Source organism: Agelaius tricolor, unplaced genomic scaffold (assembly GCF_023055355.1).
Source record: "Agelaius tricolor isolate 1412-34295 unplaced genomic scaffold, bAgeTri1.0.p SCAF_2, whole genome shotgun sequence".
Lineage (NCBI taxonomy): Eukaryota > Metazoa > Chordata > Aves > Passeriformes > Icteridae > Agelaius > Agelaius tricolor.
The window spans coordinates 78,955,914-79,100,092 of record NW_027269262.1 but is presented as its reverse complement, the minus strand read 5'-3'; the positions used below and the strand labels follow the sequence as shown (position 1 = coordinate 79,100,092).

General features: G+C 42.1%; 3 protein-coding genes and 1 long non-coding RNA gene across 6 annotated transcripts; 3 read left to right on the top strand and 1 right to left on the bottom strand.

Moving 5' to 3' along the window:
• The first annotated feature begins 32,448 nt into the window (after window positions 1-32,448).
• COLEC10 (collectin subfamily member 10) lies at window positions 32,449-58,669 on the top strand. 2 transcript variants are annotated; one of them, XM_071421686.1, is made up of 6 exons: window positions 32,450-32,690; window positions 45,049-45,120; window positions 46,495-46,566; window positions 48,654-48,707; window positions 49,676-49,771; window positions 50,595-58,669. In XM_071421686.1, exons 1-6 carry the CDS (start codon window positions 32,543-32,545, stop codon window positions 50,984-50,986), a joined length of 834 nt encoding a protein of 277 aa, XP_071277787.1. In that variant the 5' UTR covers window positions 32,450-32,542; the 3' UTR covers window positions 50,987-58,669. The 2 variants fall into 2 exon arrangements, with proteins under 2 accessions (XP_071277789.1, XP_071277787.1); XM_071421688.1 differs by lacking the exon at window positions 49,676-49,771 and having other exon boundaries at window positions 32,449-32,690.
• Window positions 58,670-61,291: 2,622 nt separating this feature from the next.
• Window positions 61,292-67,892, bottom strand: LOC139587400 (uncharacterized). Its single transcript, XR_011678387.1, has 2 exons — window positions 67,599-67,892; window positions 61,292-66,927 (listed from the first exon to the last, which is right to left on the bottom strand). It is a non-coding gene; the product is annotated as an uncharacterized lncRNA (long non-coding RNA).
• Window positions 67,202-78,288, top strand: MAL2 (mal, T cell differentiation protein 2). The gene is made up of 4 exons (XM_071421685.1): window positions 67,202-67,629; window positions 69,747-69,917; window positions 73,893-74,051; window positions 76,428-78,288. The coding sequence occupies exons 1-4, from the start codon at window positions 67,495-67,497 to the stop codon at window positions 76,506-76,508; spliced, it is 546 nt and encodes a 181-aa protein (XP_071277786.1). The 5' UTR covers window positions 67,202-67,494; the 3' UTR covers window positions 76,509-78,288.
• A 53,703-nt stretch (window positions 78,289-131,991) lies between these two features.
• On the top strand, window positions 131,992-138,588 carry CCN3 (cellular communication network factor 3). 2 transcript variants are annotated; one of them, XM_071421684.1, is made up of 5 exons: window positions 131,994-132,122; window positions 132,219-132,444; window positions 132,710-132,961; window positions 134,816-135,021; window positions 137,390-138,588. In XM_071421684.1, exons 1-5 carry the CDS (start codon window positions 132,039-132,041, stop codon window positions 137,684-137,686), a joined length of 1,065 nt encoding a protein of 354 aa, XP_071277785.1. In that variant the 5' UTR covers window positions 131,994-132,038; the 3' UTR covers window positions 137,687-138,588. The 2 variants fall into 2 exon arrangements, with proteins under 2 accessions (XP_071277784.1, XP_071277785.1); XM_071421683.1 differs by having other exon boundaries at window positions 131,992-132,444.
• The last annotated feature ends 5,591 nt before the right edge of the window (window positions 138,589-144,179 follow it).

The following is a 144,179-nucleotide window of genomic DNA, read 5'->3' as shown; positions in this document are numbered from 1 at the left end:
CCCACATGTGGAAATCACAGAATACCAAAGGTTGGGAGGGAACACTGGAGATCATGTAGTCCAACCTGCCAAGGCAGGGTCACTTAGAGCAGGTGACACAGGAACTCTTCCGGGTGGGTTTTCAATGTCTCCAGAGTGGAAAACTCCATGACCTCCCTGGGGAACCTCTTCCAGTGCTCGGCCACCCTCAGTGTAAACAAGTTCTTCCTCATATTGAGGTGGAACTTTGGAACTTTTTTTTTTTTGTTTATGGCTGTAGGTCCTTGTCCATTTTGGATAAGTACCATTTTGATTGTAAGATCATTCCCTGCAAGTCCAAATTGTTCCACTCATTAATTACAAACAGCACAAAAAAAAAGAGTGTGGTTTATCTTGTCTGTTTACACAGAGCATCAGCTTATCTTTTGTGCCATACAGTTCACAGAACACCACTTGGCTACCTCAGCGTTGAGTCCAGCAGCTTTTGTTCAGTTTTTCCAAAGAGACATCTTTGTCTGTATTCAAAGACACAAAGAAGTGGGGAATACACCAATATTCTTGCTATTTTGTCCTCATGGTTAGCCATCACCAAAATAATTTCCCTGCTGCATATTTTTAATATTTTCTGATTTAAATTATATAGACTGTTCTTCCTGATGTCATTTTTGAACAACTGAAGCCTCAGTCCAACACCTATTTAAATCAAGGGAAACATTCCTATTGATTACAAAGAATATTGAGCCAAGCTCTGAATTATATATAACACTTCTCTGTGGTTTATGAGATGAAAGTCTCTCTTAATTTTCTAGCAGAAAGAGAATATGGATGATAGAGAGAATGCTGCCCTCTCATGGTTTTATGGATAAATATGATCTCATAATATATAAAAAATACAAAAATAATATTTTAGGTCACTACATGCTGGTCTGTTCTCTTTTATGTATTGCACTGAAAGGCATACTTGCAACACTCTTACCCCCCAAAAATGCTATAAAAGCTCTGAAAACACCGCCCATTAATTGCAGACATGGAAGTAATGAAGCCCAAGGAGAAAGGGTGATGTAAGATGCAAGGCTAGTATCACTTTCTTTCAATCAGTTTTTCAAGCTCATCCATTCCCCAGGTGATCTGTTCCACACACCGTGCTTTCCCTGCTGGAGAAGTCCTGGGTGCCACTGAGCAAGAGGAACAGAAAGTATTTTTCTATTTAAGAGCAAGTCAATTCCAAATTACTGGGATCTTTTTCCTCTACAAATGAGTAATTGCCTGAGCATGCATAAGGCAATAGAAATAGGTACAAAATGACTGAAAGCAAATCTGGCTTCCTACACATCCTTGGTAGGTATTGAACAAGTGGAACACATCCAGCACACCCGACATACGCAGTGCATGCGGTTCCCAGGGCAGCTGCTGAACAAACTGCAAGATCAGAGCTGGTGTTGGTCTTCTGTGCCTTCCATGCACATTCCCTGCCCAGCTGATAATGACCTTTATCATCTTCATGACCAGTTGGAAATTCACAATGAAAAACATGGCATTCAATGAGAAGACCCTGTGTGGTGATTTCCCTAGAAAAGGACTCCTGCAGGCTGTTCAAAGCAGCTTTATATTTTTTTGTGAGAACTGAATGTCATACTGTATAACCTCAGACCATGAGCTCAATCACATCTCACATTCTGTGGAATCCTTCATGTGCAAAACCATGCAAGAAACCACATCAAGATGTGCAGACCACTGAAATCTTCAAATAAACATCACCCACATTTCTCTATCACTTCCATACTAGGAATAACCAAATTCCATCTTGACTAACTGCTAAACTATGTTGAATTGGGAAAAAAAAAAAAAGCATAAAATAACTAGTTGTATTTAAACAAATCATAGGCCAGAATAGACCATTGGGTCATGTAGCCTTGTCTCCTGCATAACAATAATTTTCCCTAATTACTGCCAATATGTTATGTTTGACTGTAAAAAAATACTCCAGGAAAGCACTGGTGTGAAAATGTCAAAAAAGATAATTTTCTTCCTTTGTCAGTTTGTGAAGGTTAAGTCCCTGTCGTTCTTAGAATTTTGAGTATTTCTCCTTCAATTCTCACTGAAAGATATCTGTCTGTCTTTCAGTCATCATTTTATAGCCTCATTGACAAAGTATGTCTTAATTGAAGAGATGGATCTTCCAAACAGTTGTTATTCAAAGGGCTTTTTTAAAGGAGATTTTCTTAAAAAAAAAAAAAAAAGAGGCTTTGTCTCCACAGTGGTATTTTTAATAATTTTGGATGTAGTAATGAAAATATAATGTAAAATGACCTTCTTTTCCCACATGGGGTGGTAAACCCAGAATTCAGTTATTGCACTGAAAGGGGGAATTCACCCTGGGACTAATATGGCTTACCGACTTTTTCAAAATTGGACTGGGATGTTTTGGTTTGGCCATACTAAGGCTAAAAATTACTCAGATACCAAATGTGAACATTCAACACATTTTAAAGTACTTTGGTTTTATTCAGGTTATAATGCTGTAATAGGGTGAATGGCAGCAGAGCAATTCTGGTTTCCAGTTGGTCTCAGGGAGGAAAACCTGTCATATCTATCATAGTCAAACAGATATATCCCTTTGAGCACAGACTGGATTTTACTTCTCTTGAATGTTCTAGAGAACGTCAGAGTCCAGGCTTCCCCAGTTACTCATCTCTCTTTCTCCATGGTGCCAATGTTTCATGTCATGCTAAACAATTTTAAAATGTCAGAATAAAGGTAGGATAAAAATATACTGTAAATAGTTTTTACTCCTCCATTTCTCTGTAGCAGATTTCTGAGCTTCAAGAGTCACCTTACGCATAGAATCGTTTTAAAAATCACTTGAACACATCCCTCTGTCTCTTCCCAAAGAAATTGCATCAGAAAAAACACAGAGGAAAAAAAGCTTGTGACAATTAATATTGCCATATGCATCAAATAAAGGGGTAAATATCTGCTTGGTATGTGCTTACACCAGAGGGCAATTCTGATAGCTAAGCAAGAATAACTTTTCAGTTCCTCTGAAAAGACTCAAGTGGAATAAGTGTCTGGCAAAATTATCTGGTAAGGTCCACTTTGGGGACTATCACTAATCTCAAATTTCCATTCCACTAAGAGATCTGATGCTGGCCAACAGAAAGAGAGGTGCCTGTAGCAAATCCACAGATCCAAAGTTTAATACTCAGAGATTTGCATCCTCTCTGATTTGTATGATGGTGTAAGAGGCTTGTGTCTTACTCAAATACACATCTTGCTAACAAGGCTATCCTGTTACTCATGTATTCTGGGCTGAAATCATAAATGTTTCCCTAACAGAGGGCTACATTGAAATATGACCCCTTTGCATTTATCATACTCCATTGAAAATGCATATCAGCAATGATGAAATTAAATAAAGTTTGTCAGAAAACTACCCTGACATTTTGATTCACCCAGCCTGCTGGTCAATGTTCTTTCTTCCTCTCTGCAGCTATGCTAAATACAGCATGGCGTATTTTAAATATTCAGAATTGGAAAGCATTTAATTCATTACATCATACATCTTCAGAATCTTAACCAGAAAAATACCTTGCCAAATACATCTATTTAGCCAGTGGCTAAACCTAATGTTACAGAAAACAGCTTCAGAAGGCTGTGCAATCCAAGCAGATGATAAGCATGCTCTGTAGCCTGAAGCTTTAGAGAAGTGGCTTATGGACAGCACTACAGACTCTCCAGCTTTCAGGATTAGGTGTAGCTGGGCATGACAGCCATTACCATAGCTCAGGCTGATAAGGAGAATAAATGGTCTTGCTCCAGAAGGTATTTTCAGTCTCTATTGTCACAGACCAGTAAAGTTTTGGGTCTGTTGCTCCACAGGAAACAGGGCTCCGCCTGACGGGGCTGAAGGGTACATGCTACAGAGACATCTACCACTGCACATGAATGAACCATCTGAGATAAAAGGCATGAAGAATGGGAAATGGCATTTACTCATAGTTGTCTTTTGGGTCCACTGAGCCCAAATTTTCCCTCAGTGTTGAGCATGGTCAAGTGCCAGAGAGAATTACAGAATCACAGAATCATTTAGGTTGAAAATGACCTCCAAGATTATTGAGTTCACCCTTTGACTGATCACCACTTTGTTAACTAGACCATGGCACTGAATGCCACATCCAATCATTACTTGAACACCTCCAGGGATAGTGACTCCACCACCTCCCTGGGCAGTCCATTCCAATGATTAAGAACCCTTTCCACAAAGAAATTTTCCTGATTGAGATGCTCTCATTGTATTTCAGAATTGCTGCTTTTCTCTGTGGAAATCTGCTTATTGAAATTGCTGTACAGTGAAAACAGCTCCAGACCTACAAAACTTTCTGCTTTCTACATGTTTTGCATTAGCTGTGCCTTGGGGTTGTTTTTTTTACCCATACCTCTTCCTTGTTAGTATGGATAAAGGAGCTGATGACTACAGAGATTACAAGGTTTTTATTCAGAATCCCCCAAGGGCCATTTTGAGCATTTTTGTAGCTATTTATCTATCCAAAACAAAAAGCAAATGGACAAATGAAAGAGAAGAGAATTAAACATCATACAAAGAAAAACTGAAAGAACTGGCATGACAGTCTGAAGAAAGGGACCTTCTAAAAAAACAACAGCAAAATTACCCATTTTCTACCCATATCGAGCACAGAAGAGAAAGAAATTAAGCTAAAAGACAGCAAGAGAGCTGTAGTCTTCACCTTGGAAATACCTTCTGGTTGGAAGACTTGAATACTGGGAGAGATTGTGTGAAAAAGCCATGGCTTCAGTGTCACTAGGATTGTATAAGTAGAGGTTATAAAACCTTTGTCAGCTACAAATGATTTTATCTGGAGACCAGCAGAAGGTCTTCACTGGCTTCTCAGGCTCCTCTCTAGGGAACAGCCACAGTCCTGAATAAACTCTTCAACTTCTGCTCCCCTTTTACTGATTCTGAAATAATAAGAGCTGCAAGTTATGAAAGCCTCGGGAAAGAACCAGGCAACATTTCTGAAAGGTTTAGGGAGAGGCTTTCCAAGTACTCCTGAAGACTTTATCCCATTACACTCACTGTCACCGTGGAGAGAGCATTAGCACAGGTGAGGGATGAAGCCATGTCCTTAAAGGACATTTTCTGTTGGGTGTTTACATGGGTAGACAGGAAACCAAATTAACAAACTCTTGGCAGAGCTATGAGGCAAGAGCTTTGTACTTATCATTCATAAGAAGGTATTGCTATTTTCTACCACTAAGCCTGTGTGCCTTTTCCTCTGATTGCAGTTCCAGAAATCTCCTATAAATTGTTGGACCTCATGGCAAGTGTTGTGTATTTGGGGCATTTCAGGAGGCCACACAGTCTGCAAGAGAACTTGAGCTGGGGATGTTGGTTTCAAAAAAAGATCTGCCCAGGACCTAGCCAAACCTGTCCATTGTTTTTGCCAGGACCACTAACAAGAAGGCTTACAGACAGAAAATCACTTTCTCCTAATTCTGGCCCAAAGGTCTTTTTTCAGGAAACAGAGGGAAAAAAGCTATCTCCTAGTACAGCCACCTTCCTTGGCTCCCTGATGGACCTTAACTATCATGTCTAAGAAGAAGCAAGTAGGTGCAGAATGGGTCTGAAATGGTTGATTAGGTATAGGGGAAGTAGCAAAGCTCAAATTTTCAATGAGCTTTAAGTGCAGGGCTGAGTTTGGGATCTATTCTGTACAAGAAAGTGGGGGGAAGTATTCACACCAAACAGCTGAGGAAACACACGGAAATACACCCGTGGACTCTTATCACCATAAAATGAATGTGTTTAATTCATCTGAGCAGCTTTGCAATGGCAGGGGAGAATCTTCTAATAAAACCCTCTGACCAGGAGAGCCCTTAAGAGAAACCAAGATGGACATCTGGAACAACAATCTTCCCCCTGTCTACACCACTCCCTCCTGGGGAATCAGAAAGCAAGTTCAAAGATGGCTGAGGCATTTAAATACACCACAGTACTGTTATCTAAGTGTGGCATGTCCTCTGCCCATCCCACAGGCACTATCAGGTACCAAGTTTCCCAAAGTCATGGAGTGTCAGTCATTTTTGTACCCAATCAATTTTTCAAGTGAGCCTTTTCCAAGCACTCTAAAGCAAGACTCAGCCTTTTGTTGCAGTCTGTGTATTTTCCAACCATTTCTAGGATTTATCTGGTGTGCTTCAGACATGCTGTAGGCTCTGCTCCAAATCATGTTTCAAGGACCATTTGTTTTAGTAATTTCTGGGTTAGTCTGTACCTCCCAGCACAGCCTGGTCCAGGCACTTGCTCTCCCAACACAAAAGTGACTCAGTCTGCCAAGATACTGTCTTCTCCACCCCTTCTCTCTTGGGTGAACTCACTGTCCCCAAATAATGTAATCTTCCCATTTGGCTGTAGCTGCCTCTTCCAATAAAACTAAGGCCACTGGCAATCAAACCTTCATTCCTGAAAGAAACACCAAGAACAGTCCATCAGTCTGTTTCTTGATCTTTTGAGGCTGTTTCTTCCAGTCAGAGGCAGAAGATAGAAGAAAATGTGTGCTTCAGTCACAGGAAATTCAGGGGGCAGGCTTGAGTATAGGGGGAGTAGCTCTGGGAGAGAAAAAATAAAATATTAAAAAATAAAATAAAATAAAATAATAAAATAAATGTTCAGTGTCAGAATCTGAATGGCATTTACGGCTATACTGGAAAATATGAGCCTCTATGTGGTCTTAATGTTTTTTGAGAGCAATAAAGCTAATATGGATCTAGTCCAATCTCTAAAATTCTGTCACAGTGTGCTATTGCTAATTCTTGAAGATTAAAGCAGCCTCTGGCTCTCCCTCAGTGGCCCAATAAATATTGCAGGCTGCCAGAAAATAAACAAGCTGTATTAATTGCCCTTTGTGGTGGTGTTTCTTCCAAGAATGGTTGGCACTATCTCTGTAGTCATTGCAAGATCTTGCCAATGGCCACGACTAAGAAGTGGAGGGGTAATTATGAGCCTTTTTTTCTGGTTTCCTATATTCACCACAGATATATCACACCATAGTCAATTTGGTACTAAAGATATTGACACTGCATAATATCAAAAGTTTCTCTTCAGTCTTTTGTTATCTACAACAGAAGTATTGAAGAATCCCAAGGTTAAACTTTGCTAGTAACTGGTGTGGATTTAAATTCATTTAACAGCAGAATTCATACTTGAATCACAACAGCATTTTCCTTTCCTGGGCAAAGTTTTGACTGCTGACAGGGTTTTCCAGTAAAGAAACTCTAGGGACCTTCAGTCATTCCAGTTAAAGACTCTCTTAATTGTGAATCAACTACTTAAAGCTTCACTCCATGGAACTATGGAACTGGAGAGAAAAAATAAGCACAAACAATGCATTCCACTCTATTTTAAGAGGTTTGCCTTTCTCCCTTTTTTCTGTTTTTTAATCAGTGCGGATATTAGCTCAGATGCATGTTCTCAGCTTTCCCAGTGTTCTCCATAGCACACCCCTTCAGGCAAACCCTAATGAGGTCTTAGATTCAGACTCTGTTATGCTTGTGCTCTTTCCAGTACTCAGGGGAAACAACACATTGCCAAAGCTCCTTCAGTGTTTATATCTTAGAGGCAATACCTGGTGTGTGAGATCACTGCACACACCCAGGATTTTCGCTTGGAGACAATTCTTGTAAGTTATAATAAAGACAATGTTTTGCAAAATGCATTGTTTCCAGGACCAACAGTTATAACTGTTCACACTTTTGTTCATACTTTTTCCATGTTTTCTCTGATCTTTGGATAAAGTGTCAAGAGGATGTATCAGGTGGTGTGGAATATTGATGTAATTTTCTGGTGACAGAAGGGAGACTTGCAAATGAGATCTGACAGCTCTGAGAAATGATGTGGGTAAAAGGAAGAATACAAATCAGAGTTTTAAATTTCCACTGCAATTTATTTAAAATTTACGGAAAAGAAAAGAAACTGCTGAGACACGTAAGCTGCTAATCATTACTGACTAGAACACATGCAAACATATAAACCCACTGATTTGCATTTGGTTAAAAAAAAGATGCTGCCTTTTTCCAGTGTAATTGATAAAGCTGAGTAAATAGCTCAGTGTACAGTACACTCAAGAAGCTGGTGCTCAGTAGATTCTGTGAGAACAAGCAGCATTATGCTATTGTATTCCACTTATAAAATACCAGTATACTCTGGCTAAAAGTGAATCAGGCCCTGTCCTTGGGAATTTTCACCTGACAATATTTAATAGCTGCCTGAGGGGGTCAACAAGGAATAAGAGATCTGGTCAGCTCGTTTCCTGGGCCTTCGGTGCCAGTTTAGGCTGTGCTGGTTTCTTGTCATTAGCACTGGACCCAGGATTTGAACATAGGGAAATTTAGTGCTTATGAGTTATGTAAATGCTCTCCTTGCTTTTTTTGTAATTTTTTTGTATGTCTTTCCCTAATCCATGGGTTGAGACCAGTGCTCTGAGTAGAGACGAGAAAAAAAGGAGGATGTCATTCCAGTCTCAGCAGGAGCTGCAGCCTCATACAAACACAGCAAACTATACACAGTGTCTAGCAGGAAAGTTTTATGGTTTAAAAAGTGAAGCCTTTGAACTAAACAAAAATCCTTTGCAGAAAAAGTTAAAAGAATTTTTGTGTTCAGCACAGGAAATACTTTGTGCGTTTTTCCTTAGTGGAAGCAGCACAAAGAATAACTCATACTGAATTGAAGTTTTGTGGTGTCTCAACTTTGTTTAAAACAATTTTGAGAGTCCAACTCTACACAGTCTGGTAAAAAATCTATTTTTTCAATCATTTAGCTGACACAGTGTGGTCTCCTTTGAAGGATGCAGAGCAGCCAGAGCAGTCAAAGAGCAATTTCCTTTAAGACAAGAACAGGTTTGATATTTTTCTTGAAAGGCCTCATCCCATTTTCATTGAAATACAGAACATTCTTACTCATTCAGGTGAATTCTGGTCCTCAGAAGTCCTGTAAATAGTTCTGTGTTTGAATAGCTAAAGAAGGTGAATGGGTATTTCAGGATGGGCAGTGGAGGGGCAGGTACAGATCTCTTCACTGTCATGAGCAGTGACAGGACCTGAGGAAATGGCCTCAAGTCGAATCAGGGTGGGGGGGTGGTTTATGTTGATTATCAGGGAAAGGTTCCTCATCCAGAGGATGGTTGGGCACTGGAACAGGCTCCCCAGGGAAGTGGTCACAGCACCAGCCTGACAGAGCTCAAGAAGTGTTTGGACAACACTCTGAGGCACATGGTGTGAGTCTTGGGGTGTCCTGCGCAGAGCCAGGAGCTGGACTCAATGATCCTGATGGGTCCCTTCAAACCAAGCATATTCTGTGCTTCTATGATACAACAATTCACTCATTCATTGACAAACCTCCTTTTCAATGAAAAAAGACCCCTAAAATGCAATTTTGATGATTGTGACTTCAAATGATGCAGGAAAATTGCATCTAATCCAAATATGCACTTGTGACTGGATCAGCACATTCAGTTACTACTTGTGATCATGAGCCTGTTTGTCTGAGCTCAGCATTCAGAAGACATTCACCTTCCTAGGGCTGTTTGGGATTCATACAAAAGGAAAATGCAGCCATAGATTGCTTGATAAATTGAATGTGCTCACAACAAAGTAGGGTGCACTGAGGGCTGAGCCACAGTCACCTTCATTTAAAGATGGTGGGAAGGGGCGAGCTACAGAGCTCCAGCTCCAAGGTTATGGTACTTGCTCTAGTAGGAGAGCTTGCATTTGGACCTTCTAGGGTGACAGAGCCCAAATCCATGGCTTTTGTTTCACAGGACAGAGCCTAACCATCAGGTTGGGAATGAGGAGTACACTATTTTTTCTTGCTGAAATTGGGACACTCTGTAACTTGAATTTGAGGTCCATGAGTTCAGAGAGACAGCAACGAGCAGACTTGGAGCTGGTAGCTCAGCTGTGTGTGATCTCTGCTTCTGAGGCAGGGATTAGATTTCAGGTATTCAGTATCAACACACTCAAGCTTTTGTTGTCTTTTGACCTTTTACTTCATGAAAGAGAGGGAATCTTCAGTAGTGCTGCTTCCTTGTGGGAGAGACCAAAGAGCACACTGAGTGAAACTGTATTGAAGTGAAGAGCCATTGCAAAGCTTTAAATGAAACACAGTTAGGCCCATAAAACTACTCTTTACCCTCAAAAAGTTTCCTTTCCGTCTCATCCCCACAAAAAGACTTAAATTTTTTTTTACTTTTTGTTGGGGGTACTTACAAAACTCTTAATGATGGCTGCAGACCACCTATGTGATTTTCCCGCACTGGGTAATTTCAAAAAACCCACAGAACTAAGTCACCATGAAGTGTCTACAAATATAAACACATAAAATTCATGGAAGCATTGTTCCCTTACCATATAACATAGCCAAGCATTCCTTCCTGTTATTGCCATCTTATTATTGGGAAAATGCCCAGTCCTGCTCATTCTTACAACTCAGCAGGTTCCTTTACGCCAAAAGTGTGTTTCAAGGAGAGATGGGCTGGCAAATTCACTTTAAAGTTTTTATTAAATGATTTCATGTGACCTTTGCAACAAAATACCTTTTAAATAATTTCATATGACTATGATGATCAACGCAGAACCAAGATTTGCAGACAGTAAGTTGGTAGAAATTGCTGAACCTAAGGTTGAAACAAAGACACTCATTCTTCCACAGGGGAAAAAAAAATGGATACTCCCTTGCCATCCCTCTGTTTTTGCAATAAACTTTTCCGTTTGTGCTGTGCTGTTTGTGTCTTCTGTACTGGTGATGGGTTAAATACAACATTATCCTGAAATTTAAAGCAATATTTTATTTTGGTTTAAGCCTAATGAAGTAGGCAGTATTAAAGGCGAGTGGATGGAAAGGGGTGTAATATGCTGAAGAATCAACTCCTTTGAAAGCAGTGAAAAACCAGAAATTGCCATTAGAAACACCTTAGCAGCAGGCTGAAGGGAGCACTAGAGAGACACACGGAACAAATGGAGAGCTCGTTAGAGACTGACTGGAGCAAGCCAAGCAGATAGACTGGTTGGGTATTTCCACATCCAACTCCAGAGCTTCAGTCATTCCATTTACCAAAAGAGTGACTTTTTTGAAGCTGTTTTGCTTCTTGAATCTATTTTGCTAAAGTATCAGCAAGCCAAGCTAAATTAGCAGATCTTAGTCAAGTAAGCTCCCATTATATCAGTTCAGCTAACGAACCACTTGATACAAACTCCTTCACAAAAATGTGATACCTCTGCTCTACAGCTTTGACCAGATCATAACTACTTCCCTTGACTTTGCATCAATAGTTTCTCACTGTGCCTATATTCACAGTACCACATTGCTATTTCCAACAAGATAGCAGTGGCAGAATTCTTTCCAGTTCTTGGGAATGTTTCAAAGTGGGCAGTAGTGAGGAATTGTTCTGAACTGCCAAGATAGAATGTCACTTAGGATCTTGGCAATGAGAAATAGCATACATGTTTGGGTTGACCTACAAATAAAAATATGCATTTTGGCATCAAGTTTATTCACTTTACTGGTCATTCAGGAAAGAGTAAAGATTGAAATCACTAACTCCTTCCTCATTTAGTTCCTCTTAACAGAGTCTGTTGTTTCTCAGTTTACAGATAAAACAAGCTTCATGCTAGAACTGATATGGCTTATTTCAGTTTCACACTTACATTTCCCAGGGCTAAGCAAGAGACTCCAGGGAGTCCAGCAATAGCTCTCCTTCAGCAGGGAGAATAAGGGAATGTTCCTTGGCACTGGAACATCCATCAAAACAGAATTCAGTGATGACAAATATAAAGGGATCCATTATCTGCTTTCCTGTATATATTACAGAGCCTGGAGCTGCATGGTTTTCAAGATGAGAGAGACTAAAATGTGTGGCAGGATATGAGGCTGAAAGTACTATTCAAATTCTCCATGTAGCAATGAAGTAGGGCTGAGACAGTACTGAATTTTATGCTGGCTTCCTGGGCAGGTGTGCTTTTCACCCTGGCTGAGGGACATAACATTTTCTTAACTCCCAACAATTGTGGAATGCATTGCTAACCTCACCACAGGCTGCCACAAGTGCAAACAGCAACCTACGGCAGCATGACAAACCTACCTCCGTGTCGAGCTTCGAGCTGCCTTCTCCTTCCAGCCAATGCATCCTGGCAATCATTCAGCCCCTTACTGTCCCTCACCTGCTTTTTGTGAAAACAATGTAATTTCCATTACTGGCATCCAAACCCCAATGTTACAAATATAAAAATCAGACGGCTATTCCCTCTTTCTTTATGGGATTTTCCAAGATTGTCTTGGATATATTTAGTATTCATGTGTAATGAGTCAGAGTGTCCACCTGTGGTCTCCATAAACCAATTTTGTAAATAGCATTGACTGATGTGACTCAAAAAAAAAAAAAAAAAAAAAAAAAGGCCAGTTTCTGTTTTCCAGTTTTAGTCTGAATTCAAACACTGTTTGCAGTTCCAAGAACTCTGTGGGTTTCATGCTCTGGGTCAGTGGGTGGGGAATACTGGAAAAGGCACACTCCATCCTGTCCCCTTGTTCCGGTGGGCTGTAGGTCTGCAGAAAGATGACTTTATTTTATAGCACAGCAAACAACCTTTTCATTTAGCAACTGTTTAATATGGAACCGGTAGAAGAGGCCCTGGCATACATATCTGCCTTGTCCCTTCCTCACTTGGATGTCGCTTTTGAAAAACACTGAAATTTTATCCAGCACAAATGAATTCAGAAAATAAGCTGAAAAGCATGGAAGGATGTAAGTCTGACTGACATTCTGTAATGCTTTGAAGAATATGAGAGAAGAACTTTGGTGTTCTGTTATCTAAGCTCAATCATCCTCTTGCTGACAGAGGTGCCCACACTGTGAAGTGCACCTAAACGTCTTAGTTTGGGCTGAAGTCACTTGTGTGTATTGTGAGGTCCTTTGGGACTGCAACAGAACCACAGGATTGTTAAGGTTGGAAATGCCCTCTAAAATCATGGGGCCCAACTGTTAATCCAACCCCACTGTGTCCCTTGTTAAACCCTGTACCCACGTGCCACATCCACACCCCTTTTGAACACCTCCAGGGATGGTGATTTCACCACTTCCTGGGGCAGTCCATTCAAATGCCTGACCACCCTTTCCCCAATATCCAATCTAAACTTTCCTGAGTGCCACTCAAGGCCATTTTCTCTTGTCCTGTCTCTTATTGCTTTGGGGAAGGTATTGATGCCCACTTGGCTACAGCCTCCTTCTAGAGAGTTGTGGAGAGTGACAAGGTCTCCCCTGAGCCTCCTTCTCTCCAGGCCAAACACCCCCAGCTCCCTCAGCTGCTCCTCATCACACTTGTGCTCCAGACCCTTCACCAGTTCCATTGCCCTTCTCTGAACATGTTGGCCTTCTTTGGACAGCACTTGCTCTTGGTTTTTGAGCACCTGAACTGTGGGTCTGAAATACTCCTGTATAAATTGAGAGGCCTTTTTGGTGCAAGAGAGAAGTTTTGGACAGACAGTAAAAGACTAACGGCAAAGAAGAGGAGGCAGTTTGTAACCTGTTAATAACTGAAAAGTAATTAGTTGAAGTTTAGATTAACCTCTCTGGCAGATCAATATCTCAAGATAAAAGAACCATCATGCATAATGCAGAGATATATAGATTTGGGTTTAAAGTCACCTGTAAAAGGATAACTGAAATCAGCTCTGCAATGATATAAAACCCCATCTCCAGAAAAGATACACCTGAAATATACTTGTAACTCAGATTTCAATTTAAAATTTGGCTTTTCTTAAGATATTCTTAAGACTTTTCTTAAGTTCTTGTATTAAAATCTTTCATCTGCTTCCTTTGTAATTGCACAAAACAAGCAACTTGACAGGTGTTCTGTAGTTGCTAAAAGACACTGTAAAACCAGTTCAGATTAAGGTGTTAAAAGGACATGTAGAAGACCATAGGTACATGCACTATAAGACTGTATATATTCAAAAATAACCAAGGAAATAAAGCAAAAGGATATGCTGAGTGTTTAAGCAGTCAGTTGACTTTAGTGAAACTTTTGGCAAAAGCTAAAGGCAGGCTGGCCACTTCCTAAACGACTGATTGAAATAATTTATGATTATGGCAGCATCCACTGTGTTTCTTTTATTTTCTGCATTAAATTCGTTGTTTTTAGGGCTTAGACATATACCCCTAACTCTGAACATGTCTATTAAAAGGTCCATTAAGACTCATAGAGCTTTTGAACCTTAATAACCAACCTTAATAACACTGATTATTTTCCTTCATCACAATTTTATGGAATTTACAATTAGCATGTTTTCATTATGAAAGTCAAGAAATGGGGAACCCTGAAGGACTTTTACATTAAAGCTTCACAAACACTTGAATCTGGTTCTTAAAGAAAACTTCAAGGCTTTCAAAACCACTTAGGTGGGAATGTATGATACAATGAAAGGCAATAACTGCATGACTCTTTGCCAACTGAAACCACCAAGCACCACACAGATATATTAGGACATGATTTCGCCAGGTGCTGACGCGTCTTGTGAGTCATTGTGTACTCTCAGTCTTTGAAATCAACAGAACCAAGTCAAGAAACACCCAGGACGTACTGAGATCAGGTTTCCTACAGATCACTACAACAGTGTTTTCTGCTATATTCTTTGAATAGAAGACCAAATGCCAAAGCATCCATTTGCAGACATCAGAATTACTAACATTACCAGAGAACCAGCATTTCTCATGCCGTGATGAATGCAAAGCAAGCAGCTGAGGTGGCAGATAACATGAAACATGCTAATTTGGAATTACAGAGGCATTTGATAGCAGGGCAATGGCTTAAGTTCTATCAGCATTTCTATTATAAGCCACCATAAAAACCTACTGAACCCAGATATTTGGTGTGTGCTTTCTGAGCTTCAGACTCGTTCTAATGTTTGCATTTGATCAAGTAGTTTCCACTGAATGAAATCAAATCAGTTATAATAACTGGCATTCTAGATAACAATTCAACTAATGTTTAGGAGAATTAAATATATTTGCACTTCCGTTACCTGCAAACTTTGGTCTTTAACATTAATTGCAATGCTTATTATTCCATATCTGTAAGAAAGAGCTTTCTTATTTCAAAAATAACCACAAGAGTGGAGCAATTTCTCATTCTTTATGGCTTTGTGCTGTGTTCCTGATGTAGATACTTGTGACTGACAATTTCGTCTTAGTGTTAAGATATGCACTAGAAATAAAATATAAGAACTACTTAAGTCCATTATGTCTTCTGTGTGGGAATGGTGTCTTCTGCCTATTGTACTTTATGCTTTTTGGTGTCTGTGATGCTATGTCAAGATTGTTTAATGGCATAGTACAAATTTCCAGTCTTCCTCAGGCTAGCAGTATCCTTTCTTGCATAGGAACTCCAGTAGGCTGGGCACTTTCCAAATACAAAAGGCAGCTCAGCTTTTGTTTCAATGGTGTCAACAGCTAAAAAGGCATGACTGAAGCAGCAACTCAGCAATTAATAAAATCCAGCCAAGTCCCCTTGAGCATTAAGCAAAGCCAGACCCCCCATGAAACACAGCAACAGTTATGGGAATGCCAGCAATTTGGCACAGAACAAAGGAAAGGAAGTACAGAAGAAAAAAACAAAGGCAATTAAAGTAACCAGAATTTTAACGTAATTATCCAGCCTATAATACAGCCCAAAGCCAGGATAAAAGCTGCTATTCCTGTGACCAGTGTCATCCAATATTTTACAGCCTGAAGTGGTCAGGACTCAGAGCCTCAGGGCTGGGATTCACCTGCAGGAGAGGACCCCAGCAGGGCACGAGTGACTCAGGGTAAAGAATGTTCTGAATCATGATGCCACTTCCTCTGTCACTTTTTTTTATTTCCAGGATTCCCCTGGCAGTCTGATACTACTACAAGTAGGTGGTAAGATCTTAGGAAAACTGAGAATATCCAAAGTCTTGGAGTGAGTTTGTGCCCACTGCAATACAGTCGGTGTTGCTGGCTTTCCCTCCGGATTGAAGGTTTCTTTTGATTTCCTCTAGGCCTTATAAAGGTAAGAATGGTAGGTCTAATTTTAAAATATGCCCCTGTGGTTTTTTTTAAGTATTGCCCAGCCTTCTGGTTCCATAGGCATTTAAAAATTAGTCAGTGTTTCCATTACAAACTCCTCCTTTGGGGATTTATCATTGCAATAAAAACATGCTCATGGCACATATATACTCACACAAACTTTCTGGTGAAGAAAGCTGAATTCAAGTGTCAAAAGTTGCTGTATTAGAGCAGGTTACAAGGAAAATGACCAAGAACTTGATTCTGAAATGAATGCAAAATACTTGGGTTTAAGCATCTGAGGAATTCTGTTGAGTTCCAGAGCTTTGTTTACACTGTTAATAAGCAAGTACAGGAATCACAGTAATTAATAGTTAAAAAAATAATAAACAAAATAAATAAAGAGACACCATAAATATGCCTTACACTCATTCAAAATAAAAGCCACATTTCTCTAGAAGAAAGGGCATAGAAGAAAGCACATAGAGGAAAGGACTAAGATTACAATCTTAATTCTGAAAATAGTGACATCTCAAACACGTAATGAATTTCAAGTGTGTTTTTTACCTCTGCTCTTGTTCAATTTAACTGTAAGAAACTCAAGCTGTTAAAAGAGGTTTGTCTCCTACCTTCTGAAGGTTTGGTAATGCAGAAACCCTTATGCATCTTCCTTCTACCTGCTCATAATATCTATTTTGCATAGATACAGTAGGAAAAATTAGTATAAATTACAGTATTTGAAGGAAGATTACTATGTGATGGAGAGAAACCAAATCATGTTTCTATAGATAACTGATTCTTCTTCTGAGGCTAGATCTCTATTCCAGAATTCCTTCCTTATTCTTTCATCTTGTACCACAAATGCCTGCTGAAGAGACTGAAGACACAATTTGTAAAAGTTGCTTAAAAGGATAAGGGAAGAATGTGGGTAAAGTCATTTTCCCATACTCTGCACCAAGTCCCAGGAGTAGATGTATTCCCAAAACAACACAGTGGTGTACTTATTTTGCTGAAACAAGTAAAGCAGGTGAGGATAAACTGGTGAACAAAAACAAAAAAACCAAGCCAACATCCAGAAAACCAAACCAAACCAAACCAAACTTCTAACAACGTTCCCCATGGAGGTACTACACTGTTTCTTTAAAATTCAAAATGGTTCTTTGGCCTGAAAACTTTGTCAAGTGCCATGCTGCTTCAGACAAAAAAATGTTTTGCAGTAAAATCTTTTGAAACTCAAGTCGCTTTTAACCATTAGTTTATAGTTACAAACAACTGGAATTCACATGCCTTTGGGCACTTGCATCCAAAAACTTTTACTGAGAAACAGTAAACACACTCAGACCCAGCAAAGCACTGCTGATAGAGAAAACTTTGTCATATTTAGTCAGTATGTTACAATGAAGAAAAGCCATCGGGGAGGGGCTCTCTTAACAGCTCACATTTTGTGGAAGGATACTTGTCTTGAGATTTCAAGTGTATCTGTTCACCTCCACTGGCACCACAATATGCAAAACATCAGAAAAAGATTCTTTGTGAAAAAGGAAAATTAATTAGGGCTGATAATAATATATTGTTATTATTAAATTTGCCTTAGGGTTAGATATCTACATGAAGAAAAAGTCATAGGAAAGGGACACTTTGCCATAAATGCCTGCTTGGTAACTAAGCAAAACACTAAAGTCTGGGTCTGCTTTTGTCAGGCAGCAAGCCAGTGACAAATGACACCCTGGAAATGTTTAAGAGGTGTCTGAATCTGGCACTGGCTGATGTGATTTAGGGTTTAGGGCTTACAGTGACAGTGCTGGGTTCACAGTTGGACTGGATGATCTTTAAGGTCACTTCCAACATTGAATTTCTATGAAATTGAAAATCAAGGAGTAGGTTTACTAAGCCTCAGCTCAGAAGCCTGGTTCAAAACTAAAAATAAAGAAGTGTCTATAATACTTAGTCTTCAGGGCTGAAGCTGTTTTTTACATCTTCTTCATAATTTGATTTGGAGACTGGATGGGTTATCTTCCTATTGATTTTAAAGTATCTGCCAGTTTTCCTACAATTCTGCTCTACTCTTCAGTACAAAGACTCAATTTCTGCTTACAGCCCACCTATTATTTGCTTTTCTCCTTCCCATGCCTTGGAGTTTATACTTGCCTCTGGTTTAGGTTCTGGAAAAGTGACAGGTACATATGAAGGGATGACAGATCCTTTAAGTGCAGCAACGCTGTATTGGTAATCACAGTCCATGCACATCATTGATCCTTTCAGGTTATTGGATTCAATGGGAGCTTTTATACACTATGACACTTTGTGTTCAGTCTGGGCATGACTAAATGGGGAAAGGCAGGAGTGCAACATTGCAGAATGGAGGATTCTTGGGAAACCCCAGGTTGGGTACTTCCTTATTTCAAAGTGTTGATTTTGTAACCAGATCTGACTTCATGTGAATCAGGACCCAAGGGAGGAAGGAGTCCATGAAAAAGGCAACTGAAGATTGTAGCAGAGTACAAAACAAAGTGGCTTAATTTGGATTGGCCAGATAGACAAATATCTGGCAAGTCTCAAATTCAGAGGACTTGATTTTACACCTAAAAAGTGTGAGTTTCAAGTGTATATTGCTAATTTATTTTGTTTAAGAAAGTCCACTCTGTTCACATGGAACCACCTCTCATCATCAGTGGGACATTGATTCTGACTGCCTGTGATAGCTGCACATAGCCAGCTCTTGAGCAAGCATTTATACACTCAGGTGCCAGCCACACACACACACCTTATTTCCAGTGGAGAGAACTGATTGAAAATGGGGTGGAGAGGGCTCCTAAAGTGGGGCAAAGGGAGGAGCCTTTCCCAGCCCCCATTCCCCGGAGAGCAGCTCCAGCATCTCTGTAACCTCTTCTGCTGTGCTGGCTGCAGTGGAGCTACACCAGCATCGGCTTGAGATGCTGGCAAGCTGCCACAGCTTCCCTGAGCTTGACAGGGAGAGGCAGAAACATCTCTAGAAAAACAATTTGCAAGACAAAAGTTATGTATTTCTTTTTACAGTAAGAGCTTTTCCTTTTTGTCCTGCCACATACATGTGTGCACACTCCTCTACCACATGACAAAGCCCTGCTGAAGCACCAAAGATGTTAAAACTTCTCAGGATGAAGTAACAAGAACATTTTATGGTGTAATGGGCCAGGGCTCCCAGGTGTGCAGGCTGAACAACTGCCACCCTGATGATTAAAGCAATTCAAGGTACAGCCTACCACAGGGTGGAGAAAAATTTCCTCCTTTCCTCCATACCCACGTATGAATTGCAAGTTGCTGGTCCAGACTCTCCCAATAGAAGTGCTATCACTGTCAACAGGGTGAGAGGAGTCCTCAGCAGTTTTCTTGTCTTGTCTTCCTGAATGAATGTGAATTTTAAATGTGCAAAATAAATGCTAAGTATCTGCCACCACTATTACAGGAAGAAAAAAAGTATAATGTCACATAATAGCTCACGTCTCTCTCAAGATGCTTTGATGTCAGGAAAAAAAATATGCAAGCACAACTATTTTTCTAACTTATTTATCTTTGGGGGTTACCAGAGGAAGGTCTTTTTCGCCTCCCAGACCACCACAAAGTTGAGACATGGGGAACAACTGATTGTCCACATGACTCTGCTGTGAAAGTTCTGGATTTTCCAAAGGGCCGTTTACAGTTACATGTTTATTCATTTTTCCAGTCAGTGAGCATTATAAAAATAAAGGACAGAAAAACAGAGGTTATGCTAATAATTCCCAAGTGATTATCGAGAGCATGCAGTTTCAGTCTCTGATGCAGATGATAGCAGAGTTTCTCAGGAAGCTAAGGGAAGACACAGCCCAGCTTTTGAAATTGCTGAGAAGCTAGTAATTTGTAAAATTTGTATCCATAAGGTCATATCAACAATTGATTTTTGGGTGACTCTTTGAATTGTTGGTAGCATTTGTCACAGTCTCTGGCAGATACCAACTGTAATATTTGTAGTTAGGTAGTCAGGAATTTTCCATCAGAGCTGAAAAGCCCTGATGGTCAGCAAATACATCTATGACTTTAAAAAATAAACCGTTTAATTGAAGAAACAGTACCAAATTTCTGGTCTTCTGACATTCAGAAATATTCTTTACTTGAAATCTGACATTTAGACTGTTTTATTGTTTATTGGATTTTCTGTGTTACAAAAAACCAAGTCAAATTAGAAAAATTCTGTGAACTTGACTAAATACTGAGAATGTTGGCCCATTTTACTGCCCTCCAGCATGATTGACTGAATAATCCAATCTGTTGTTTTGCTCCAGTGGAGGTGAAATGAACTATACCTTGCTTCCTCATGGGGATGTTGACAATAGATAAGCTGTTCATCTGCATTAAATGTGACAACTCCTCTTTGTGATTTCTCCTTTTTGGAAACATCTGAAACTTCTGAAGAAAACAGTACAGACTGCTAAGCCATGCCAAAACAAAAGCTGTTATCAACAAAAAGTGGTAGTGTTGGGCAAAAGCACAAAATTGTCTTCAGTGGCACCTTTCTGCATCAGTCTCACTATCTTTATCATATTATTTGTCATGTGATTTCACCCTGCATTTTTTCTACTTTCCAGTCACTTTTAATGGAAGGACCTTTGATATGTCCATTCTTATGTTCTTCTACATATCCCTGCACATCCCTGATGTGAATTTACATCATTCTATTGAAATTAACCTGGTGAAGAGGTGAAGTGGGCTCTTCATATTTAAGTGCTCCTTTTTCCATTCTAAATTCATAAAGGATTTGGTACAATACTTGGGGAAATTGATGGAAGCTTTTCATTCATTTGCATTGAAAGATGTGCTGGAGAATATCTCTCCAGTTCTGTAGCCTCCCTTTTTTTTTTCCTCTTTACCCTATTTCTTCTTTCCACACACAGAAAAAATTGAATAGTTTTGGTTGCTCCCATATCTTTTCCATTTGTGTCATGCATCCTTCCCAACCCTTGTCATACACCTATCAGGTATAACAAGGTGTGTTTGAAAAAGCTACCTGGCTTTCTTATTCTCATTCATAGTGAAATTTCTTTCTCCCACACACAGGGCAAACACAAATGATTCGTGTAAATCGAATAGAATCAACTCCACTCTGGAGTTATGAGATACAGCCGAAGGAAAAATACAGTCACAACTTCAGGAGCTGAACTGTTCTTGGGAACAACTGCATAAGCAATATTGTGGCATTGTGCCAAAAGTTGTTAGCTTTGCTGGATGTACACTGACTCACAGGATCATCTTAGCTCTCTCTGTAGCCACTGCACTAGTGGATCTACAAACCAAATTGTCTTCCCCTGCATAATGGGGGATGACTCTTCCTTTTGTCAAGCAAATTGTCTGTGTCATCTAAAAGGTTATTTAGGCAGAATGTTGAGGTTTTAACCTCAGATAAAGGTATTTGCAAATATCTTAACTCTGTCCCGGTTTGAGACTCCCTTTTTTTTCAAGAGAGACAAAATGGAGCATCATGTAAGAACAACCAAGGTCACTGGGAAAGCAAGGCACCCCCAATTCCCTCACCATGGCCATGTGGAAAGCAGAAAAAGCCTTGACTCTGTGTAAGCCCTGCTCAGCAATAATGAAAACATCTCTGTATTATCAACTCTATGTTGATAAGAACAACATCTCAGCCACCTCTCTAAATGGAAGACAGAGGTAAGACAGCTGTGGAGTTGTCAAGACACTATATGCTGCAGAAATCTAAGGCAGTGGACCTTGGGACTATTATCAAACGGGAACAGACTGAGCACTGCTGTAGGCTGTAGGCTGGAAAACTTCACTGGTAAGTGTTACACTTCAGGAAGAAAGCTGCTCCCTAACTGTAATACATAATGAGATAAATCAGCTTTTAGGAAAAAGGATGTAGAACTAGTTGGCATTTGGGCCTAAAATTGATAGGAAGTTATACATTCTTCAAATAAAATTGTTTATTTAAACAGGTGAATATAATAAATACACTTTACTAAATATGCATTTCAGAAGATCCAGCAGGTTACAAAAAAATGGTAACTAAGCATTATAACAGGGTACTTGTATTTTCACTCACTCGAAGTAGTGATATAGGGATGACACCTCTTCCAATCACCACCAGCATCTCTAAGCAGGAATCATGATGTGAAATTCCTGGTCTTATGTTACGTACACATGCTGGTTTTGGCTGGGGTTGAGATAATTTTCTTAACAGTGGCTGCTGTGGGGCTGTGTTTTGGATTTGTGCTGAGCACAAAAGTTGATAATATAGAGATGCTTCTGTTATTGCTGAGCAGGGCTTGCACAGAGCCAGGACCTTTTCTGCTTTTCGTATGATCATGGTGGTGGCAAGGAAACTGGGGGTGTCTGGGAGGCTGGGAGGAGACACAGCCAGCATGGGTGACCCAAACTGGCCTAAGGGATATTCCAAACAATATGACATCATGCTCAGGAATGGAAGGAAGGAAGGAAGCAGGAAGAAGGGGGACCTCTGAGTGATGGTGTTCGTTGTCCCGAGTCACCATTGCACGTGATGGAGCCCTGCTCTCCTGGGGAAGGCTGAACACCTGCCTGCCCACAGGAAGCAGTGAACTGATCCTTGTTTTGCTTCACAATTGTACAAAGCTTTTGCTTTCCTTATTAAACTGTCTTTATCTCAACCCACGAGTGTTCTGGCTTTTGCTCTGCTGATTCTCTCCCCACTCCTGCAGGGGGGAGAGTGAGTAAGGAGCTGCCTGAGGCTTAGTTCCTGGCTGGGGTGAGCCACAATAACAGGTGTGCTGGTTTTGACTGAGATAGAGGTAATTTTCTTCCCAGTAGCCGATATGAGGTTGTGTTTTGGATTTGTGCTGGAAACAATGTTGATAAGACAGGGATGTTTTAGTTACTGCTAGGCAGTGCTTACACAGTATCAAGGCGTTCTCTGCCTCTCACATCACCCCCACCACAACAGTCGGAACCCAGCCTGTATCACCCAGCCTGTATCAGTGTAATGATCCCTTCTGGTTTAAAAGCTCTGAATGCTATACATAATCCCTGTAAATAATCTAGCTCCATAGGCTTCTGTTTACGTGTCAGTTATTTTGGCCGTGTGTATCAGAAGAAATAACTGGTTGCACCCAGTCAGGGTTTATTGAAAGCAGGGAATTACTATTTGGAGCAAAGTCTGTTTCTAAAAAGCCTGCTGTAGAGCCTATGCTCATTGGAAACACCGAAGTTGATCTTGGTGACACATCCTATTTGCTGAAAGTTTACGGTAGATTGACTCATGCAGTTTTATGTTGTGCTCAGTTCAAAACACTTTTTTTTTTGGTTGAGTGGTAGCTGTTTCAGTGGTTACCTTTTGGTTTGATGGTTTGTTTTTAGAGGGCAGAGAAAGTTTACCCAAATTACGAGCAGTTGCCAGTATTGCCTGAAGAAAAATGTCATCCTGACATTGATTTCTTTGGGGAATGAATCATGCAGCTATATAACTTTTAGCAGAGCTGTCTGTCTAGATTTGTGATCTTTTTCTTTCTTTTAGTGCAAAGTTTGTCACTTGAAACAATGTGTGATGTCTCGTCTTAAGCATATTTATAGTTTTCCCCCTGTTTACCAACAGTTCTGTTCTGTGTGTCATTCGTGTCTGGCATATGCATCATCGCTAGTTCCATTTCAGTATAGAAACCCATAATTTCACTTTATATTTTGTGCATATGCATCATTTTTGTGGCTATGTTTTATCCATGATGGGGAATTACAAGGAGGCCTTCTTAATGATAGAAACCATAACGTGTCCCAAATATAGCACAGTAAGGATAATTGCAGACAGGAGTTTAGGGGTATTTTTGGGTTTGACAATTAATGACTGCCTACATGGAAGTTTTATTGAATTGCATCACATACAAAACCACGAACAGAAAACCAATGACACGTTCCTTTGGAGAGCTCCCTTGAGCTCATCTAATCCAAAGAAAATCAAAATGGCCAAATCTTTAAATCAGCACAAACAGAAAGCCTAAGTAATGAATACAGCTTGATGGATTTCTTCAGGCCAGATCCTGTTCACTTGAAATCTTCCACTTACGAGGAAAGGACTGAGGAATCCCAGGAGCAGCAAAATCAAAGCAGCAGATGTTTCTAGTCTGGTTCTAATCTCATGTAATTAGAAAAACAGATAAATCATAACTTCTCACTGCCTCATCCCTGCTTTCTTTTCAAGATTGATAATTCCCTTCTTTCCTTGTTCTGTTATTGTGGGTCCCTGTTATTTACTATTTATTAGGTGTTGACTGATGCAAATCTTCAGAGGTAAAAAGCCATAATGTTTGCCCTGACGTTCAGGGGCTCTAGTCATCAAATCTCATCTCTTGCCCTTTGTTTCCTTGAAAAAGGGCAGCTCAGCATTCAGTTTCTGACTCCATTGCCTGCCCAGCCCCCATGGAGCAGCACTCACTGGACATGTGCCTGTCTGTAGGCAGAGCATGACAGCAGGCACACTCATCACATCTGAGGAAGTTGTCACTAAGCATTCAGTTACTGACTCATTCCCCACCACAAATTCTTCTTAAAGTAAAACATGTGAATATCTTCCTAGTGCTTATTCACAGTAATTCTCTTTCAGATTGATTAAGCCTAGAAATTATTTTTTTTTTTAAGTTACAGTTGAAAATTAGCCAGTTCCAGCTGGGGAACTGGCAGAGGCAGCATTGAGCAGAATGCAAGTCAAAATCCATTTCCAGTGCTCATCTGTCCCCTTGTGAAATTGGCTTCCCACCTCTGTGAGCAGGTGCTGTGCCATCCTGCTGCACGGGTACGAGGGTGGGCAGCCAAGCCATGGTGGGCACACACTGACTGTGGGCAGGAAGGGCACAAATCCAAGCCCAGGAATGTGCATGCAACAGCATGGCTGGAGTGTAAGCACACATTCGACAGTAAATGGGCCGTGTCAACAGCATGAAGCTGGAATCACCTCTGATATCAGCCAAAGAGCCTCCTTCTCTGAGTGAAGCCATTTTCATTGCCAGGGGATCAAGACATATACTGCACCAGTAAAGAAAAGAGGTGAAGAAGGAGAAGAGCAGTCAGATCTTTATGATGGGTTGTACATTCATGCTCTCCCTGCTCTTTGCACAGCCTTTTTGCTTTTGATTAAGTTGTTGGTCTTTGCAAAGAGAGCAACTGATGCAAAACTGTGGATGCTTTGCATGGCAAACCTCTTCTGTGCTGTAAAGCCAAGGACCAGCTAATGAGAGATAATCTCTTACCATTAACCCAACTGCTCATAAATTCAGGTTTATTCTTAACTAATTCTGGTAAGAAACTAGTTAAGGATGCTTTTAACCACTCAAGGAGTAAGACCTCTTTACCACAGAACAGCACAAGAACCTGCAGGATCTACTCTTTGCTCCCAACTCATGCTGCTCTGACCAAATTGCAAGCACCTAGTAGATTGTGGCAATTTCCTGTCCCTTAGACTGAAAGTGACCTTGAAACCCATAAGAATAAAGCTGGAATCTCCAAAACACTTGGAGAAATGACAGTGCTACATAATGTTTTACTGATACTGTTGGACACGGTCCGACACTGTCTTTGGAACTGATTTAATCTCACTTGTAAACTCATAAATTCTTTTGAATGCTGTCATAAAATTCCACAGATTAAACAAAACCATGCCCCAGTTTTTGGTGATGAGAATTACTGTGCTGATTTATGAATCTTTCTTCTATATCTGTACTTATATTGCTGAAGCCAGAGAGCAGGTAGATTAAAAAGCAAAGCATCCAGGTAGGCATCACTTCCCATGTGGGGATGAGGCAAACAAAAATGTGAAGTCTAGGAGAATCCTGCCTCAGGGAAAAATACAGAAGGCTCTGTGGTTCTCAACAGTTTCCATCAATGACAAAGTCATTACTACTCAGATATCTTTTTATAAGCCCTGTAGCTCATTTTTTTTCCTTGCCAGAGGTGGCTCGGCAGTTATTCCAAGTGAGGTGAATTACTCCAAGTTGGTAGAAGTCACAGCAGTCGTTTTATCCAGCCTGTGCTAGTAATGCACTTTATAAGTTAAAGCACTATTAAACTAAAACCCAGCCATAATGACATCACACTGTACACCTACGCAAGTATCCACAATTCAGAGGTGAGCATATGAACTGGGGAGTGGAACCCAGCCTTCCAGTTTGAACTGGGGAGTGGAACCCAGCCTTCCAGTTTGAACTGGGGAGTGAACCCAGCCTTCCAGTTTCCAAATCACATGTCAATATCTCCAGAGGTACCAGCAGTAGCTATCACCGAGTAGGAAAACCTTGTAATTTCAAAATCTTTCTTCATTACACAAAACTTGAACTTGTAAAAAGACTTAATTCATTAGCAGGTTAAAAAAACAAACAAACAAAAACCAGAAAAAACCCACAACAAAACAAATGTCTTTCTGAGTATGAACTGAGTGAAGAAGTTTTTTTCTTTAGTTTTGTTATGCTGTCAAGTGGAAAATAAGCCACAACCATCACCCTGCCTCCTTTACACTAGCAAACAGTCTGGCAGACAATAACTAGGAAGATGGGAGAATGAGGCTCAAAACTTTCTTTTTCTTGCCAGAAAGACACCCACACAGACATGAAACCAATGTTACAACACATTGCACAACACTGTGCGTCCCCAAACAGCAGGGAACAACTTAGGACATAGATAGAGTTCACTGGGCAGGACAGATGTTTTGAGACACATTTGGTAGCAGAGTTCAGGCAATGACCAAGGCCAGGAGCCTCTGGGCTTAGAGGGAGGTTTCAAGTTTTCTCTGTTTTCCTGCTCTCTCATGTTCCTCACATCTTTGCCCTCCCTTTTAGCTGGATTTTGCTGGGCAGGTAGCTGCCTCCTGGTTTGTTGGAGTTTATTTTGCAAACTGCCAAAGGAAGAGCTAAAAGCTATTTGGCCTTAGCACTCTTCAGAAGGTATGCAGCAGAGTTTGAACTGAAAAGGAACTAAAAAAGAGAAATTAAACAATTATAAATCTAGATGATCTGTATAATAAGAACCTATAAGGTTAACCTACAACATGGGCAATGCAAGACACATCAACTGAATTCTAGGACCAGGAGAGGAAGATCAAGTAGGACTGGTAGAGCCTGAGGTTTGAAGTTTTGCTGTTGCTCTGCAGGATAAACAGGTTTCATAAAAAATTCACAGATCAGCACATCACCTATGTACCACTTAGTCATTTCAGGGTTTTCTCCTGGACACAAGCCTGACATCTGCCGTCTCCTGTGACTATGTCTGCCCCATCACATTGCTTTTTCCAGAGCACTCCACACCGTTCATCACTTCATTGAAGGGTCTCAGAGCATGCTGGAAAGCAAAGCTCAGCTTTGCCCTAATCCAAGGCTTTGTACAAGGTTCTGTCAGTTTGTGTTGCCATGTCAGCCACTTTTCTGTTCTCTTAAGAGGTGTTAAAGAGAACAGAATCAGTTTTTCAGTTTGGCATGGTGTGGAGTATATCTATTCTCTTGGGGCAATTTGTGCACCACTTTGCCACTAATCCACACTATAAACTTAGAAAGCAAACACAAAAGACTGCACACCACTGCTATTTCAGTTCCCAGCAGTGTGTCCAGTCTGTTTCTAAATAGAAATACTTTCATTAGCCATGCAATCCTCTGTTTAATTGGTTACACGATTTTTTTTTAAGAAAGGAGCCTCAAACCAGGATGGGAAGGGTATAACTAGGCAGCAAAGAAATGTGATTCCAGGCAGAACATTATATTTGGTTCCTATTTCTGCAGCCCAAAATAACAAGTCTCCAAAGAGCACCAAATTCCAGAGCCAGAAATGAGCTCCATAGCTCAAGACATGATGTGATCTCTAGGAGGAGAGCAAAGAACTCTAAAAGACAGAAATGTCTGAGATAAGAATGCAAAAATCTGAGGCTGGGTACATGCCCATAATCTCTCATGTGTAAACAAACAGTTAAATTTATGTCAGGGAGCAGCATGTTTAGTTTTCTGAAGAAGACATGTTTCCCAGAAGGAATTATACAAATATTTATGATAATGAAGCAGGAAATATTTTCCCAGGGTAGGACACTGTTCAGCTCTGCATCAGGTCAGTAGAAGCTGAGGTTTATTTTGTCAGTCTTCCCCTGGAACTGAATCATTGCCCTCTTGTTTGCAAAAATCTGTTCTGACACAGGAAGAGGCTGCGCTTAGATAAACACAATTACAAGCCACATTGAGTATTTCATTTCTATCACATCTCTGACTACATATGTGAATGCCCTACATTTTTGGATAGCTTCTCTGAGTGATTGCATGGAAAACAATAGCAATAAGTATCTCTTAGGCCTCTCTGAAGGCCTGGTGCCATTATGTGCCAAAGGTGTCTTCAGTAGAACTGAAAGCCTGCAGGCTAACAGACAGAGAAACATTCTCAATCCAAGTGTTCACAAGAAAATATAAAACACTCAGTGTGACCCAGGACATTCTTGCTAAATGCAAAAGTTAGAAACAGAAAGTTGTAATGCAGTTATAATGCTCACCTGAGTGAGCAGAAGTTACACACAGTTGAGGTTTGTTTACCAGATGGGGTCCAGGGGTCAGTACTGCTCCTCATAAAACATCCAGCAGCTCCCTGAGTCTGCAGCCCCAGCTCCTTGTGAGAGTTCAGTGCTCTTCTGTTCTCCTGCCTCACAGCAGATACCTACACTGGAACCTGGGTCAGCTTTTCTGTTTAGAGCTAAAAGCTGAGGGGAATAGGAGTGGGAAAGGGGAGGTAGGAGCATCCCAAGAAGGGCTTGTAAGCTCTAGTGCAGACCTGAGGTTCTCCGAGAGTGCCATCCCTGTGTTAGACCAGAAAAAGCTCCCACCCATCCCTCAAGGTACCCAACTCAACAGAGAACCAAACTCATCAGCAGGAAACCAAAGAGATCAAGAGATAGTTGATAGTGGAGCATAAATTTCCACACAGCTGATGAAGCCTCTCAAACATCCAACAAGATGTTGGATGATGATCTATAATCATTCGAGTCCCACAAGCTGCCTTTACTAAATATATAAGTCATAAGATTTTGGACAATTTTGTCCTTAGGTTGGTTGGTTTTGTCAGTTGTATTTTCAGGCATATCAGAATCTGGTCATTGTTTATATCTTAATCAGAACAAAAACAAGTTGTGGGCACTGTGTTTACAGGCTCAAGCAGCCATTGCATGGTGTCAAATCCAAAACCAGAACTTTATAAAATAGCCCTAGGATTACTTTCTTCCCTACATATTGCAAACCACAATACTCTGCCCTTCCTTTTCCATTTTCTCTAAGCTTTGTCACCTTGATTGATGTATCCAGAATGACAGAATGAAACACCCCAAATCATCATGACCCCTGATACAAGAAGAGAAACCATAGAAATATACCACCTTTTTTTTTTCCTTCAGGTGCTCCCAAGTTTATTCAGTACAGTAAGGTACAGAAGGAGAATGTTCTCCTTGATGCTGAATTTGGGTCAGAAGGGATGCTGGTGGACTCTCAACATTTATGGCTGAATCAGCCCATGGTTACAAGCAGGATGTATCAACCTGCAGTCCAGCCCCAGGATCTGTGACTATACAAATGATGAAAATTGGCTGTAGGTCTGGCCAGCTTTTGATGAACAGTATTTCAGCATGTTGTCTGTGCTCCTTACAGTCTGTTTACATTAAACTACTAACATCTGAAGAGTAAGCAAATGAAAGGTGTGCAAACCTCCAAGGAAGTTACTTGGACTCCAAATAGACAATGCACAAGACAAAGGTTACCTGACTAGTGCTCATCTAAAAGAACAGAATCTTTCTGGATGGTTTTTTTGTGCCTTTTCAGGGTTTTCTTGCAAAACATTCATGCCTTTGGAAGCATTTGTTTTGTGACTTTTATGTCTGGATGATGTGGCCTAGTTAGTTTGTCTTCCTTGCCTACAGTCATTTCTTTAAGCCTGATTCAATGAGAATTAACATGCACAATAGGCACTCTGCTTCATTAAATCTCCATCAGCAATGAAGCTGCTTGAAAATTTTTCAGTGAAACTGGTTTGATAAATATTGATTTGCCAAAACCCAAGCTTTTTGTGGTAGTATATCAGTTTTGATGGACTGCCTGTTAAGGCAAGTTTTCTAGCTCCAGGATGGGATTCCTGGTCCAACACATGGGAAGACATAACTGATTAGCACACACCCTTGTAATAAAGCAATATAACCTTAAGGCTCTACTGCAAGCCTTCTCTGCAATTATTTCTCTGCCTGGTTTGAACTAGGCAGAGAATTAATTAAAATCTGGATCTCCTACATTTTGAGTAAGTGTTTTCATTTTCCAAGTTTTCGGATCCATTGAATCTAATTTCTCACAGTATTTTCAGGGGGCTTGTGACTGTCAGGGAAGGTGGAGTGGCAGTGGGAGGTGGGGGTTGGGGAAGAGTAGAGTCTTGATTTATTTTCTAAAGTGGACTGAAAACATTTGTAAATGATCACACCACTGTCAGAAAAAATTTCCCTGCTTAGTCCCAGATAGTAACTGAAGTAGTTAAACAAATGATTTCCTCTCTCACTTAGACTTTACCCCTCTTTATCCCTGATAAATAACAAACAAGTCACTGTAAGTCTCTCAGTACCATGGAACAGATAGCATCATTCATGTCAGTTTGGCAACATTTCCCAAAATGCCTCCTCCAGCCCTAAGTACACTAGCTTCCCACTCCTACGCGCTCTATTCTTGCTCTTACGTTGACCTTCTGCTCACAAAATGGAAAGTGAAGAGAAGAAAAAGTTAAATAAAACAGATTAACAGTGTACAAGGCAGAGGCACAGTGCCTGATGCAAATCACAGAGGAACAAGTTTATTTCTGGTATGACTCTCCTCAACTATAACCCTGGCTTTGTGTTTCCTCCCCCTCTAGCTGTGTGTACCCTTTATCAAGGCCACGTTTGAGGGGGGTACATTAGATGACATTCTTTAGCACAGAGACCTCTATTTATTTCTGAAGAGCACTGTACACAGTTTAACAAGGAAAAAAAAAGTGTTTTAGTGTTTTGGAAAGGGGGACAGTCTGTGAGCAGGCTAGAAAGAAAAAGGGAGAGGAGTATCTTGACCCTTCTTGGGACTTTGGCCAACATTTTATCACAGATGAAAGCCTGAAGTCAGAGCCTTCCTTCAGACTTTAAGTAAAGGTATTCACTTTTACATAAGTACTGCTACTTATTCTGTATGCCCAAAGGCTGAAACATAGAACTAGGGAACCAAATACTCTCTTAAATAATGAGGAAGCCTCTCAAAAACTATTAACATAGGAAGGATGGAAAGCAAACACCCTCTCACACACTATGTAGCTCAAAAGCCTAGTTCAGCTTTTTTAGTAACTGTCTCATTGTCTGAGAAACCAGAAGTTAACAAAATTCCTGGAAATATTAGAAATAGTCATCTCCCCTTTCTTTTCTGCCAGGCTACCTTGAACATCCTCCTACCCTGGTCACTGTGCTCTCCTTAAGAGAAAGCTAGAGGTTTTTCCTGAAGGGATTGCACACAGGTAGGTATCTGTCACAGCTCCTTCCAAAAGGAAGGATGCATGCAACCTGTTCCTCCACCCAAGAGGCCTCAGGATTCAAACCAGCTGAAGTTTCCTCTGGACAAGCCAAAGATAACATTCTGTTGGGATCTATGCTACACCACTGTCCCCATACATGGCCTCTCCCAGTGCATGGCAAGAGTGATATGGGAGAAGATGATGCAGTCATTCAAGCTCATCTTGTTCTGTGTCTTCTGTCCTGAAGTTTGTCCCTTCTGCTCTCTGTCTACCAACATGATCTGGGCTTGGGGCTAGCACTGTGAAGCTATCTGTAAGCATAAACCAATCATTTGTGTGTTTCAGGCTAAAACACCCATGGATAATGTCAACTTTTCATTTGTGGGTCCCTGACACCCAAAATGTGAGATAGAGCACTGGGGATTTCCACCCACAGCGGACTGGCAGCTCGTCTGCTGTCACTAACAGTCTTCTTGGTGGAAAGCTTTTATGGAAAAGTATCTCTACATGTTATATGCAGTCTGCATTACTCTTCCAGCACACAACCAGCCAAATGTATCCTATAACCAATTAGTACACACTTGGATACAATACCAAAGTCTTTTGTCCTTTGAGTAAGTGAAATGCTGGGCGTGAAGATTCAGTGCTGAGAGGCAGAAAAGTTACAAGAGAGATATTCCCATATGTTGGAGAAATTTTCCATGGCAAAAACAGCTAAATGTCTCGCTCAGATAAGAGATAAATTGGAATAAACAGCTGTCAGTGTTAAATAAATATCCTGGATAATGTGCAGGACAGAAATAACTACAGCATCGTCAAACCCCTTTCTTCACTTTATTTAGCTCTTCTTGCATGTAGCTCCCAAGCTTTCCACTGCTCCAGTTGGTGAAGCATTTATTTTTGAGTCAGCTGCATTTCTTAAGACTGCAACAACGAAAGGCATTTCCTGAGAAACTGCAAGGATGAGCAGCAAGAAAGAACAACAGCTAACGACATATGGGACCCTTGTAGTGTTTTTTATCTTGCAAGTTCAGATTTTTGGTTTTGATGTTGATAATCGACCTACAACAGATGTCTGCTCAACACACACAATTTTACCTGGACCAAAAGGTGAGGAATTATCAGGTTGCTAATGCTGAGACCAGTACTGATAAAGGCTGATTTTTTATCAGTGGAGACTTGGAGGGCTTGTGGCATGGGCTGGGCATGAAAGATGTGAAATATTGCAGACTGTACAAACATCTGGTAAACTGTAACTGTAATGGGGGAAAATGGAGAAGCAAGGAGATTTAAATTTTCATTTCTTTAGTTTCAGGAACAGTGTTACATATTTTCATATAAGTTAGAGGTGTCTTTTTGCATCTTTCTTCAGCTGCACAAATCTTCTGTTATTTCTTGTGCTCACCACACAATGAAAACAGCTAACAGACACAAACTGAGGGACTTATTTAAAAGTAGGCACCTCTTGTGAACTGTTAATGGTCTGCTTTACATCTACAGATAGGGAGAGATACACAATATTTAAAATGATCAAACTGCCATTATTTTCAAATGTTTATTTGTAAATACATCTCTGCTACATTCATCAGACCTGATCCAGTAGCTCTTGTTGAATTAAACAGGACCTTTGCTGGAGATTTCAACAATAACTAAATCAACTCTGGCATGTACAGGTCTTTTATCTTCAAAACACTTTGCAAATATCTGAAACCAAATTTTCTGCATTAACTTACTTTTTCTGTAAGACAACTAATGTCAGTGGAATTGCCTGAAGGGTATCTTATTAGGCCCATGACATAGAAATCTATCTTGCAGTGACAGGTCTAAAATATATATTCCACACCATGGCTATTGCAGCTTCAAACTATTGCTTTCTTTTTAGTAATTCATTGTATTTTTCTATAGGCTACAGACTGAGAGGAAAAAAATGCAGCTGATTTAAATTTAAAGCAGAAAAAATATTATCAAGTCAAGAGCACTGCTATAGACTCATTTGTTTTTATGATGGATTATTCAAATGCATGTTGCTTAAAGGACCATTTTTAATCAGGAAATTAATTTCTTTATGATTACAATCCAAGCTTAAATTTTTGCTGCCACAGCATATATGCAGAGAGATGTAATGATCCCCAAGGGAGCTAGTGGGTGTTGGTTTAGTATCTAGTTAGTATCTAAGTAATGGCAGGCTGGAGAACAAAGTTTGACAGAATTGTGTTTAACAAGTCACAAGGCTAATGAGGGGGGTCTTGTGACAATGCAGAGTAGCTGGGACTCCAGCAGGCTTCTGTGGTCTACCTTGTATAGGGAGCATTTGAAGGGTAGATATTATTATTCTTTGTAAATGCAATACTGAGAAAGTTGGGATTTAGTCATTATCAGTCCTATTTTTCCTGGCTGACATCAAAACACAAGATGAGACCAGCAGTTTATTGGCACAGCTCAATCTACTACTTTAGATCACCATCCCCAAGATCCATGACAAGAAGGAGTATTGAGTATAAATCACCTCCAAATTACTAGCTCATATGCACTGCAGGTCATCAAATACATTTTGGAGACTATGTGATATGATCCTTTAAGATTAATTTCAGTTCCTTCAAGAGCTGAGCTCATCCAGGACAGTTACAAGTAGCCCTTAATGGCACTGGTTGTTCAAGCTTCCAGTCATCAGGGCAATTAAAGACCAAGCAGGCTGAGTGTATGAACTGCCCTGTTACTTCTCAGGCATCCCTTGTAGCCAAGCATGAAAAATGCTTACCTAATATGCCAGGAGAAAGTCTGTCCTGCTGTCAGTTTTCCTTCATCCATCTAATGTCTATGACTCAGAGCACATGATCCCAAGCTTGTGACCACAGCCATAGGCAGAACTTTGCTGTTTAAACTCTAAGCTTGATAACAGACAAGTCTCTGATTTTTGCTGCTGTAGTTTCTTTTCCTTGTGCTACACATCTCTTGTGTCCCTTTGTCCATTGTTCTCTTTAAAATAGGTTTTGATTCATCCAGAACAAGTTTTACCTCCTCCCCTCCACGTGCTCAGCATCTCAGCCATGGTAAAACATGGTGGTGCTCCCAGGAGACAGAGGTGCTGATCTCACACACCACTTTGACCAGCTGTTTCAACCACCACAGGTTAGATTCCTGTTGTGGCAACTTCCTCCTTCCATGAGAACATGGAAGTGTCTAATAGGCCAAAGCAACCTGAAGTGCAAGGAATTAAAAGGTATTCAATAGCTGTAAGACTTCCTACTCTGTCCCACCTCCCTATCCCAGTGCAAGGTGTGAATTGTCCTATAGGCTAGATCCAATCTGTGTGCTCCAAGTGGGATGGACCCTGGTCCATCAGCAGAGAGAGATGCTGCTGTTTCCATCACACAGCACAGTGGAGAGGAGAGCACTGAGGGAGAAGTGGGGGGGATTTGGAGAGTTCAGAATTTATAACTCTTTATTGCCTGCACTATTGGAGGCTATATGACTCAATCCTCTAGGCATTCACAGCTGTTACAGGAGCAAACTCTCAACCTCTTCACATGCTCAGCCTGAAAATCACCTGTTCAAGAAGGGTTGTGAAGATAGGCCACTTACACAATCCACATGTAACTTGTCCAAGTTACTTTGTGCACACCATATTCTTCCCCTTCAAAAACATCTCTTTGTTATGCTCACACCTGAGAAGTCACAAGAGAAGTATGACATGAGCAGTGGGATGAAAAAAAAAAGGTGATTCCAGGCTGATTACCAGAAAAGTCTTCAAATCACTGCGACAGCCCCACCAACTCCCAGAAAACATAAGGCAAAAGCAGAGGCCATTGTGTACAACAGTAAGAGCTAGAAAAAAATACTCTGGAAGACTGCAGTCTGCCAGGAAGAGAAGGGATGCAGTGGATGTCCTGTCAGGTTTGCAGTTGTGCTGCAAGGACAGCAGCGTGCCCGAGCTCCGTGCGTGGTGCAGCGCACCCCGCGGGTTCCAGCCCCACCTCTGGGGGCTCACACGGTGCCCACCAGGTGCTGATGTCCCCCCCAGCTGCTGCTTCCCCTCACTGGGGCAAGAAAATGAAACCTGAAGCCTGTTTGCCAAAAAATATACAAAGAAATTTCCCAAATGGGCACTCCAGAAAAACAGAAAATTGTAAAAAAGAGAGAGGCAAAACTTGGCACTCTTCTCCATTTCCTTTTCTAGGCAACATTCAGGTCTCTTCTCAAAAAGAGAGGATCATTTTCAATGAAAAGAGCCCACTGCAATGGCTGTCTCGTAAAAAGATTTGAGGTACACAGCCAGCTGGCTTATATGGCAGTAAAGAACAGAAATGCATGAGGCATTTTCTAGGATTCTTATTGAAATACCCTAAGAACACCTCTGCCCTTCTTTTCCACTGCCCCCCCACCAAAAACAAAACAAAACAAAACAAAACAAAAGTTAAAAAAAAAAAAAGTAGATCTTTTCAGTGTTCATAACTAGTGATTTTTGATGTTTGACCCAAGATGTTAGGAACAACAGCTAGGCTGTTGTGGACAGAAACTCTGAAAACTTACATCTTAAATCAGCTAACACAGATTCACAGCAGGGTAACTGGGGCAGTAATGACCATGCTTTGTACTTCATTGAATTCTTGAGTCCAAAGAGAACCAGGAAATGAAGCATAAATGAAACAATGAATTTTCCAGGGGAGCCAGGTTATTGGTCTAGCAAAAGTAGTCATGGACCTATTCCTTACTTTCTACCCTTCCAAGCCTGCAAGCAAAGCAGGCTGGATGTTGCTGCTGCTGCTGAGAAAGGGTCTGGGACTGTGGGGAGGCAGCATCCAACACAGTGAGAGCAAAGGCACCAGCTGTGGTGGCCCTGGCAGCATCAGGAGGATCAGGCTCTGCCCCCCTGGACTCTGCCTTTGAGGGGTGTCCCAGTCTGTCCTTTCTTCCAGCCTGCTCTCCCCTGGAGACTGCAGGCTCTGATCTGCAAAGGAAGTTTTAAGTGGGCTGTTGACATTGATGAGACAGGAGTTGACCTGCTGTGAGTAAATCAATAAGCAACAACATGAGGGTAGAAACAAGCAGAGGACGACCCAAAACTCTGACTTCTGAACTCCCATTAAATATGTGAGCAGGGGCTGGCACTGCAGAAGCTGTTTTCACATGGATTCATGGGCTCTCAGCACTTCAGAAGACTGGCTCTAGACCTTGCTATCTGTCCCTGATCCCAGTTCACTTTCTTTGAAATCCAGACACAAGAACTTTGAAAGTTTTGAATCAGATCCAGGTTGAGAAACCGGAATAAGATGAAATTTGAAGAGCACCGGGAGTTTCCCATAGCAGTTTAGATTTAAAATGTTTCTTTATCATTATTTCTCACAAATGATGCTTATAAACTCTGTGACATTGGCTGGTACCTCAAAATAGCATTTACTGTGGTCACCAGTATAGCTGTCCATCTCTCAGCTTTAATTGTGCTTACGCAGTTCCACTCCTGGAAAATCTCAAAACCTTTCAGAAACCAGATATGCTGCTATCCACGTTGCCTTCCAAAAATACAAATGCCTTACCACATCCTATAGCTGTTCAAATCTATAACTAAATTTCTCTCTTAGTGCCTCATTTTTGATCTGAAGAGTCCTTTAATTTCAACACATAATTCTATTTTTCATGGCTTCTAGAATACCTTGTTTTAGCACAGAGTAAATTTCTGGAAATTATCAGGCTGAGCTACAGAGATCAGGGGACTTAAATACATGAATTCAAGAGACAGAGGGTCTGTATTTCTTACCAGTGGCAGTCTGATTCCTCACTGAAGCCACCATAATTCATGGGTCTCTGAGATCATGTCAGAATGGCAGCACAAGAGGCTGGGAAAATCAAATCATGCAGACCAAGTAAAAGGAGAATCAAGAATGATTGAAATTATTTCTGTGTTATTAAAGAAATAATGTATATTCCATTCATGCACAAAGATCCACACTTTCAAATAATACAAGTCAGCAGAGGTTCACTGAGCCTACTGAAGGCTTGGGTATGCCCCGTGCAAGGCAATATGAGAGGAGGGTATTTCTAATGAAGTTCAATTTATAAGTAGAAAGGCAATCAGAAAATTCTTTTTTTTTTTTTTTCTTTACGATTTTTATTTTACAAGGGAAGGGCTTGTATTGTCTAATTTGAACCTGGGTGAAGGAAGATAATCTGTGTAAGAATGGTGCATATGTAGGAGCCCTGCATGTTCCTGCAGGACACCTGGGAAGGTGACCATGGGTGCAGTGTAGTTCACACTACAGCTGAACACACTACTCAACTCTCAGGTTTTCTGACAAAAAAGGGAGGCCAAACATCTTTTTCTTCCACTCTGACCATGTGGTCTCTGCTCCACCTCGTGCTGGTTCAGCTATTTCACAGACTCACAGAATATTCTGTGAGTTGGAAGGGACCCACAGGGATCATTGAATCCAACTCTTACATGAATGGCTCATCTGGGAACTGAACCCACCATCCCAGCACTGCCAGCACAGGGCTCTGGCCAAACCAGGCTCTGCACTGAGCTGCTCAGCTCACTCACTAAAAATATGTATCTGCCTTATTGATATTCCTCTCTTTAGGGAGAAGAATTTCTTCCAAATAGGGTGAAAAGAGTGCTCAACATCAGGCAGAGGGAAGGGAGGCATGTAGGGCAGTGCTGGCAACTGAGGGGAGGAGGAAGGACAGGGAAGGGAACATCACGTCAGAGAGGCAGCTGATGTTAAGAAATCCTGTCCTCACTAGCCAAATGCAGCATGAAAGCAAGAGTGCACAGTTTGGGAAATTTGCTAAGGATCTAAATGACACTGAAAGTGAAATCAGAGGAAATTTTGAGTCTTTCCATTGACGTAACTGTGACGCGCTTATCCATTGGAAACACAAACAGGGCTGTGTTTGTTTATTTCTTAAAGTCTGTGACTCCCTCTAGTGACCAACCCTCTCGGCAGATATTGTGCATGCCCGAGTGCTGCAAAGGTTCTTCCTGCTCAGGGTCACTCAGTGTCCCAAGCTACACAGCTAATCCTGTGAGGCCCTTCCAGGAGGGCAGGCATTCACTTGCTCCTGTAGGGTTCTCAAGGCTTCAGAGTTTTATGCTCATCTCCTTATCCTTTCAGGTTGGCTAAGGAGAGGCAGAAATCACCTGTACTCTTCACATTCAGTCTCTGGAGGTGGGGAGGGTCCATCTGCCACCTCAGGTGGGACTAAGAGCATGAAACATGGAGCTCAGCAGAACTGTGTCACACGTGGAACAAATTCCATACAGAGCCTTTGTGGTAGGGCATTGGCTGTGCCTAGGAATGATGAATGCATCCAAGGCAAGCAGTGCAAAGCTGCTTGCCTTGTTTAAGAATACCACCATGTGGTATTCTCATCAAGATTAAAAGAAAGATTCTCATCCTTCCCCTGTCAGGTTAAATTAGTCATTAGGCCCAGGGCTTTTCAAAGACTCTTTGGCTGGTAGTGGAATTTTTTCAGTTTAGAGTATCCGGTGTAGGAGGACAGCTGTGCTGTAGCCCAGCATAAGTGATGTTTCTATCATTTGAAAGGGTGGACATGTCCTTGATTCTGGAGGGAGACACACCTGCAAAAGAGAGGATGAGAGAGCATGAACATTTCTGTAGTATTTAGCTGACCTGAGGCCGTGGCACACCAGCACACCTGACACAGTGGTCCCAGGGAATCTCTCAGCACAGCTCCAAATGTGCTGAGAGCTACTCATGCATAAGCCCAGTTCAGAGTCTCCTCTCAGCCTGCAGAAATGCTCTCATCCTGATGCAGATAAACAGGGGCTCTGAAACCCCCAGGAATTACACCCAGGTTCTCCAGGAGCCATGGTCAGCCCTTGATTACAAGACTTGGAGAGTCACTAAATAACCGTGAACAATATCTGTGAACTTGAAAACCTCCTAAGTTCATGAATACAAACCAGATAAATTGCCTACAAAAGATTCATCAGGGAAATCTAAGTCACTTAAAGGTCAGTAAATTCTTACTAATTAAATTCTTACCAAAGATAACCTCTCAACATTTAGTTATTTAGTGGTTTTTAGTCAAACTCTAAAAAAGACAGAGCCCCTTTCAACTGCCTAAAAATCCTGCTGGTAATTGGACCTTCAGCATTTTCCTGAGCTTGTTTACAGAAGGTCTGCAGTTCCCTCTCAATTACAATTAAAATTTTCTAATGGCTGCAAAATTTACTTACTTCTTATGGCTTCTGCTCTTCTGCCTTGCACAGTCCCAGGCTGGAAGAGTCTAGTAATTTACTGCTTCAGGTGTTTCTTTTAGCCAGAAATCTGGTGTTTCATATCTGTGACACACAAGAAACCAATCAGCTTGAGGAAATACTAACAAGGCTGAGAAATAGTCTTACTTCAGTTAATGACTCCAAGTGCTTCTTCACCCATGCTTCAAATGCCAGTGCTGCATAATATCTGTCATCTCTGCAACCACAGTTTTAAAGTGACAATCTGTTAATTAGGTTAAAATTTAACCTGACACTGCCCCAAGTGCAAAGCAGCAAAAAGGAGAGGTTAACCTCTAGGTATAGATAGCAAGCATATGAGGTCAGGGATCAGAAAATTTGTGTTGCACAAAGCACAGTACTACAGAACTCAAAAAACCAGTCCATAGTACTAGCAGGACAGATATTTTTTTTTCCCTGGAAGATTAAAAAAAAAAAAAAAAATAGGCTGATGCAGTGGGATGGCTTGTCCACATGAAGTCTCAGAGGACAGGGAGGGACACTTATGGTAAACTAGAAATAAAGCCAACTCTGCCCTTGCCCAAAACAGTCGGCCAACCTCTCAGTCTCTCCTACTTGGTTGCAAATCATAGCAAGACCACAAGAGGGAAGCACAACCCAGGAGTTCACCTTTAGTGCCAAAATTTGTGATAACAGCACACAACAGCTCAAGGAGGACACAGCACGTACCATGTCAGCAGGTACTGGGCTTAATCTAGTCTTAAATTAACAATAAAATGGTATCACTAACTAATACTGTTTGTTTCTACCCTTGTTTTGTAATGGCCTACCTATTGTCAGATGACAGATGGGGAGAAAAGCACAATTACCCTCTCTTACAGACAGACAAATTATTGTTCTTCCTGTTTTCCTGGATATGAAAAGTAAGACAGAGTGTGGCAGGCTTCTTTACACCAAGATGAAACAGGTGATGGAACTTATTTCCCTCTCCCTTAGGCTTTTAGAGTTCTTAAGCAAAAATTTGGATCACATAAGGTGTTAATAAAAGTTGAGGCACTGCCTGACCTCTGGAAATCCCCAGAACAAACTTTGCCACACCCTTCACTCCTCTCACCTGGCAGCTCTCAGGCTAATGTTCATACAGGACAAAGTAGCTTCAACTTCAGCAGCCCTAGGTGTGAAAATCTTGTTCCAAAGTCCATCAGGAAAAGTCACTGGATCTTTCAATGGCTCAAAATGCTGAAACTGAGACAGGAGTAAAACATCTTTAGAAAGTAATCGCAGCTTCTCCACTTGTATATTGACTTTCTTTCCTGGGTTCTATTTTCAGGATTAACTCTTTCACAAATGAGAAAGAGAGGGATGGAGGGAGGAAGGGAGGAAGGGAGCATCTTGCACAGAGATCTTCCTTCTGCAGCAACCACCAGTACTTCCATAGCTTTAACTCTGCAGAGCAGCCTGCAGAGAATGGAACTGGCTGGTCTGAGAAAGGTGAGGAGGACTGCCAGGATGACAAGCCCTGGTTTGGAAGGTCAGCAGGAATATGGTTTGTTTTCCACAGGCCAAGGAACCTCCTTCAGCAGCTTCTATACCAGACCCAGAATTACAGCTTTTTTTTTTTTACACAAAGAAATTCATTCCACAGGGAAAGGCTGGACATGAAAAGCCTCCCCCATCTCCGTTCCTTGTCAGAGAACACAGTCCATTTGTGAAATATTGCCATGTTGCATTTCTAGTCAAGATTCATCCAGCCTTTACAGCCTTTGGATCATGCACTACCTCCTTTCTATTGTCACACATATTTCCCCCTGTATGGGTTTGCAGATGATGATGAGATCAGTTCTTAACCTGCTCCCAAACTGTCCTTTCACAAGCCCTTTATCAGCCTCTGGGAACTTTTCTGAATTTCTGAACTACTGAAAAGTGACTTTTGCACTTTCACAGCGGTTTCACACATGGATTTGGAAAGAACAATTTCCTCTTGTTAGCATTGAAGTCAACAGCAAAATTAAACCATGTATTCTCTAGCTGTAGTTTGATGGTCAGTAGAATCATAAAATCATGGAATGGTTTGGGTTGGAAAGAACCTTAAAGATCATCTAGTTCCAATCCCCCTGCCATGAACAGAGACACCTTTCCACTGGACCTGCTTGCTCAGAGCCCCATTCTGCCTTGCCTTGAACACTTCCAGGGATGGGGCATCTGCAACTTCTCTGGGCTCACCACTCTCACACTGTGGAATTTCTTTCTCATATCTAACCTAAATCTACTCTCCTTCAGTTAAACTCATGCCCTCTTGTCCTGTCCCTACATGTCCTTGTAAAAAGTCTCTCCATCTTTCCTGTAGGCTCCCTTCAGGTACTGGAAGGCTGAAATTAGGTCACCCCAAGGCCTTTTTTTTCCCTAGGCTGAACAAAACCAAATCTCTCAGCTTTTCCTCATAGGAGAGGTATTCCATCCCTCTGATCAACTTGGTGTCCTCCTCTGGACTTGCTCCATGTCCTTCCTCTGTCGAGGACCCCAGAGGTGGATGCAGCACTGCAGGTGGGGCCTCACCAGAGCAGAGTGAAGGGGCAGAATGACCTCCTTGACCTGCTGCCCACTCTGCTTTTGATGGAGTCCAGAACAGGTCTGACTTTCTGGCCTGTGAGTGCACATTGCCAGCTCATGTCCAGCCTCCCATCCATCAGCACCCCCAAGTCCTGCTTGGCAGGACTGGAACCCAGTAAAAGCAGGCATCCTTCCATCAGCTCCCAGCTCAGACCCACAGCTTCAGCTGAATATTTAAGGAGCTTGGCTTTTAGAAATATACAGTAGCTTTTACAGTATTTTTAAGACCTAGTGAAAAGAGAGATGTCTAAAATTTATATTGCTGACTGCTTTTAGACTTTTCTTTTCCTACGTTACCTGTGGAAGCTGGTGTTAAAAAAAAGAGCCTGAGCGAACCAGCACACAGCACATTGTTTCCTCCTTGTCCATCCCTTCAGCAGCTGCTTCCTCCCTTCAGTGTGAACTGAAGTTTAGCCCTTTATCTTCCTCAGCTTGGCCCACCAACCTTCCTTCAAAGGGCATCCTGACCAACAAGACAGTCCCAGCATGGAAGGGTTTTCTCAGCATAAAGGGACAGGCTCAGCTCAGTCCATGTAACTGGGATGGAAAGGTGCCAAACAGCTAAAACTAAATTTTATCTGCTGTGCAGTTAATGTGCAGCACTTCTCATCTGCTATCACTCTACAGAACAGCCCATGCTACCTCTGACTACAGAAGTAGAAGGCCAGTCAGGAATGAATGGGCAGTACTTTTCAAAAAAAATGAGACCAATATAATGACCAGTCTTAAAGCATCCATGGGAAGGTACTTTCTCCCCAGCACACTAAAAAAAATCATTGGGCTATTTGCCACAGGATATTTATTATAAGGGCCAAAGGTATAAATGGGTTTAAAAGGCACAAGGTTAATTGGTGGAGGGAAGAATCACTAGTGGCTGTTCATTAGGGGAGGGGATGTGTCACATTCACATTTTCTGAAAAATCCCTTCACCCAGGATTTTTCTCCTGGCAAGCTGAGAAGCCTCAGAGAAAAAGGAAAACAAATTCTTATTTAATTTGCTTTTCCTGTGTTGTGCTCACATGTGGAATGTGTTTGGAGATTGTTTACCACAGGTGATTGTTTCATTGGATTTCTGGTGTGTTTTCACTCATTGTCCAGTCAGTGCCAAGCTGTGTCGGGACTCTGGAGAGAGTCACGAGTTTTCATGATGATCTTTTTAGCCTTCTGTAATTATCCTTTTTGTATTCTTTAGTATAGTTTAGTATAGCATTCTTTAATATAATATAGTATCATAAAACAATAAGTTAGCCTTCTGAGAACATGGAGTTGGATTCATCATTCCTCCCTGCCACGAGGGTCCCAGCAAATACAATAGGGATGCAGTGCTTGGCTCAGGTAAGCACTGAGACCATTGCTGTGGGAGGCTGGAAGTGGCTGTCTGGGCCATAGTCACCCTCAGTACACCTCAGTTCCCTGCACACTTTCTGCTGGGGCTGCAGGCACCACTCTTGGTGAGACAGGTTATTGGTCCTGTCACATCCTGCTGTTCTGTCCTCGCCTCTCTGGCTGACATCCAGGCACACTTCCCTCCCTTGGCTCTCCATATACTGAACAACCAACTGGCTGCCACTAGCACATGAGATCCTGGCTGAGCCAAGAGGCTGTGGCCCTGCTCCCCACTGCACAGCAAGGCTCATTGCCAACAAGGGCAGGGAACAATGGGAGAGGCTCTGGAAGGCTGCCCTGTTCACTGATGGCCCTTTGCTGCAGGCGAGTTGTGTGTCTCCTCCTCACCTCTGCTGGGGGGAGGAAAAAAAAATCTTCCTCTTATGATCTGGCTCCAAACTAAGATGACAAAATCATCTTTAGTCTTTCTTTCCTGCCTTCCTGCCTTCCATGCAAAGCAACCTTGTATGCTACTTGTGGAAGGAAATAACATTTCTTTCTGACTAACTGCTGCCTTGCACCTTTACCCTATATGCTGCACAATGAGAGACTGTCTTCCAACAGTGAAAGTGCTTATACAGAACTATACAGGAACCTGTGTAATAGGGTCTCAATCTCTTTTAGAGAAATCTCTGCACTACCATAATAAATGCAATGATTTTGCCTCTTACAGATACTCTCTGCATGACCTTTCAAAATAAAGCATTGGAGTAATTGCAAAACAAGTTTCTTGTATCAACATACAAATGCCATCTGTCAAAAAATGTAGGCAAGAATTGTGTCATATTAAGTGCCAAGGTCTATGTCAAGATCTATTTCAACATATTTACATTCCTCTCATTCTGAATGCATCTGCATACCCTGAACACAGAGTCACTAGGAATGGAATCACTAGGAACAATTAATAAACACCTGTTGCCTCCCTTGGCAGTTTGCCCCTGTGTGCTCAAGTTTCCCAATACCAAAAGATTGGTTTCTTTATCTGCTTTATAGCTAATAATGTTTAAAGTGTAGGAGTAGGAATTGCTGTTGTATAATTTTCATGTTGTAACAGCCTCTCTGAAAGGGAAAGCTTTTCGCTTTTCCTAATGATGGTCAGATTCCTCATCTCTTTTCTGAAAATTTATCCCATGGCTGCTGTGCCTTCAATGGGAAATAAAAAGAAATCAGTAGGGGAAAAAAACCCCATGAACTTTTCTTTCTGAATGTGTTTAGTTGTACTTACTGCACTGAGAGAAATGTACCATGATGTTTTATTTTCTGGTTTTTTGGAAGGGGATGAAGGTGAAAAGGGAGACAGAGGAGAAGTAGGCAAACAAGGAAAAGTTGGACCAAAAGGACTGAAAGGTATTTATGATGGTTTGTTGGCTATTGCTGGCATATGAATATCATTATACACAACTGTACTGATGCATATGATTGATGTTTAATGCTTTTCATTTCTGTTTCACCAGTGGATTTCACAATCCTGTCAAACATTAATTGGTAAACATAACAATACTTAGCTTGGTTCAATTCCTATCAATACTTAAGACAAATACATATGGCTGTCATGAGTGTGATTCAGAAAACCTGATTCAAAAAAATCATATACATAATCAGAAAGATTACTCTTACTGAAATTAGCCTTTAGTTGAAATTGAATTTTGAGCATTATTGCCTAGCAATATGTCAGGGTGCTCAATAAAATTTGGTTTCAGTTGTCTGTATTCTGCAGACAAAGCAAACAAAGCCATACACACACAAATAAAAAGTTCCTCTGATCAAACAGCATCCAAGATGAGAACAAGGACTTGCAGATGTTTCAGGACCTGGCTCAATTAAATATGTTCCATACCCACAGTGTGATCTGGGCACATCATTTAGAGGCACCAGATGTGACTGTGTCAGCCTTATTTGCATACTCTAATTTGAAAGCTTAATTTATCTTTAGAGTTTAATGACAATGCATATCCAAGATCTTCCTTCTTTGACTGTGGCTTAAGACTAATCAGGAAAGCTTTTACTTTTATAGAAACTTTAAAATCACTCTGTTATTATTGCTATAATAAAAAACTTCTTCCATTTTTAAATGCATTCTTATGATTTCACTTCTTACCTTAAAATGAGCATCAGATAAGATACAAGGAATTCAGGGAATCAACCATTTACAAAGCATCTTATTGATGTTAAAGTCCTTTTGCAAACTGAGATTCCCTAGATTGGCCTGCCATCATTAGACAGCTATTTCAGAACTTACACTATTTATTAATCAATTAAAAAGGACACCTGTTATTTTGGTGCTCTGAAGACTGGGAAAACACCTACAGCAAACTTAGTAGCTCCCTACTTGCAGGCCTGCTTTGAGAAGGACTCCCAGCAAAGCCACAAGGACTTAGGAAAGTGTTTTGCCTGTGGTGGAGAAAAATAAAAGGTGTCAGCCTGGTTAGGCTGTGAAGTAAATCACTAGCAGTTTCAGTTTCTATTTTTGCTAAGACAATATGATGTTTGAACAGGCAATTTTATTAAGGTTCTATGCCATGTCCTACTGTCGTACCCTACGGGAGCAGAGATCTGGCTGTTCTCTTCCAAATATCCTCAGGGCTGTGCTCACTTCACTTTGCCACACAGGCAGACTGGCCACACTCAGGAAAAACAGCAGCAGTAGAGACCTAAACAGTGCCTCAGAAAAGAAATTACAGCAACCATCCATACTCATTTCCTCTTCATTTCTTCTCTTAGGAAACAAAGGACCAGTGGGTGATGTTGGTGACCAGGGAATGCTTGGTAAAATTGGTCCAATTGGTGGAAAGGGTAAGTTCTGGTCTGGGAATTTCCTTGGGGTTTTTACCCTCAAGGTAAATATGTGCTTTATGAGAGCTCCAGATATGGAGCAATATTAGATAATGGTACGACCAATTCTCTCCAAATAAAGTTATGCATAAAGATTGGTGATGAGAGTGAACTGAAATACCCTAGTTTTATTTTCTTCATGCATTATATCCAACTAATTTGGTTAAAATAATTTCTTCTATGAGTTAAGATATCAATCCTCTTTGATAGGTCTAGTTGAAGGTGTTTCTGCTCATTGCATGGGGGTTGGACTAGATGACCTTTAAAGGTCACTTCCACCCCAAACTATTCTATGATTCTGTGGTAAAAGAGGATGGGAGAAATTCAGTACCTGTGAAGTAAATCCTCTGAACACTCTAAGAGACAAATGTGTGCCTTTGATCTGGATGCTGAAGGCCTAAGTCAATGTCCTACTGTTGCTGAGGGTGCCACCTTGTCACCTGCACTGCTGTGGGTCACATGAGCAAGAAATGCACAGGACATCCCTGTCCTGGTAAGGAACCAATTCAGGAATTTTAAGAAGGGGCTCAAATAAGCAAGGATGGCAACTACTTCCAAATCAAGGTAGACTCCAAATCTGCCTGGACAATCATTTCATGAAATTGTGCTCTATTTATCTTGAGAAGAAGTTCAGACATTCCTTTCTGATATTCCTAAAGAGCTACTTGAGAAGGACTATTTCTTCTACCACAAGGAGACCTGCCTTGAAAGCTGATCAGGGACACCACCATTGCCAGGAGAACTCTGGGGTCTCAAATCAGCACATCAGCTTGGATATACTGTTGAGTGGCTGGAACAATCTCTCTGGAGAGCTTCTCAAACCACTGTTTTTAATAAACCTTTCATGGCCTCCAGCCAGCCTCAGTATCAGGCAAGAAGAAAATATTTTGACCTGAGGGTTTAATTTTCAGAAGTGCCTAGAAAACTGAAAACTCAGAGTTATCTCCTAAAATGTCTTCAATCCCCAAAAGAGACAAAAAAAGAAGAATCTTACAAGTTGCTTTTCTTTATCTGAAAGTAAACCAATGTTCTGAGCCTTTAAATCAAGTTCTCTTTTAATCTCAATGCACAATTTATTGTCCCCTTGCAGTTTTTTCTCATTTTCTTTATTTGTGGAAGCAAAGGTCACTGTTTAAATCTGTGACTAAACATTGGAGTTCTTAATGAAGCAAGCCTGAAATTTCAGCTTGCAAGTGTGCAGTGGGTATGCTGCTAATTAAAATGACAGCCAACATCTAAATTCTTTAAAGAAACACAACCATATAAAGTAAAAAGTACACAAAAACATGGTCATCAATAAGGCAGAGCAAGTACTAGTATGTTTTGACCTCTGAAGGTTTTATTCATAAAAGAGCTGACATGAATTTTGGATAAAGTCCAGCTGTTCTGACCCAAATCACAACTGAGGTTTTTTAAAGAACAGGTCACCTCCAGTTATATAGTGGCAGAGCATTTGGAGAAGTATTTCTATCATTCTTATAATTTACAAAAGAGAGTTGGATGAGAGTTGGAGAGTTTGCAGTTGGATGCAAATAAATCCCATTTCCATAAACTGAACTGAAATGCTGCTCCTTAATGACCTCCCTCCATGCAGGTGCCAACTGCTGCCCGCACACGCAATCTCTTGCACACACGAACTCAGTGGCTTAGAGCACATCTGCTGCCTCCTCTCACCATGGAGCTGCTGAACCTGGGGAAGGGCTCTGTCCTGTGGCCCCTGAGAGAACCCAGATCTCACCTTTTTAAGATTTCTTAACTGCTTTCAGCCTCTCAGGATCATTTTGCAGTTTATATTTAAAGTAAGTGGTACCAGGAGCCGGCAGCACACAAGATGCTTGTGTTATCACTGAGTTAGCTATTAAAGGGCTCTCACTTCCATGCACCAGAATTAATCATGGTTTGTTTAACTTGGCATGTCTTCCAGTACAGTCCATCAGAGCTTCCTATAAAAAGCACACTGTTAATATATTATTAATTGGGTTTTTGAATATGCTTCCCTGACATATGCACTGTCTGAGATCTGAGAATATATTTTCCTCTTTATTCAGGTGACAAAGGAGCCAAAGGCTTACCAGGGGTTTCAGGAAAAAAAGGAAAAGCAGGTATGCTATGCATCCTTCTGTGCAGAATGGTCAAATCTGCTGGATCTTTGATTTCACGGTTGGTTTGTAAGAAATTCCATGAAATTATGAGGGCAAGGAAAATACATTGAAATGCCCAAGGAGAATAAATGAAATGTAATTGAAGCCCAAGGAGAATAAATGAAATGTAAGGAAGAGACTGAAAATGTTTTGTTGAAGAAAATAAAGGATAGTGTAGGGACATGACTGATTCCTATGAATATACCAGCATGCACAAAATATGAAGTCACCCAAATTCATGGGTAATATTTGGTATAATAAAAACTAACACACAGGCCAGCAGTATGCATTTAAACTGGATACTAGAAGAAAGTTTCTTAGTATCAAAGGAATTAAGCCCTTTAACAGTTTCCTAATAGGAGCATGAGATGAAAAAGTAAGTGATATTAGATAGAAACATAATCTGTTATCAAATTAATGCAATGCATTTGCTTACAGGAGGAGAATTTGACTCTGATGCACTAGTAACCTAGTAACCTTGAATGGTTACCCACCTTAAATGTATACTAGTGTTTATTTTTAAGAGATTGCATATAAAATGACCATTTGGTGCTTAATGGGAAATCATCAGCAACTTATTTTCTTTCTGAGAAAAACAAAAAGAACAAACAAAACCTCTAGCAAGCCAAATTCCAGTTAAAAAAAAAAAAAGAAAGATATTAACTGAGACTTCAGGGCTTGAAAGCTATTGATTTTTGGGTCAGTATTAACTTGCTTAAGCCAGTTAGCAAGGGAGTGTACAGAGTGTACAGAGCCAAAACACTGATCAACAGAAGTGCAGCCTGTGGGGTAAGGCGAAGACTGGCCCTCCATAAGTGGAGCCCAGATCTTCAGAAGCTTTGGAAGTGGGCTACAGTGACTCTCCATGCACACACACACCCCCAAATGCTTCTGAATAGGTAAGTCCTCTATCCTCTGTATTGCATCAGGCACGGTCTGTGACTGTGGGAGATACCGCAGATTTGTCGGACAGCTGAATATCAATGTTGCTCGTCTTAACACATCCATCAAGTTTCTGAAGAATGGTAAGGATCCTTAAATATTTGAGGGGATTTAATTGACTCCAATAACAGATGTCATTGCTATTCTTCAACCACTGTTGATCTGTGGAAGTGTGGGGTGACTCCTGAATTATTTGGGAGAGTGTTAATTTTCCGAGGCCTAACTCTGCTCAGGACCACTCCAGCACCACTCCAGCAATCCACTAGCAGAGACAATCAATTTCCAGCAATCCAGGCATGCTCCTTGGCACTGCTTAATTCACTAGGCTAAAAAACTCATTGGTTGAGAGTCTGCCTTTTAAAGCTGCTGAGCAACCAAAATTTTCTTCTGAGTCAATGCCACAGTGCTACAGCAGCTCTGAATATCAGGCCATATCTAAAATGTCTTATCTTAGCAGTCACATTCATTTACCTCTACATGGAAAGGGCCTGAAAAGCTATTTATACCACTGTGTTTCTACCCCTAGGCACTCTTTCATAATCTGTATTCAAGAACATGCAAAGCAATAGGGCGATCCAGAATTAGACATTGCCATTTGACAATTTAGCATGCCTTAAGCTGATTCCTAGACTAGGCATCCAGGAAAGAAAACTGAAGTGTCACAGGAGACATGACAATCAGGACTGAGTAGTTCTTGTCCTAATGTGTGCTAAGAGCTTGACAATCCCATTAGTCACATCAATCTCTGATCATGTCCTCATCGTTCATCATAAATACAGTGGTGGGAATACTTTTCCTCCTTCCCTTTTATTAATTCTAATGTAAAAATCATCTTATTGCCATATTGGAATAGAATAACCTTCAGCATCTGTTGACATGCCATTAAGCAATTTTTCTTCTTCAAAGTTATAGCAGGTATCAGAGAGACAGATGAGAAATTCTATTACATTGTGAAAGAAGAGAAGAATTACAGAGAAGCCTTGATCCACTGCAGGGACAGAGGAGGATCACTGGCCATGCCTAAAGATGAGGCAACCAATGCCTTGCTTGCTGACTACATCTCCAGCAGTGGCCTGTTCCGAGCCTTCATTGGGCTGAATGACATGGAAAGAGAAGGACAGTTTGTGTATGCAGACAACAGCCCACTGCAGAACTACAGTAACTGGAAGCAAGGGGAGCCTCATGACCCAGCTGGTCACGAGGACTGTGTGGAAATGTTCAGCACAGGAGAATGGAATGACTCTGAGTGCCAAGTCACCATCTACTTCGTCTGTGAATTCCTCAAGAAGAGGAAATAAGAGTGCCAGAGAATGTGCCTGGCACCTGCTGTACATACAATAACCCATCCTCATTCATTTACGGTAGGGAGAGCAAATCAGGGATAGGAAACCAGGGACAGGGCTCAATCCAGCCTTCACATCACTGGGCTAAGCAAGAGTAACTGCTGTTTAGTCATCAGTGACCGTAGAGTCAGCACAGGTCTGCAGGGGGCATCCAGCCAGCTGTGAATTTTCATTTCATTTCTACATGCATCTTAGGGCTGGAATGTCTGTGTGTAATTTAGGGGTAAATTTAGAGCATGAAGAAGTGAATATAATTTCACCAGTTCCAGAAATAGTAAGATCATTGGTATTTGAGTACTGATGTGGTTTGTGAAATCCACAGATGGAAAGAGCGTGACCTTCATTTATCTCTGACTTGCACAGGGAGTCCCAGTAATTTCCCTTATGACTTCAGAGCTCAAAGTAAAGGTTTTAAGTATCTCTTGAAAAAAATCCTTCTTTTGTTAGAATCATAATTTGAGGTGGAAGGTCATTTGGTTAAATCTTGTATGTAAAGTAGGACCAACTTCAAACTTAGAAGTTGTTATACTCTCCTTAATTTGGCCTGCAATTATAGTGCCTGATAGGCATTTATCTGGTCTTCTGTAAAGCATTTGACATGGTCCCCTACAATAACATTCTCTTTTAATTGGAGAAATGGATTCAATGGGTAGACTGTAAGGTGGATAAACAATTGGATGCAGATGGCTGCATCCAGAGGGTGTTGGTCAGTGGCTCAGAGTCCCAATGGACATCAGTGACAAGGAATGTCCCTCAGGGATCTGTAGTGGGACCAGCACTATTTAATATCTTCATTAATGACACAGACAAAGGCATGAAGTGCACCCTCAGCACATTTTCAGATGGCACCAAGCTGGGTGGTGCTTGCAGTTGACACACCTGAAGGATGGGATGCCATTCAGAGGGATCTGGATGCCATGAGGGAAGTGGTCCATGAGAACATTATGAGGTTTAACAAGACCAAGTGCAATGTGCTGCACTTGAGTTGGGGCAACCCCTGGAATCAGTCCAGATGAGGGATGAACAGATCAAGGGCAGCCCTGCCCAGCAGGACTTGGGGGTGCTGGTGGATGGGAGGCTAGACATGAGCTGGCAATGGGCACTCACAGGCCACAAAGCCAAACAGGTCCTGGGCTGCATCCAAAGCCCTGTGATTCTGCCCCTCTACTTTGCTCCAGCGAGGCCCCACCTGCACTGCTGCATCCACCTCTGGGGTCCCCAGCACAGAAAGGCTATGGACCTGTTGGAGCAAGGCTAGAGGAGGCCACCAAGATGATTAGTAGGATGGAGTACCTCTCCTGTGAGGAAATGCTGGGAGATTTGGTTTTGTTCAGCCTGGAGAAAAAAAAGGCTTTGGGGTGACCTAATTGCAGCCTTCCAGTACCTGAAGGGTGCCTACAAGAAAGATGGAGAGAAAGTTTTTGAGTTTTTACACGGACATGTAGGGACAGGACAAGGGGGGATGAGTAGATTTAAGTTAGATATGAGAAAGAAATTCCATTGTGTGAAGGTGTTGTGCCCAGAGAAATTGGGAATGCCCCTGGAAGTGTTCAAGGCCAGGCTGGATGGAACACTGAGCAACCTGGTCTAGTGGAAAGAGGCCCTGCTCACAGTATGGGGCTTTGAACTAGATGATCTTTAAGGTTCCTTCCAACCCAAACCATTCTATGATTCTATGCAGAAGAGATCTCACTCATCTCTGTTTTCAACTCTATCATCCATCAGGCTGGCCTGAAATGTGAGGAATTAATTGTACATAGGCATGCAGGCCTACGCAGCTTGTAGGCAACCTAAAAACAGATGGAGTAGTTGTAGTGTCTGAAGTCCCCAAAATCTGTGATAAGCATACAGAAGTCTAGCACAAAGAGAAGTGTAAAGGAAACAACACCATTCCTGTAGGCTGTAAACAGGCACATGTCATATAAGCTATACCATGTGCATTGCTGGTTTAACAAGTGATTCTAGGAACATATTAACTCCCTAACTCAGAAGCCAGTGATGTTTGATGTTTAAGTTAAAATCACCCAAGCCTTTGTAACTCAGGAAGAAGCTATAGAACAGGTTTTATCCCTCAAGAACCCAGATTCAGGTGTGGTTGAACAACTTAGTCATGCAGCTCAGAGGGACTCACTAAAAATGATGAGCACTGAACATGAAGGCTCTGCTGTCACTTCCTGGCTGCTTAGATCTCCATGTCACAATGCCCACAAGAATCACATTTTCATATATTTGAGAATACTGACTGAGCTTTTTTTCTTCAAGCTCATCAAGTGCTTAGTCATGGTTTGCCTTTCCTCACAGCAGGAGATGCCAAGGGAAACCTGAGGGTCATTACAATGCAAGTCTGTAGGTTTTCCCTCCCACCTAACACTAAAAATTAAGGAAAGCTATTGGGAAGCTAAGGAGAATGCTAGATGGTCAGCACCACACAGCAACATTCCCTGCAGGTCACTGAGCACCAGGTGCACACAGCCCTCCTCTGGGTATACAAAGAGCTGGCCATGCCATGCTAGTAATGCAGAGGGTCAGCTCTGAGTCTCCTTCTCTTGCTGGGTACAGCACTGCAAAGGCAACCAATCAATCATACATCCTCAACCTCATCCTGAACAGGAAAATTCTCCAAACATTTGCCTGGTTGTTTGACTCCAAGTTCACCTCTGAGCATTGACCAACACAGGAGCTTCCCAGGTGACTCTGTGACTCAGAACCACTCTTGTCTGGTTTCTCTGACACTTGTTCCTCCAGAAAACCTCCTGTTGCTACCAGCAGGAAATTATCTGTGTTGCTACACACCCTCCAGGAAACTATTCAAACCTGTGAATAAAGAGGTGGGACCACATTTCTTTTCATTGCTCCCCTTCTATGCTATGAGACTATTTGGGCAAACAAGTTCACTTTGCATGATGTAACTCAGCCTGAATTGTTCCCTCTCTGGGAATTGATTTTCCTCAAAACTAGGCAGAATTACATTTTTAGGATCTATTGTAATAAACTCATTAAGCTAAACACTTTGGTTTTAGAAGCATTAATGGGTAATGATTTATCATTTATAATTAATGATTAATTAATTATTTATAATTAATGATCAATTAAAGAAAAAGATTGTTGAGGAAAAATACCTTTTAGAAGTTCAAGTCCAAGGCTGCTGACCTCATTCACAGCAAGTCAGTTCCTACCAGTCATGCAGAAGTGGCATAGTAATACCCCTGTGGGTAGGCACAATCACTTCTCCACACTTCATCTTTACTTCTGACCCAAGAAACCACCAAAAGATGCTTACCAGACTGGAGGTCTGTATTCTGAAACCTTGTGGCCATACTGAGACCACTGGCTGACAAAATTTAGAGGTGTCCTTAATGCTACATCCATCACAGATAGACCATTTTCCTGTTCTTTAGGAGAAAACTCAGAGCTGGGAGAAAGTGGAGCAATGCTTTGCTGCAGGATCAAGCTCTGCGTTAGACTAGACCAGCTGTTCTCCAAGTCATTCAAAATCAGTAAATACAAATCTAAATTGAATCTTTAGGGTGTTTTTGGTGACTATGAGTTATGAGTAATCCTGGACCATGCTCCATGTACAGGAAGGAATGACAATCCCAGCCTCTGGCTTCATGGCTGAGTGATGAAGTGAGTGAGAAACTTGTGCTGGATTTCTACAATGGAAAGGCTGGGACTGCCCAGTTCTTCCATCCTCATCCTCTACCACCACACCATCATCATCCTTTCTTAAATAGAAAAAAAAATAAAAAAAACCCAACCCTTTTACCCACTTTGTATTATTGGAACATTGGGTAGAGCTACACCAGCTGAAACAAGCAGCCTTGGGATGGCAGTTCCTTTGCTAACTAGAGAAGAGGGACAGCAGATGTGCACAGCAGATGTCCAATGTTCAAGCCAGTCAGGCATAAGTGTGAGCAGGTGCTTGTGCAGCCCATCCTGCAGCACTAGTCCCAGTTAATAAATTCTGCCAAGAAGCTGAACTCACAGGCCAGGCCAAACAAGAAAGCCCATACCACAGAGGAAACCTGGCAGGCAGGTGCCTGCCCCATGCCTTGTGGACACAGGCTTGAGCCTGAGCTAACTGAAATATTAGAGCCATGTTTTGCAGAAAAAATATGCTTGCTATAATTAAGAATTTGGGCTACATCAAAGGTTTCCACTGCTAGCCAATGGAAATTCACTGTGGTGGGTAAAGTATCTTTTATACATGAGGTGGATGGAGCCAGGAACATAGGAAATGGTGCCTGACTATTCACAATTTATGGTCTGTAAATGTGTGACACCTAAACCATTTTACCCAACACCAGTATTACTTTTTCACATGTTTTTCTTTCCATTACTCCCAGGCCAAATGTTCTTGTTTCAATTTATGCTTGCTGTTTATTGTCCTCCCACCACTTAACTTACCACTGAGAAGAGCCTGGCTTTGTCTTCTTGAAGACACCCTCAGAGGTGCTGGCAGGCTGCTGTCAGGTACACCTGAAGCCACCTCCTCTCCAGGCTGCATTAATCCAGTTCCTTTATGTCCTCCACATGTGCCTCTGACTCCAGCCATTCTGGGGAGTCTCAGCTAAACCTGGCTCCAATTCCTCCCTGCCTTTCCTGGAGGGGGTCAAAAGGACACAGTGCCTAGATGTGGTCTGACAGGAGCTGAGCAGGAGCATAACCCCTTCCCATAAGCTCCTGGCTGTGCTCTCTCCAGGGCACCCTCTTTGCTGCCAGGCACACTCCTGATGCACAGGTGCTGTGTGCTGTCTGCCAGGACTCTCCAGAGCCCTTGCAGGAAAGCCAGCCACCTCCAGCATGTATTGGTGCACGGCCTCAGCATTCCCAGGTGGGAATACTGACAGGAACTTTGCATTTGTTCTTGCTCAATTTCATAAGGTTCCTCTTGGCCCATTCCTCCACCCTGTCGAGGTTCTTCTGTATGGTAGCACTGCCCACAGCATATTCACTGTTCCTTCCAATTTGGTATCATCTGCAAATCTGAGGAAAGTGGATTTTATGACCTCCTTGAAGCACCTGGTAAAGAAGCTAAACAGGACTGTTCCAGTCTCTAGATCCCTGTGGCACTCTACTAGGTAAACAGGAAAATGTTGTCTGGGTAGACAACAACACATTCAACCATTCTCCTCTGAGCCAATTCAATGAATTTTTAGCTATACAAACCATAACATCCAACTGGGGAACAAGAATGTTGTTGGGGACAATGTCAAAAGCCTTGCTAAATTTGAGTTAGATGACAGCCACTTCTCTCCCCTCATCCACAAGCCCAGTCATAGAATCATAAATACAATCAGGAAGTCAGACATGATTTACATTTGGTAAATCCATGCTGATTGTTTCCAATCACCTTCTCCTTCGCATGCCCAGAAATGGATCTCCAAGAAGATCTAATCCTTGAAGATGCACAGGGACCTGAGACAGAGTAGAAATTTTCCAGAATAGAAATCTATTTTGATTTAGGTGAATTGTACATCTTTGAGTCTGTGTAGCCTGACTGCAAGGCCTAGGCTCAAGGGAAACTGCTTCAATGAAGGACAGAGATAAGGGGGGGAGACAGAGAGACTGCTGTGAGAGCAGGTCAACCTGACCTAGGAATTCTTTCTGATAAAGAAGAACTAGTGGCAAATGTCAAGTGAAATTTGCAAAAATGAATATGTATGAACCTATTGTGAAATTGTATGCATATGTATCTGAGAGGGGGATAAAAAGGGACCTGAAGTTCCCAGAGGTACTCATGTCATTTTAGGGGAACGATTCCCACATGTGCCCAGCGCTGTAATGAACAGACCGGCTTTATAACTTGCACAAAAGTGGAGTTTTGATTATCTCTGCAAAACAGACCAAAGCAATGCTGGTTAGTTTAGAGCTCCCCAGATTGTCTTTGGCCTTCCTGAAGAAATGGTGCAACATTTACCTATTACCATGTATTAAGGAACCTTCCATGATCTCCATAACCCTTCTGATGTGATAGAGTGGCCCTGCAGAGACATCTAATCTTGGTTTTTTTGGCACTTGGATGTGGTCTGTCTGCTCCCATGGTGTTTTCTGGTCAAACTCTCTCAAGTAACCCCAAGCTAAACACTCATCCACTGCTGGTAGTTCTCTTTGGACCCTTTCCCTAAGCACAGATGCATGGGATAGTTTGGTGGTAGAGATAGCAAATAAACCTTAGAATGCCTCCATTTTATCAGTGTCTGCTGTCATACATCACCTCCTCCATTCAGCAATGGTTCTGGGTATTCCTTCCTCTGCCTTTTTGTACTTACAAAGCATTGGAAAGTCTTGTTGTGCTTCCCATGTAACCCTCAACTGCATTTAGGCTTTGTATCACCCAAGGCTACTCCTACAAACTCAGGTAACTCTTCTAAATTATTCCACTGTAGCCTGTCCCTGCTTCCATCTCCTCTACACTACCTTTTCACATTGGAGCTCCACCAAGCTCCCTGTTCAGCCACACCAACCTCCTGACAAAGCTACTTGTAGATGTGCAGTGAAAACAAGAGCACTGCCTAAGATAGCAAGAATATTTCAGTATGCTTCTTGGACAACCAGGAATTTATCATCTTCTGTGTTCTGAGGAATGTCACTCAGTACAAGTATTATCATCCTGTTCTCCCAAGACTCATAACATATATAAGGCACAGATATCTATGGTAAATATAATGTTTTAGAAACCAACTCTAATAAAAATGATCACAGAATCAATATATGCCATTGAAACACATTTTCCTCAAGCATTTCAAACAGTCTCACATGGGCATTCAGCTGATCCATTTCTTTCTTCCTACTTCTTTCACTGCTTTTAATAACTTTTGGGTATGTTTTTTTTAAAAAAAACCCACCTAGAATAATAGATTGCCACATTCTTGACCACAGCCACAAAAATATATATGCATCTCTACGTAGTTTTACATACAGTCTTAAAAAGTACATTGCAATTGTAGTTCAGCTGGCTGAAATGGTTATTGAGATGCAATTTGACACCATGTGTGATGACAAAACCAGTAAATGTGTCACAGAGAGAGGGATTAACATGGTTATTTGGAAAGCATTGCTCTAGATTGTCTTGATTTAATAGGTTTTCATGGGTACAGAAGCCATAAATTGCTATTTCTTTTTTTTCCCTCCTTCTTATTTGTTAAAGTCATACATAAACTCCTCAACATGGAGAAAAAAGAATTAGCAAGATCAAAGTAGTAGCTTAATCTGTGTTTCTTTTATGCTTTTGTGTCAAGGGAGAACAGCAAATTGTAAAAGAATCTCTGCCTACCTGCTGTGTGCAGTGTGCCCAGCTCTGGGCCCCACCCACTCCTGGCCTGGAGAGGTTGCTCCATGCAGATCTTTCAACATAGGGAGGAAACGTTTCCATTGATTTTTAGGTGGGTGGGACCAGGAATTCCCATCACTCCATTCTGCAGGCAGCAGCAGCCTGCTGAAGCACAGTGGCTGATACACAGAGCTGTCTGTGCCTGGCCAGTGTGGGAATGTGTGCATTTTGAGTTCTGAGTCCCCAGGGCCCTTAGTGCTGTACCCCAGCATCTCCAGTGCCACAGCTGGGCTTAAATCCCACTGAGGTCCTGTGCTTAATCAGACCTGCAGATGCTGGGGGAGTCAAGGAACTGAAGCTTCTCACTGGTATGAGGCAGTACATCATGGATGCATCTGCAGAGCCACGACCTCAAATGATGCAATTTCATTACATGTCCTCTTTTTTGTCACATTTTTCTTTACTTAAGTGTTTTGCAAAACAAATATAACTTTTAAAAAGTAGCCATATGTCTATCATTACTTTGGTTTTATTGATGGTGTCATAGTTCAAACCTAAAGAGTCCTAAAAGGTATAAGTAATATCTTTTGGAAAGCTGATTTCAGTGATGAATCCCCTGTTCATTTTTTTTTCTTTTACTAGATACTGCAAGTTTTGCTGTCTTGTTAACCTCTCAGCAGTAAATTGTCTAGCAAGAGATGCTAAGTTTCCCAACTTGATGCCATAGAAGTCTAGTTTCCCACAACATTCCCAGAGTGCATGGAACACTCTGCTATGTGGAGGGTGGAAGGAGTCACAGTGATGATCAGTCAGTCAGTAGAAGATTAAGTAAAACATTGCAGAAAAATGTGAATACAGAGTTGGCAGATGCTTACCATGTGAGCTGATGGATTTATTTCCCACTGTGAGCTAATTTTTAGGTCTTCAAAAAGCTTTCAAGTTTGTCAGAGAAAATCTAAAATGTTGTCAGTAGGTCCAACAAGAAATTTCAATTCAATAGCTCAGGAATACCAGAGCTTTCTGCAAGTCCATGTTTGCAGGAGAGAAAGAACTTTCTCTGGACCTGAAGGAGCAGAAATACATTTTCTGCAAAACCAAGGACAAAGCAGACACAAGTGATTCCTATGATCTATATCCAGATACCTACTAAAGTACAAAACAAATAGTCCATCAAATGATGCTATTGCTTTCCTGTTTGTAGTGGAGGGTCTGGCCAGGTAACTGGAGATACACACAGGCACTTGATCAGCTGAATCCCAGGCTGGTTTCTTTCTGTGCAACAGAAACCCCAAAAGACTTTGTGTGAGGTTAAGCACTCCTTTTTGAGTATAGCTAGATGTAGAGATGTATGAACACATTAGTCCTGTACAACAAATTATATTTTCAAGTACCCCATCCATAAACACTAACTACACAGCAATTATACTATCCTATTAGTAAAGTAATGCACAGACTACTGACCTATTTATTCTTTTGCTATTATGTAAAATTAATGAGCTGTATTTTTTGACCACTGATTTATCCTGCTTCCAAATACCTGTGGATTAAAATTTAAGCTACTTAAATAGCTCCACAAAACTATGGGTAGGCAGCAAAAGGCAGGGCTATTCAAGTATTTGAAATGCACTGCTACAGACTGTAAATACTCTGAAGGATATGTGAACATAAAGTCCCATTCCAAATCAAATTCCAGGGTAGAAAAATAATTTTGTTTAAATGTCTAAGGTAGTCTACTTAAATTTTGTTTGGTTTTATTCTTTAATTACTGCCTTGTAAATAAATTACAAAACTTACCTGGTAGCCAATTCACCATCCACTTCTCTCCCCTCATCCAGCACATCTGAGAATAATGTGCAAGTCCAGTGTCAGGAGTTACTCACTGTAGTGGATGAACACACTCTCTACATAGGAGAAGCATGTGCACAAGCATGTCCATCCTGAAATATGTCAGGAAACAAAGCACAAAGCCAGACACTAATGAACACAAGAAATCATCGTGACTGTGAATGAAACAAAATATTCACGTGTGAATGAAATAAAATATTAATGTGGTTGTCATGTTAAAAATCGTGGAGGGAAAGTGAGATAGTTTTTAACTTATTTTTCATATTCTAAACCACATCTTAGCAGAGTTTGACTCAACATGAGGATAGCACAAACCACCTCACCTTCCTTGATAGTGCAGAAGCTAAACCTGCCAGCAGAACCACAGATTGTTTTCTATCCAGAAATTGCATACATGCTGCGTGTAACACTTATTTCTTCATGGAGGACGTCAGGCCAACAGGAATGCAGTTTAACTGGTTTAAGATTTATGAAAGAAAGAAAAGAAAAAAAAAAACCTCAAACCTGTTTGCTTTCCTGTGAATTAAAACCTACTTGATCAAATACTTATACTTACAAAAACATTGTGAAAGAATCTGAGGTGAGGTTCAATAGGAACTAAATTGCTGGGATAGGCCTGCAGAAATATATTCACAGTAATTCCCTGAAATAAAGATATTGTTCTCACGTGTTATGTTAATTTCTGATGTAGCTTCAGGACTTGATGGCTCAGAAAGAGTTACTGTGTGGAACTTGCCATCACTATCAGGACTGGCTTTCAGAGGATCTGAGCACTTAAGCAGGCAGCATTTCTCAATCTGACATAAGAAAATCAAGCATTAGAAGGAAGGCTCATGTTCTGTAAGGGGCATCCAGCTCCTGAAAATACCTGACTGTCCCACGAGAGTTTATCATTGCAGAGGACAAGCAAACTCAAAATCTAAAGTTCAAGGTTAGGGAGCATGTATTTGTGCTTACTCAAAGTTAAAAAAAAACCCCAAAACCAAGAGAGACCAGTGCTGATATATCATGAATCATTCATGTCAGTTGAGACCCTTGGAGTCCTCCAGGATATCAAATGCTGTAAACTTCACTCAAGAAAATTACACTGCAGGTACCAATATCCCTAAAATCACCTATACATAAGAACAACAACACAACTCTTTATGAACAATTTCAATTTTACAACTAAATCAATATTATTTCAATACAAACAAACAACTGTGAACATTTAATTTTTCCCTTTAATTAATATGGAAACAGTAACACAGTGTCTAAAGATGCAGAAGCACAGCTCAGACCACCTGAAGGTTTCTAGAAGCTGTATCAGCATTTCTTATCTGAAAGAAAAATCCCAATTTCCATCTATCATTTAAAAGAGTAAAAATGTCCATGTACTGTGCATTCCATAAAGAAGCTAGAATGTGGCAGTGTATCTGACTCATAAGTTTTGTGTTTATTTTTGAACTGAAATTGATTAATTTTGTGAACACCAGAGGCACTTGGATGCTTGGAGACAGTTTTGAAATGATGCATAGTCAGTAAAAGGATTATAGGTCTGCCAGTGATTCAGTAGCTGAAGAGCTCCCTCTCAGCCTTGTAACTCCAGTAGTTACTGTAAGTAACAACAGATGTCTTTAGAATAAGACCCTGCTGTTTTAAGCAAACTGAAACTAACTGAAAATATAGAAGTAACTTATAATTCCCTTAAAGATGCCTATATGTACATTCAAAGAGCTCTTCACCATCCTACTAAGAGTCATCAGGTAAGTCCTAATTATGTGTATACATTGTAACACTGATAAATCCTTTTTATTTCAAATAAATATTCTCAGAGTGCTTTGAAATCTATAAACTCGGTCCTTTTGCAGCTGCATTTTTATGCCATTTCAAACCACTACAGTGATTTTTTATACAATCATATTTTAATGTCTCCATGCTTCTCCTTCCTGAATTTAGTCATCACAAAATAAAGCCACCATTGTCTTTTGCCTAATTATCCTTTGCCTTTTATTGGATTTTTAGCCAGGAATTTGCTCAATAAAACAAACAGTCCCCAAAAGGCAAACAAACTGCAACTGAAGAAAAAAGTGACTTCCTGAAGCACTGATAGTTCATGAAAGCAATGGATACCTACTGCTGCCCAGTGAGAGATAAGATCAGAGGCCAACACATTGTGAGCAAAGGTTACTGCATCAAGTCTTGAGTGCTGCCAGAGTGAGAAGAGGCCCATGGTACCAGCAGTACCAATGGCACAGGTCTGTGCTGCATCCTGCAATGGCAGCACTTGGCACATCCTCTCTCCTTCAGCCCCTCTGCAACCAGCTGAACTGGTCCTCTTTTATACCATGAAGCTGGAAAGGGACAGGAAAATAAATGCATTGCTGCTGTGCAGTCTATCCCCTGTTTTCCCTGGGCAATTCTGTCACAAACAACCAGTGCTATTTACTCATTCCTCATCTCCAACAATATCATGCTCCCAGTTTGTACCTCAGAGACTTTCACACTCTCTTCTGAGGACAATCCATGCAAATCATTTTTCCTGCTGGCTCACCTATGCCAAGAGCAGAACACTGACTTCTTGAGACATTTTCCCATTAGGTAACCCGGCCTTGCTCTACCATGTCCCTCTCTACCTACCTTGCCTCCTGCACCATCTCAGGTCAGGATCTTCCTCTATGCTATGATGAGATTCGGCATTTTTACCTTTGCTGAACCCTCACACATCTAAAAGGAATTTCTCAAAGTAAATAAAACAAAAATTGGCCCTTAGCACCCTATACTGTATTGCTAGAGAACAGCAGTGCCACCAAGTCAAAAATGAAGTGCTGGTAAGCCCAGGAACATGGAAACAATGTTATAAGAACAGGTGAGGGACCTCAGCCTGACCTCCCTAACACCAGTTTACTCCAGGAGGGTCCCTGGCTCCACACCAGCCTCCAGCTGTGTGGTGCCTGTGTGAATGGAGCCTCAAACACCCCTAACCAGCCAGCAAAGGATTGCCTGCTTCAAAGGGTACCCTGAGAGCCAAAGCAGACAGGTCAGTGCCTTCCATCCCACAGCTCTGGGCACAAAAGACACTGCTGCAGGGAGAGGCCATGTCCAAAGTACCACCACAGCCTTATGAGCCAGCCAGAAAACACAGCAGAGAGCAGCTCTGAGACTGCTTGAAGCTGCCCCAGGGACTGGTTTGCTAACCAGCCATCCCTGGCACCGGTGGACCAAACAAGTGGCACATTTATCTCCACTTCCTCTCCTCAGCACACATCCCAAGCTCAGTTTAACTGGATTAAGTGAAACATTTTCAGTGCAATGATGCAAGAAGGGGCAGCATGCATTCACAAGCCTGGCCCTGCTTGTTAAAAAATCTAAAACTGTTGCACTGCCTCCCAAGAAACCTCAACAATGTGGTGGTATTTGCACACTAATTCATAATATGCATAGGTACAACCATGACCCTGCAGTTCTGTTACCTCTGAGTAAATACACTACACAAATGATGCTAAAGGCTTTCCTTATCACTCATCTTATGCAAACCAGTTTTATGCCTATTTAATTTCACTTGCTAAAGGGGAATGACTCCAGAGTTTGTACCAGTATGAGATTAGAATCCTGCATGCAATTTCCAGGAGCATGTTAAATTATTTCATCCATAAACAAAAAGCTTGTTTTGCATGATCAGCTCCAGGCTTTCTATTTTTGACATGTAACTATAGCATTAGGAGAGTTCGTATTCCATCTTAAGAAAGAACAGCTTTGCAAATCTAAAAGAAACACAGATGACTTTTGGGAGCAACTTCCTCCAGAACAAGAAAGTAACTGGAAGAAAGAAGCAGATCCTGTCTGGAAAACCTTGCTTAGTTCCACTCTGCCTTGGAGAAATCTGCTTGTGCATAAACAGAGCCACAGGAGAATAGGGTTACTATCATTTATTTGGTTTGTATTTTCCATCCCTTTGACCACTTTGGCAGACCACCCTGTGCACACTATAAAACAGGACATGAGATTACATCTCTCCCTGAAGGGCTTCTGATAACAGACTCTGATAAGGTGTTAAGGACCATGAATTCTGAAATTGACATTACTTTCACCTATTATTCTATTATCCTTACCAATATTCAGCTCTTCCAGAAGTATCATGCCATACCTCACAAAAGGTAGTCTGAATCTTGCTGCATAGGACCACTGTGCAATTTTCATATGCAGTATGATGTATATGTTTTTTCAAAATACTGATTTATCTTTTATTATAGCTGACTACAGATTTTCATAACTTACTGCATTATTCTAATTGTTGGTCACCTGGAGGAGAATTACAGCATTCCAAAAAATGTATTTTCATTTCTATACATAATATGCAAATCACTATATGTGGAATTAAATCATCAATTATTTTTCATAATCTAATATTGATAGCAACTGCTTTAGGAGTTCTGTGACAATGCCTCCTTGTTGAAGATTTCAATGCAAGTTGTTTTCCATTACCACCTGTATGGCAGATTACCTTTGTCAAGTGGGCAGTTTGCTTTATCTCTCTTTGAGTGACCACATTCACACCTCCCCCGGGAGGGGACATCTGCTGATAACAGACTATTGAACGTCACTGCATGACTGATAAGAACTATAACATCCCATTGTGAGATGCTCTGCCCAGAGGGAGGAACCAAGCATTGCTACCCAGATATAATCCAGAGGTTTTTGAGACATCAGCATGGCTTTCTCCACGGGATTCCCCAGAGGAACAGCAGCTGCCTCTCCTTCCACTGGATCTTAGGAAGAAGAATACATCCTTCTCTACAGATCCCCCTTGCTCCAACAGAACCACACCTGATACTTCAAGAGGACTGCAGCCACATTTCCACCAGCACCCTGACCCACAGGGTCTCAGGTTCAGTTCTCACTCTGTCAGTGTTGTTCTAGTGTACTGCATTGTTTATTTTATCCTTTTTTTTTTCTTTTCCCTATTAAAGAACTGTTATTTCCTACTCCCATATTTTTGCCTGAGAGCCCCTTAATTTAAAATTTATAGCAATTTGGAGGAGTAGAGAAAGTTTACATTCTCCATTTCAAGAGAAGCTCCTGCCTTCCTTAGCAGACTCCTGTCTTTCCAAACCAAGACACTCCTTTACACTAGACTGCCATAAGCCTAAGAACATGAAGGGAAAAGATCTTTTTACAGGTATTTATGAGCAGTTTTTAGTCCTTGTGGTTGTATGGACAGACTTTCCTACACACAGTGAATCAATATACTTCTGTCTACTTGTTGACTTTGGTGGACTGGAAGCTGCATCATTAGTTTACCTTGTAACATGCCAAGATGCAATTAGTTACACAAAAATGTTATTAAAAAGCAGTTCAACACAAACATATGCTTTTGCATGGAAACTTAAAAATTCAATCCTGACATTAATCTCTTAAAAAATCTGGTTCTTTAAAGACTCAAACAGTACATGAATCAGTATAAAAGCAATCCCACATGGCACTGTAGCACATCTTGCCTGAACACAACAAAAATAATTTAAACAGCCACTTTAATTTAAATTAATAGAATTTAGGAAAAAGCACAGCCAAAAATCTACTCAGGGGATCTATACCTAGTTGTGAAAGTTACATTTGGACTTTTTTGTCAAAATTTCTAATAAATTTTGACTAAATTTCAATAAAATGAGTGTTATAAGGAATGTGCAGGTAAAAAGAAATGGTATTTACAAGCAAGAAACAGTGACTGCACATGGTATGTAATCATTAGTAAAATCCAGTACTGCTGGAGTTCACACAGATTAACTATGCAGCTGGATAGTAACACTGGAAATGTTTATGACCAAGCATTATTTGTACTTCCTTTTTGTAAGATAAGGACAATCGCATTTCTTGTTCTGATTCATAAACCAACCGTTTCCCACCCACTCAGACTTCTCCCTCTGCAGGGCAGTCTTAACAGATTTAGGGCCAGGCTGTGACATTATTTGACATCTGGTCTCCAGAATGCAACCCCAAAAAGAAGGCACAAGTATGAACCCCATTCCTTTCCAAAACACACCCAAACCAGGTCCTGTAGGCATGCACTTCCAGAGCCTTAAGTATTTTCCTGAAGATAAAAGGATGGGACCCAAGGTTCATTTTTAAAATAGGTCCAGAGGATAAAATATTATCTCATTGGATAAGCAATGGGGTAATGCACTCAGAAAAAAGGGGAGGCTGGGCTTAGTGCTTTCTTCAGCCTAATGGATGTTCAATCCCACATCTCCTACTTAAGAGTTCAAGAGACATCCAGCTACAAGAGGCATTGGGATGAAGACAGAGCACAAGAAAGAATGCAAACTTTTGCTTCTTCCTCCTTTAGAAGCCATGATTTCAAAGCCAAGCAGCTATTAATGCATATTGAAAGCATCACAAACCTATTTATGTACAGAATGGTATGGTAGAAACACAGATGAGTCCTGTTTTATGGAGCCAACTGCTCTCCACCTAGGGCTTGGATTGGGCTGGGGAAGACAGGCATCTCAGGATGTGGCATTTCTTGTCATCACAAAAACGTATCTGAGACACATCATGCATCCAAAAATAAAGGAATATAGTCTTCATGCCCAAGCTAGTTCAACTTCCAGAGCAGCTACACGCACTTGCATGGAACCTTCTTAAAATGTAATCTCTAAAGTCGCAGCTGTATGTGTGGAGGATAAACACTGGGTGAAACTCAGTCTTGGTCATTTCAGAGGCAGGACATCTCAGCCTAAGTCACGACGGGAGAAATAAGAGAAGCGCTGCTGGATGGCATATCCTTCATCTGGAGAAGATACTTATACAAAGAAGCAAAAGAAAAGAAATGGATTATAAGTTGTCTGGTGAATGTGTACCTTTCTCTACCCTAAACTTTTACAAACATTTTCTACTACTTTTAAGCAGTGGTGCACAGTTGAGCCAGACTGAACAAAAAGAAGATACAAATGAAATGTTTTCAATATTTTGAATGGATAACATAGTAGGATCCTTTAATAAACACAAAAAGTGCAACCACGCAACTTCCATGCCTAAATATTCGTAACCAGAAGGTACATAACAACCTTTTGCAAACCGGCATTAGGAAATCACGCCCCGAGTCCGGCCGGCCTGATTCAGGACTCGTGAATGCGGAGCGCCGCGCTCCTGGGGAAGCCGAGAGGCAGCGGCCGGAGCCGGCCCGGTCCCAGCCCCAGCCCCGGTGCCCGGCCCCGGGCGAGGCGCGGCGGCTGCGGGGCGGTGCCGGCGCCGGGCCGGGCAGGGGGAGGCACGGCCCGGCCCGGCCCGCCCGCACCTGCGCCCGCCCTCACCGCTCCCTGCTCGCCCACCTGGCCGCGCTCGGCACAGCCGCCGCCGCCGCAGCAACATGTTACCCAGGGGAGCCTCGTCCATGCCGCCGCCTCCCAACCCCGCTCCCTACTTCCCGCCTCCGCGGGTCACGCTGCCCTCCGGCCTGGAGATCCTGCGCACCTTCTCGGGAGCCGTCATCTTCCTGGAGATCGTGAGTGCGAGGGGCCGGGTGGGAGCGGCCGCGGGCCTGCCCGTGTGCTCACCTGCCATTTTGTGAGCGGGGCAGGTGCGGGGCCGCGGCCGCGCCGGGGCTGGGCCGGGGCTCTGCGGCTGCGGCCCCGCGCCTCCGGCTCGCTCCCCTCGGGCCGGGGCTCCGCGGCCCCGCACACAGGTGGGTTCGCGGGGCTGTTGGAGCTGCCGAGGGCTTTGAGCCGCGCTTTCCCCCGGCCTAAAAAGGCACCACGGAGAGTTACACCAGGCTGTGTCTGCGCGCGTTTCGCGTCCTCTACAGACTCCTACAAGTGTGTTCAATGTCATGTGTGTGTTAGACCTCGCTGGTGTACGCAGGGCTGAGGACCTTTGAGCTGAGGTTGGATATCACGCTCTGTAGTGCCACTGATTAGTGGGAGATAAAAACCAAAAAAGCTTGGTGTAACTCATCTGACTGTATTAATTTAACTTTTTTCTTATGATCAGAGCAGAATACTGCTTGGGTCCCAGCCTCTGAGCTGGATCCCACCTCACAAGCTGTAAGATTGTACCTGAGCAAGGAACAAGTCAAAACTCGAAACACAAGTCCGGTCACTAAATCAGGCCCGGAGGCAGCAGGGACAAAAGGTTAATTCGGTTGGCCAACCAATTGTGCATCTGACAGCCAAACTGTAGTGGACAGGTAGAGTGTCAGGGAAACAGCACAGCAGTGGCTGCTGAGATTAGCAGTCTCTCTAATACAGTTCTAAATTTATTTTTGAAGAACCCTGCAAGTTTGCACGTTCAAAATACTGAAAACATTTCATGTGTCTCTGTTTTTTGTTTAACAGACACTTTCTGCTATCCCTTTTGCTTCCTCACTGCCCATCACTCTCTGGTCACCAAGTAACAGACTTGCACCTGCAGTCTTGTGAAACTAGAGAAAGTTTGATTCTACACAGCTAAAAAAGGAACCCTAGAGAACAACTTGAACAGTAATAAATAAACCCATGGGAGCTTTGAACTGAGACTAGCAATGCATCTTTACATATGTGCTGCTGCAGTGTAACGCCAGAGAGGAACCAGCTAATTTTATAGCAGGCATCTTTTGAAAGGTATCTCTTATCCAACCATGATACAAAAGAAAGCTCTCTGAATCTGAAAATGTAACCTCTGACTTCCTGGTTTGTAAATCTGTAGAATTTAAACAGGAAAGAAGTAACTTGTGCTTGGAAATAGATTTTAGTTGACACTATTCAACAGGTTGGATTAAGAAGTTCAATCTTTCTGTAATAAGCAAACATACTTGGAGTGAAGCATAATTGTCATCTATTTATCCTTTTTTATGAAGAGGCAGGATTTTCAGGAAGAAATAATAGCGTTCCTTAGGCCAAGAGTTGATTAAGGGAAGCCTTAGAGTATGTAAATTCCCCATCAGGCCATCCCTAGCACAGCATCCCTACCAGTCATTTGCTGTGAGGAGTCTGCTGAAATGAAAATTGGCACTACTGAATTCTTCTTCAAGTTACGATGATTCTGGAAAGCTCTATATTTTTCTAGTCTTTACAGCACAGTTTATGACTCACTTTATTCTGTATTCTAGTTTTTTTCTTTTGCTTTAATACTTTGTGTCCTCTTTCAGTTTGGTATTACAAATAGATTGAAAACATGGGTGTCTCTTTATGTCCTTTCTGTATCTCATCTGATTAGGACTACAGAGCAAAACAATATGAGATTGAATCCAAAGTAGTAGAAGTACATCCTTTTTGTGCTAATTTGTGTATATATAGAGAGATGTGTGTGTGGTGTGTGTGAACTGTGTTTTCACGTCTTACATTTTGCTCAAAATTACAGTAAGAGTAAAATTTTCAGCAACAGCACATAAGTCACGTGGGTTTGTAAATCCCATTTTCAAGACTATTTTAAGAGTTTTAAGGAATTTCAGAGTGGCTTTGTCTTTTCACCACTTAGTGCCTATCATTTCTGAGAGGAGGACTTGGGCTCTCTGAGTAGTTTTGAAGTGTTTCCTCTTGGTTCCTAAGAGTCATCTGATGATATGTGAAGTGTGATATCAGTTCTTAGGCAGAAAGGGCTGAGTAAAAGTTATCCAGTTTATTCTCTGTATTCCTTTCCTTCCAGGTGTTTGGAACAATAGTCTGGATTTTGGTCGCCTCTACCCAGATTCCACTGCCACTGCTGCAGGGATGGGTAATGTTTGTGGCAGTGACAGCATGGTGCCTCTCCATTGTGTTCCTCTCTGTGTTCCTCTTTGGTTATGCAAATAGAATTGCTGTCAACTGGAACCAGGCGGTAAGATCTTTTCTTTATTTAAGGATTCCATTTGTTTTATAAACTGAAAATTATTTAATGAGAAGTGTTGATCCTAAGTCTTAACACTTGGCCTTCTGCTTCAGCAGAGTTTTTTGAACAGGAATTCAAAACCAGAAAAAGAAAGAATAGAGAGGTGGCAGAGGAAACCGTTGTATGATGGAGGCTGAAGGAGCTTTTGAAGCTGTTTGAAGGAGTACATGTGTCCTCACTGAGCACATAAAATGTATGAGCAGCAGGAAGAGGAACAACTTAACAAGGCATGACAAGAAATTGGTTTAAGTGGCCAGGAATTATTGTACACTGGAAATCAGAAAATACTTTCTGACTATTAGAGAAGTGGTAGTAACACTTTGTGAATAATGGGATGTAGAAAGATATATCAAATATTATAAAGGAAAGGATGCATTTGTGAATATACTGTGTGATGTGGTTGTCTGAGATAGCACAGACTGGACTTCAGCACCCAGAAGGTCCCCTCCAGTTCCTAAGAAGGTCTACTGGTGACATTTGGGTCAATTCCTCAAAGCTAAGGCAGCAATGGTGAGTGGCTGATAGACCTTAGGTGGTAAAAGACATCATAACCTGCACTATGGTATATCATAGCATCTTATTAGGAGACTTAATGTCTTCATCTTTCTTAGAGGGAGCTTGGTGAGACTACAGATATAAGTACTCTTTGCTGAGATTTTGAAGACTGAGAATTTTGAAAACAAGCCTGAATCTTGCTGTAATTGATTGTCATGGTTTGTGCCAGTAGTTCTCAAAGACTACAGCTTCCTCTTAAAAAGGGAAGTTTTTTGTATTAGTTTTTGCCAACCACATGGATGCCTCAGGTTATTGACTGGTAATTTACATGCTCCTTTGTAACTGTTAACTGTGTTTTACTTTGAGTTTTTAGTACTCAAGTAGTTAAGCATGAGATTATATCACACTCTCTTATATTACTGGAAGTGGATAGTAAGAAGTGGCATAACTGTGATCAGAATTTTTAATTTTCAAAAAAAATTCTTCCAAAAGGATTGCAACTTCTAAGCCACTGAAGTATGTCTGCCTGTAACTGCTGATCACCTTCACTTTGCTCCTGGGCAGCTTAGTTTTCCTATTGACATTTCCCTTGATCATAGCTGGAATTGCATGCTTCAGTATGCAATTCTAGTGTGGATATTTATCTGTTCAGGTAATTTATGGATAGGCCTTTAAAAGAAAAGTTCTTTAAAGCAAATAATAAAGCTTATGAGTTTGGAGCTCTGATAAATCTAAGCCCATCAGTGCTAACAGACTGGATTCTATTAGAAAACAAACTTTAGCACTTTGATAGTGAATAAGCATACATACAGCATCAGCTTTCCAGCATAATGCAGGCAGTAATTAGGCTAATAATCACTTACAATCACAGAGACCTTTACAGGGATTTATGCTGCAACATCCTCACAAATTATGATGCAACAAAGCCCTTGAGCATAACTAAAGTAAATTAATAGTGTCCTGGGTTTCATGGAAACTGTTTGCCAGTTTACAATCAGGCATCTATTTAAGAGTTGCTGGGTAAGGACAAAGCCTTAGATGGAAAATGCTATACAAATTTCATCTTATAACAATTGTGTGTGTGTGTTACGTATTGGCTACTTGATGCTGGCAGTTTGTTGTAAAGTTAATTTTGTATATAATAATTTGCTGGAAAATTTTCTATATCAGGAAATGGATACATGACTTATATAAAAGCTACGTCTGTGACTTTAAAAAAGGCTGACAGAACTCAGTCAACCTCTTAAATAAATGCAGAGGGAATCATTTTATCTCTAACTTGGTAGCTGAAACCCAGCCCCTTCCACCAGTCAACAAAAATAAGACACTTTACCACTATTTTCAGGTACCCAAATGTTTTGTAACTTGTTGACACTAAACTCTTTAGTTTGTGTCTGTGACAAGTTGGGTTTTTTTACCTTCTGTTGCAAATAAATAATTAATTACTGGAAACACTAAAACTATTTTTGTTACTATAAATTCAGTCCTGGATTTACTAATACCTTACTCTGTAGGTATATCTGCTCATACTAATAGAGATATTTAAAAAAATAAGATGGTACACACTGGAAAAGATGGACCTTATGGAGCTCCATTGCTCAGTACATCAGTGTATTAAACCAGATGGTATGACAAGTACTGCCCTTTACAGCCTGACTCACAACTCACACTCATTTACAAAATTAGATGTGAACTAAATTATCATGCTGCTCTGATAGTGTTTTGCATGCACTTTGTTTGAGGTTTCAATGGTTATACAAGTGTGGGAGTTAGGCACTATGATAACAATTTCTAAAACCCAAAAAAAGGTCCCTCCTACGGTCTTAGGGATTTTGGTCACAGAAATGACAACCATGTAAATGTGAAACCTTACTGATGCTACAGAGCTTCACTATAATTGCTGCCAGGAGAAGGAAATTAGAAGGTTAGGCAGGAGAATGAAGGAGATGAAAGAGTCTCTCCTGAAAAATATCTCTCCTGTATGCAGTCATTCCTGATCTAAGTGGAATGGGAAACTGTAGTAGCAGCTTATATCATTACTTATCAAAACTGACTAGGGTGTGCTTGAAGTAGCTTTGGCTGCAATCAAATACAGAACAAGTAATGAGTTTGAAAAGAAGATTCTTTCAATTAAAAGAAAATCTCCCATCTCTGAAGAAAATGCATTTCTCTGGACAGGGTAGTGCAGCACATTCTCCCTGCTCCTAGGCAGGCAGGCAGCAGGTAAGGATGTCTCACAGTAATTTCTAGTGCAGGTGAGTGCTGTGTGCTGGACACAAAGTGTCCTGGCTTCTCATGCCAGGCATACTGATAGTCCATTGCACTCAAGTGAAGCTAAAGTTCATCAAGAACTCATTAGTACTGGAGTTAGACTGCATATCACAGGTATCATAAAGCATACATACACTTGCATATATTTTAAAAATTGTCTCTGTGGCTTTTGCAGACCTTCACAGGTATAGGCACAAAGTATATGTTGTATGGATCAAATTTGAGTGCAGTGCAAATGTCAGCTTTTCAGACTGAATAACAGAAGGAGATGTTGGAAGAATACTTTAGACATTTTAAACTGTACTGGAACATGCCTTACATCTTGCTGCTGGAACACTGCACTCTGAACTAGGGCCTGCAAAGGCACCAGACCTTTTTTATGTGTTAGTAATGAAACCCTGAAAGGAAAGTTAGGTGTTTAAACCTTACATTCAGTTAGCATTCATCATAGAGGAGGGAATTTCCTGGAGAGGGCCAGGAGAGAAGCATATTTGAAGTAAATCCTAAAACCTGTCTGCACAAGTCTTGGACATTTTATTCCACAATATCATGAAGAACTGTCAGGTTGCTGACTATTGGGTTGAGCCAAGTCAGAGAGAGTTGTGGAAATACCTCAGTTCTTGAATATCATTGTATTGGGACATTGGACATTTTAGTGTGTTAAAGCTGAGTTGTTTCTGGGCATTTAGAGAAGCAAAATTTAAGCATGGAAGGAAGATCTTTGAAGCCTTTATTATAGCTGAGAAGGGACTTATGAGACTGCAAGACTGTATTGTACTGCTTGAATTGTGATCAAGTTGGCCTGTATATGTCTTCTTTTTTATCTGTCTGAAGGGAGATTTCTGTAAACTCCACAAACTTTAAGGTGGTCTAAAATGTCAGCATGTGTATATAAAGATGAGCAGGTGCCTCTTAATTTGAAAGAATATAAGATTTGGGGAGAGGGAGAGCTGTCCTTTATCACTAATAATGTTAGTGAGTTGCTTATAATGACAAGAAGCTGTGAAAACATGTCCAGGTTAAGCTGTCAGATGGATTTAACACTGCTTATCTCAAGTTAGTGTTATCAGTTCTTGTTTCAGTGTTTTCATTTGTATTGAGATGAGAAGAATTAGATATGTATTGGAGCCCAGACTGATTCTGTTATTTGCTTTTTAGGATTTTATTTTCCATGGGGCAACTTTTGTCTTTTATTTTGGAGCATTTCTACTGCAAGCAGCAACTACATCTCTGCATTATCTTCCCCGCAAATTCAACTCCACCACGCAAGAGACGATTCTGAGTGGTCGTGAATATAACATAAGCATAGCAGCCTCGGTATGTGTTCTGTGTATTTGTACCAGGGGAGCACAAGTCTGTAGCAGGCACTTGTAGCCAGCCATTCAGCTTGGGAATTTAACAGCAAACTGGAATTGAAAGAGGAGCTGTGAGAGAAAGAATTGCCTTTGACAGCAGCAATAGTGTCTAACCAGAAACATGCAAAAATATTGGTATAAGCTAATGGTTATGGGATAGCTACTTAATCTTCAGTATAGTCTAGGGTTCATACTCTTCACTGTAGTGTTTTAAATATATGATCACTACAGCTTATAATTTTTAGACAAAGTATTTTGTAAAAACAATTTTGGTTATTAGAAGAAAAAGAACAACTGAGCCTTTATCAGAGGATAAGTTAGGAAATTTACACCTGTGCTCAAAATTGCTTTTTTCATACCATTTAGATAGTCCTGAAAATGCCATGGAGATAAAAAAAAATTAGACTAGATTTTTGTGAAGCTCACATATGTACTTAGTACATCAGGGCCCTGGTGTCTCTTACTGCAGTTATTAGAGTACTTTTCTTGATAGCCTAAGCCCAGAATACATTTTTCTCACTGTAGCTGCATCATCACTGAATCATTGTATTTGCTCATGTGGGTGGCCATAGCTGAATGAGAAAATATATCAGGATTTAGTTTTCATCCTGGCTGGACTCTTCAGGGATGAGTAGAGGTGGGTCAGGCTTAACTTACAGAACTGAAACCACTGCTCTTAATTTTTTATCTAGAGACTTTCATACCAGGGAACTGTATATATTTATTAAGCTTCTAAACCCTCTGTGCTTATCTCTTGTCCTTAAAACTCTGTGCACCATAACTTTAGCACAGTAAGCACTTTCAGTTCATCTTAAGATAAAAACAGATGAACTGAAGGTGTAAGGTTCACACTCTCTGCAAGAGCAGAATAGAAAGGAGAAGCCTTTAGCTTTGGCAAGGCAGTCCCTGAGGAGGTGAAGTGGGTGTGTCAGTGTCCCAAGGCCAGAGTTCCTCAGGTCACCCCCCTGCCTGCAACACATCTGATCCCTGGGGGGCCGTGTGGCACAAGGACAGAGGTGGTGTTCCAGCTGTGCCTAAGCTAAGGGAGGATCTTTATACTAAGCAAGTATCTCAAATATCTTAAATCTTAAGTATCTTAATAAACACACCCTAAGTGTACCCCTTCAGTCCTAGTTTAGTGTGTTCAGATCCCACTGAATATATGGTCTCTGCAGTCATTTTGTCTGACAGCAGAATACTGGGCACTCCAAGAAACCATTCCGTGCTTCCATACTAATTTTTTAAAGGGAGAATTTAGTTGTTCAAGTCCTGCAAATCCCTGTCAAGACAGAGGAGGAGAAGATTCTTTTGTAACTTGCCTCAGTATCTTAATTAAGAATAGCTGGAAAACAGTGAATGCGATAAATGTAGTCTTTGCATTTTTTGCAGAAGTGTATATTTAGGAAGTCAAAACATACAGAAAAAGATTTTGAATCTTTAAAATATTTCATTAAAACAGTCTTGTCAGCCACATGACAAATAGAAAAAAGATTGCTAACAGTCTGTCTTTTAAGTTGACATTTATATACCGTGATTAGAAATATATATATATGTTCGTTTTAACAGGTGATGGTTCTATGGTGTAGCATTTATTCAAAACTTTAATTAGTCAAATTAACACTTGTATACAAAGGATGATTGAATTGGTATATTAAAAGAGACAGAATTCATTGTTATGACTGGACAATATGAGAAGTGTTTTCTCAGAAATTCGGTTTCTCATTATCTTCTGTTGAGTGTACATTACATATTCACTTTCATTGTGGCATGACCTTCAGTTCAAATCTGTCCAATTCAGTTCTGGAGCCAGGAGCAACTTCCCTGGCATTGCTGGGAAGTTGTTCTAATGGCTGGGTATCTGGTCAAGGAGGCCAGATGGGAATTGTTTCTGGTTTTCTGCTAGTAAAAGAGTTCTGCTCTTTAGAGGGATTTCTGCTTTGATGTTTGCTGGGGTAAAGGCATTCAGTTGGAAACATCTGAGATTGATGTTTGATCAGTCTCAATAAGAGAACTGAAATACACAGTGTACATACACATATTTACTTTCACCTTATCACCATAACTTATGCAGAAATTATATTTCATATTCTATTTCTAAATGTCTGCTCAAGCAAGTGAAAAGTAGTAACATGAGGTAGTAGTAAAATGGGGTTTTTACAAAGAAGTTCCTGAGAACACTTCAGAGGATCCCAAACCTATCCTACCTTATTAAGCATTTTGATTGGGGGAAGTATCTTTTGAATCACTTGTGTTCCTGTATTACTTTAGAATAGAAAAACATTGTAGAACAATGTGTGATTGACTTTTTTCTTTTTTTTTTTCTCTGCTCCTCCTCTAGATTTTTGCCTTTGCAACAGCTATTTGTTATGGTTGCAGCACAGCCCTGGCATTAAGGAGATGGAGGCTAAATAACAGCTGAAGAGTGGTTAATGCCCACCTGTTCCACTTCAGATCAAATTAAGTGCTACTTGTCTGTTTTACTGTAATTTAATTCTAGAAAGACTTTTTTTTCTTTTCCTGCTTAAAATCTGCTCTAAATGCAAGTAACCCCGAATCAGGATTTCTTCAACGGAAAAAAAAAGTTTCCATCTCTTCCCTTTCTGTTAATTACTTTTACTGTGTACTCATTGTAAGGTATTAGAGAGTTTAGGGACAAAGAGACATGTCATTAGCAGACAACAGAACTCCAGTGCTACACCAGAAGAGGAAGAAAATGGAAACCAAGCCAAGATGTTAACTGCACAGGCAGCTGAAAAGCTGCCCCCTTGTTAAGCCCTGGGATTAAGCGCTTCATTACCGTGCACTCCACACAGGCAGAGCCTTGGGGCTCCTGGTAGAGCCATGGGTGTTCTGTGTGCTGCCCTTTGCATGATCAGAGCCCAACTGACTCTGAAATTCCAACTCAGTACATATATGTTACTAACTTTGATGTACAGAGAAAATATTTTAAAAAACCATCCAGTGAAATCTTTTTATATTCTCTTATAGCTGTGTCTGGTTAGGGTCACCTGAGCCTTAAAGCTTACTGTGTTCCATACTAGATGAAAACTGGGACATTCAATCAGTTGTTTATTAGTTTTAGGAATTCAGCTTAATCAGATCTATTTATACTACAAAACAAAACAGTGCATTTGTGTTGTGTGTGTATATACTTGGTATATTTTTGTTTAACAGGAATTTTTGCACTGTTTAAGTTTGTTGGAGTACAGCTTTGTTCTTGCTACTTCAAGTGCTGCATTTGTTAGGTATTATGTGAGTCAGTATCATTTGAATGGAATGTTACCAAATAGTGAATAATGTCTGACCTCAATTCTTGCAGTGTGTTATTTGTTGCATTCTAAAGCTGCAGTGTTGTAAAGGTGTTCTCATTTGGACAGATGCCTCTACAACATCTTGCTGAAAGCAGTGGGTTGCAAAGCGGTCCGCCCACTATGGAGTTTGCTTTTCGCACAAATGATGTTTAATTGAGCCTCTCTTGAATATCCTGGTGTGTGATGACATGCAATATTAAATACAGAAAAGTGATTTAGCAAAACTAAACTATAGCATTGTGCTCTGCTCCCTGACACTCATGTTGTTTTGCACATGGTGAAGCTTTTTGTTATTTTGCTAGTAAATAATTTTTGCTTTTGTGAATAGTGCCAAAAAGATAAACTGGGACAATAAAGGCTCCCTGTCATTTGTAAAACATCTTGTTCACTACATCTTGCCAGTGCACCTGATTATTCTGCAGAGACCAGCAGTGGTTGCATATGGGAAAACAGGATTTCCTTCATTCCCAGGCCTACTCACTCTCCTTGAGCCAACAAGGGTGCCTGCCATGGAGGTTACTCTCTCAAACTTGTCAGGTACAAGGATCTCTGAGGGGCAGCCACCCTCAGCAGTGCCCTGTTGATCCAGGGCAGGTTCTTGTGGGTGGCACTGCAGTGAGTGGCACCCTTCTGACTGTGGAACCATTTGGTCATCCTGAATTACTACAATGGGATGTTGTCATTTATCTGTTTTCTGAGATTTTGTATTCTGCCTGATTTTTTCCCCTAATTCTGTCATTGCATTGAAAAATTTTGTGAACATTTTATCTAGAGTCATATACTTTTAAAAATATTTTGTGTTGTACAAAATACATTTACACTGGAGTATATGGATGAAAGTATATAACAAAGACTTAAGCTAAGCAGCATTAAAGATACTTAATATATTTATGGCAGTAGTCTGGTTATTAATTTTGTCTTTGGAAAGTATAAAAAAAACTACCTTGGTACTTTACTCACCTGATGCTGGACATACAAAATTGAGGCTAAGATTTCATGAGAAGGCACAGTTGCATTGGGGCTGCTTTCACATACACTTAATTAGCATCACAGCTACTTTGCCATGTGACACTGTGTGGATATTGGTGAGAAGAGAGAGTAAAGTCAATGTTTCAACATTACAATGTTTCAGACAGATGCTGATCTTCGGTTTGGTTTCTCCTGTGTCCTGCACCCTCTCTGTGCCCTGCACACCACAGACTGTGCATGCCACAGCTGCAGTCTCTGCAGCCAGCTGAGATCATGGAGGGCAGATCTTAAATGTTTTGCATATTTAAACCTACAGAGTATGAATCCTTCACATGGAGTCAATTAAAGAGCTGTCCAAGCTTGGTTGGCATTTGTATCTAAGCTCCAAGTTCAAACCTGAGGTGTAAAACCCTTGATAGGTGAGTGCTATTCAAGTCTCTTAATCTACTCGTGGAAGCCCAGATAGCAGAGTGTGGTTAGCGTAGCATGGGAAATGTTTGCATAGTGAGGAAAGACTGAACTTTCCCTCTTAAGTATCAAAGACAAACAAAGGACAGAGAAGAGATAAAGTTAAAAACTACAGCAATGAAGAACAACTTTCACAGCTAAAATGGACTGAAAGAATAGAATTTCTGTGTTAGAAAGGACAGAGTTTTGCTGTACTTTGAGAAAGATCTATGGACAGTCAAACTGAAATAAGCAGTTCTTTCAAAAAGAAAAAGAAAAAAGTCAGTAGTTAATCTTTTTATTGCTTTATATGGGAGCTAAAAAGTAGGTGTGACTTAGAAATGGTATGTGCATGCTGGATGTGTGTAAATACTGCAAATACTGATACAGGTGTAATATGTAATCCTTGTGATAGGTATTCCAGGGAAAATGTGCAAGCTGATTCTAAAAAATCTTTCTTCCTTGTAAGAAAATTCCTTCAAGGACACAAGCTTAGACTTCATCAAAGAATGGAAGGCATATGGAGGGGACAGAGGGAGATTATTTATCTCAATTCATTTAAGGTCAAAGGAACAAGACCACTGATGCCTAATAGTGTTTTCATCAAACACCTCTTTTTGATGTGAAGCTGCAGTGCAGGACTATCTAAGGTACCATGCAGGTCCCTATTCTTAGAAAATATTTCATGGTGTTTTGGATAGCACTCTGTGGTAGCTGCTGGTAAATAAGGAGAAGGAGCCTCAAAGGAGACTTTGCTTCAAAGGGTGCAGAGATAAGCAAGTTATTGCAGTTACTCTCTTTCTAAAGAGAAGTGAAAGTGCACATGTTAGGAAGCTAAAATTTTGTTAGAATTTTGGCAGAAAATATGCATAGCTTGTGCTTCACTGAAGTCCTGACTGCTTCTGCCTTGCTAAATGTCTGGAAATAATCCAAAATGACACAGGTCCTGCAGGATTATTGATCTGCATGGGATCAGTCTGTTCAGATTCTCATGATTTCTGTGGCTGCATATATTGGTTATAACTCCTGATGAGAGTAAAGTTGTGCTACTGTGAAGTGTTTCCTTCAAACACAGCTGTAAAGCACAGCTGGAGCAGTGGCCGGTGAAAAGTGAAACGCCCAGGCTAGATAAGTGTCCAGCCAACCTCCAGCCAGTAAGGCACTTCCCCAACCCGGAGTCAGGGCTTTGTGCCCAAGGCGATGTCAGGCCTTGCGGACGTGTGGCCGCAGTAAAGAGCTCCGAAGTCGCAGGATGAAATGAAGAGGCGACCCTCAGTTTCTTCGGGGGGGTGGTTTTATTGGTAGGGAAACGTGCAGGTTCGGTGGAAGAAGCTGAGAGCCCCGAGGCAGGGAAAAAGCCTCGGTTTTACAGAGGGTGGGAGGGGTGAAAGATAGCAAATCAGAGAGGGATACATTAAGGATTGGCATGATCGGAGAACCCATCAAACACAGTTGCGGGAGGGACCCTGGCCCCTAACCCAATCACTCGACACCCTGGCCCGAACTCTCTAGAAAAAGAGGCAGGGGTGTCGAGTGACAGGCAGGCTGCCAGGGGTGGGGAACAAGAAAGATACATTTGGTATCCAAGACAACTGGGGAGGGGTTTGGGGATTGACACAAACTGGTAACAGGACAGGACTTTCTGAGAGAACAATGGAGGGAAAACTGAACAAGCATAAAACACACCACAACATCTCCCCCTTTTTCGTTTAAAAATAAAAGAACTGTAAGGGCAAACACCGTTCAAGTAAACCTAAAAGGGTGGAAAGTATAGTCTTCAGGATGGACTCGGCCCAGCTTGACAGGCCCCATCTTTGAAAGAGGTCCCCCAGCCAGTCTGATGTCTGTTGTTTTATTTGGTGGACAAGGCCTTGCATTTTATCTACGGCCACCCTCGCGTCTTCAGCCCGAGATGACAAGTTGAGGCAGCAGAGGCCCTCAAACTCCTCGCAGTGGTGGTGATGCAGTAAAAGCAGGAAGTCAATTGCCGCGCGGTTTTGGAGGGTCGCTTTCCTTGTAATTTCTTCGTCTGTGAGGAGGTCTGATAGCGTCGCTGACGTTAAATTGGCTTGCTTAGCTACCCAACACTCCAGGTGGGCCAATTCACCTAGAGACTTGGCCACAGACACCCAGGGCAAAAACAGGGTGAGGGCTACAGCTTTTGGTTTCGACCAATGTTCAATTTGGGAGTCACAATCCGGGTTGAGATCTTTGAGATCTCTTTTGGAGCGGGCCGAATTTGGTTGTGCTCTTTTCATTTTCCAATCGCGAATTTGGGTAATGCTGGGTGTAAGCAGCGACAGCCGCCCAAAAGTGCAGATACCTCCGGTTAGACGAGCGGGGATGCCAGCCCAAGCTCGGTCTCCGCAAATGAAAAAGATACCTCGGGGCAGGGACAGCGGTTGGCTACCCAGGGTGGAAGCAAGTGGCATCTCGATGGTCATTTGACACCACTGGGCAGCTTTGTACTCGGGCCTTGATGGTTTGATCCACGAGTACCTGCTGTCCCAAGGGTTAGGGGCGAACTGAAACCAAATACAGAGGGAAGCATTGGCTGAGCCGAGCAAATCAAGCTCTGGAGGTTCAGAGCTCAAAGGGACCAGCCCCTTGACTCCTTCTCCCCAGGCATTTTGTGCATTGATTTTTAGAGGAGGGGTCTTGGATAAGAGGGAGGTGAGGGAAGTATTGAAAGGGGAGGGAAACTCATTAAGGGAGAGAGGGATCCCCACAAGGCATGACGACATCGGGTCTTCTGCTGAGCCCATATCTAAACATATGTGTTCTTGGCCAAGGGCACTCGCGAGGGTGCGCCAAACGTTGGCCTTGGGCTGGGGGACGATCCATGGGCCCACTGATGGCATCAGGGTCCAGATGAGGACGGCTGTCAAGCGGGCTAAGATGTAGACACGTTCCATTGGGGGAAAACTAAAAACAAACAAGAGACAGACATAAGGAATGACTCTGAATCAGGTCCTGCCCGGGGCAGGGAGAGGGTTAAACTGGGAGTGGCTCCATCCCTGGGAGCTTCCGCCGCCGCCGCCAACATGCCTCCGTGACCTGTTCTACGTTTTCTGCTCTCAGAGTCTTCCCAGGGCGGAAGGGCTTGACCCACTTAGCGGGGATCCATCTCGGACCTGAGGGGGTGGACACGCAAGCGTATCCCCTTCCCCAAGTCACTAGATCGAAAGGCCCCTCCGTTTTCCAGGTCTCCGGATCCTTAATCAGGACAGGAGGCCTGACCCTGGCCTGCAGCTGCTCATGTCTCCCGAAATGTCGCACGATAGGCGGCTTGAGATTTTCGAAAGAACAGTTTAGGAAGTTAATGGTAAAAAGCGCCTTCGCGAGACGGATATGGGGGGACTCCACCTTCACAGCCACTCGCTGTTGTTCTAAAACTCTCTTTAGGCTCTGGTGGGTCCTTTCTACCACGGCTTGGCCTGTCGGGGAATAGGGGATGCCGGTCTTATGCTCTATTCCCCATTGTTGCAGGAAGCTTCGCAGCTCCCTGGATTTATACGCCGGGCCATTGTCTGTTTTCAGGACCTTGGGGATGCCCAGGACAGCAAACGCTTGAACTAGGTGTTTTTCACAATCTGCTGCCTTTTCCCCTGTGTGGGCAGAGGCATAGACTGCGCCGGAGAAGGTATCCACTGAGACATGTACGAATTGCAGACGGCCAAAGGCAGGGATGTGGGTAACATCCATCTGCCACACCTCGCAACTAGATAGACCTCTGGGGTTAGCTCCCAAGGGTATTGTTGGGAGCTGGTGGGACTGGCATTGAGGACATGTAGCCACGATCGCCTTGGCCTGTTCGCGTGTAAGATGGAATTGTCGAACAAGGCCAGGGGCGTTCTGATGAAATTGCTGGTGGCTGATCTTGGCCTGACTGAACAGATCAGGGAGTGGGGCAGCTTGAACAGGAGCGGCAAGGGCGTCAGCACGCCTATTGCCTTCCGCAATAAATCCAGGCAAATCGGTATGTGACCTGACATACATCACATAAAAGGGTTGCTCTCGGTGGGAGACTAAGTTCACAAGTTTAGAGAGCAAGTTAAACAAAGGGATGTTTGATACCTCCTGTAAAATTGCATTTTCGGCTCTGGAAACTACACCCGCGACATAGGCTGAATCAGTGACCAAATTGAATGGTTCAGAGAACCTCTCAAAGGCTCTGACGACTGCGTCCAACTCAGCAACTTGAGGTGAACCTTCCACCTCTGTGACATCTGCCTCCCACCGCTGAGTCTGAGGATCCTTCCAAGTCATCACTGACTTGTGGGATGCTCCAGACGCGTCTGTAAAAACTGTCAAAGCCTTCAGAGGAGTTCTACTCTGAACTGATTTTAGAGACAATGTGAATTCCTGATTGAATAATTTGTGGGCCGGCCGATCTACTGCGATTTGGCCGGTGTAGCTGTCCAAAGCCAGTTGAAGCATCTCATTTGTTTCCAGAAGGTTATCAATCATCTTTCTTTTTAGATGGCCTGAATCGAATTTTAAAGGAATGTGGATGCAGTCAAAGTCACAACCTGCCAACTCTCTGATCCGCGATCTAGCCTTTCTGATCAATTCTGCCACCAGCTCGGCTGGCTGCGTCATCCTTTTGGACCTGTGATGGCTGAGGAACACCCACTCTATGATTAAGAGGGGATCCCCCGAGCCCCGGTCCTTGCCCTTGATGGAATCATCCCACTGGAAAATCACCCCATGGAGGTGTGGCAGCTTACCTAGAACAATGAATTTAAATGGCAGGCCCGGGTGATATCTGTGGGCCTGCCTGGCCGAGATGGAGTTTTGGATCTTCTCCAGCGCTGTCTGGGCCTCTGGGGTAAGGGACCTTGGAGAACTAAGCTCTTCTCCACCTTTCAATAAATTGAAAAGGGGGGCTAGGTCTTCTGTTGGAATGCCTAGCCAAGGCCTTACCCAATTCAAGGACCCACACAGCTGGTGGACATCTGCCAGGTTTTTGATGTTAGTTTTAATAGCCAATTTTTGCGGAACAATGGTCCGCTTTGTTATTTCCAGGCCCAGGTACTTCCAGGGTGGCATCTGTTGAATCTTATCTTGCTGGAGCTCGAACCCTGCAACAACCAATGCATCGATTGTTAGGTCAAGCGCGTGGGTAAGTAGGTCGTTGGTCGGAGCGCACACTAGGATGTCATCCATATAATGGTAAATGATGGTGTCTTTGGCGGCTGCACGTACTGGGGACAGCAAGGAGGCGACGTACCATTGGCAGATCATCGGGCTGGCCTTCAGGCCTTGCGGAAGAACTCGCCAATGATAGCGCTTGCTTGGGGCTTCACGGTTGATGGCAGGAACCGTGAAGGCGAAACGCGGAGCATCGTCCGGGTGTAAGGGAATTTGGAAAAAGCAATCTTTTATGTCAATTACGACCAAATTCCAATTTTGGGGGAGCATCGTTGGGGACGGCATCCCTGGTTGGAGAGGCCCCATATCTTCAATGATGTTGTTAATTTGGCGGAGGTCGTGAAGGAGCCGCCACTTATCTTTGTTGGGCTTTTTGATAACGAACACTGGGGAGTTCCACTCTGACATGGTCTCCACCAGGTTGCCCTTGAGTAGCTGCTCCTTAACAAGCTCATTGAGCGCCGCTAATTTTTGCTTGTTGAGCGGCCACTGCACTACCTGTACTGGTTTATCAGATTTCCAATTCAGTTTCCAGGTAGGGCGCTCATCAGTGACCGCTGCCCGAAAAACCTGGGGAGCTGCTGGGAGGTCAATTCGGGCTCCCCACTGGGCCAAGAGATCTCTCCCCCACAGGGGTTCCGTGTAATCTAATACGAATGGGCGCACTGAAGCCAATTGCCCATCCGGCCCCGTAATTTGTACAACGCTCTTTGATTGACGTGCCAATTGTAAACCCCCGACACCTCGGACGTGGCCAGGCGCGTTTTGCAATTCCCAATGTGACGGCCATTCCCGGGAAGGAATGATCGTTACATCTGCTCCTGTGTCCAACAAGCCTTTAAGAGGCTTGCCCTCTCCCCCTTTTGAGATATGACAGGTGACATGAGGCCTTTCCCGCCCCAGGACCTGGGCCCAAGCTACTGTTGGATTTTGGAGTTCAGCCGGAGGAAACCCCAGGGCCCAAGTTATTTCGGGAACAGGGATCGCTTGCGCGATCACCTGTCCCTTGGGCAGGAAAGTGGGGGGTTGGACACAGTGCAGCCCCACGGCGAACAGTCCTGGGTCAGATGGCAGAAGACCTGGGATTATGTTCACCTCTAAAGGTGTGTGCTTAGTGTCTCCGACAACGACGTACTTACACCTTATCCGCCCCCAGTTTCCTGGGCATTCCGGGCTGACTGACACGAGTTGAAAATCGGAGTTCTTAAGATGTAGTGGCTCCGTCAGCTGCAGCCGGAAGGGTCTGAAAGCAGAAAAGGTAGTTAGCACGGGTCTAGGTTGGAGACATGCAACATGTGACAAGTCCGGTGAGAATATGTCTTGTTTGGCAGGCGGCGGTCCCTGAGATCTCCCCTCCCTGCGTGGTGTTAGTTGTCCCGCCCTATTTTTATCATGGCGCAGGGGGGAACTGCGCTCAGATGTTAGTTTTTTGTCTGGGTTTTCCCCAGGAGTCTCTGCCCCCTTTTGAATTCATAAAATTCCCGCCGCAGCGGGCAGTCGGGCATCCAATGCCCGAGCTTTCCGCACAGATGGCAGGGTGATTTGGCGGCGGAAGGACCGGGAGCAGGCGAGCGGCAGGTGGCTTCAGAGAAGGTGTTTTCAGGCGCCTCTTCTGCGGCGCTGACTCGGGGTGGCAGCTGTTTTCTCTTCTCTCCCTCCCTAGATGGCATGATTAGGACTTTCCGGGTGCAGACTTCGAGCATATCGTGCAGCGAGGGGGGTGGGTGCATCGGGAGGCTGAGGATGGCGTCCCTACACGCAGAGTTTGCATTCGTGGACGCTACTTCCTTCAGGATATGTTCCCGGGCAACCTCGTCCGCCACTTGCTGCTCGACAGCTTTTCGAAGACGCTCGACAAAATCGAGGAAAGATTCCTCGGCGCCCTGAAAGATTCTGGAAAAAGAAAGGAGAGGAGCCGCCCCCGGCAGCGCCAGGAACGCTTTCTCGGCTGCCCGCGCTGACTCCCGGAGTGCTTCCTGGGGGATGGCACTCGCCTGCGAGTGCCCATCTGCCCAGTTGCCGGTCCCAAGGAGTTGATCGATGGCTAGGACATTGCCCGTTAGGTCCAGCCCCGTGTGGGGCCGTTCCCACAGGCTCGGGAGGGCCTCCGTCACTCTCCTCTTCCAGGCTGCCTCCCACATAGCCCGCTCGGTGGGATTGAGCAGACACGTGAAGAGGCGCCGGATGTCAGAGGGGGTGACATCGGCTTCGGTAAGTGTTGCCTGCAACACTCCCCGAAAGTATTCGCTGTCCCGGCCGTAATCTTTCTGTGCCTTGCACAGCTCCTTAATTTGTGAATGGTGTAAGGGGACCCACTGGCGACGCACCCCACCATCTCCCTCTGGATGGTAAACAACCGGGGCTGCGGATGGTATCGCAGCAGACCCCGGTTCCCGGTTCCCAACTGCTGCCCCCCCCCCGGAACCCAAAGCGCGGGAGCCGGCAGGGAGAGCGTGGGAACCGGGAGAGGAGGAGGTAGGGGCGTGGCTGGGAACTTGAGCAGGGCAATCCGATATCGAGGGACCCTCCCAGGAGGCGGAGACAAGGGGTGGAACCTTTTGACTGGCAGGGGGTGGAGAGATGGGAGGTGGTATGGGAGGGACCGAGGGAGGAGCCATGGGCGGGGAAGTGGGAGGAGAAAGGGGAAGGACTACTGAAGAGGAGGTTTCTGGAAAGGAGGAGGGACCAGGAGGGGGGAAGGACGAGGGGGTAGAACACTGGGAGTGGCCGACTGGCAGGAAAGGGTTGGAGCTTGGGAAAAAGGGATTCTGGGGAGAAGAAGAGGGCTTTCCCGCCATTTCAGCCATGTGGTTGCCTCCATCTTGGGCCCCATAGGAGCCATTTTGGGGAATTGGAGGCGACTGGGAGCAAACTGGGGACTTAGAAATTAGGGTTTTGGATTTTGGGGTTTTAGAAACTGAGGACCTGGGGGCAGGAATAGGAGAGGTAGGGGAAGACGAGGAGCCCCTAAGAGACTGGCCAGGACTCTTAGGGTGGGGGGGCCGAGGATTTTGAAGGGGGCTAGGGGACGAATGGTCACCCTGCGCGGGGCTGGAGCGCGCTGCACCTTTCAGAATCCCGGTTTTACATTTGTGGGGACGGGAAGAAGGGTTAGGGGTAGAGGGAGAGGCGGGAGAACTGGGGCACGAACTAAAACTGACCGAAGGTTTTTCTGAGTTTCCTCCTGCTTTCAAGATAGATCGAATTTGTGAAATCCAAAAAGCTAACGGAGAAAGCGAGGTGTCTCGTGATCTAATCAAGTTTGATAACTTGGCATTTGCCCTCTGCCAAAAGGCAGGATCTTTAATTAGATCGGGGGAGACTTCGGGAAACTCAGAAAAAAGCCATCGGATTAATTTTTTAACTTCCTTTTTATCAACGGAACAACCCCCCCCAACTAGGATACCCACAACTTGGTAAAACAGCCCCTTCTGAGCTGCCGAGAGCGAAAACTTTGCACCCATCGCTCGATGTTATAAGTGGCAGCTGCGGAAAAGCCCCCCCCGTTCCAGTAAACGCGAAAGAAAAAAAAATAAGGGTGCCCACCCCCGGCCCCTGTCTAGAGAAAAAGAAGGGTGGTGACGAAACACCAATAGAGGGGAAGGCGACAGGGAGAGTAGCAGAATACTCACGAAGTCCGGAGGCGACAAACGAAAAGCTGGAACGAGGGGTTTCCTGCGACAGGACGACTCCCAGGTGCAAGGAGCTGCCGTCCAGGGTCCCCGGGGAGCGCTACCTCGCGCACAAGGTCTGCTCGACCACAGGGTAGTTCCGCGACCGCTGGGATTCTCGAAATCCCGTCCGTGGGGTCCACGAATCCGAGAAAAGGGGGGGCCCCGCGCCGGGCGCCAAAACTGGAGCAGTGGCCGGTGAAAAGTGAAACGCCCAGGCTAGATAAGTGTCCAGCCAACCTCCAGCCAGTAAGGCACTTCCCCAACCCGGAGTCAGGGCTTTGTGCCCAAGGCGATGTCAGGCCTTGCGGACGTGTGGCCGCAGTAAAGAGCTCCGAAGTCGCAGGATGAAATGAAGAGGCGACCCTCAGTTTCTTCGGGGGGGTGGTTTTATTGGTAGGGAAACGTGCAGGTTCGGTGGAAGAAGCTGAGAGCCCCGAGGCAGGGAAAAAGCCTCGGTTTTACAGAGGGTGGGAGGGGTGAAAGATAGCAAATCAGAGAGGGATACATTAAGGATTGGCATGATCGGAGAACCCATCAAACACAGTTGCGGGAGGGACCCTGGCCCCTAACCCAATCACTCGACACCCTGGCCCGAACTCTCTAGAAAAAGAGGCAGGGGTGTCGAGTGACAGGCAGGCTGCCAGGGGTGGGGAACAAGAAAGATACATTTGGTATCCAAGACAACTGGGGAGGGGTTTGGGGATTGACACAAACTGGTAACAGGACAGGACTTTCTGAGAGAACAATGGAGGGAAAACTGAACAAGCATAAAACACACCACAACACACAGCTTTTAAAAGATAGTGGCAGAACCAGTGACTACGCAAACCTGTGCCCTTCATAAAAATCAAAGAAAAACCACTGGATAATCACTAGACCTGCGTTTTCTCTTTCACTTCCAAAACCAGATGACAATGCTGATTCCAACAACTTCCTCTAATTGTAGATTTGCATTTGCTTTATAACTTTAAAGAATTTTGACATTTATAATTTCACCATCTGAATTTCAAAAAATAAGAGCTTAAAACTCTAAAAACTTGTTTGTTCCATTTTTATCTAGACACTGTGAAATTGGTCTTTGAACAAAAGCATCCTGATGCATTTCATGCTTCTCTGCCAGGCTGCCCAAGTTGCACAGAAAGGCTTCCCAGGTTTTTGTCCAAAGATAACAGTGAACCATTAGTTCTCAGACTGAGATGCAACTAGAACATTGCTCTTTTCAGTCTTACAAAAGGAAAAACTTGAAAGTGAAAGCATGTTGTCTTTCTTTCTTAGCTGTATTTGTACAATTGGTCATGACACAGTAGTCTTTGTTGAGACATAAAGAAAACCAAAAAAAAAAAAACAAAAACAGAAGAAAAAGCAAATCTTATGTACTAAAATTTGTAAACAGAAATGGAAACTATTTAATTTTTTTTTACAAAGCTGAATTTAGCATGATTGTTCTCTTTTCTCCCACCTTCTTTTGCTCAATTTTGGTGTTTATCTAAACACCCTTATAACCTGACCAGCTCAGAATTTACCATATTTATCCTCAAGCTGCTCCTGTAAAGAAGAAAAGTGCTGTTCCCATTTCTCAGGTGGAAACCTGGATGCAGAGACACTGAAGAACAACCTGCTTGGCCTCTCTCAGGAGATCTGTGGAGCAGGAAGAGGAAACCTGGTTTCTCAAGTGAGAGTTTCTTGGTGCCTTGCCCAGCAGCCTCTGCTGGTGCCCACTGTGGGCTGGGAGGAAGCACTGTGGTGTGGGCTGTGTGTGACCTGACCTCACTCCTGTCTCTGCCATGGTGGTGTTACTCTGGCAGTTAGTTACATGGGGTTAAAAGGTACAATGACTGTTTGTGGGGGATTATGAGTCAAAGGGAGGTTTAAAATGCCAAATCAGCATTCCTAGATCAAACATCATAGTTTCCAGGTGTTGTAACAAATTTTGGTTATCCAGTTGTAAATAGACATGGAGTTCCTGTTTGAGGTGTTGATCTACTCTCTGCATCTTGAGAGAGGATAAAGGTCCTCAGGAATCTGTAGGTTTCTGATGCTTCCTGCTATATGATATGTTTAAGCCTTAAATTCTTGGTACTAGCAAAACACTACCTGCCTTGAGCCTGCCAGGACACAGCACCTTTGAGTTCAGAAACCTGAGCTAAGTTTTGGCAGCTAACCTGTCACGTTACCTTTCAGGGGAACACAATGATCAAACTGGGTTATGTCTAGGTGTGGTTTTAACATCTTTCTTGCCATGGGATAATTGCAAATGTCTGTAAAGATTCTGGAAATGGTGGACAGTAAATTCATACACTTAGGTCCAGAGTTACTGTGCTTGGCTACAGAGGGGCTCTTAAGCAAGGACTGAACCCAATGGATCTATACAGGATTTGATTATGGTTGCAACATTATTAGTAATCTTAAAAGAATTACTGCAGATTTTAGTCTCATCCAAACACCTTTTCCTGGTTGCCTCAGCAAGGTGTGATTTCTGTCATTGGACCAGTGCTGTGACACAAGAAACAGCAGATCAGAACAAACCTGATAAAAGCTCTACATAACCTGAAAAGAATCATAGAATAGTTTGGCTTTGGATGAGATCTTAAAAGTTCTGCACTCCTTCTGCCTCAGAGCTGGGACCTCCCACAGCTGTGTTGCCCTGTGCAGAGGTGCTGGGATTTCCCAGTGATCTGATTGCCTCCTTGAGCACTTCTGCTTGCAGTGCCCACCAATGATTGGCTTTTAACATCACATTACAAGGGGTTTGGGTTCAATAAGCTTTACCAAACAAACTAATGAGGCAAAAAGTGTTTTATTTCCATATAAAATAGAAGCGTGGAAGATTTGCTGGAAGATTTGCTAACTCGTGTTTTGTCCCACACAGGGATCACAGCCTTTTTTTTTTTTTTCATTATTATTTTGAAAGTGCAAAACATACTTTAGCATAACTTAATAATGTAATTAATGATATCACAGGTCTTATTCCCCACACTTCATGGCCTGGAAGTACTTCCAGAGTCCTGGGTCCAGACAAACACCCCAGCTACGCTGCATCCCTATGCCTCTGTAAGATCTAAAACAGCATCTTCCCTTTTCCCTGCCTCTTACCCATTTTTGGAAAGCAGAAAGAGAGCTGCAGCACAATCTAGATGGGCTGGACAACTCAGAAAACTAATGTGGTGTATTGGACTATGATTCACTCTTCAGTAGCACTCATGGGCTTAGAGCATAGACAGTCTTGAGGTGTTTCCACCAAGATAAAATACAAAGTTATGGCAAAAGGGGAAATGGGGAGGCCTACTGGATAGAAAAGGTGCCTAAGAGATCAGTACTTGGCTACAATTGCTTCCTGTATAAAGTCTGGCATCAAATCCAGCACTTAGCTCCTGAATATACCTGTTTTTCAAACTTAATACCTTGGCCTGGGATCTAAAGCCCTGGGGAACCTGTAGGGCCAGCTTAGAGCTTTGGGTTGTTGGAATAGGAGGCAAGGTGAATCATCACCAGATACTTTAACTCAAAATTCTGGAGCAGAGGAGAAAGAGAGTTGTTTGCAGGTCCCTTTTCCAACTTGTTACCAGCTCTAGGAGCTGAGAGAAGGGCAGGAATAGTTTTCTTCTGTCTTCATTCCTTGGCTGCAATCACCATGGACCTAGAATGAGCTGCAGGACTGAAAGGATGAGGATTTGTACAGAATGATCTGAGATACACCTGACCTACCCACAGCAGTGGCAGCTGTTCCTGGGCCAAGTCCAAGATCTATCCCCCGGCCTAAAATAAAAATCAATAAAATAAATTAATAAAAATTAAAATAAAAATAATGACTTTTTAAACAACAAGCCTGAGTCTCAGCTGGAGCAAATGTTCTTAGAAAAAGAGTTACCTCAGAGAGAAATTTAATAGTGAACAAGAAGCCAAATTGTTCTTTTAGTTATATAAATGCAACATCTTTTGAAGTCCAGTTGCCAGTGAGAAATTTCACTAAGGGAAGTAAGAGCAGAATTTCCCCTCAGCCCTAAGTAGAGCTGACCTTTGAAACAAATGGAATTACGAATTCCTTGGCCCTGTGTCATTTGCTATTTCTGCTAAGGATCCTGCTGCTCGGGTGAATTGCTGCTGGGATATGTTGCTGCTGCTCTTAAGGGACAAATAGCCATTGTGGCCATGGCAGGCTTAGAAAGTGTGAAGATTTCAAGATAAAAATCCAGCACTTGTAGAATCTCATTTTTTGGAGGACTTGATTTACAGCTTGTGAATGGTTTAGGGTCAGCAATGCCGGGCAGGGTATATGAGCTACAATGTCATATAAAGCTCCTAAGATGAAAAGCTCCTACCTTATGCTCAAGTTACAGGCTGGCTGAAAGGATAGCAGGAGAAGAGCTCCATGCTGCGTGTCCTGTGTCTCTCGTGCTGAGAGGAGCCCCCGAAGGGCAGGGAGCCGCAGCCCGGGGCGGTGCCGGCAGATGGAGCCGCAGCGCCGGGAGCCGCTGACGCTGCCAGCCCCGCGCCGAGCGAGCGCCGCTCCCAGCACTGCGGTGCCCCAACCACTGCAACTCAGGTGATCCGTCTGAAAGAACCCGGCTTCTATTTCATCTTTTTGTTGTAAGGAGACATAGCAACAACTTAGCATTGTACATGACTTCATACTCCTGTTGTTATGGTTGTATTACAAACTTCATATTTATCAAGAACAATCCCAGGACACAAATACAATGCAAATTCCCTTTTTGTGATGGTAAGAAGTAGCTGCAGACACTATTGGCTTTATTGCCTTCTATAAATAATTTGTGGTTGAAATCCATGTAGCTCCACTAGGTTAGAGAAACAGAAACTAGCCTTCAAGCCTTAAGGAGGTTTTGGAGGGTTTTGTTTTTCCTAGGGAGTTATAAAAGTTAAACAGGTCAACTAATATGAGATGACAACTGAACGAGCTCATACCATGGAGTCGCTGTCATTGCATTGTTTGGGGCTGATTCTTTTTAGACAGTCAAGTTCTGGGCAGGCCATAAAGACATCACCAAACTGGGTTGGCTCAAAGGTGGCAGATGAACTTTAATATAGATAAATCGGGGGCAATGCATCTAGGAAAAAATTATCCACATTAGACCTGGAACTGAGAGTTATTAGGAAAAAGACCTCTGAGCCATTACTGATGGTTCTCTGAAATCATAAGCTCAGTATGCAATGGCAAACGAACTCCAATAAAATGTTGGAACTCAAGAAAGTTGTTAGGAACAGGACAGAGGGTGTAATGTTACTGCTACTAAAAACCAACCAAACAAAATTCCAAAAAGCCCTGTGGTGCATTCTTATAAAGGGCAGTAAAAATAGCTGAGGTGCTGAAGCTGCTGCCTTATGAAGACTGAAAACACTGGGACTCCACTCAGGAGTGAAGGAGACAATGGAGTGAGGTAATGATGATTTACCAAATGATGAACATGTTGGTTAAACCAAACATGTAACTGTTGTTTACAAGGACCTTGTGTGGGATCTAGGGGACACTTGAGGCACCTACCAAAAGATTGGTTTAAAAGAAATAAAATAAAGTATTTGCTGACACAGTGAGTGGTGAACCTCTGGAGCTTGCCAACACAGGAGCTTGTGGAGGCAGACAGTGTCAGCATGTTCAGAAAGGGATTAGACAAATAAATGTACCTTTATGCTAAAAGGATAAGGCAGGAGCATACCCTCTACTATGCCTAATACAGTTATGAATGCTGCTTATTAGGGAAAAGGACATAACTAGCCTCACATGGTCTTCCTAAACAGCATTTCTTTTTGCCACCACTGGAAACAGAGCAGTGGGTGAGGAGCTCATTATGTGCTCAACAGGCTGTCTCTGAAATGCAGCCTGGGACTTCTTCCCCTTGGCAGGGTTCCCCTGTGAGATACAGCCTGCCCTGCACACTCAGTCCTGGCTCCATCACCAAAAGGCAGAGCTCATTGGCCAGCTGATCGTTGAAAATCAAGGCAGGTAAATTAGGATTTCTTGGAAAAGGTGGAACTTGTATATCCTAGCATAAACAGAGCTGCTTGATTTGGTAAAAATAAATAACAGTTCAGACAGTGCTGGCTCCTGGTCCTTCACAAGGCAATGGGAGAATAAGAGGTAAAATGCTCTTATACACAGTTTTGGGAGCAGTAAATAGGTACAATAAAGATGCCCAAGTCAGCTGAGGAGGTTCTGCCTTACCCTTCAGTACTGCTCCTCAGACTCTCTCCAAAAACATTTTTCAGCAGTGACAAGCTGAAAGCTAATTGTCAAAACTAATTATATGTATGAAGTAACTGAAAAAAGATTAATGAAATTTCCATGTTATCTCCTAGATACTTCCTGGCCTCTTTTTTCCTCCCCAGTTCATTACCTTTTCTTCTATGATTCTGTGAGGGCTGGGCTGTCTTTTCAGGCATGCTCATGCATGCAAACACACACACTCTCACTTCCTCATCCCACTTGGTTCAGCCATCCCCTCTCCTCCATCTCTTTTATTTTCTTTTAACACAGTCTCAGTCTCTGTGTAGTGTTTTGGGTCCCATATGCCTTGCTGATGTTCCATCCCCACCTCTTCTCACAGTCCTTGTGTCATGTTTTAATCTCCCCTGTTGGCAGGATTTCACTGACTCATCACTTGTGCTAAGACACAAGACAGGGATTTCATGCTCCAAATGACTTGAGCAGGGCTGTGGGACTTCAGGCAATCAGGGAGTTGCACTCTGCTGCTGGACATGCCACAGCTCTGGTGCTGAGTGAGGGGCCTCAGAGGTGCTCAGGTACCTGCCTTTCCCTTCTTAGCATGCAGCTGCTTGCCAATATGGTTACAGGGTTATTTCTTCACTACAGGCAAAGCAGTTTTTCCCAGTTACTCTTTTTTGAAAGGATTGAATGACTTTTGATGAAACCTTATCCAAACAGTTCAGCAGAAAATAATCAACCAGCATGGAGAATTGGTTTAAAATCTGGGAAATCATAAGCAATTGAAAAAGCCTTTCAAAGGAAAATGTTATGTTTCTTTAAGGATAGGCAATGCTTCCTACTCTGGCCTTAGCATCTTTAAAGCCTTCACACTTACAAGTTCCCTTGAACTGAGGAAACATTGTCTTTTTTTGACAGAATTCCAGCTGTATGATCATCACTGAGAGATGCTTGTATTGTTATGACCAAATTTTCTCAATTACAATCTAAATGCCATTTTTCTGAAATGAGTTTCTGAAGAAAACCCTGACAGGTTTGCTTTTCAGACAGAGGGAAAATGGGTACTCTAAAGTACCCCTTTTCCTGAGCATATGTGCCACTTTCCTGGAGGTCTGAAGCTGAGGAGCTCTTCTCCTGCTGCTGTGGAGCAGCTGTCTTGGCTTGTTCAGCTGTGCCAGCTCACATCAGCTGGGCATCCAACCTGGTCTTTTATAAGGTTCCTTTTGAACCTTTATGCTTTGTTTTTTCTTTACCTGGAAATCACCAGGATGGTGAGGAAAACTGACAATAAGACCAATGGCTCTCTGAGAGAGGTATGAGCATATAGGGGCAAGTGGAGAGGACAAACTTCAGTGTTTCAGAGGTTCACAATAACATGCTTCCCTCAGAAAGTATTCTTTATTCAAATATCCCTTAAAGAGTAGCAAGTAACCACAGGATGCCATATATCTCTGGGTTATGACTCTCAGCAGAGAGGCTGCACAACTTCCTGGATTGTCTTTAACAGGAGGCGAGGCAGACCTGGAAAGTTTTCCATTTTCCAGCCTGCTGGCTTTAGCAATAATGTCATGTAAGTCCAAAGGGAGACAAGTGACCTTCTAGCTCATGCTATTGTGCTGGTAACACACATAAACAAAGCCTGTAGCCAGAGGGGGAAGAATTTCACCAAAAACAAGGTCTAAGAAGAAGTCCTTTCCTTTGCACCTTTTCACATAACCCTCCTGTGATGAAAGCTTTCCTAAGTGACTGCTCTTTTTATTGTCCATTCACCTAAGGGGTTTAAACTCACCTCTCCCACTGTCAAAAGAGATCCTTAAACACCACCCTCTCATCAAACATACACAAACATGCTGGGTTTGTATCACAGTGAATAAAGGGGTGTTGTGTTCACATGGTGGCAGCCATCAGTAAACTTCAGATGATAATCATTTTCCCACCATATCCTTCCCCCCCATTACCAAGGGGCTATGGAATATCCCTGACAGGCTGCAGGTTAAAATCTTAATAGCTGGAGAAGATGGTCAAATCCTTGGACTCTTATGTCATTACTAGCACCCATAGCCACTCTCAGCCTGGATGGATTTTCCACTCTTCTGACAGCCCACAGTGGGCTGAAATCTGTCCCCAAGGTAGGCTCAGGTGAGCCTGCTTCCAATGGCAGCTCTGGGCATCCCCACCCTGGCTGCTGCTGCCAGCCCAAGGATGCTCCTGCATGTCCCATCCTGGGCTGCTGGCCCCATGCAGGGTCCCTGTCCTGAAGGGAGCTGGCAGCTTTCTCCAGACAAGGGCAGGATGTACTGAGCAGCACATCCAGCAGAAAGGGGAAAAAAAAGGATTTAAAGTATTTCCTACCTTTAACATTTGAAAAAATCTAGACTGTTCCAGTGTACCAGTGTGCCCCTTGTGGCTCACTCTACAGCTCAGTCCAGCACTCCCCTTTGATGTTCTGCCCACAGCATAATAAACTTCACCAAAGAATAGAAAAACAGCTCTCTCTGTGAAAGCCACAAGCAAATGAGCTGGAAATGTGAACTGAAGCTGCAGCATGTTTTTTTACAGGAACAGATTCTTTTATATTCAGTGACCTAAAACAATATGGTAGAATTCAGCCAGACAGAATGATGGTCAACATTGCTAGAATTTGCCTGGGTAAAAAATGTTGTATTTATAGCATTTTTGGTAAATTACTAAATTTTGCAACATGTGGAAACGGGAAAAGGACTTTCTTTAGAGATAAGTGTCTTAGTTTTTTCTCCTCTTCAGGATTCTGGTTTCATCTTGTTCAGTATCAAAGAAACCAAGCAAAAATATGAAAAATATGGCTTCAGGAAAACAATAAGTAATGGGAAGAGCAGAACTCAGGTCTGAGAATTTTAATTGGAAAATAATAATTTCTTTAGGATCAAATTCCTAGCACTCCATAAGTTTAAATGGGAAATATTCTGTCTAATTTATCCTGAACAGTGGGAGATTTTTTCCTCTCACTGTATTCATTTCTGTTTGTGTCATTCCTGGAAAAGGACCTCTTTTTGAGATATCTTCTAATTTTGTGGTAGGGATTGTGGATTTTGGTGAAAGGCCAAAGTTGAAAGTCTTTCAACACTGAAAGTTTCTAAGAAAGAAATTCTGTCAGATGGATTCTCTTACCTCATATGATGCTCAGCCTGAGATTTTCTGCTGCTTTTTTCTAGGGTGCTGGAAGGAAGCTGTGCTGCCACTAGGTGAGGAGACTGTAGTTCAGCTTTCAAGTAGTCCTTCACAACTTTTATCCACAGAGGAGGAGAAAAGAAAAGAAAATTTATTTGACGAGAAGATGTAGTGAATCAGTAGTGAATCAGCTGTAGCAACATGCCACATGAGTTCATTGTTAAAACCATGTATAGGATATGAAAAGCTAAAAATCCCATTGCCTTTTAAGTCATGAAGGGCCAGGTCCACAGAGGCCAAAATTATGAACACTCTTGTCATACATAAATATAGATGGTCAGTGCCTAAACTGGAATCTCTTAACTGGATTCAGAATGAGAAGACAGGTGAAGGGTCCCAGTGCATGGCCAGGAGACACTGTGGTGTCCACAGCTAATTGTCACTTCCTTTTAAAGGTACCATGTGCTAAAATACACTGGAAAGGGGTGGAAGAACCCATCAAATTTCTAAAAGGCAGTACCTGCTACCTGTGCTTGCCTTTCTGTTCCTAATTTGAACAGTCCTGTGCAGTATTTCACTTTAATCTCAAGGGCTGCTGCAATCCCCACAGTGCCTGACCCTCATCACCCCTGCCTGCAGGTAAGGACTCTGCACAGATTGCTCTGTACAGGGCACTGCTCCCCTCACCCACACCCAGCAGTAATGCTGAGGTGAAGCTTAGTAGGAAATACCTTATTTTGCTCTTCCTTTTGGCATCTGGTCTGGCTTTTGAATTTCCTGTGGTTTTGTGCTACACTGGAAGACCTGGAGCAGAGACCAGTGCTAAATAAGGTGAATTATTCTCTCAAGCTGTTGCAGAACTCACTGTCAGAGAATTACATCACCACGTGGGACCATCTGTGGGGTGTGTCTGCAGACAGCCATTAGTGGGAACAATTCTTCCAAGGCAAACAGGACCACAACTCAGAAGCTGACTGCAGTGAGTTGGAAGACTTGCTGTGAGAAGTTCTGCACTATGAAGCAAGGCACAAACTATTTATTCACCTTTCTGCATTAGTAAAGACTCGCTGTTCTATACACTGACCTCACACAGGCCTTGTGCTCTGCAGAAGGACTCTATTTGCTGTCTCACTAGGGGTCAGACCATGAAATCCTATAGGACTACCTTGGAGGATGTCTACATGTTCCCTTACAGCTGCAGGTCCTCATGGGGATGAGAAGAAGCTCTCTTCATAAAATGCTGTGCTCTATCCCCTGAAACCTCACTGGTCTTTTGCAGACCCTAGCAGCAATCCTTTTGTAATTTTTATTTGAGCAAAATTCTCATTGTACAGTCAGCCTTTGGACATTTCAGGGGGAAAATTTAATTATTAGGGACAGAAATGAGGCATAAAATCATTAATACATCCTGGCTTTTCCAAAGCATCTTCTCATCTAGCTTAATCAGAATCCATGAGAAGAAAAGAGGATTAAAAAAATATATTTCCACGGGGAGTTTCTTAACTTTTGTCCTGCTCTAAGGCTTAGCACTTATGTGCTGGTTTTGGCTGGGGTGGAGTTAGTTTTCCTCACAGTGGCTGCTGTGTTTAGGGTTTGTGCAGAACACTGGGTTGATAATGCAGAGATGGTTTTGTTGTTGCTGAGAGAGAGGCCCAGGGCCTTTTGTGCTCCTCCCTCCACCAGAGAGGAGCCTGGGGGTGCACCAGGAGCTGGGAGGGGACACAGCCAGGACAGCTGATCCCAGCTGAGCCAAGGGCTATTCCACAATTTATGGCATTATGCTTAGCACATAAAGCTGGGCAAGAAGAAGGAAGGGGGGATTTTCAGAGTGATGCCATTTGTCTTCTCCAGTCACTGTTCTGTGGGATGGAGCCCTGCTTCCCTGGGGATGGCTGAACACCTCCCTGCCCATGGGAAGGAGTGAATTAGTTCCTGTTTTGCTTTGCTTGTCCAAGGTTTTTGCTCTCCCTATTATGTTTTACTTATGTGAACCCACAAATGTTCTGGCTTTTACTCTTCCAATGCTCCACCAGTCCTGGTGGTGGAGGTGAGTGAGCAGCTGCCTGGGGCTTGGCTGCTGCCTGGGGTTAAACCACAACATTTGCTATGATGGAAACCCATTCAAAACCACATTGCTGTGGAATACCAAAAAGACACTTTTGATTATGAATTTGCCTCTGGGATGCTCCAAGGCACTGAGTGTCCCAGAATGAAAAGCAGAACTGGGATGGGAGTGGAAAAGGCTCCAGCAGTGGCGTCTCAGGAAGGCTCCAGGCACGCCTTTGTGAGTACTCTTCCCATGAAATGCCAAGTACAGGTTGGCTTGGCCAGCAGGTGTGAAATTTCACCACAGAAATGTATACAGGCATAAACTGCAAGCCTCTGGCAAGTAATTTTTGTACAATTTCCTTGCCAAGTGCTCATGCTGGGGCTTACACCAACAGCTCTGCACACAAGTCAGAACAAAAGCAACTCCCAGTTCCAGTGTTATTCCATCCCCATTTGGCTTTTGCTGAAATCACTTTGTATTTCATGGCTCCTTAGCCTGGCTGACAGGACTTAGGACTTACAGAGGCCATATGCTCCCACAGCAGAGCAGCTTCACACAAACTGAGCCCATTCTGCAGAGGAGCAGTGACTCTCCCAATGCATCATCACAGCACACGTGGGTGTCCCAGTCCTGGCTGAGTCTGACCTGGAACTGCAACAGGGCCAGGATTTGCTATTTAGTCAAGAGCAATGTTCTAGAGGGATGGTGAGAAAGGTGCCAGATGTGTTGTACATGGATAATGTGGCAGAGAAGCCACACCAAGTGGCTTCTGAGACAAGTGACAGCAGGACACAGTGTGCAATAGCCTCAGATGAAGTCCTTGGCATTTGCTAATGCCTTTATTGGATCCTATGAAGAAAATCATCCAGGAAAATAGGTTAATGACAAGAGGCTATAATTTGCAGTTTATTTTTCAGTAAGGTTTCATCCTCCATCCTATTCATGTTCCTAAGCAGTTTACACTTTTTTTTTTTTGAGATCTGAGTGCTTAGCCAATATTTGAACCCACCAAGGGTCATTTCCCTTAGAATGAGAAACAGTTAATAAGGTTTAAGTATGCACTCAGAAAAAAAAAAAATTGTATTTATTTGCAATAGGGTTTTTAAAAAACTTCCTTTCACTAAACTCACAACTGAAATAAAGAACAGCAGCAAACTATCCCCCATCAAAATTTGCCCTCCAGCAAGCTCTGGGCTCAAAAGCCCTCACCTCCTCCTCCTCTTCCCACTATTTTCAGTGTCCCAGTGACTGTCCCAGAGGCTGCCTGTCTCCAATACACCAATTATATTTCTACTGCCCTGAAAATGCATCACAGTGAGTTCCTCTCTGCAGGGTCCAGGGACTGTTGGATGCACCTTTGGGTGTAGATGGTAATGGAAATCACCCCCCCCTGGGTGGGTGCTGCTGTCTCCCATAGAGTGTTTGCAACTCACCTTATTTTCAACTTCTTTTCAACTTCAAATACTCCTTTGAGTATTTTTCAAGGGGTAGTTCTCAAAAGGTATTTCTCTTAGTTTTTCCAAATCTATACCATTGAGGAATTTCCCTCCCTTTTTCTGGTCAAGTTCAGATTGTGTCACTGATGATAATACTTCTTTCTCCTGAATTTTGGTCAGATGATTTTTTTTCAGATACAGGCATTTAATCTCTTGCAGTTACTGCAACACTCAGAAGGTTTGTGTTAGATGTCCAATGAAGAAGTGAAATTTACCAAAGAAAATCACTCAATGACATTCTCTATATTGCTGACATCCAGTGAGTTAGGGCAACAGAAATGTTTAATCCATTTCTTTAATCATATGGAGCCTGATCCAATTTCCCCCAAGGAACACCACAGTCTTTCCATAGGCCTGGAACTTTCCATGACTTTCATAGGCCTGGAGAACATACACAGTGAATGTAGTGTATCTCCACCACATCAATAACTCACAGAATGTTCTCCTAACCTTTAAAGAGGATATGGTACTTTCTATGTGTGTGTGTGTATATATACACATACATATATAAAAGGAGCATGATTTTATTGCCCTGGCTAGGCATAAAAGCAATCATTAGGCTGCCTTACCTTGTACCTTGTGCCTACTCTAATACCAAAGTCTAAAGCAAAATCCAAATCTGGAGGAAGGACAGGAAGCCATTATTAGTTTTTCTATGAAAATGGTATTTTTATTAAAAGCAGAAGGTGAGCTGAAGGCACCAATCCTCTTTAAAATAGCTTGGGGTTTAGCATCAATAATGGAAATATACATACTGTGGCTGGGATATGTCTAACACCTCTCCCATCTTTTCTGACTGTCCATAAATAAGTAGTTTAAGGCCAATGAATATAATAAAAGAATGATCTTAATATTTTGCTCTCATATTGTTTCCATTTCACAGGAAGTTCAAGTTTCCTTCAGGAAATGGTTTCTACTTTTCCAAGCACACTTGCATTCTAGTAAAATCTATTGTATATGCATTAAGGCTTACTTTATTTACTAGGGAAGAACAGGAACACCACAGAAAAATCAAGACTATGACATTTTTATGGTTACTTTTCTTTAAAATAGTTAGCTACTCCTTTTCCCCTGCCATTTTGAATAGGGTGTATGAATAGGGTGTACCTACACCTATGCATGTATAGGTATAAAACTGGTTTTGGTTTCTTTGGAGAGAATGCTAATTTCCTGAACAAAAGCCTGGCACAGGTTTAGATTATCTGAAATGCAAGTCTAAAATCAGAAGTGATGACAAACCTTTACAATCACAGAGTTTCCACTGCTTTCCAAGGAGTTCTGGAAGGGGCAGCAACTCCCTGTGCAAGGATCAGACCCTTGGACTGGAACCTCTCAGCTGCTCCAGGCAGGGGGACTTTACCAGCTGGTGTCCTTAACAGTGGAAGTTTGGCACATTTTCCTGCCCTTTGATAGTCAAAACCTGGAGTCTCAAGAACTGAAAAATATGGTGGGAAAAATAGGTCATGTCAACTGCTTCTAATGAATCTGGTTTCCTACATGTAAAGAAAACCATGTTTTTCATAAAACCACATAGCTATTTTCCTGACAACATTTTTTTTAATTGAACACCTCCTTGCAAGGAATACAAACCTCTGTTCATTGCACATACAGTATGTCCTGCTAGAATACTGAAGGAGATAAAAATCTAAGCATTCCTGCAGGAGTTAAATCTAAAAAAATAGAAACACTGGAATCTATCACATCCATTTTTTAAAAATGTCTCCAGCATCTGTAATGAGTCCTTTATTACTAATTTATGTCAAACACTTGCTGGCTTTGTGATACCAGCTCTAGGAAAATCTTCCACTTGCCCTTACCTTTTCTTTCCACTAGTCTAAATGAAGCTTTGCTAACAGTCCATCCTTGCCTACATTTATATTCATTCTCTACATATCACAAATATTTAACACTTTATCCTGGCTGCTGGTTAAGCACCAGGTACACAAGCTCCACACTGTAAGCCAGATGCTTGATGAGGCTGGAAGAGGAAATAAGTTGTGGTGGAGCCATTGCCAGCTGTCCCTGGGGTCCTGCCCTAGAGGAAGGATCTGCTGAATGGTCAGAGCTGGCTAAAAGCCACTGGGAGAGCTGCCTACAAAAAAGTGCTTAAATTCAACTATTGCACAGATTCCCTGACCAATAACTTGCAGAGGAGACAGGAAAATGGAAGCAGTTATGTGAAGGGCTTTAAAAATGCAGCAGGTGTACGACTCATTTTGTATCTATAGCTAAATCTATATAAATCCTCAACCCTGCAGAAGCCTAGTGCCAATGTCTTAAACAAGCAAATTTCCAGTAACAACCATCTGCTTTTAGCCAGGATGTTTGGGAGACTGGAGAGTCCAATCAGCCTTCCACATCATCTGAAAGCTCTCCAGTTCTGTTCCCAAGCAGGGAGATGATCTTACCTGCACAATGCACATCACTTCATGTTTTGTTCCTGGAAAACAGACCATGGATACAGGTAAAGCAAGCCAGGCTTGGTTTACACCCCCTAAACCTGGGGAGGATGAGATTTTGGGGCAAAAGGAGGAGTATTTTGGCATTCATTTACGTGAATTTTCTTTAAAATTCCTCCCATTTCTTGCGACCTGGTGTAGGCCAAGAATAAGAAAGAAATAAATGTGCTCCTTGGGAGCATTTCAGTAATACCTAGCAATAAGTTGTCTCTGGCAGAGATTATTTCAGCAGGATCCAGAGAGGATTTAAAATCCAAACAGAGACAGGAAAGCAGCCCAGCACTCCATTTGAATTGGTGGTAGAATTAAATCAAGTGACACAGCAGCACATGAGAACTCTCAACAAATATCTCTAAGATGGCATTTTAACAGGGGATTATATCATGACTGCTCCTTTTGTGAGTCTGCAGGGACATAAAGGAGCATAAATTACACAGACACCAGCCTGCACTGTGTCTCCAGATTCCAGCAGTACCCAATGAATGAGAGAGCAGGGGAGGCACCACCAGTCCTCTCAGTCCTCTCAGCTCCTGCTTTGATGATAAAAGGTCTGTGACAGCAGGTATGGTCTCAATCCTGTTTCCATGGGTTTGGGCCATGAAGGAAGGCCAGCACAACAGCTGAATAAGCTTGCTGTGTACCCATAGGAGCTTGAGGGAATGGCTCCTGGTTTGGTATCCTCAGGGAAAGTGAAGTTATGGGCCATCTCATAGCCTGCCTTAAGACAGTACCTGGATTTGCAGTTTTCTGTCTTCATCTTTGCAGACTCTGCCTCCCATTTTTGTGTCTGGCCTCTGAAGACAGCAGGTAATATGTTTTGCAACTCCATGCCATGTGCAGTGAAAAGCTGCACAGGCGTGGCTGTGCATGGGGGTTTCTGCAGGTGCAGCTGAAGTCATTGAAGTCATGCTCTCCCCTCTGATGTGACCTCAGCCCTGGGAGAACTCCTCCCCCCTGCAGCTCATCTAATTGGGGGCCTGAAAAACTGAGTCTGTAATTAAGAAAGCACTGAAAGCACAGGTCTCTAGATTGGATGCTTATCAGCTACACGTCAGACTCCCTCTACCAGCAGAGTCATGTTGTGAATCTATTTGTGGAACTTGATTTATGAAGAATAATAAGACAGACAAATTATGTCAACTTATGGCAAAATCCATGTATTTTTCTTTCAGTTCAGATTCCAAAATGCTGTTTTCTTTCTCATAGGGCTATTTTTAATGGCAGAGCCTATGTTTACCCTACCCAGGCCTGTAAGGAATGCCAGGACAGCTAAAAGCAATGCAATTATGTGGCCCACCAGAAGGTCAAGCAAAAAAATATATGGTGCTCACTGATATTTATCAGCAATTTCTAAACCTGTACAGAGCCAGGGGGTTACAATGGTTTCTCTTCCTTCTTAGCACTTGGGGTAGAAATTCAATCTGTGTCTTCATATCTGACTCAGTGTTAGCTGGAAGATCCTCGTGTCATCTGCTAGTAAACCAAATTCTGTTAAAACTCTACAAATATCAGACACCATCTTATCAGTCTACATTCTCACTATTTCTGCTGCCATTTCCTTAAATATGAAGCACTTAAGGTTGTGAGTAGCCACAGACCCATTGGTTACATCTATTCTGTTGTGCTGAAGAGGCCTTAAGGCCACATTAATTGCCCTCAGGAGTATTTCAGATTTCTTTCTAAGATAAGTCATTTGGTTTAGTAAAGTGGAACAGTCCTGGCTGTTTGCTCTGCTTTCAGCCTTTGGTGCACTCTTCCTCTATGCATCTCCCCCTGCAGTGACACCACATGGCTGACAGCAGACAGAAAAGTCACCCACAGAAGAGAATAAGTGGGGAAATCTTTCTTAGGAAAACTCCTTGGCACTCATTCTACCAGTGGATAACCAGGTGCAAGGTTCTTGTAGTTAGTCACAGCCCTGTCTGAGCCCCCCCTTTGCTCCTGTCTTTGCCCTGGGCATTTTTTATTCTGTGTTTGGCATAGAGTTGCAGTCCTTATGTTTTAAACTTCTCCAAGTAGCACAACCAGGCACTGGCTCTACTTTGTGGTTGCTGGTGCAATGCAGAAATCCTCTTTCTTCCTTCTGAGGATGGAGATCCCAAGAGTGACCCATTTGCAGAAGCAATGTCTAACTTTGTAGAGGAATGTGATAGCAGAAACAAATGAAATTAGCAAAATTACTACTTTGACTAGCAAAAGCAATGTACATATTCAGATAAAATAACAAATGCACAGGCACCATTTCCAGTCTTGTTTCTTTATTTCTGGGGAGTGTTCTGGGATTTTGAACTAACAGACATTACACAGCTTAGAGCTCCTCCCTTTCCCAATGTCTGCTGCAAATTGATTTTTTGGTAACATCTAGTTAGGTCCAAAAGGTCAGATGAAGGTTATTTTGGAACAGTTCCTCTCATACCTATGTTAACATTATACCTAAGCTATTCTGTCTTGAAACAAGCCTGTGCTTCCAGGAGCTATAAATGCTTACATATGTATATGTACACATATTTACATATGTACACATTTACATATGTACACATATTTACATTGATATCTATTTACACTGCTTTTGTTTAGTCTGGATAAATGAGACACTGAAAACCTGAATAGAGTTTAAAGATTGCTCAAGCCTCTATATTTCTCCATTTTATAATAGTTTTCCATATTCCTGCTTCCCCTTCTGCCAGAAGTATTGGCTAACTGTGTACACAGAAAAAATACAGTAGCTAGCTATAAACCTCCAGGTTTTTAACAGTTTTAACACTTAAACGTCTCTGTATCATTCAAATTTCAATATGAGTTTTATTCCAGTGTCTTTCTCACTTTGATTTTTGATATCTGATCCTACTGAAGTGACTTTGAAAGATATCACATTGACGTCTTTGACTCATTGGCATAATAGAAGAAAGAGGAATGAAAGCCCATTGTTTTGTGTAGGAAGAAGTAAAAATACTGATTTTTTTTTTTTATATTGCAGAAAATAGCTAGAGGGGGGGATAGACATAATTCATCAGCACTTGATTTAAATTGCTGTATCATCTTCATTTTCTATGTGAACCAGTACATGCTTATTCCTGTAGTATGCAGACTGTGTGCTTATCACCAAAAGTTTCAGAAATATGTGGGTGTAGTCAACATCTGTGATTGCTTTCCTGAATGTTCTGGGCTGTTGCAATCTTCTCATAATAGAGGCAAAGGGAAACACCTTTCACTGTGCATGTAAGGCAAGAAATACACATTTATAATAAATTCAATTTGTACCTGTCTTATAGTTTCCATTTCTAAAATCCTAAATAAATATTTTTATCCTACCAGGGCTTCCTTGAAGAAAGTAGATAGCTTTACCTCCACTGCAGAAATGGGAAGACTGAGGCAGAAATACAATACATATTACATATAATACAATAATATAATACAATTATATATAATATTATTACAAAATATACCTCTAATTCAGAAGTCAGAAATCTGTATCACCTAATCCTGAATACTCAGCTGAGTGGTCAAAGTGGACCAGTATACTTCAGGAATGCCACAGTGACTCTTCACAGGGATATAACTGCATTTTTCATACACAGAAAATAGAAAGGAACAAAAGTATATCAGGGTTTCTTACCAATATATATTCACATTTCTGAACATTAAATATATTATATGCTGCTTCTGAAGTCCATAGCAGCTCTGGCTTATACAGTCAGTACCCATTTCTGATCAAACCATCCTGCAGTCCATTTTTATTCATTACTTGGCATAGAAATATTTTTTCTCCATTTGTGAACTACTTGTGGATCACTATTTCAGGTAGTTTGGCCTCAATGACACATTTGCCACCAAAGAACAAAGCCTTAGAATGAGTTCTACCCAGCCTTGGGCTACTCCTTATATCTCACTTTTTAGAAATTTTTTGACATTGATACAGAAGCATGGAGTGGATTATTTTGCCCTCTATACCCCTGTTCAATACTGCTCAATATTATTTGAGATGTGGAGTTCTAAGAAAAAAGGAATTGGCTGTGTAGGACAGATGAGTCTCTCCTGCCCGTCACTCATGCCCAAGCTCTCCTGTGGTTTGTGCATCTCTGGCTGGTGCCTCTGGCCAGGGCACCACTCTGAACTGAGTGTGCTCAATATCTTATGGGCCAGGAGAGTGCTGCCTGTTCCAGCTGCTCCACAGCTAATTTTGAACACAAGACATGCACAGATGCTCCTCTACCAGCAGTAGAGATCTTTCTAGTACAGGGAAGGATTTGTGAACTCATAAATTCATAAAGGCCAGAAAGGAGGGTTACAACCTCTGTCTGACCCAGTCTCCTGTATGGTGCAAGGGAAGTTAACCCTTTTTTCCACTATCTTCATTTGGCCAACATCCACCATCCCCAGAGGGCTCCACAAACATCTCACAGTGAGAGGTGTCCCTGGGCCTCCATGAATCTTTCTGCTCTGCTCAGGAATGAGCCAGAGCTGGGCCTTTTCTTGGGTCTCAGGGCAAACTGGAGAGACTGTCCCTGCAGTCCCTGTAGCTGAGTCTGTTCTCAGCCTGATTCAGGAAACCACAATGGTTTCACACCCATGAACCACACGTGGCTAAAATGCTGCTGGCCAGCAAGCCCTGGCTAGCACAGGTTTGAGAGGGGTGGCTCAGGTCTAGCCTTAAATTCCCATCACCTCTCTTATTGTCTCCTGGCCCCCTTCACCTTCCTTTAACTCTTCTCCATTCCCTACTGGCTTCACTGCAGCAGCAAAAACTGGACTGACAAACAATTGATCATTTACTTCTTGCAACACAAGTACTTTTCCTTAGATATTGAACTAATATAGAGTATGGGAAGGGAAGCTGATCTCCTGCTAAAATTCCTGGGTAAAGTTTGATAAAAGTCAAATATGCTGTGACACATCAGATTTCACCCTGAAAAAGAGAAAGAATACCCCAAAGGCTTTGAAGTCTAGTGCTACAAATATGGTCAGATTTTGAAATTCTGTCACCTTCATTTCATGCAGTTACATCTACTGTGATTGCAATTTGATGGTAAACTTCATGGTGAACATCCTTAAATTAGTTTGGATATCAATTTAGACATACAGTTACACACACCTATTTTTAAGGACAAGGATATTGATCTTGGCAAGGCAATAAATTCCAGTTATATCTCTCTGTAGAATAAAGCCAAGACAATTCAAATACAATTGTTTTTTGTCTTCACATTTTGCCAAAACTATGATATTGTTGGACAAATAATTCTGATTTATATTCAACAAGAGTAGTAAAAAGATTTTATAGAGGAGACAGCCAGTGTGATATTTTCCTATAAATCACAATGATTTTTACTGCCACAAGATCCCACGGCTCAACTTCAAATACAACTGAGCTGTAAACTGCATGGCTGAAGCTGCATTCCTTGTGGATGAGAAGCATGTTTCCCTTTCTCAGTGAGTGACTCCACATTCCTATCAGTGTCTAGCAGATAATAACAATATCCAAACAAAAGCAGTTTTTAGAGCTGGTAGAGCAGTGATGGGAAAACATGTTCAAAGGGGTGTCACTCCATAGCGTATCATTCTTCTGGAAAAAAAAAAAAAGAGAGATAAGGAAGGTGCATACCAGACAGTAAGTAAGCTTTTTCTGTCATGTTTCTGTTTGTTCTCTTCTGGGATACATTTTCCTGCTGATAGAATATGGAAGAATATGACTAGAACCAGAGCAGTATTTAACTGACCTGGGACACAGCACTCCTGATCTTTTATATAACGCACAAGGCACCTGAATCAGGTAAAGGGAACTGGGAAATACCTGTATTCACTCCTTAACCTAACAAAGGGAATTCCATCAAGGACAGTTGAAATTCAGATAACACCAACTTCTTATATACAATTAGGCATGTATTCCCCAAGGAATGCTGACATTTCTTCCACAGTTCTTTCATTTTCTCACTTGAGAACCATACTCACCAAAGCCAGGTGTCTGAAGCAGGGCCAAGGGTGCAGTGTTGTGATCTGACTCTGGATTAGATTTAGGCAAAGATCCATCTCCTAGGCTCAGGATATGCTCTTGCTCTTCCAATGCCTCACTGAGAGCTGAGAGGAGCATGCACCCAAAACAGAACCTGAAAATTATTTTACTGCAGACCATCACATACCCTTTATTTCCTAACCCCAGACATCATCTCAGCTCAGGTGGCAAGGGTTCCTGCTCTCAGATTCTCAGGACCCCAACTCACATGTGAAGCCTTGTGTTCAACCTGGCCATGACTGCTCTGTGCCAGGACGAGGCTGGGTACACATCCTTAGCTCTGCCTCTCTTGTAGGATGTGGAAACCAAAATGCCCACACTCTCCCTCTGGACACCAGGAGTCCAGAGCAGCCTCACCCCAGAGCTGCAGGCAAACACAGTTTTGTCACTGATCTCCCCCTCTTGCTCCTTTTCTTCAAGCCACAGCTTTGGGGACAGCTGGGTTCATGGATCATTTGCTAAGTGGCATGGTCAAGTGAAAATGTGAATATAAAACCACAAATATAAGAAGGCACAGAATATTTTCTAGTGAGAGTACAAAAGCCACTTACATGGTTGATGGTGTGTGGATCATGATTATCCTGATGATATGATTATTAATTTAAACCCAGGGAATGGCAGTCCTGAATCTCCTCTTCACAGCACACTTTTCATCTCAGCCTCTCTCCAGAGCAGTGGCAGATAAAAATGGGATTTGTGTGGGAGTGCAAGCCCTGGATCCTCTGAAAACCTCTGTGTGAATGAAAGAGAGTTCAGATTTAAATCTCTTGTCACAGACAATTTTGGGGTGGGGAGGAAATGCACTTACACCAGTATGCTAATAAAAATATATCAGCTGTAAACTGCTGGCATATGCAGAAAGTTGTTCTTCCACAGCTCTTTAAAAGAAAGAACCATTTCCCTAGCTCAAGCCACAATTATCATCACTAAATATTAGCAGGGATAAAAGGCTTTTTATAATTTGCACCTCAGTATGAAATAATACTCTCTCTTTTAAAAGAGTTTATTTTCCACTTCTATGACTATAAATGCATCCCAACCAGGAAAACCTTGCAGATTAAGCTACTCTTTGTGGGGCCCAAGAAAAGAAACTTCTTTACCTTAGAGCTAAGGACAGTGGGCTTGCAGCCACTTCAGTCAGCTGTGGGGCATGCACTGAGCTTTCCATGCAGCCATGATATTGCTGTGTGCTTTGAAAAAAAGCAAGTTATAAATTATTAATTATGGTGGCCATAGAGGAATGTGAAAAGGTTCAGGTTCAGCTTGCCAAAGAGTGGTCAGCTCTCACCCCTCAGACCAGCACCACACAGTGCTCAGTCAGCTTTCCCTCCACGTGGCTATTTGGGACATAAGATCAGTAGAAAATAATGGCCCTGTGCAGCTTAAAAAGACCACAATGAAATCAGTGGACTACACTGTAATGCCCTTATCTCCACTAGCCAAAGCCAACCTTTCTTGAGGGTCTTTGTAATCCAGAGGGCCAAATTAAGATGGCCAGAAATGGCCTGGAGGAGTCAGTGCTGTGACAGAGCCTTGTGTGTACCCAGGGCCTTCCCCCACGGGTGAAACCTTGGCTTCCCTCAAGTCCCATTGATGTCAGAGATTTCCCTGGCAGCCATTCCCACAGTGCACATCACAATCTGCTTGCCCTTTCCTGATGCAAGGCTGGGATTTTGAAGGCAGGTCCTCCTTTCCCATGGGCTGTGGAATGCAAGTCTGGGCAGCACGTGCCCAGCAGCTTCAGCAGGTCAGGGTCAGGCTTGGCCTGGACAGCTACAGAAACTCAGTGTGCTCTTCATTGCATAGAGCAGCCAATGCAATCAGCAGCTTTGCACTTGTTTGGGGGATTTTTCCTGACTTTGAGACACCAAGAAGTAAAGAATGTGCTCTGAAGTCAGCACATTTTGGAGGCACTGCACCTAAGAAGTGAAAAAACTTGAATTGCTCTTATGTTGAAACTGTCATGATAGTGTTACAGCTACTGATTTTTTCTTAACATCCTCAAGTGGTTCTGATTAAATACATTTTGATCAAATTAATTTTCTTTCCTTTACCCTCCACCACCTACAAAGGCAGCAAAAGTCAGGCCAGCATTAGGATACTGCACGGTGAGTTGTGGCAGCAGGATAAATGTTCTGTTAGCCCTCAGATCATCTGGAGGCAAAGCAGTGTGGTTTGGCCATTGCTGTATTTGCCATTCTCTAGGTTAGTTGATGCAGAGCAAGACTTCTATTTGGATCAGCAAACAGAAGTGTGGGTTAAAGAAAAGAAAAATGAAAATTCACATTTGCACTTCTGGTAGACAGCCATCTGAACTGGTTTGTCATACAGGTCTGAGGAATGGGAAACAGTGCGAATATAAAACTGGAAAAGAAACATCAGTAGCAAACAAGAGAAAATCATTAGACCAAGAATCAAAACCTGTGGTATTCCACCTGGGACCTGATTTGTCTTTTGAGAATTTCAGATTGTCACCTCATGAGCTGCTCTTCTACAGTGGGGAAGATGGAGACAGAAATAATTTTATGAGTTTGAGATGTATTGTATATTTTGGCAGCCCCAACACAAGAGGTTGGCACTCTGGAGTGAGTGCAGCTGAATTTAGAGATGGTAAATGCAGGAGGGGCTGAGGGAGCTGGGGTGGCTCAGTCTGGAGAAGGGATAGGGAGCCAGATTCTGCACTGCTGTGCCCCGTGGGTGGATGAGAGACTCTGGGCAGAGGCTGAAGGAGGAGAGGTTCAGAATTTCCCTCTGGGATTTCCCCTGAGGGCAGTCAGGCACTGGAGCAGGTGACCCAGAGGCTGTGTGACTCCATCCTGGGGGTGGGGAGTCAACCCCAACCTGGCTTGCTCAAAGCCTGCAGCAATCTGGCCCAACCCTCCTGCTTTGAGCAGGAGATTGGCACAGAGACATCCTAAATTCCCTTCCAACAGGAGCTTTTCTGTGATCCAGTGATTTATTATATTTTTCCCAAACTGTACATATAAGAAAGCATATAATAATTTTGCCTAATCTTTTTTAACTCTATTTCATCTAATGTGCCCAGAAAATTCCTTCCTCTGACTGTGAACTTTGCTGATAAGCATGTCATTTACTATGGTGATTTTTTATGATTTGGCACCTCTTTCCCAAAAACCATTCAGAAGTCATTTTATATCAAAGCAGGCAATCATACACAGTCATTTCAAATGGAAACCACTGGTCATGATGAACTGGACAATTCTCTGATTTTTTGTGAATGAGAAATGGAGATTTAAATAGTCACCACCAAGAATTTTGTCTTCATATGCAATTAATCAGCACTCCTGTTTTTCACTTTTATTGAGTATATCTTACTTGTCTGTCTCAAAGAGTCTAACTTTTTAAAGACCAGTGGACAATTTATGACTAGAAATATGGGCAAGCACACTGATGCCAAGAAATGCTCTCAAAGTATTAAGCTGTTCTGAATAATATTTCAGAATAAGTGAAGCTGCTGTTTCCATGTCCCTGAGACAGCAAAACCAGAAATATTTGGAAGCTGTTTTGACATTCTTGAACATACCATTAAGCAACAATAAAAGAGGTTGTCATAGCTGCTGTGTCATAATGGAATGAGTTTGTCTCTCTTCAAACTGGTAGTGGCATTTTGCTAGTCAGAACATCAGGAAAAAATGTTAAAATCAGAGCTGGGAAAAAAAAATTCACAGGACAGTATAAATCACTATTGTTTTATATTAATTCAAGACTTAGTCCTTTTTTCTTTAAATCTTCTGATCCTTCTTTGAAATAAAAAGCAGGGATGTCAAGTCTAAACCAACCAAGAGTAGTCACATAGATAAAAGAAAATATTTGTAGTTATTATTTCTATGCCTTGTACAGCTTGTCAAGAGAAAGTTGGTAAAGCAAAGTTTGGTTTCAGTGCTTTGCAATTGAGTTTACATCCTGTGCATTACCTGCTGTTTCCAGGCCCCACCAGAAGCACCTCACATGCATTGGCCTTAAATTGCATGTACCGTGTCCCAGTCTCTTTACAGATTAAACATATCTAGATATTAAATACCATAACTAAAATATAAACATGTAGTAGGGAGTGATTTTATTAAATTATTGATATAATATTGTTTAGCACTGGGTTTTTCATTAGGACTGGCTAAAAATGACAAATTATAATAAATTAAAAGCTAATCCCAAGAACAAGATTATGTCTGATATTTACTAAGTTGTGATATGGAAGCAGCCACAAAGATGCATCCTTAGCATCTTTGATTCCACTTATCTACAACACTAAGATGTTTATTTCACTGCCAGGATTTCTTTGCCATCATCCTATAACCAAAGTGGAATGAAACTTTTGCAGAAGTTACTGTGCACTGAAGGCAGCACCTTTCCAGAAACAGGTTTTTCAGGAAAACAACATCTGCTACAAATAATATTCCTGCACACCTGTAAGTACAGCTCTTACTAGAGAGGTGTCTGACAGACAGAACAGAAATGGGTACAAGATTTATCTGTTAGTTATATTACAAGACAGGTTTTAATACATAATATATAAAACAAGTGAGAAAACTCTGTCTCAGAGATCAAGCTGAGGTATTAGGCTTTCCAAGTTCTTAGTAATGTATAATATACAATCTATGCACTCTCTGAGTTGTACAAACACAACAAAATAGTCCCTGTCCTGATCACTTCTGCTTGTGGATGGATCATAGGAAGCAGTGAGCAGAAACATCCTTTGGATTCAATGAGCCTGTTGATGTGGTGAGAATTCTCATAAGTATGCCCTCAGATGGGCATTGGCTCTGTCATCTGTCACAATACTGAGTGCAGACAAGCCTAGCATGAAATTCTTCAAAAGAATTTGGGGTTTGATCTTTGCTTTCATCCAACACTGAGTAAGATCTACAGCATTTACAGCAATGAAGAGGAAGTTATTCAACAGGCAACAACAAAGTTATTCAACTTTGGCCAAGACTAGGGAGAGAAGCAGAGGCTGCAGAAGCTGAGAGCAAGGGCTTGAGTCCTGAGGGAGAGGCAGCCATGGCAACTGCAGGTGTGACAGCTGGAGGCTCAGTACTGGGGGCAGTGTCATGTCCTCTTGAGAATAAGCAGAAAGTACAATATTTAATAATTTCATCTTATGTTTTAAAGTCTCTCTGCCACAGAGCATATTTGCAGCAAATATCAGTTGTTTACACCTCAGTCCTAAGAAAAATAAATATCTCTCAACTTCTATTTTCTTGGACTCTCACTGCAGTGATGTTACAGATCCTCTCTACTTTGACCTTTGGGCATTAAAAGTGTTAGAAAAATATGCAACAACCTAATTTTTATCCTCATTTGGTTTCTCTGTATTTCCCCACTTTCTCTTGTATTTCTGCATCTAACCAGCCACAACTGTTACAGAATTTATTGCAGAGAATTTCTTTCTGTGGTTACAACTTAAAAAAATGATCAAGCTGGAAGGCAGGGTCGGTCTGGGCACACGAATGAAAAGAGGAGAAAAATACCTGTTATGACTTGTTTCCAAACACCACCACAGACTGCAGTTTCACTGTTTACTCAGGCAATCTGCCCAAATACTTCACCAACATTCCTGCTAAAAAGTTTGTGTCAATGTTAAGCCAGAACCTTTCATGCTGATTTAGGCTGATCATTTCTTGCTCTATTTACTACAGATTCTACCTTACACTTTGGAACTACTTAAATATATATATGGAACTCTTACATACTCTTACATGGAAGGCTGTTATCCTGCCTCCATGCTCAGCCTTGTCTGTCTCCAGTTAATGAATCCCAAGAAGTTCTCCTATCCCCATACATCTTTGTTTGTAGTCCTCTGATAAATCCTTGCTCCTGTAAACTTCTTCCAGTTCCCCATACATTGCTGCAAAGGCCAGACCAGACACAAAGCCATCTCCAGACACTGTCTGCCCCTTGTGAACAGAGTACCTGGATAGTTGGATCTTGGAGGCCACACTCTTATTTGTACATCTTAGTTGAATTGACTTCTCCCAGTATTGTGGCACTTTTGGGTCATGTTCTTTTTGCATCTCTATTCTTTTTTTTTCTTTTTTTAACATCAGCCTCCAATCCAGTTTTTCCTATCCTAGATTCAGACAATCAGTTGTTCCTGATACTGTTTACAGTACAACTTTGAACAATCACTTGGATGATTTCTCCCATCTTTCACAATTTCTTTGAATCTTTACCTGAAGCCTTTTTTTTCCTGAAGTCTCTTCCAGCTGCTTATCTATGGCAAGCTTAATACTATGGTTCTCTGCTTTATCAGTGTAATTATTCTGGTATTAAAGATTTCACTCAACATATTGATACCTTCTCTTTGGCTTCCAGTGCTGTCCTATATGTGGGCATAACAGTTTCAGCAAGATTACATCTTCCTAGCTTGCTTGTCATTAATCCAATTCAAATTGTCTCAAAGTTAGCCTATGTTATCTTTTGCTTCACTCATCTAGAATGAGTTTTTCATTGTACAAGGAAATTTGATGAGCTTGATATGAACCTTCCTTGGAAAAACACATTGCTCATACTCGTGTTATCTTCCAATGCCTACAGATGGTTTCTTTAATTATTGCTTTGGTCTAGAACACTTTAGCTTAACTAGAATTTCCCAGCTCTTTACTTTCCAAGGTAAGTGCTGTATTTGCTGTTTTCATACACCCAGCATCAAACTTGAGCTCTACAAATTCTCAGAGAGTATTTAATATTTTCTGAGCTTTCTTCATCAAGTTCTTTAGGCACTTATGGATGACTTTTCTCAAGTTCAAATTATTTAAAACACCCAGCTCACCTAAGGGTGCTCTAATTTATTTTACTTTTGTTCTAGATTAAGACCTTACCTAGTATTGGATTGGTTGCCAACTAATTACTTTTAAATTATTGTGGATGCAGAAAACACTTGTATCTTCTGGGTAACATCTTTTGCTGGCTCTCCTCCCCAGGGAACGGCACTCTGGAAATGTCATTGTGCTCCCTGTTAGTGCATACATATCTAAGTTAATATCAATGAGTTAATAAAAGCAGTAATAATTAATAAAAGAATAATAGAACTTTAATAATATTAACTTAGAAGAAAGAGAATATCAGCTAATTACTCTGCTGTCCCTAGCCAAGTGCTAGTGCTATTGATTTACAATTAATTTTCAGCCAATCCAATTTCTATCTGATTTTCTATGTGCTTCCTTCTAGAGTTAAATGCCAGTGTAATGCTAAACATGTGACCAGAACTCCTTTAAACTTCTTACCCTTTCACCACTCTTGGACCGATTATGCTTGTTCCTTTGGAGTATTTTCTTTCAAGACTTCTTTTATGTCCTTAAGTCCCTTTACTTTGGATTACATATTTATGAAATCTTACCTACAAACCCTGAGTTTACTGCTTCCTGCTCTCAGGAAGCCTCTCCTTTTCCTTAGCACAGGGAAGGCACCAGCTCCTTGCCATGCTTGTTGCCTTTCTCCTTCACAGTCATAACCAGCTCCTCCCTTTTCGATTACAATCAAAACAAGAACGGCATCTCCTATTAAATTAATTCATTTATTTTATTTAATTCAGTATTTAAGCAAATACTTAAATACTTTCTATCATAAGAACCTATTTTTTGAAACAGTTGTTAACTCTGGATATCGTAAAGTTCCTTTTAACTCTTTTCTATAGGACTATTAGAGGGAATGTCTAGTCTGGTTATCTATACACTCCACATTGTGTACTAAAATGTCAGACCTTTGCTATGGTCCTATTTTAAAGACTTCCATTAAAATTGTATAATCTAGTTCTTCAGGCATGAGAAACAGTTTTATTTCCACAGTGTTTGACTTTCACAGGCCTTTAAAACATTTTGGCAATTGGAACAATCATTACAGATTGGAAGTCTGTTGAAAAGATACCTTGGAGACTTTTGGCTTTACTTTGCATTCTTACAGAAAGAAATCATTCAGAAGAAAAAAAAGGAAAAGAAAAAAGAAACTTTACTGCCCTGCTGAGAGTTACTTTACCTATTTTTCCCCGGACCAGGCCTCCTGTTGGAAGAGCATTGCAATGGATACCTGGACTTCAATGTCATCACAAGCAGAAAATAGATTTTGATATTTCTTGTCAGAGCCCTGGTTTTTTTTTCTTTTGCCACCTTCTGCTAATGCCACAATAGAAAGATCCCATGCTCAGAACCTTTGGACACAGAGAGGTCTGTGAAGGGCTTTCTCATTTAATTGAGGTCATTCTGCTAGGGAAAACATGGAATTGGCACCAGGTTAATATGGAAGTCCCAGCAGATTGAAATGATCCAGAACTCAAGTCCTTGAAGCTCCAGAGCTACCTTGGAGAGGCACAGGTCTGTGCAGCCCTGTAAGCTGTGATGTCACATACCTTTGTACCACCACCCCCCTCCACAGGGAAAAGAGTAACTGCTTGATTTCCTACCTGAGCTTACTGAGTAACTTCTCCACCAGCAACCATCATCTTCATGTTTTGCTTAATTTGCTATTTCATATAACCCTGGGACATCTGCCAGCTTTACCCCTCTCTCCCTTTCCTTCACTGACACCAGACACCTTTGGAAGGCCACCAACTTGGACCAAGAATTGTATAATGACTAATCTGAAAAGCAATGGGGAGCAGCAAATTTCCAGTTTCTTGCACCATATTATGGGACTGTCCTCAGGAGGAACAATATTGTCCACAAGTTTTATACCTTTTTATCTGTAAGATCCTAATTGCTTTATTTTGGTGAGTATCATCATTAGTATGAGAATTGTAGGACCTCAGAATGCCAAGTTTTTAAGTGATTTGCTTAAAAAGAAGTCTGGAAAAGTCAGGGTTTTCCCCTTGGTTCAATAGTTGTGCTTCATACACGTGCCTCCTACCTGCTGTTATTTAATACCCTAGAGAACAAGCCTGCCCCAAATCTGCTGATTTTGATGGAATTTTTCTCTATTAACATCACTGAGTACTGGATAAGACTCAGAGTGGGTGTGGAGACAGGACTGCTATGAAGCAGAAAAAGCAGAAAGTTAAAGAATTTGGGAATGCACTATTTTTGAATGAAATATGAAATATAGGAAATATTAGTTAAGAAAGAGAGCAGAAAAGGAAAAAGAAAAGAAACATGAAGAAATGTCCTGAAGTTAATAAAATAATTACAAAATTACTGAATTATGAGAAGTAAAAAAACTGATGAAGAGACGTATAGTCCTAATGTCCTAATTGCCTTAAATGATTTCATTAAGAAATATAGCTACAGACTATGAACTCTCCATGGTTGCTGGGAGGAGAGGCTGATTTTCCCCAGATGAATAGATGAACTGGGCTTGCCATCTGTCAGGTAAGAATGAGCATCAAAGCCCAGTCCAGTCATTATTTATAAATGTTTTGGGATGTTTTTGTATTAATTCTATGACCTTCCTACGGAAAATGGATTGAGTTTTGCAAAATATGTAGGTCTCTATTTTGCTGACTTTTATATGGAAAACTCAGACAGCTGCATCCCAATATTTGGCATCTCCATCTCTTTCCCTCATCTACACTTCAGTGGTTTGGCTCACATGGAAGCAAGTCAGCCAAGGATATGCTCGATGGAGCCCTGAGCTGGAGTTGGTTTTCATGCTGACTCTAAGAAAGGATTTCCCAAATGCACCCACAAGTAAAACAACTGATGAACTAGGTTAATTCCCCTCACTACCCTTCATTTTGTCCTCCCTTATTTTTAAGCTCCTTACTTTCCTCCTTTGCCTTCCTCTAGGCTCGAGTGTTTCATTCTTTTGTTTTCAAAAAGGCTTTTCTCTCCCTCAAGTGCAGAGATCTCCTTGTTAATGTGGGTGATCAGTTAAGTTCCACAGGCCGGGGTAATGCTGGATGTATTGGCTGAGGCGCTCACACTGAAGCTGGGAACAGGATCAGTACTGACTTCACTGGGGGAAGCATTAAATCCTAGGGACAGCTATAGAGGATTTCCATATCTAAAATTTTCCAGTTACTTTGAAACTTAAAATGAGGTTTGGATAACCAAAACATTCACAGTAAGATATAAAAATACTTTATCCATTCCATCCTCCCCCCCAGATTACTTGAGTGGAAGTACTCTGAGAAAAATGTCAGCTTGGGTAAAGTTAAAATCTTAAAAGGACAAAGAACAAAATAGGTTGTGAAAAATTTTGCTTGAAAACCTTGCAACCTGCAGCTTGAAACACTGGTCTTTAAAGCAGACTGTTCTGGGTTTTTGAAATCATATGGGAAAAAAATGGAAATTAATATTATTGAAAATAAAATATTTTTCCCAATCTCAGCATATTACTGAAACAATGTTAATCATGGTTTTGCTGTTGGAACTGTTAAAAATTAGCAGCTGTTATAAAATGGGATACTTTGAAGCTAATTCAATTTTAAGTCATAGAATAATATCGTAGAATCACATAATGGTTTGGGTTGGAAGGGATCTTAAAAATCATCTATTTCCAATCCTACTACAACAGCTTCATCAAGGTCATGCTACTTGAAATGCAGGTTCTTTAATTTCACAGAAAAAATTTCTCTTGTATGAATCAAGCATTGGCATTTTTAAAAGCCACCAAATATTCAAGCCATCACATGCTTTGTGTGAGAAAAAAGCATATTTTTGCTTGCAGAAAAAACCCCCAAACCACAATGGTTTTGGGCTCTGCTCAGTGCAGAATCAAAACTGAGCTGAGAGAATAAAACCAAGCCAATGATCAAAGTGCACAACATTATAATTTAAAAATCCCTTCAACAAAAGAACATTTATGGGAAATCATTTCTCTTGTTCCTGGGATTCCTAGGCAGCTGGGCAGCCAGGGCACCCTCCCCTCTGGGGCAATGGAAATGCTCAGGTGGATCTTGTTCTGGATCATTGTGTATGTGTAAACAATTCCACACAGCATTGGTGACTTAACCCATTCTTGTAGATTTGGGGAGATGCACACAGGTGACCAATGTTTCTGCCCTCAAACCTAGCCCAGATTTGCCACTCTGGGCCTCATATTCCATCATATTATAACAAAGACAAGCAAAATATGATGTGGGTTTTTTATTTGACATTTAAATGCAGAGAAATTATCTAAAGCACAAGAGATATGAGTACACTTTGAAGTAGAATTGTGACACTTATCTCAATGTAGGGAGGGCTTTGATTCAGTAAATCAACTGAACCTTACCCACAAACCTTATACTGTTACATTGAGTGTGTGTTCTAGGACTAGAAATGTATATTCTCCAGTGTCTTCTCTTTGTCTCCAAGGGCAAGTTTGTCTTGTTCAGTGATGAAACATGGCATGTTCACTAAACAAAAGGCATCTTTCCAGTAGAGTGAACTGTTGAAATCCAGACAGGTATTTCAGGTTTTGCCTGCACTGCTTTCTTCCCTGACAGTTTTGTCTCCTCTAATTGTTTCTTTGACATATTCAAAGCTTCCTTTCTAGGTACTGCAGACCAAGATGAACCAAGAAGGGCTATAATTGGCAAAATCTGACAGTAAGAAAAATCTCCCTAAATTGATCAACAGGTATTATAGCAGATTAACACTCCTGCTAGTGGGTTGCTCAATTAAACTGTGGATCTTTGAAGCCTGTGAACCTTGTCAACTTTTCACCCAGACCACAGTACAGAAATATCTGGATGAAATGGCATTGAGCTTACTCACTATGAAAATACACAGTTGAACACTCACATATCTTCTTAACCTCTCAGGGAAGCTGTTTTCCATTCCTTCTGCTAGACAGACTCCTTACTGATTGATAGCATGTTTCTCCATTCATATTTAACGTGTTCATAAGTGCTTTGACACCTTGTTTCCAAAGATTTTAATAAAAAGAGTATGCAGAGAACCCATGAGATGAGCTTCTCCACCTTCCTTAATTATAAGTAATAATTGGAATGATCCTGAAAAATCACTGGATCAAAGCAGCACAGAACTTGCCCTGCTGCTCAGCCTCAGCTGTCAGCTGCCTCCTGCTCCTCTGATCCATCTCTGCCACTGCTGCTCACAACACCATTTATTGTAACAGTGGCTGTGATATTGTGATCTCTTGTTCCATGGATGATGAAGATTTTTCTATTTCATAAAATAATGTATTTCCTTGTAATAATTATTATCAACTCAGATAGACCACCAAACAACCAAAATTTAGTCTTGATTCACATTTGCTAATCATACATTAAAAAGTTAATGTGTATATTTTTGTCTCAAGCATTAAGAGCATAAAAATAACTACACATTTTCCTTATAAATTGTTGCTCCATTAAGCCTTTTTACAAGTTATCCATTTAATTGCCAATACAATCCTTATTTACTAAGAAGACATTTTAGTTATTAATTTGCTTGTTACTTTTTAAATGTAAAATTTACATCATTGAGGCTACCAATTTTTAAACAACCTAGCATCTTTCCACTGATTTACTGGAATTAGTGCTATCTCTGCAGTAAATGTTTTAGAGTTTAGTTGACCATTTTTTACCAGTTTGGATGTTTTTAACAAAAATAATTGTCTTATAATGCTACCAGTTTCTTCTGTTCACAAGAAAGGTTTTGTAGGTTTAATTTGATTTTGCATTTTAAACTGTCACTCTTACATATATGTTAAATATCCTGAATTATGCTAACAGAAGATGTAATTAAATTACTCAAATGAAAACATTTTAATTCATAAAAATTGAATCAGAGTAGAAAAGCAGGAAAACATATTATGCAGGGAAGAGAGCATATTTTGTCAAAAAAAGGAAAAGAAAATAGATCATCTACTCAACAAAGAACTCAATTTGTTTATAAGAAGGTGATATTGCTGAGACAATGTTTGGATGAACAGTATTTGGATGATGAAGTAAACACATTTTTTAATCTTATGCTGTGAAACCCAGAGTGATGAACAGAACATTTAAAAATGCCTTGTCAAAGGTGTTTAGCATGATGAACTTCTGTTTCATCTTCCACTAAAATGATGAAATAAGCTTCTTAATTTTATTTAAGTCAAAGATATCAGGATCAGAGATTGTATCTTTTTCTGTATCTGTATTGTGCCTACCACATAGTATTCTAGGAAGCTACAATATTATCTATTACAAAACATATAATTATTAGTTAATAATTTTTATATATACCATATCATTGAATTACTTCTGTCAAGGACTAAGGTTTAAAATCAGCTTTATTGAACTTATTAAGATCCTTGCATTAACCTCCAGTTTCATCATTGCTGTTTCTGGAGATAAGGTTAGAATTCCATAGCAACTAATTAAAAAGTTGCATTATTAATATAGTACATGTCTCTTTTTCTTCTTGTATTTCTCTAGCTTTTCTTTTCCTTTTTATTTTTTCTGGTTTGTTCCTGACCTCCTTTCATTTATTTTTCCAGTTTATAAATTTTTCCTCTCTTCTTGGCAAGTGGAACAAACTTGTGGCCTGGAGACTTTAAATCATACTCTGTAGCCATGGATTTCACATACCTACCCTCTGTCTGCACCGCATTTCAACTGAAAAACTACACTGAAGGAAATATTTCTGGAAATTTTTATGAACTAAAAGAACTTTACAGCCATTTCTAATTGCCTGGCACTGGTACTGAAGGATGAATGGGTGTCAGCAGGCAGGACACACCAACAAACCTCTGCCAGCCCTGTTAACACCTGTATGAGCCACTGCAGAGGTTCAGGAGCAGAGCAATCAGGCAAAAAGAACCAGATCAGAGCACAGCTCTGCTTTGCTTTACTATCCACCCTTTTTTTATATGACTGTGGAACAGAGGGAAAGCAGCCTGAAAGAAAATGCTTTCCCTCTCATTAAACAAACCACTGAATGGCCATTCCTTCCTTCCTTCCTTCCTTCCTTCCTTCCTTCCTTCCTTCCTTCCTTCCTTCCTTCCTTCCTTCCTTCCTTCCTTCCTTCCTTCCTTCCTTCCTTCCTTCCTTCCTTCCTTCCTTCCTTCCTTCCTTCCTTCCTTCCTTCCTTTCCTTCCCAGCATGCTGGTGCTACCCCACAGTATCACCCAGCAGCAGGAGCTGCAGTTGCTTCACATCATCCATTAGTGGATCTGGAGTTCCACATTTCTGTAAAAGAAATCTACATCCAGGTGGACGGCTGCATCCCTATGGATTGAGTAATGAATTACTATTTCATTGTGACACTGCAGTGGTAAGAAAAGCAGTCCCTGACAATCTGATTTGATATATAGGGTATGATTTTCCATTTTTAGATTTTTTTGACCCCCATCTACACTTTAGAATTCCTAATTTTTTCCAACAAAACTGCCACAGGATGTCCAGTACAGTACTTGTCATGATCAAAGATCTTCAACCCAATCCTGCCTATTAGAGATGTATGAAGATGTCAAATTACTGTCCTGCTAATATTTATTTGGAGATTTCCTCCTTTCTTTGGCTTTCATATTAGATTTCATGACAATCTAGGCATTAAACAGCCAGTCACTGAAATTCACAGTGAGACCCTTGTTCTGCAGGTTTTGAAGCATTGTTCACACATCACCACAGAGGTTTTAGATTTTTGTATTTTGCAGGACTAGTCAAGACACCTCCACAATGTGGCAGAAGGATACAATTATATTGCAAATGCCCATGAGTACAGATGTATATGAATACTAATGCAGGGTGCTCCAGAAGCAGGAGGTAATATTAATGTCAGTAATGAAGTCATTTGCTACACAATCAGGAATACTTTCAATCTACTTCCTCAGCTGTATGGACTCAGAAGATAATGGCTGATCACACTTCCTGAACATTACAAAGTTTATATCCACTAATAATCTAGAAAACTTAACATTCATATTTGCTTACTATTTGCTTTAATTTACAGCTTTGTGCTAACTCATTAAACAAATGGGATGATGCCTAAATTCAGAAGAATCTTACTGCACGTTCCTCTGCAGAAATGTTGAGGTTGTGTTGTTCCAAGTGAGATTGTCAGTCTGTTGGGATATCAGTTTCTTTCAAGGCTAGAAGAAGTAGTTTAATTTCACAGACCCAGCATTATGTACCAGCTCAGGGGGCTATCACCTCTCCAGTCCTTTCACCTTGGTAAATTCCTCCAGTGCTCTCTCCAGCTTTGTCAGAAGCAGCAATTTGAGGTTAGAAACATTGCCCTGTTCTTATCACACCACCTCTACAACTGAACTAACAAAAGAAGCAGCTGGGTTGCATTTTTTCCCTGGTAGCCACACCACCCTCTTTGCTCCCCAGCTGAACAAGCTGCAGTGCTGTATGGTACACACTGTCAGCTTGAGCCCTGCCCAGAACAGCTTCCCTTCCCAATGGGGCAGGGCCACTTTTATTCCAGGACATCCTGCATCCCTCCTAAATCTCTTCTTTGAAAGAAGGCTAAAAACTCATCTCAAATTTTACCCACAGATTTCTCTACCTTCTTTTCGTTCCTGGTAACTTTCACAGAGCCAACAAGTGCCATGCTAACTTCAGTGAATAGCTGCACTGAGTTTATTTTCAACTTAGAAATACATGCATCATATGTTAACAAGGAAAAAGAATGAGAGGGGGAAAATATAGTAGAATTCATATTCATGTTTCATTTCCACTAAAGAGAAAACAGAGGGAGTCTGCCCTGGAAGCCTTTTAGGACCAAAACAGAAACATGGGAAGAGGGCATGAACTGTGTTAAAGCACTCTCCATGAACATGCCCCTGAATTTGATTTAGAAGAAACGGTATGCTGATCTAAATAGACTTTTTCTCCTATAGGGATATCAGTAAGAAAGCCTGGATAGAATTTAGAGAAACACAGAAAAGGGCCTAGAGATAATTGACAAGAAATATTGAAAGTATTAAATTATTTGAGCTTGGCTAAAGAATGACACAATAATATTTTCAGTTCACAAGCATTTTTAAACTTTATTTTTAAATGCTGTTTTCACGATGAGGTGAAGCTAATATGTGGACCACTCCTTTTAATACAGTATCTCCCTGGCAACCAGAGCAGCAAAAACAGAAAAGAGATTAAATGACCAATCATTCCTTCCATCTCTCATGTCTTCGATTTCTTTGCTGGATGGCTGATAAAGTGCTGGGACTCTGTGGCTCCTGTGGGTGAAACCCAGTGCAGTGTTTCCTTTGGCAGGACTCAGTGTGTGCAGTTAGATGTTATGCTGTGCTGCTATCACATGGCTGTCTGAGGGAGAAAAAACCTCTCTGGAGTGCCAGCAATAAAGGCTTGGCTATCACAGGGCCAACAGTGCAGTATTTCCCTACAAGTATTTTTAAGCCCTAAGTTGCAAAAACATCAAGGAGATTTTGGGAAGATCAGACAACTGGTCCAGGAACTATGGAAGGGAACAGTTCCCTGGAAGGGCATCTAGCTTGCCAGCCCAAAATGAGTTACAGCAATACAGGAACTCAGAACAGATGATGGAGAATGTGCAAATGTGTTACTGACTGAGAAAAATGATGGATCCTCAAAATCATATATCTGAACTGAAATGTATAGTCTTCAAAATTATTCCAGCTAAAAGAAGGAACACCTTCTGCCAGGCATGTCCCTGATGCAGATGATGGAGAATATGCAAATGTGTTACTGACTGAGAAAAATGATGGATCCTCAAAATCATATATCTGAACTGAAATGTATAGTCTTCAAAATTATTCCAGCTAAAAGAAGGAACACCTTCTGCCAGGCATGTCCCTGATGCAACCCTCTTTGTGTGTACTCAGCATCCCTGCCCTTCTCAGTCTGAGACAGGGGGGCTGTCAGACACTCTCCAGATCCCTCACAGTCTGCAGGGATCCCTCTGCCTCTGCAGGGAATGTATTGATCTTGCACTTCTCTGTCTTTTCTGGCTACTCACTTGCTCTATGAGCAGAAGCTAGTTTTAACCTTAAAAACTGAAATTATAGGAATTGCTTCTGAGACTGCCTTTATACCCACAGTGCAAAGGAACAACAGAGACTATAAAAACTGCTCAGTCTAAGAGGGTCTGGTTTATTTGTATTTCATTTATTTCCCTCACCTCACATTCTGAGAAGTTTAGAGTTTCTAATTCAGAGCTCTCCTAGTTCAAAAGCCTCTGGAGCTGCTCATTCCCAGGACAAGTTCTTTCTTATTCAGTTATGACCAAAGAAAACATGACTAAAGCATACTGGGAAATAAAATGAAAACTATAAAATATGTTCTCAGTACTTATGGTCAGATTATTTAGCATTTGGCAGAGACCAATGAGGATATGGGAAACAGGCACAAAGAACAGCCCTAAATTTGGTAACAATAATTACTTGAAAATGTTTGGAACTCTCAATTAGCTGAATTAGGATCTCATCAGCCATATCCCTTTATGTCACACATGCTCTGAAAAATGGCTATTCTTTAGTGAAGGAAATCCCACTCAGCTGAACTAATTTTCTGATTGCAGAACACCCATTTTAGTACCATTAGGTTCTTCAGTCTGTCAGCATTTTTTCCTGCCTGTGCTCACACAGATAAGTCTTATTCTCAAAAGCAGTCCTTGAGGGAACTCTTTAACAGCTGTTTCATCCAGGAAACCCCACATATTCCACATGTATCTTTTACTGAAGCTCATGAAGGAGAAATTAGGTGACACATTCCTCAAGGACCTTGTTGGCCCTCTGAAATTGGTTTCACTCAGTGAATAAAGAAAGGAAAACTTCCCTGATTCTATTTATCCATTATGATCTCACCTGGTAAAATGGGCCCATCTTAGATCCTCAGTAATGTTAATCTGGTAATTTCAGATCAAAACATAATTATATATTTTGGGTTAAGAAATTTTAAAATCTATATAAATAAACAAATATAGACTATTTCATTTCTTTTGTAAATAACTATTAATGACCTTTTCCTGGCACAAATGTCATCCCTTTGGTTTCCCACAGAGTAGAAATTGTCACTACAGAAAGGGGGTACCTGTTCCTGAATATAAACACCTACTGCCATGCTGAACAGGAGCAGGCCTTCATACCAAAACAGCACCTAGCCTCAGGTTCCTTGTATAAAAACACCATTTTGGAGGGCTGCACCATAGCCCTTAAGTGACTTCAAGCACTTTGTTCAGTCATCCCACTATTACCCAAATAATAATGCTTTATGGCCATAAGGGGACAGAGAATTCCAGGGGCATAAAAATCAAAAGCTAGTTAGTGTGTGCAGGGTATCTGCTCTAAAGAAGGACAGCTCTAACCACTGGGGACATGAGCCATTCCTACCTACTGTTCACACTATTTGTGCTATCTCTAACAGGACAGATACCATGTTTTGGCTTCTTGTCTTTCTTCAAAAAATCACAGCCTGCACAAAATCACAGCACCTGCCATCTTCTGACTAAAAAGGAAAAAATTTCTTGCCATGCACTAAAGCATTTTGACATTAGGAGCAATTATAAATGAGCAAATAATCATAGCTTTTTAAAAACATCTATGTTTCCTCCTATATTCCCCAAAGTAACAAAGCCACATGTAAGAACTTCACCTGCTGATTGTGCTGGAAGTACTCCCAGCAGGCTTTATAACTGAAATAGCCTCAGAGGAAAGAAACTTTTTTGGTGGAACATGCATTTAAGAAGAAACTGGAACTTTTCTACTGAATTTCTTTTGAGCACGTAGAACTGACTGACTCAGTGATGCAACTCCCCATCCCCACATAAGTACTCTGGTATTTTCAAAATAATGTTTTGATTTTTAATGCAACGTTATTTCATTCCAAAATTTTCTTCAATTGTATGTAAGATATTTAAAAATAATGCTCTAGACTATTTTACTTTCAACATTTTCCCTCAGATTTCTTATTTGCTAAAGCTGTTCTTTCTTTTATGGATGACACAGAAGGCATATCTCAAAAATGTAAAATCCAAGTCACTGTCATTTGCACTATTCTTACTATTGCAAAACTCACAGTATCATAGCATAACTTCAGCAGAATTGTAGACCATGGCACAAAATACTGGGAAAAAAAAAACCAAAAAAAAAAAAACAAAAAAACAAAAAACCCCAAAAAAACCTAGTAGAATTCTTCCATTGGCAAAAGGATAATACATATTTAATCTCATCTCAAAAGCACAACCATGACTAAGTCTGTTGGAATAATTCTGATAATGACATTAAAAATAATTAGAACTTAATCCTACTTTAAATAATGTCAGGGTTAGCAGAAGTAATCACCGAATAAACCAGCTGCTTTCCTGGAATAGCTGTCTCAGGTGAAGCAGGATGTCTTTTGAAGAGGGAAGACGCTGGGTGCAGTGCATGCCCTATGGGGAAAATTCACCGGCCTGGTTTATTCAGTGAGGACATCCCCGCCCGTAGGGGTCCCAGTGCCAGCAGGACTTTTAGTGTCCCTGTCACAGCTCCCAGGACTGGATCACCAGGGCTCGGCTCTGCTGTCCCGAGCCGTGCCCGGGCCCATCGCTGCTGTCCCGAGCCGTGCCCGGGCCCATCGCTGCTGTCCCGAGCCGTGCCCGGGCCCATCGCTGCTGTCCCGAGCCGTGCCCGGGCCCATCGCTGCTGTCCCGAGCCGTGCCCGGGCCCATCGCTGCTGTCCCGAGCCGTGCCCGGGCCCATCGCTGCTGTCCCGAGCCGTGCCCGGGCCCATCGCTGCTGTCCCGAGCCGTGCCCGGGCCCATCGCTGCTGTCCCGAGCCGTGCCCGGGCCCATCGCTGCTGTCCCGAGCCGTGCCCGGGCCCATCGCTGCTGTCCCCAGCCGTGCCCGGGCCCATCGCTGCTGTCCCGAGCCGTGCCCGGGCCCATCGCTGCTGTCCCGAGCCGTGCCCGGGCCCATCGCTGCTGTCCTTCAGCACCAGCAGCGGCAGCGCAGCCCGGGGCCAACGGGGAGCGGGGTGGAGAGGGCTGAGCCCGACACCTTCCCAGGGAGGGCCGGGCAGGAGGAGAACCTTCCTGCTTATCCCTGCCTTCTCCTGCCAAATCCACAGCCCCGGCCAGGAGGAGAACCTCCTGTGCTTATCCCTGCCTTCTCCTGCCAAATCCACACCCACACCAGGATGGGTGCTGTGGAATACGCAACTTAGTCACAACCACACTGTGATAAAACTTGTTACTTGCTCAGTGACAAGGACATTTCCACATGTAGCTCATGTGCAATATTAATAATGCCAACAGATGTTAGGAATTTGCAGCTGTCAGCTGCGGCTGGAAAGGGATTGCTAAAAATCAAAACCTGCAATATTTTCTAGAAAAATACTGCCATTTATGAGGTAGACTACCAGAGAGAGCATTATTTATGAAACAATGCAAGACAAGTGCTGAATTATCCACCTTATGTTTGTATCAGTAAAACATGGAAGGACAGAGGAGAAAGAAAATAATATGATGTTTATGACAATTTTACTCTAAAAATAGCATTGCCTACCATACACAAAGAATGGAAGATAATTTTGTGGAGCTACATGTTGTGAAGCAGTGACTTTCACAGGCAGCTGACTTTAAAAAGAGGGATGGCACTATGAATGCTTGAAATTTTGTAATGCTTGATATATATCCTGACACCTATGGACAGTTATAGGATCAACCACCAGAAACCCTCTAATATTTGAACCAGTTTTATTTGTAACTCTGTTTCCAGTCTTTTAGATGCAGCTTTTTCCAGCATTTTGCCAGTGCAGAAAAACCTTTAAGTATATTCTTAATCCTGGGATTCTGCTGCTGGGCTCTGTTCCTGAATTTACACCTCTCAACAGTGTTCTCCAGCTGTGTTTCCCCACAGAGCAAAGAACAGAGTTTAATTTCTTTACATCTTAAGAGGGATTACTCTTTGCAACAGCTACAGCCAAGGTGGCAACCCAAATATTAACTTACTTAAGTGCAATTCTTTTAAAAAAGCAAATACAGAGAAACTAAAATATTTATTTGAACTTACTAATTTTGTATCATGAATAAATGCTATTCATTGCCAGCTGAGCCAGCATGAAAGCCCTCCACTGATCATTATTTTGCTCTATGAGAAGTAACAAAGGCTACTTTCATATGATAAGGACTGTATGGCACACTTTAAAAGTTATAAGACAAGTACAAACAAAAAGATTCACAGTTAGGAAAATAAACCAGCATCTGAGAACTGGTAGTTCAATGGACTCCAAATTATGCATGGAGGAAGTTAAATATCCAGGAAAATATATTTGGTCCTATTGTACTAAAATGTAGCATAATCTTGTTTTCATAACTGGTATTTCATAAACAAATAGAGTGTTCATAAACAAATACAGCTTTAATAAATCTATTAAACACATGTAAAAGAGGAGGGTTTTTTCCAAATTAAGTATGCTGGCACATATTTTTTTCATTTCTTTGACTTTTTCTGCAGTGGTGAAACCTTATGTGGTGAAACATTTTTTTAGGCACCAGAAGATATTCAAGAGTGGTATGAAGTGATTTCATTGAAAGCTAAGGACACTTTCAGTGACTGTAATGATTACAGGCACTGAAAACCTCTGCAGGTTCACAAACAGTGAAATGGGCAAAACCAAGTCTTGTATGTGCCCTCTGGCTTACAGGCTTGCTTCTGCGAAAGCTACAGAAACAGCCCTGCTTCTTTCCAGCAAATCTTCATGCCTGGCCAAGAGCACTGGCTATTCTGTTCACAAGCAAGGTGCTGTAAAAAGTGACTGCCTAAGTCAGAGATGAAGAAAAGAATCAAGGGGGGAAAAAATGACACAAGGAAGGCAAAATGGCCCGTTAGGCAGTGGATGACTTAAATAACTTCAAACTCATACCCAAGCTGCTAATAATGTTTGAACAATCCAATTTTCCCCTTGGCTGGTCATGCTGTTTGTCCCTGAGAAAATGAAGGGCCAGTACACGTCCAGAGATCACGTGTTCCTGCACCAGAGAAGTCTGCTTTCCCCAGAATGCCAGGCTTTCCCAGAAACCCTGCTGTTGCCACTCAGCATCAAGAAAGCAATGGTCACTTTCATCCAAACCAAAACTTGTGTCTTGCCATTTCTGGTGTTGTGCTTTGCTACGGTATAGAGCTACGGTAGCCTTGTAAATTCATGAGTAGCACTTGTGTCATGTCTTAAACTTAAAAGACATCTTGTTTTCACTAGTGTGTCGACAAGTTTTGTTTACTTTTCAAATATTTTCTCTTTAACAAGCCATAACAGAATCCAGTGTATATTATCTGTCTCCGACAACTAAGGATAAAGAATTTCTGTATCCTAGCAAGGCCCAAGAGGGCCTGCCTTAGGCAGAAGGCAATTCCTGATGAGTAAAACCCATTAACAGATTTAGTCTCCCTTACACTTGGCCTTAAATCTGTCCTGCACATGCTAAAATAACAGCGCAGAGCACTGGAGCTACTTCTACAAAGCATTCCTGAGGCCAGGCCTGTTGGCTCTGTATCCCCTGCGGTTGCATACACCGTGTAGGCACTGAATAGTCTGTGACCACTCACACACACCGAGCTGCACAGAGCAGGGAGGACTCCCTATGCAGCGTCTGTTTCCCATCAGCTGATACACCTGCGCCTCTCCAATAAAGAGCAGTGCCCGCGACTTGAAACTGGAGAGTTCAATGCCCACCAAGCTCAAAACACTTCAAGGCCGGGGCCAGGAGCAGAATAGCCCCGAGAGGCGTTTGGCTTTGGGGTGGCTGGTCCCCAGCGCCAAGCACTGCCCGGCCAGGCTGGCGGTGCCAGAGACCGCGGAGCAGCCGCGGAGCTGCGAGGCAGCACCGAGCCCGCGGCGTGCGGCCCGGGGATGGACACTGCGGGCACACGGGACGGGAAGGGGCCCGTAGGGACCGGCTGAGGGCGGCAGCCCCCCCGGGGGTAGCACTGGGCCAGCCCTACCCCCGGGCAGGGGCCGGCTCCGCTCCCCGCTCCGTGCACCGCCCCCGGCACAGGGGTCGCGCCCGGCGCCGGGCAGGGCAGGGCAGCGGCTCGGCGCCGCCGGGGCAGGTGGCGGAGGGAGCGGGGGGAGCGGAGGGCCCGGCCGGGCTCCAGCTCCCCGCCTCCGGCCCGCGGTGCCCGCCGTGCGGGGGTGGTGGCGGAGGGGGGTCCCCGACCGCCTCTATAAAAGCGGCTGCGATGGCTCTGCCGGCAGAGCCGAGCGGGCGGCGGGCAGGCGGCGGTCTAGACCATGGCGACGGGCGGCGGGCAGCACCTGCCCGTCCTGGTGCTGCCGCTGCTGCTGCTGCTGCTGCTGCTGCTCCGGCCGTGCGAGGCAAGTGCGGGGCGCCCGGCGGGGCCCGCGGCCGGGGGGAACGGGCGGCCGGTCCGGCCCCGTGACCCGGCCCCCGGGGCCGCTGTGTCCCCGCAGGTGAGCGGCCGGGAGCCGGCGTGTCCCCGTCCGTGCGGGCGCTGCCCGGCCGAGCCGCCGCGCTGCGCCCCGGGCGTGCCCGCCGTGCTGGACGGCTGCTCCTGCTGCCTGGTGTGCGCCCGGCAGCGCGGCGAGCCATGCTCCGCGCTGCTGCCCTGCGACGAGAGCAGCGGCCTCTACTGCGACCGCGGCCCCGAGGACGGCGCGGCCGCCGGCATCTGCATGGGTAGGTGGCGGCGGGGCCGGGACGTCCCCGTCTGTGGCCGGGACACCCTCCCCGGGACACCTCCCCGGGCCCGGCCCGCCGCGGGTGTCGCTGCCCCGCGGTTCTGTCCTCCCGGCCGCCCTCCGGCGAAGCGGCCGATCCTCAGCACCGCCGGCGCTGCCCCGATGCTGCGGGAGGCGCCCGTGCGGCCGCCCGGGGGCTGGGAGGGCCGGGGACTGCCCCAGCGCCCTCTGCCTCTGCGAAATGCCTCCCCTTTTCCCACTAGTGCTGGAGGGGGACAACTGCGTGTTCGATGGGATGATTTATCGCAATGGGGAGACGTTCCAGCCCAGCTGCAAGTACCAGTGCACCTGCCGCGACGGCCAGATCGGCTGCCTGCCCCGCTGCAACCTGGACCTGCTGCTCCCCGGCCCCGACTGCCCCTTCCCCAGGAAAGTCGAAGTCCCTGGAGAGTGCTGTGAGAAGTGGGTCTGCGACCCTGATGATGAAGTGATTTTGGGAGGTTTTGCTATGGCTGGTGAGGAAACTAAAATTAGTTATTATAGTCATTGTGAGCAGGAGGTGATATCATTGTGAAAATATCCACAGGATTGCCAGATCTAAGGCACATTGCTTGTATGGTCGGGGTTTTTTCTAACATAAAATGACCAGCATAGCAGTGGCTATGAATAAAGGCAGAGCTCATCAGGTAGTAGAAAGATTCAGAGGATGAATATGCATGGCAGTTTTAAAAGTTAATTAATGTAGTTGCCAATTTTTAAATTCCTGTTTATCTGGTACACATTAGTTCTGTGACCAGAAGAAAACAAGGACAAGGTCCTAATCCTCCAAACATTCCCATACCAAGGGAAAAAAAAACCCAACAAAATAAAGCTGCAGTCTTGCTAGTTGCTCTGCAAGAATATGTTACAACTTATATTGTTACAATTTATCACATGTACCCTATGACAGTTTTGTCTACAAGAGACTTTCTTCCCACTGAATTCTGCAGCTCTTACAAGTGGTCAGCATGGTAGCTACAATGCCAGTGAATTCCAGCCTGTCTGTGATAGAGTGCTCACAGCATTAAAAACATTACAGAGTACTTGTAGAGGCAGTGGTTATAAATATGGTGAATGGATTTGTAAGAAAACCCAACCCATTCCAAAGTGCAGAACTCAGGCTTTAAAAAAACTAGGTAAAATTTTCCCCTTTTTCAGCTTTTCCCTATTTTCATTTTTTTTGTACTGAATTATGTCTCCATCCCCTTTTAATTATACTCTAAATTCAGCATGGATTTTCATAACTTTCTTCTGAGAGTGGAGAGCACTGCATTCTCTTCCAGTCACTGCTCTTTGTGATCTTGGGCAGTTAGTTATGCCAAAACTCAGCTAATCCATTTTAAAAACAAGTGAGAAAGGATTGAGGAAGAAAAGCCGGAGTAGCTTTTCAGTGTGCTATGAAGTGTTAATTGTAAAGCACATAAGGTGTAAACAAAAAGTTTGACACTTTTCTATTACCTTTCCTTTTCTTTGATTTGTCTGATGGTGACAGGCTAATCTGTAAGATGCCTACAGATGAATTGTCTGCATTCTTTCAGCAATGGCCATCCCTCTTGGGAGGCCACCTTTTTTGGATCTTTGCCATTCCAAAGGCAGGAAGGCTGTTGTAGAGGAGCTTTACAGCAAGAGCTGTGACTGACAGCTCGGTTGTATTGTCTCCTCCTGTTTGCTCCTGTGCTAATCAGCCAACCAAACTATTCAGCAACACTTGCATAGTGCCAGGAGGGCAGGATGGTGGTCAGACCTGACCATGGCTTTAAGTGCCTGTGATAACTCCTGGAAATGGCTTCCCTCCTGCCTCCTCACCATCACCCTGGCTGCAGGCTGTCAATTATTGACAAGATGGGGTGACTTTATGACTCTCAGGAGTAAAAGGACTTTCATTCCATGCTGTTTATTAGTTTAGATAAAAAATTCAGCCTCTCTCAAGTCATACCTAATATAAATATTTTTTTGACATAGTTTAGAACAGATTTGTGACATATTTCCATTAGAAAGAATGAAGAATAAAAATCTGTTAGGGTTCTAACTGGTTTAAAAGTTGGCAGTAATTCTTCCAGCTGTGGATTTGAGTAAACAGAATCTAAATTCTTTGCTGATTACACTGATATGCATCTTTCTGGTTTGAGGCTTTTTTTAAGATGTAGGAAGTTGCTACTCAGGATTCCTAAAAAGACAGCTTTTAAAATTTCGAAATCCTATCAAAAGCATGGATTTTGAACCTTGTTTTTTCTCACATGTTCCTTCCCAGATATGACAGAGCTCAATTAGATAGTGAGGTTTCATGTGAGTTTCTCTTGTAATAAAGCTCTGTGGGGTTTTGTCTCCAGCCTACAGGCAAGAGGCCACACTCGGGATTGTGTCAGATTCAAGTGCCAATTGTATTGAGCAGACAACAGAATGGAGTGCTTGTTCCACGAGCTGTGGAATGGGCTTTTCCACCCGTGTTACCAACAGGAATCAACAGTGTGAGATGGTGAAGCAGACACGGCTTTGCATGATAAGACCTTGTGAAAATGAAGAGTCATCTGATAAGGTAATCTGCAGAGAGTGAGGCAAGGCAGCTCTTCAGCTCTAATTCCAAGGTTGCAATATTAGGGTCTACAATGGTCCAGATGCAGCTGTACATAAATACAGCTTTTAGCATGAGTGCAGCAAGCTGAGTGGGTTTGGTAAAGCATTAGACTTGCTGTGTTTGCTCAGTAGCTTTGTGCTGCACCTCCAGTGGGCCAAGGGAGGTGATCGTGCCCCTCTGCTCCACTCTGGTGACACCCCCCCAGAGCACTGTGTCCAGCTCTGGGGCCCTCAGGAAAGACATGGACTTACTGGAGTTAATCCAGAGGAGGGCCACCAAGGACTGGAGCACCTCCCCTGTGAGGTAAAGCTGAGAGAGTTGGAATTGTTTAATTTGGAGGAGAGGAGGCTTTGGGGAGACCCTACAGCCCCTTGCAGTGCTTAAAGGGGGTCTATGAGAAGGGTGGGAACAGACTTCTAGTAGGGCCTGTTGTGGTAGGACAAGGACTAAAACAGGTAGATTCAGACTAGATATAAGGAAGAAATTTTGTACCATGAGGGTGGTGAGACACTGTAACAGGTTGCCCAAGGAGGTGGTCAGTGCTGCATTCCCAAATATGTTCAAGGTCAGACTGGACAGTGCTCTCAACAACCTGATCTAGTGGAAGATGCCCCTGCTCCTTGCAGGGGGGTTGGATGGGAAAACCTTTAAAGGTCCTTTCAACACAAACTGGTCTATGATTCTATGATAATTTAAGTCACCCCAAATGGGTCACATGTATTGCATGTGCAGCTTGACAGTTGACAGTCTAACTTCTCCCACAAATGCAACTGTACTACCTGTACCATGTACATCAGAGTTGCTTCAGTGATACAGAATGGATATATCAGATTTCTAGTCTGTTGAGCATCTGGAACTGCACAGAAGTGTGTGAAATGTCTGCTTGATAAATTAAACGTTATCTCAATCTTTATGATGTTTTTTTTTTCCCCAAAGCTGACATTTTTTTTCCCAATACTGACATTTCTGATGTGAAAAATTTTGTAAATAAGAGAAAATAGTTTTATACTTCTACACACTGTGCAAGTGTTTCTATCAGGGAGAATAACATGTACCTAGGTAAGAGGTCCATCAATTTATGTAATGTTCTGAGTGTTGGAAAGCATTTCTAAGGCCTTTGCTGTTTCTAAGGCCTTTGCTGAAGAGTCTGCAGTTTTAAATACCATGTTTTGTAAAGGAGATGAAACATGTGGGAGGAGTTGAGGAGATTAACAAGAATGATCAGAAGTCTGGAAAACATGCTCATTTAGGGAAAATCAGATAGAACTGGACTTCTTCTGAATGCAAGGGAAGAGAGAGATTTTTTCTCATAATCATATTCAGATATTGCGGCCTGTTTTGAGTGCATGGAGGATATAACAAGAAATGGAGAGTTTAGACTGCATAAAATTAAGACATGAGTGAAAATGTATTAGGCAGTAAGAATAATGAACTCTTGGGGTTGTCTGGGCAGATGTGGAATCTCTGTCATTGAAGACTTCTGAAGACAAGTTAGTCAATCATTTGTTAAAATATAATGTCTAGAGCTGTTTGTGCCTTGAGTCACAGAAATGGGTGATGACTTTTGCAGTTTATTTTGCCCCCTTTTTTCCCCCTGAACCTAGTCCTGTAACTTGCTCATTTGACTTGCTGATTCTCTGATGGAACTACACTAGGCTGAGAAGTTTTTCAGTAAAGTTTTTTAATGAATGTAGACTGGGCTTTTCTCGGATGACAAGAGTGGATTTTAATTATTTGGTCCAGTATCATGCTGATGTCGAAGAACAGATCTTGCAGGTGTCACCTGTAGGTAACTACTGTATGGAGGGGCTTGACAGCTGGCCTGCAAGCAAAGCTGAGTTAATAGAAGAAATAAAAATTGATGATTTTCGAGTGTATCTATAGCAAGGAAGAAGACAAGGTCATCAGCATAAAAACAGATTAGAAAAGATACATGAAAATTTTTGTAAGCTAGACTAGGTGCATAAGTAGATGTGTATATGTGTCTTTTTAAATTTCTGTTAAACATTTGCCACTAATTGCTTTGCATCAATGAATATAATAAGTTATTGTGATGTAGTTAATGACCTAAAATCACACTTTGTTAAAAATATATAAGCTAGAAAACACGCAGGAAAAAAACTGTTTTCTTCTTAAACCCTAATCATGTGTGTACATCACGTCTGACCTAACAATGACACTACTGAAGCAGTTTCAGAGTCATCTTGCTGTGGAATGGATAAAGACAGCAAGTTTAAATTGTCAGAGTCGGCCTGTATCTCTCACATGAGTTGTTAAATGCTGTCTGTCCTATGCAATGACATATCTGCTGTCTCCATCTTTCTCCCAGAAAGGGAAGAGGTGTGTCCGGACGAGGAAGGCCGCGAGAGCCCTTCGCTACGAGTACCGGAACTGCTCGAGCGTGCAGACGTACCGGCCGCGCTTCTGCGGGCTCTGCGGCGACGGGCGCTGCTGCACCCCGCACAGCACCAAAACCATCCACGTCCACTTCCGCTGCCCCCAGGGCACCCTCCTCAAAAAGCCAGTGATGCTCATCAACACCTGTGTCTGTCACAGCAACTGTCCTCAGGGTAACATGGTCTTCTTCCAGCCGTCGGACCCCACGTCTGGTGAAGCAAAATTATGAAAAGCATGAATTAGATAGCACAGAAAGTATAAGCAGCTTATACAAGACGTGACCCACAATCAGGTGAATGTAACAATTGCATATATGAAACTTCTAAAATATTTTTCAGAATGGTCTTTCAAACTAGGTGCTTTTTTTCCCCCCCCATAGTTTATTAAATACCTCATTTTCCATTTGCCCCATCCAAATGTCTTTTATTCACTTGAAGGAAATTTTGTACCTTGGACAGAGCCCTCTTTTTATCTTGATGGTGGCATAAAGATTACAAAGCCAACAGCTAGACTTTCCCCTTGAGTTAAGGGGATCATGCAAGTTTCAGTGGGTGTAAGACTGGACTTCTTGAGAGCAAATGTATTCCTTGAGGAATACGTGATACGGCATCACATAAGCTTCCAGGCTCTTAACTTTACTTTCCATACTGCATATAAACACTCCAGCAGTGTTCTTTTTTCTTTTTAATGAAACTCTGTTTTTTGATGACAGTAAAAATCTTACTGATGGAAGTGTTACATTCTTGTGGCTTATAAAGTACCTTCTGTCAATACCTCTGGCTCTGAGGATTAAGATTGCACATAGCCCTGGAAATGACATAGGGTAAGATCTCTTATCCTGAAGCACAGCAGGTTGATAGCTGACAGCAATTAAATTTTTCTTTGGTAACTTCACTAGCAGTCTAATCCAAAACCAGCTGAAGTCAGTGATGGATAAGAATTTGATTCTAATCCATGTGTGTCTGTAGATATAACTATCTGGATGCAAAAATAATGTATCTGTAAATTCCTCTAAAATTCTAACTGTATCATTTGGTGCTTCATTTCTTAGAAAGGTGTATATGTAAATAGAAACTGTACATACTGTAATATAACTTTACTAAGTAAATAAACTTTATGTGATTCAAAATATTTTTTCCTAAAGTTGTCTTTCTTAAACCACCAGCCTTTAACAGCTAAAAGGAATGGGAAGAAAAAAGGGTCTGCAGACTCCTAAAAACAAAAGATGATTTCTTGTGTTCATGTACCTCATTCTAATCACTGCCTTAAAAGTCATGCAGCGCCTTGCTACAGGGAAGGATGAATCATTTGTGGGGTACATATTAGAAAGGAGGTTTTTTTCAGCCTAAGTTAGCCTGGGAGATAGGATGATGTAACTAAGGTTTGTGTGTCCTGAAATATAGTGGTGGTGGTGAGGAATAATTACATGATTCAGAGTTCACATTTGGGTCTGAACGACCAGCAAAGTATTTCATTGGGTGATGCAGCACTTCAGCCTCACAAAATCAGCCTGTGACCATGTTTGTGTTAGGTACTCTATGGCAATACCCTCAAGAAGTAAGAGCCTGAGGGTGGCAGTCTCATGCATGTTAAATCATGTATGTAGCAGGATTGTGCCAATAGGTCATAAGTACAATTGTGGAGACATTCAGCTGCTTTGACTGTGAGACCCAGTTTAGCCCAGTATGTGTCTGTCAGTGACAGCAGAGTTGTACTTATGCCACAACTGTTCTATAACCACGTGGTAGGAAACAACTCTGTCTTGAGAAAAAAAGGCTGAAAGCCAATTCTTAAGGTATTTTGGCCTAGTGTTCTACTCCTCTAAAGGAGCTACCAAACTCTGGTTTGGTAATTCCTGAGACACAGGGTGGAATTCAGTTGAAGGTTAAGAGTCCTCATTTTAGCCAGTGAAGCCTAAGGTAAAGATAACTATGGGCAAGCATCAACAGCTGGTAGGTTTTTAGTAACTTTTAAGTTATCCTTGAAATTATGAGGCCCTGGTGCTGATTTAGTTAAGCTTTAGATACATCAGGTCCTCACATGGGGTCTTTGATGTCTTTCTCCACTAACTGCACCAATGATTAATTTCTCTGTAGTCATTGCTATTGTTATCAACACATTCCTGCCTGCCTTATGCATTCCAAGCAGCTGGAACAAGACTGTGTTTGTGCATACATACAACACTCCCTGCCCTTGCACAATTTGATTCCTAATCATAGAATCATGGAATAGTTTGGGTTGGAGGGGACCTTTAAGGATCATCTGGTCCAAACCCTCTCAAAGTGAGCAGGGACATCTTCCAGTGCTTCAGGTTGCTCAGAGTCCTGTAAACTGACACTGAATGTTTCCAGGGATAGGGATCTCCACTTCCCTGGGCAACCTGTTCCAGTGTCTCACTACCCCCATTAAACAAAATTTCTTCCTTATATCTAGTTTAAATCTATCTCTTTTAGCTTAAAACTCCTCTCTCTCAGCCTTTCCTCAGAGGAGAGGTACTCCATCCTTCTGACCAGTTTTGTGGCTCTCCTCTGGACCTGGTCCAAAAGGTCCATATCTTCTAATGTAACACCTTCTGTGCTAGGAAATGCCAGGACCTAGACAGGACATGGCCAGGACTCCTCAAAGCAGCTGAGAAGTCATTAAGGAGTAGATCAGAATCCAGAAGAGATGGAAAAAGAGGTTTTTTAAAACCACTTTCACTCCACATCTCCTCCCACTTCCCCCCCCCCACCCCAAAAATCAGGCTGGTTTGTAAAATGCTTCTCTAATATAATGCAAACTATCAAGTATTTCTCAGGGTCATCTTGCAAATTACAGGCACCTTGGTTTGCAAGAGATGCATCAACTACTGAGCAATGCAGCAATAATGTCTGGACAAATTTAAACAATTTTTGGATTGAAATAAAATTGTTCACTCACTTCATTTTGACAGTTCCTCTATTCCATCCACACCCAAAGTTATTTATACTTGAGCATCAACTCATCACTGCTGCATTGCTTCTCTTCTATCCTTCTGTTTTCTCTTAATGTTATCCAGATTTTTATGTCATTCCTTAAGTTTTACTTTTATTGGATCATACAAACAAAGCCCAGGCACCAGGCAGAAGCAGTTCAATAAGCAGCTTCCACTTTGCAGGCAAGTTAAAACGCTCATCTGGGATATGAACCCACCACCCTTTGTACATTAAGGTCATCCACTACTCTTAAGTTTGTGGGTTTTTCCCACTACAAAGACAAGAGTTTTATTTCTGATATTTTTGAAGAGACATAAATGCAGCTTCCTGCTGGGACTCCTCTTGTGGATGGTCCATCCCTTCCTTTGGAAAGGGAGTGTGTGCACTATGGTGTATGAGTTCAAGAGCAACTTGAGCAACTCCTTTTGCCTATACTGTTTTCCCAGCACTTTAAACTGCAGTCTGTACTTCAGTAAACCAGTGCCAAAATGCCCCCAGAACCTTTCTTTAACCTTTCTATGTCTTTAACCCATTTTGTGAAAAGGCAATTGCATTGTTATGAGCACTGCAACCTCCACAAAAGAGAAGTGCTATGGTGTTCAAATCCTTGTTAGACATCTTTATAAACACCAGAACAACAGCAATTATCTTTTGGAAGGAACCACAAATATTTCCTTTGGATAAAAGGAGCCAAAGATCTGATCCAGTTTTAGTCTCTTTTAGACCATATACAAATACAATACCAATTCAGTGGCTATTTTACCCCAGCTTAATTGATACAGCTTTTCATCTGCTCTCAGTTTGGTTATACATATTTAGATTTGTTTTACTTTAATATGGACAGTTACTACCTCAATCTCTGGGCTAATTTCAGCCTGTTCCTGAAGAAGCCTTTAACACTGAGTTAATTAAGACACAACAGTGGTGTGTCAAACCTGTGAAATTAATATAAGGAAACTCCAATGATAAAAGCCTGAACATTTCTGGTGTAGAACTGTGATTTTCCTAAAGAAGGAAAGTTAAATTACTCACATTGAGAAAAATCAAAGCAGTTTATTTTCATATCTCCAAGGATTCATATCTGAGCATTTCAGGGAACATCACTCAGAGTTCCAAGGATGGGCCCATACAGCAATGTGTACTGAGTATGTGTTGATGAAACAAGCACAAAATATCTGGTCAGCTTGTTCATCCCAAGTCCTCTGAACAAATGTGTCTTTCCTTTGCTACTGCCAGTGAAGGACTGCCCCAAAAATAAGTCACTTCACAGTTTTTGCTGGTAGGCTAAGTACAGCTTCAATAACAAATGTTGATGATACCCAGTGTTACACCCACAGCACATGTACCCTGAGATGTTTATAGCCACTTCCAGGACTCTTTCATCTCTGTGACTTCATCAAAGCAGCATTCTTCTTGCATTTAATCGGCTTTGAATTTCTCTAGTGCAGCAGTCAAGACATTGAAAATATATCTTTTTTTTTGCCTTCATGGACTACATAAGGAGACCAGCTGACAGCCTGCTCACTGATGCCTGGCATTGGAGTGAAAACCTCAAAATGAGTAGAATTCTACAACTGCTTTCACTAAGATCATGGCCATTCTGTTTTCCAGTATAGCTCCAGGAGTAGGAAAATGCATAATAAAATCTTCAGGAAAAATAGAATATTGCTATTTTTTTTTTCTTTCTAGTCCAAGATATACTTTTCCTTCACCCTATTTTTAATAATTTCTCAGTGGATGGGGATGGGAAGGTGGATGAAAAATATTTATTTATTGTTTCTAGTCCTACTATTTACATATTATGACAAATGTGAACTTCATGAAATAACATTTTATTTCTCTCCTCTGAGAACTTGCTGCACTGGAATTTATTTTACTTTTTTTTTTTAATAATAAAATAATTATTTTGTACCAAAGCTTTCTGTATTGACTCTTGTTTCAAGAAATCATTCTAGTTATATCCACCATGCTAGATTTTGTAATATGAGCTGTCTATTGAAGGCATGAAATTTAATGTGACTTGAGGGAAAATTGTGCTCTGATTTTCCCTTTATCAATCCCAGTTTGTGCATTACACCTGTTCTATGACCAGAGATACTACACTGATATCAGTCAAGAGACTTACCACACAACTGCAACAGGAAGAGTTGAGTTGCAAATATCTAGTAAATATTTTTAATATTATTTTAAATCCTTGATGTTAACATTTTTATTTCTTTAAATGTGTAAGGTTAGAGCTAGGTCTGTTTCTTTATCAGTAAACATGTATTTAAAATCTCATGTTCTCCATGGACTGTGGAGGGAGCCCAGCAGATTGCTTGCCAGTGAGCTTGCTAGAGACCACAAAATTCATCTCACACTGAGCCTCTCCACTCAGAGAAACAGTACTGAGTAGCCATTGCTGGTCAATTGACTTAGTTGAATGATTGTAGGTTAGCAAACAGGCAAAGAAACCCCTATTTTTATCCCAAGATGTAGATTTATTCTGCCTTGGACATGCAAATGATCACACTAAAGTAATGAAGAAAAGTACCCCACTGACCTAAAACTCCTCCATGTCCATGGATATTAGTTTGGTTGTTGTTATTCTCTGTGTCAGAATAAAGTATTTCCACCAAAGTACTGCATTTCAGTTCATACAGGGACACCTGGATCTCTGGTTTCATGTTGTTTCTCCTCTTCTGTAGCCTCTCATGCTGTCACCATGTGCTGAGACTGTTTTCCACCTTCTTCCATGTTTTTTCTTTGCTTTCCTTATCCCATTCCTTATTTTTCACTTCACTGTGCCCTCAAGTGGTAAATGAAGCATGCACATGCACATCCCATTGCCAGAGGCCTTCCCTGTGCTCCCCACCCACCCATCCTGCCTTCTCTCTTTCTCCATGAGACTTGAGCCTTCAGGACACGCTGTGTCCATTGCAGCCCATTTGCTTGGAGCTAATTAGAGCTTAAGCATGTAAATTTTTTTTTTCTGCTGGTAAAATATAAAGGATATTTAGAAGGATATAATAAATTATTTTCTAAAGAGAATAAAGTGTGTTAACTGAGGGAGATTTGCTCTCCTATGCCTCTGGCTCAGTTAAGACCCAGACTCAGCACTTCATGTTGCTTGATTCACAGAAATTCAGAAAGAATCCTTCCATTAGGCCAAACAGAGGCTGGAGGCTACACATACCCAGGATTGTGCTCTGATCATCAGGACAGAAGAGTAATAATGTTAGACCCTGTGGGAGGTTAGTCCTTATTTGGGTTATTTTGGCTTTTTTTCCTTCTCTGTTTTTAGTTAAAGAATTGCACTTTAATATAAAGTTGGGAGTTTGTGCAAAGAGGCAAATCCCAGAAATCTTTACAAAGATTGAGACAGAATTAAGTTCTTTGAATTGCCTTTGTATGCAAGTAAAATCATTGAAATGCTTGGAAAGTTGGACCCTCACCACCTTGCAAACACTGTATTTTCAGCCTGTAACATGTTGTGCTGCCTACCTCAGCAATAAAATGCACCTCTTTTGGGAAAAGGATCCGAATTTTAATACAATGAAAGTATTCTGCATAAAGTATTTAGCTTTCTGCAGCTTATGTTCCTTCTCTGAGGGCTGTGAGTTTGCAATTGTACATGAAACTCTGTCATTCTCATAACAGGACCATGCTAAGGGCTGCCTTGGCCACCTCTGCATTGCTTAGAGGAAAGGTCCAAGAGCCCATCACCTGGGGCCAGGATTACAAGCAGTATTTCTCTTCAAATTTTCAATGAAAGATGTGTTTCAGCGG

Bases quoted from the DNA above. Each gene is read 5' to 3' on its own strand.
- COLEC10 (XM_071421686.1), top strand. From the start codon at position 32,543: ATGAGCAGCAAGAAAGAACAACAGCTAACGACATATGGGACCCTTGTA. The intron at 45,121-46,494 runs GTATTTATGATG...TTCTTCTCTTAG, and splicing joins TGGACCAAAAGGACTGAAAG to GAAACAAAGGACCAGTGGGT. The intron at 48,708-49,675 runs GTATGCTATGCA...GTATTGCATCAG, and splicing joins AGGAAAAAAAGGAAAAGCAG to GCACGGTCTGTGACTGTGGG.
- MAL2 (XM_071421685.1), top strand. From the start codon at position 67,495: ATGTTACCCAGGGGAGCCTCGTCCATGCCGCCGCCTCCCAACCCCGCT. The intron at 67,630-69,746 runs GTGAGTGCGAGG...CTTTCCTTCCAG, and splicing joins CCGTCATCTTCCTGGAGATC to GTGTTTGGAACAATAGTCTG. The intron at 74,052-76,427 runs GTATGTGTTCTG...CTCCTCCTCTAG, and splicing joins ACATAAGCATAGCAGCCTCG to ATTTTTGCCTTTGCAACAGC.
- CCN3 (XM_071421683.1), top strand. From the start codon at position 132,039: ATGGCGACGGGCGGCGGGCAGCACCTGCCCGTCCTGGTGCTGCCGCTG. The intron at 132,445-132,709 runs GTAGGTGGCGGC...TTTTCCCACTAG, and splicing joins GGCCGCCGGCATCTGCATGG to TGCTGGAGGGGGACAACTGC. The intron at 135,022-137,389 runs GTAATCTGCAGA...TCTTTCTCCCAG, and splicing joins ATGAAGAGTCATCTGATAAG to AAAGGGAAGAGGTGTGTCCG.